The sequence below is a fragment of the Sesamum indicum genome, linkage group LG2 (assembly GCF_026168435.1).
Source record: "Sesamum indicum cultivar Baizhima isolate 11 linkage group LG2, ASM2616843v1, whole genome shotgun sequence".
Lineage (NCBI taxonomy): Eukaryota > Viridiplantae > Streptophyta > Magnoliopsida > Lamiales > Pedaliaceae > Sesamum > Sesamum indicum.
This window is the reverse complement of record NC_142658.1, coordinates 2342013-2471268: the sequence shown is the minus strand read 5'-3', so window position 1 is coordinate 2471268 and position 129256 is coordinate 2342013. Positions and strand designations below refer to the sequence as shown.

Here is a 129256-nt window from a genome sequence, read left to right as displayed (position 1 = left end):
TGATCTAGAATATAGGGCACCATTGATATGTAATATGTAAAAAATCCAACAAACTAAAATTCTAAATAAAAAAAAAAAATCAATTTTCATCACCTTTAAATAGTATAGATAATAAGAAATTGGGAAAAGTATTATTTTAGTCCGTTAAATATGTCTAATTTTAATTTTAGTCCGATAATTATGTCTATTAGTAACTTACGAAATTACTTACTTTAAGTCCTCTAGCAGATTTTCAGACAATTTTACCCCTATTAGTGCATATGGACTAAAACTGCCTTTCAAAGTTGCATAGAGGTAAAATTGTCCAAAAATCTATTAGAGGACTAAAAGTAAATAATTTTGTAAATTATTGAATTTAAATAAAAATGGATATAATTATTGAATTAAAATTAAAATTAAATATATTTAGCGTATTAAAATAATACTTTTCTAATTTGTTGTATAGACGATGGGGAGACATGGGACATGTGTCTCAGCATAAGAACCAAGAATTGACACGTTACCCACATACTTGGCAGCCTTAACCCACCTAACTTCTCACAATTTACACCACCTCATGTGAACATACTCAACTCGTTCTGGATGATCGATCGGCATGGAAGAGTCCTCCCCACCGCTACCGACAGCCAACAAGGGGAAGCAAGAATCGGCATCGGCTGCCCACTACGCGAAGAAACGATGTCTGTTGTTGGCAGCGTCCTTGGGAGAAGGAGTTGGGTATCTCAAAGCCAGTGTGGTGGGTCTGAGCAAGAAACTCACCGCCAAGACTGAGAAGGAGGCCACCGACGCCGATCTTCAGACCGCAAAGATGCAGGTTCAGGCAGCTGACCACGCTGAAGATGTCAAGAAGCGCCTTCATTAGATGGTGTCTGTTGTTATGTCGTAAGGGCGTGTTTGGGCGACTTCTACAAAAGCGTATTTGTACTGTTAAGGTGTATGAATGATAATTTTTATTTTTGAAACTGTCAATGAAAAATATTTTTTTAGAATAAATTTAAATTTATTTCTGATTATTTTATCTTTATTGTAATAATTTTGATTTATTTTTATCAGATTTATTTTTTAAAATTACATACTTAGAGTTAATATTGATTTTTTAAGTAATTTAAAAATAATTAAATTTACAGTTTTGTATATTAAAATATTATAAATTTTTTCTATTTCTTGTATTATTAAACAAATTATTGATTAATAAATAATATTATGTTTTTGGTAATTATGAAGGTTTGATTATTGTGTAGGATTGGTAATGATATTGTTTATGTGGGATCATTATTATATTACATATTTTACTTTTTGTTATTAATATTTTAAAAAATAAATATGAAAATATACTAATTTATATAGTATTTATCATTTATTATAAAAAAATAAATTATTGTTGATAAATAATAAGCAAAAATAATATGTTTTTAATAAATGAGGATAAAATAATTTTTTTAATTAATTACATAAGTCTTAGAAGTGGTTTTTTCCTCAAATCCTATTCAATTAAATTTTTCTTACTTTTTTATTTTTATTTTTAATAAATATTACCTACTTTTGATTCTAATATAATTTTGAATTCTTTCTACAAAAAAATCGCTCCCTTTGGATCAGATTCTCGTAATATATATACTTTTACGAGCCCATACATATACGCATTCATTAACATTTCCATGAATTCTGATATGAGGTCTGAAATTTGAGATTAGTTTTAAGGGTTTAATTTTTTTTATAAAAAATAGCAATTCGGTAAATTGTTTGATTTTCAAAATATAGGGTTAAATTATTGTATTTTAAATAATATAAGAGGTGAATTGTAATTTTTTTTTATTGGAGGAATTTGTTACTTTACAATATAGTCTAATTATTTTTTCTTCATGCTTATGATTAAACTCGACATACTTTAGAAAATATAATTAAACTTTCATAAATTTATAGTCTTATTTTTGGAGTATTCTAAGTCTTCAATTCTACCAACTTTCTCTTACCACACTACTCGGGAATACGAAAGACTTGGAATACCCGAAAGCAAGGCGGTCAAAGAAATGTATATATGAATCTATGGTGGCTTAATTTTATTTTTGGAAGTATGTTGGGCCTTATCATGAATATAGAAAAAAAGATAGTTGGACTGGACTATATGCTTTTTTTAAAAGGACAAAATGGTTATTAATTAAGTATAAAAATAAAAAATATTAATATTTTAAACTAAAATAAAATTTTAATATATTTAAAAAAAATGAATTTACGGCAATATACGGTGACCAAATCTAACAAATATTTTATTTCAAGATTAAAGGAAATTATGTCAAGGGTTATCGAATTGAAGTAATTTATGCAGTATCTTTTGGTGCGGGACCCACTGAAAGGCTAAATTCGTGTCTCGTTTTGCATTTAGCAGCCCAGAGGGACAAAAGTCTTTGTATCTTTCCTTGCGTATATAAAATACCTGGGAGCAAATTATGTACAAAAACAAAATTTTGATATAATATTTTGATTTGTGTTTTGGACATAGAGAGAGAATAGAGATAAATAAGCGTGTGTTGAAAATAGATGGTATGTTTGAATTTGTGTTTAGAGGTAATTTAAAGTATTTTAAAATAAGTGGTGTAGGTTTGATGTTGGGAGTTGGGAGTTGGGAGACAAAAATCATTATTCATTGTCAATCATATCTTTTTTATATATAAATATTGTACATTTAATGTTGTATTTTTTTAGACAAAAATCACTGTTTATTGTCAAATCATGTCTCTTTTATATTATATATAAGTGTATATATATTATATATAGAAAGTTGAAATAAAAAAAACACAGATAAAATGTAAAAACATAAAAACAAACATTAGGTATGTTTTATCTTATTTCAAAAAATACGAAAACATGAACCAAACATAATGTGAGTATTTGGGATGGAAATATGTCTCAAAATTTTGGACAACTTTGAATCGAGTATACGTCTCAAAAGGCGTTGCCAAGCAGCTTTGTTTGGTAAGCAAAAATCATTCGAAAATGTGAGACAAAACCTACTGCAGATTTGATACAACTATTATCCGTCCATCCGACAACATTTAAGACAGGCATATATGTACCAAAAACCAGTTTCAGAAACCATTTTTTTAGTGTATATACCAAAAATACCACTTAGAAAATTAATTTAAAACTTTAATGAATCTAAAAGTGAATTTCGGGAATTCGATGAATTTTTTAAAATCTTATTACAAGATACTTCAAATCCTATGCCTTTAATTGATATATTTTATCAATTTAAGATATTGTCAAAATTAAATTTCAGATATTAACAACACTATTTTCATAAATACTATTAAAAGTAACATGATACATAGATTTCTTAGTGGCGTAATGTAATTTGTGATATTGTAAATGAGAAAAAAACACGCAAATCCCACTCCCATTTGACTATTTTCGATTCTTGAGGATCAGTACAAGAATTATTTTGTCCCCACGACATTAAATTCCCGTGACAGTTTTTTGCCCTTTGCTTTACGTACGTGGCGATTCCTGCTCTTTTCTTGAAGAAAATGTATAGTCCCGGCGTGAAGACTCTCTGCGCGCATGCACGCAACACAAGAAAGCACGGGAGCAGTATATTTTAAGGCCTCCTTCTGTGTTTGCTTCAAGCAACCAACCAACCTACTGATTAAACACACAACACACACACACATATATATATGTGTGTGTGTTTTTGTTGTGAGAATTTCAGATCGATATAACATGAGAAGTAGCAAAGGAATTATGGCGTCTGTTGCTGTGAAATTGGTTGTTGAAGATGAACAGGTATTGGATATTTTCGTCTTTTAATTTTCTAGCATAATATTTTGGTCCTACCTCTTTAATTTTCGTGATTTCAAATTTCTTTATTTCAGAGTTCTCATGTGGCCTTTTCAAATTGGGGGGATTGTTCCTATTGACTCATTTTTGCTAGTATTTTTATCTTTTAATTTATTGCTAGGGTGGCATTTTTGTCCTGTATTATTCTAATTTTTCGGATTTCAATCCTTTTTGGCCGGAATTCGCCGACGGAAGTGAACTCAACCCAATAAAAAAAAGAGGACTGAAATCACGAAATTTAAACAAATACAAAACCAGAGTGCTACCGTAGAATGTCAAATGATGAAAACACCGGATCAACATAAGTTACAGAACCAAAAATACATTTAACCCTTAATCCATTTGGTTGTTCGAATCATTAAATATTTTTTTTTCTTTTTTGGCAGAAAAATATTATTTATATATTTATTGAGTCAAGAAATTATTTTTTATGTAAATAAATATTTTTTTGCATATTTATATAAATATATATTTAATTATCTTATAAATTGCTTTGTAATGCATTGTTGGGAGATATACAGGTGGTTTTAGACAATGGGTTGCTACAACTTACTTTAACAAATCCAGGGGGCCTTATAGTTGGCATATGCTACAATGGTCTTGACAACTTGCTTGAGCTCAATAACCCAGAGTTAAATGGAGGGTACGCACCTCTTTATTACTTAATCATTTTCTTCTTAAGTATTGCTCAGATGTGCCAATGAGGCTCTGTTTGATAAGGTTGAGACCTCACGATCAACATATTGTGGAATCGAGTCTAAAATATACGGCTGTATATAGCAGTTTGTTGTTGGGTAAATATTGTATTGGTTCGTTACCATTTCATTTAGAATCACTTTAATCCCATGAGTTCATTTCATAACTTTGACGTCCCTAAACTATAATTTTTTTTTTACTATTTTTCGGCGAAAATATGGCCGAGTTTTGACTTTTTGGAGGTTAAAACTGTCAATTTGAGTTTGACTTCCTCACTTTAATTCCTTAATAAAATTGTCAAATTAATCATTTTTTAAACAGAAAAATGACTTTGAACTTTTGTGAATATAATAATAATAATGTATTGCTTAGTTTACTATAAACAATCACTCTCTCTTTTCTTTTTTGAATAGTTAAAAGAAATCAAAATTATGACTAATTTTATAGAATGTATATACTCTGAACTAATAAAAAAATCTAAGTCAATATTTTCGTTATCTTAAGAGTTAAACTTTAACAATATATATATATATATATATATATTAAATATTTATAATTTTAATTATAAAGTTGGTGTGATATACTTTTTAACTAAATCTTTTGGTGGATTACATATATAATAAATATTTAATTATAAAGTTGGTGTGATATACTTTTTAACTAAATCTTTTGGTGGATTACATATATATATATATATATATATAATTTAATTTTTTTTTTTTGTGAATTTGTCGTTCTATTTTATAGAAAGTATTCTATAAAAATATCTTAAAATAAAATCCATCAAATAATCTATTTAAAAGTATCTTTCACCAACTTTTTATTCAAAACAAAAGCTGTTAATATTTAATAATATTGTTAAGATTTAATTTCTTAGACTAATCTTTTAACTCCTAAGATTAAAAGTTATTTGACTTAAATTTTTTTATTATATTTTTAGATTAGATAAGTTTTGCTAAATTTAATCATAACTATTATTTTTTTTGTAACTTCTAAAAATGGAAAGGAGACAATTTTTTTTAGATTAAGCAATATGTTATTATTATTTTCGTAAGAGTCGAAACGTTTCATTATTCACACAGGATAATTATATCATATTGATCATACAAAAAAATAAACAAATTAATTTTCTGCCAAAAAATTTACTAATTCGACCCTTTTACAAACGTAAGGAATTAAAGTGGAAAAACCAAACTTAAATTGACCATTTTGCCTACAAAATGCCAAAATCCGGCTGCATTTTCGCGAAAATGATTTGAGGGACAAAATTGCGACATCAATTAAAGTTTAGGGATGCTAAAATTAATAAATGAACTTGAAGGATTAAAGTGGTTCTGAATAAAAACTTAAGGGACCAAATGTAGCATTTAGCCTTTGTTGTTCCTTTGTCTTTTTTAACATATTCATGAATTTGAATTATTGAAATATTTATTTGTGTTTAAATTTAAATATATTACATGATGTAATAAAACATATATTATTAAAAATAAATAAATAAATAATAAGTGCAGCTCATATGTTGAAATGGAGAAGCCCATTTTTCTATTTTCAGAGCTAGGTCAACAAATACTATAAAAGTATATTACATGGATACTTTCTTCAAATTAGATTTAATTATAGGGTAAATTTAGGGGCTCTTCTGAAATTTGACGTAATTATAAATACTTTCTCGTTATTTGAAAAATTATAAATACTTTCTTAAAATTATATAAGTACCCTAACAAATACACCATTACTACAGCTCATCATAGGAGGGTATTTGTTAAGATATTTCTAATTCCATGAAGGTAGTTGTAATTTTTCAAACAACGTGGACGTATTTGTAATTAAGACAAACTTCAGGGGAGCCTCTTGTAATTTACTCTTTAATTATTCTAATATTTTTTGCTTTTTGCAAAATTACAAATTCACATTTTGAGGGGATATCGATGTAATTTTTCTGAAGGACTGTTGCATAAGTTCTATCCTCGATGAGGTACTAATATAAATTATAATTACAACTTCAATGAATGTACATATCAATTTTCAAAATATAGAAAATATTTATATAATTAGACCTAATTTTAAAAAATATCGATCTAATTTGACCCATATTATATAATGATGACATAATACACCTTTCCATGCAACAACAAAAATATGTAATTTCTCTTATCAAATTTATGACATTCATTTTAATTTCAAAAATTTTGATCAACTTTTTTTTTTTCTCTTCAAATAGGAAACTTCACTAACTCTACACCACAAATATATGAGACAATATACAATATAATGGAAAAATACAAGTAATTTATGTGATATTGCAAATTACTCCTCTATTTAAAAAATAGCAATTTACCCCCTTGTATTTTTTAAAATACAGCACTTTGTCTCCTGTATTTTTAAAATTAAGCAATTTACCTCTTTAAATAGAAAGATAAATTACTTTATTTTAAAAAAATAAAAAAAAAATAAAATTATTATTTTTTTTAGAGAGGAGTATTTATTAACTTTTATAAAGCGTAACTTCGACTCAGAAAAATATTGCAGGTTTTGGGACCTTAATTGGAGCGAAGCTGGGAGTACAGGCACGCGAGGAAAATTTGACACGTAAGTGTCCACTATACTCCTATTAGGATAGCGCTTAAAGATTTGGGTTCAAAATTTTCTACGAAAAATTATGAATTTAAATTTGAGTGAGTGTGTTGGGTGCGTGCATATATAGATAAATAAAATAAATAAATAAAAAGTGTCCACTACGTACACTCGTACTTGACTTTTTTCAAAAAATTCAATTTGGAGAATGTTTGGGTGAGCTTTTAAGCTTTTTAATATATTTTATGGAGAAAGTTTTAATTTTAGTACTGTAAATATAAGGAAAGGCAATTTTAATCCTATAGGAATCCATTTTTGACAATTTTGTCTTGTAATTTTAAAAATTCTGCACATTAAGGATTCAAAATGACTGAAAAAAGTTCACATAATCATATTAATTGGATATACTTTTATGATCAATTTTGCATATTTTCGAACATTTTTCTCGCCAATACACATAATTTTTAAAATTAGAGGACAAAACTACCGAAATAAGTTGGTGCGGCAAAACTATAATTTTCTTTATTTTTAAAACAAACTTTTGAAACGAAGAGCCTATAAGATCTCAAATAACATATTATGAGCTTATGCGTTAGCACTTTTTAGAAAAAGTAAAGAGCTTCTGATTTATTTTCAAAAATTTTAACGAACTCCATTAATTTTATTGCAAAATGTTATCGACATTTTATAGACATTACCATTTTATTTTATTTAATAAAAAATCAAAAACTTATTAGAAAATAAGATTGAAATCTTATAAATTCTAAAAATATTTTTAAAAATCTACGAGTTTAGATAATCTTTTAAATAAGTTTAGTGAAATGGGGTCCTGCAGGATTGAAGGAAGTGAATTCCAAGTTATAGTAGAAAATGAAGAACAAATCGAAGTATCATTCAAAAGAAGGTGGGAGCCATCAATGCAAGGACAGCATTCCCCACTCTCCATAGACAAAAGGTCAAGATATTCTTCTCTTGGCTTATTTGAACTTTTAGTCCAATAATTATAATATTTGGTGTTTTAATCTTATAATTTGTTAAAATTAGAAAATGGTCCTTTGTATTTTTTAGGGTTAATTACACTTAAATCCCTTTAAAAATATAAAATTACATTTTTTTCCAAAGAAGTATTGAATTACACTTACGCCCCCTTTAAAAATTTACTATTTGCACCTGACTTTCTTTTGTAATGATTTGGACAAAAGTACTGACGTTAGGAAAAGAAAATATTGTATAAATTTTTAATATATCCCTTATTTAATATTTTCATATAATAATTTTGTTTTTATGAAGAAAAAATATAATGATATTAACCTTATTCCATATATATATATATATTATATTTATCCCTTTATAAGTACAAAAATATACATGGAGATATTCAATGAGCCCAAAATTAATATTTTTACTTATGTCATCATTTTTTGTCCAATCCTAACGAAAATGGGTCAGGTGTAAATCAAGTATTTTTTGAAGGGGTGGTGTAAGTGTAATTTCAAAATTTTTTTAGAAAAAGTGTAATTTAGCTTTTTCAGAGGGAGTCCAGATATAATTAGTCCTACTTTTTAATTTTGCAATCTTAAGAAAAAATTGGCTGATATTTTCAAAGTTAGCTGGAATTTTGATGTCACTTTTCGGCCAACTTTAAAAATTTTGACAAAATTTGTCCTAAAATGTGAAGGACTAATTTACAATTGCAACAAGTTAAAAGCCAAAATTTGAAAGATGAATGCACGTTTATGTAAATACATATTGTAATATTGTAATGATGAATGTGATGATTTAGGTTCATCATGCTTCGCGGTTCCTCGGGCTTCTATTCTTATGGTATTTACCAACACGAAGAAGACATGCCTGCATTCAATCTCAATGAAACTAGAATCGCCTTCATGCTCAGGAAACAAAAGTAAGCTTATCATATATTTTCTTTAGTTAACATCAAAGGAAAACATGCAAGCCAGCCCATAATGTGATATTTTAAATGAGTAAATTATCTTCTGTGAAAAAATAAATAGTCGTTTACCTTCTTATATTTTTTAAAATACAACGATTTATCTCCTTAGATAGGGAGGTAAATTGCTTCATTTTAAAATGTACAGGGGGGTAATTGCTATATTTTTTTAATAAGAGGATAATTTGTTCATTTTCAATATCATAGGAGGAATAAATTGCTATTCACCGTAACATAAAATATAGGGTATATTACATCCATACATCTTGATTTTAGATCTAATTACGTAACTATTTTTACTTTTTATAAAATTAAAAATGCATTCGTTGAAATTGTATTTGAATTACAAGTACATCCCCTATGTAGGGGTCGAATTCTACAAGTGCATCTTCTAAGGTAAATGGACACGCCTTCAAGAAGTGTACTTGTAAGTTAATCTCTTTGAGATTTTGGTCTCATTATCTTTTAACTCGCCAAATTGCATCCCAAAATTCAAGAACCTGCAATTTTAATTCCAAACCTTAATTCTGTTGAATGTTTGACGGGAACATCAAGTACAAGGTTCGAGCCCGGTTAGTCTTGAGGGGCGATGCTGATGTTTTTTAAAACAATTTAATAGAATTAATGCTTGGGATTAAAGTATTATTTTTTGGAGTTATGGGATGCAATGTGGCGAATTGACAAATAATAAGACCAAATTCGCAATGGAGCTAGCTTGTGGGACGTAAAATAGATTTTTTTTTTTAATTTTTCAAAAAATAAAAGATGTTTGTGTAATTAAATCTAACCTAAAAAATATCGATTTAACGTACCTCCTTGCTTGGTATTTTATATACAAATCTCCACAAATTTTTATGAAGAAAATAATAACAAATTAACATAGAGTTAGCTCAATAAACTCGGAGTAGATGTCTTTTCGTACATAAGGCAAGATTTATCCTATGTAAATCAAGAAAATAAGAAGATGGGCTTCAAGTTATTATACTTTCAAAAGCAAGAACAGCCGTCGATGAGGCCTATCTCAATTGATAAAATTGAGGCCCCATAATTTTAAAATTATGTGTTTGAATCCTATCAACATATGAGATGTGATTATACTTTCGTTGATTAGATATAGTTATATATATCTTATATTGATAATCAGTATATATAATTGTCGATTATTGATAAATATAAATATTTAATATTAATAATTACAATTTATTTATTTAATAATAATAATTATTCGCTTTCATTTAAAAAACAAATCCACAGTTGAACTTGTGGACATACATAACTTGAGGTGAAAATGGTAAGGTAGAGAATGCTAATAATTTGAAATGACAATAGGTTTAAGTACATGGCCATAACAAATGATAGGCAAAGACGAGTGGCTCTCCCTGAAGACCGGGAGCCCCCAAGAGGCAAAGAGCTGGCTTATCCAGAAGCAGTTCTCCTTGTTGATCCAGTGGAGCCAGAATTTAAAGGAGAAGTAATTGCAAAACTACGTACCCAATCATATTTTATAGGGAGAATTACACTTTTAGTCATCCAACTATACTATTAATTTGCTTTTGGTCCTCAAACAATTAAGAATCGACAGTTTTGATCCTCGAACTATGAATTTCTTTTTCATGAAATTAGTCATTTCCATTTTATGAAATTAGTCATTTCCATCATCTTGCCATCAGATATAATGAAAGATCTCATGTGCTCAGCACGTGAGGCTGCATGAGGAGGACTATCGTTTCCAGCCTGGAACGTGGACCTTTTCAAGGTTTAGGATGAAACCGCTCGGTTTTGCTTACTTTCAGACATTGATGTAAGAACGAAGAACCTTGATATATATAAAAAAAACAAAAAACCCTAAAAGAAAACCTGATAATACGTAGAATATTACTTCCTAAAACTTTTGAATTTATTTGAGAATATGTAGAGTATTACTTTTAAAAGAAGAGTTTGAACTTATTTTTTAAGGTTTTTCTGTACTAATGTTTTTCAGTCTTGTCTCTGCAACGTCTGAAATGAGTGTTTTCTTCCTAAATCTTGAAAAGGGTAACGTTTCAGGTGAAATGGTAGTTTTTTTCCCTCCTAAGCAGCCTCACATGCTCGGCATGAAATTTTCTAGTATATTTGACTGTAAGAGATCGTAAAAAACCGATTTCGTAAAAAATTACATTATTTGAGGATCAAATTGCAATTATTAATTATTTGAGAAGTAAAAACAAACTAATGTCATAGTTTAAGAACTAAAATTGTAGTTCTCCCCCTTTTATATAATGTTACTCAAAATGCTAATACTTTGTCGCATATTTTGTGTGTGTTTGTATTGAGAAGGTTGATGACAAATACCAGTATTCTTGTGAAAACAAAGACAACAAAGTCCACGGGTTTATATGCTTTGAACCGCCGGTCGGATTTTGGCAAATCACTCCAAGCAATGAGTTCAGGACCGGAGGGCCTTTCAAGCAGGACCTAACTTCTCATGTGAACCCTACCACACTGGCTGTGTGTTCCTGTTAACCACCCTTTGAATTCATTACATTCATATATAGTTTTATTGGCTTAAATGCATTTTCGTCCCGTAAATTAAGTCATTCGATATTTTTCTCTTTTAACTTTTTAGAGTAGTATTTTAGTTTTATATTTTTTTTTTAAATTTTTGAATTTCAATATTATTTTTGGCTGGAGTTTTCCGGCGTTCACACTTCTCGCCGGAAAATACATGCATATCTCAGACGACCTTTTAAAATTGGGATCCTATTGGCCCATCTTTATAATTGCCAGCATTTCCGTCCTTTTAACTTTTCAGGTAGCATTTCGGTCTTGCATCTTTTTAAGTTTCGGTCAATTTTCCATCGGAGTTCACCCTTCTCCCCAGTAGTAATATGTGAACCCCGGCGAGAGAAAGTACTGACATCGCAAAAGTTAAGAAGATACAGAATCAAAATAATACTCTAGAAAGCTAAAGAATGAAAACGTCAAATAATTTAAGTTACGGGATTAAAAATGTATTTAAAGTAACTTTATGTATTCCCTTTAAACTATGCATATGATGTGTGAAAATTTGTTGTCAGATGTTTGTAAGTACTCATTATGGTGGAGAGGATCTGGTCATAAAATTTGGGGAAGGCGAGAAATGGAAAAAGGTCTTTGGTCCAGTCTTCATATACCTCAATTCATGTACTGAAGACAAGAATGACACAGTTTCATTGTGGTACGATGCTAAAGAGCAGGTCTGGACCAGCTTTTGTTTATCTTTATCATTTAATTTATGAATTTTGTTTGATTAGAAAAATACAAACAACCCCCTTATAATATTTTAAATTACACCTCTTATAAAAAAAAATCAGCAATTTACTTTTTTGTATTTTTAAAAATGCAGCAATTTACGTCCCTATAATTTTTCAAAATGAAACAATTTACGATTTATGATATTGTAAATTACACCTCTTATAAAAAAAATCAGCGATTTAATTTTTTGTATTTTTAAAAATACAGCAATTTACCTCCCTATACTTTTTGAAAATGAAACAATTTATCGTAAATTGTTTCATTTTGAAAAAATATAGGGACATATTTTGCTATTATTTTCTTTTATATAAGAGGGTAATTTGCTCATTTACAATATCACATGGAGGTAAATTGTATTTTTTTTATAAATATTTTGAATAAAGAAGAAATAGAAATGTAACCTAATGTATGGGTTCAGATGGAGAAAGAAGTTGGTGAGTGGCCATACAGCTTTCCAGCTTCAGAAGATTTTCCACATGCTGATGAAAGGGGTAGCATTAATGGAAGATTATTAGCTCAAGACTGGTAAGATGCTCTTGAGCATAGAGATGATTAGTTTACTTCAAAGTTTGAAGTTCATATGATTTAGGAAGATGGGATTTTGACTGCAATAATTTAATTTATGGTAAATTACGTCGACGCCCTTTAAAATTAAGTTTAATTATACAATTTTTTTTTATATAATTACAAATACGCCTTTGGAGAAAGGTGTTTGTGGAAATTTTTGCTATTGAATACAGGTATACTTGTAATTACAATTAAACTCTAAAGAAATGTACTTGCAATTTTGTAAAGGACGAGAAGTGTTTTTGTAGTAATTAGACCTAACCTTAAGGGTTAATGTGATAATTTACCCTTTAAGTTAAGCATTTTTCTTTTCTTTTTTTTTTTTTTTTTTTGTGGAGAATCAACTTTTCTTTTAGGATGGAAAATATGCAATTTTAGTCGTGTAATTTACAGGATGGCATTTTTGGTCCTGCATGAAGTAATTTTTGTAATTTAGTCCTGTAATTTCAAAATTTTTGGCAATTTTCATCGTTTTCTGCCAATTTGGCCGAAAATTGCATGTGACTTGCACATGACCCAATTAAATTGCAATTTAGTCCTATAACTTAGAGAGCGTTGGCATTTTTAAGTCCTATAACTTAGGGGAGTTGATATTTTTGGTCCTCCATGAATTTATTTGTAAGATTAAAATTGTCAAAACTATACAGTTACAGGACTAATTTACAAAAATCAATTCATAGAGGACTAAAACTATCACCTCAGGATTAAAATTACAATTTTTCCCGTTTAGCCTTGGACATAAAAAAATTGTATATCATTGAATTCCTATAGAAATGCAAATATGCAATACTGAACTTGGGTACTATGATGGTTGCTAGGTACATATCTGAGGGAAACATAGCAGCAAAGGGTGCTTATGTGGGATTGGCTCCACCAGGGAAGGATGGATCATTTCAAGTGGAGGGAAAGGTACTCTTCTTGCTGAGTTTTTATATGAGATAATTGCATTTACAGTACTTAACTTATAATTTATTTTTACAAATTACTTTTATCTTTCAGATATTTACACGTACATCTATTGAAAATATCAATTTTATTTACATAAACCATTTTTTCTTTTTGGAAAATTGCATCACTGCACAAACTACGAACCCCTACTTTTGCTTGTCGGGTTTCGTTTTTGTAACTCTGCAAAAGATAGAAGTGGTTTGTATAAACAAACTATAGATAAGAGGATATGAAGATACAAGCACTTAAAAGTTATTTCACGATTGAACTTTCAGGGTTATCAGTTCTGGACAAATGCAGATGAAGAAGGTTTTTTCTGCATCACCAATATCCGTCCCGGGGCATATAATATTTATGCATGGATCCCCGGTTTCATTGGAGATTTTCGATGTGATAAAGATATCGTCATTACAGCAGGTCTTAATGCATTCACTCTATTCAACGGAAAAAATACAAATAACTCCACATGTGATATCGCAAATAAGCAAATTACCCCCCTATAAAAATTAAAATAGCAAAACACCTCCCTGTACTATTTAAAATAAAGCAATTTACCTCCTTAAACAGGAAGGTAAATTGGTGTATGTTTTTTCTTCACAGTGGTGTAATTTGCTCATTTACAATATCAGACAGGGTAAATTGCATCAAAACCCCTTTATTCAAATAGTATAATTTGCAGCTTGTGAGTAAAACCTGATAACCAACTATAACTGGTAATCCAGGCAGTAAAATCGATGTGGGAGTTCTTGTGTACGTGCCTCCGAGAAATGGGCCTACACTGTGGGAAATAGGCATCCCGGATCGATCTGCAGCAGAGTTCTTTGTTCCTGATCCTAATCCAATGTATATCAACAAGCTTTACATAAATCTTCCCAAGGACAGGTTGGTGCTGATAATGTTTTGTCTGGTGTTAACATCCTAATTATGATCATCCATTGAACATGTTGATGTTATTTCGTTGTTGGCAGGTTTAGACAGTACGGTTTGTGGGAGAGATATGCTGATCTATACCCAGATGAGGACTTGGTATATACAGTTGGCATTAGTGACTATCAGAAAGACTGGTTTTATGCTCAAGTTACCAGGTGCGAGTGCGATCCTTCTATCAACATATATACATGGCATTATAGCATGGAAAATAGAATTTTTCGTCCCATAACTTAAAGAAAATTGATTATGGAATTATCACTTTTGGTCCCGTAACTTCTTTCCGTTAAATATTTTAACAAAAAGGCCACATGTTCCGTGCTTGGCGCTCATGGCCTTTACACTTTTTCATCCTATTGATTTATAAAATTCTCACTTTTGGTTCTGTAACTTCAGAAAAATTAGCACTTGTTTAAAGTTACGGACCAAAAGTGATATTTTCCGTTAAATACCTAACGAAAAGACTTCATAGGACCAAAAATGCTAATTTTTTTGAAGTTCCGAAATTAAAAGTGAGAATTCAATAACCAATGAAACGAAAAATGTAAAGGCCCTAAACTCCACATACGAAACATGGGGAGCTTTTTGTTAAAATATCGGAAGAAAATGAGTCATGGATCAAAAATAAGAATCCCGTAACTAATAGAGCAAAAATAAAAAAAATGAAAAAGAAAAACTCTGAGTTACAAGATAAAAAATGTTATTTCGGTGCGGCTTTGTTAAATCAGTATTACTTGAAAGATTATTGGTTGAAATTTAAAAAATTGTATGATTAACATATATGTTGTTTCCAATTACAGAAAAATAGGAGAAAATGCATATAAAGGAACGACATGGCAAATAAAGTTCAATGTTGATAGAGTGGGAGAGGGGAACCACACACTCCGAATTGCACTGGCATCTGCAACATTCTCTATACTAGAGGTAATTAATCATATCTCTTCAATGGTTTGGGACATCCAAGCTACATGTCACTCCCTTCATGAACAATGTTAGTCTTGTCAAGGAAAAATATCATTTTAATGACAAAAATCAGGATATTTTCACTTTTACTCTCATTGATTATGGGATTCTCATTTTTAATTCCATAGTTTTTAAAAAGTAGCACTTTTGATTTTAAAGTAGCTTATATTTAATAGAAAAAGCCAAGTGGCCGTTAAGCGTATGGGAACGAAAAGTGCTGGTTTTTAAAGTTATGAAACCAAAAATAAGAATCTCGTGATGAGTTCGACCAGATGTGTAAAAGGCCTTAACAACCACGTGCAAAACCCTGTAATATCTAACGAAAAGGTGTAATGGGACCAGAAGTGCTACTTTTTACAAGTTGCGGAACTAAAAATGAGAATTTCTTAACTAATTTGACCAAAAGAGGGGGGGGAACCTTAAATTATGGTACGAAAAAGTACTATATTCTCGTTTGGTAAACATAAACGTGAGTTATTGCATGCAGGTGAGGATCAACCGTGAAGAAGCAAATCCACCGGAGTTTTCAAGTGGATTAATTGGGAGTGACAACACAATTGCAAGGCATGGAGTTCATGGATTGTATTGGTTGTTCAATTTGGAGATATCAAGTGCCCAACTCATTCAAGGAAAGAATACCATATATCTCACACAAGCAAGGAGTGTCAGCGCTGTGCATGGAATCATGTACGATTACATTCGTTTGGAGGGTCCACCTCTCGACGAGTGTTCACCTTCTCAAATCAAAGGATGAGATGATCGAGTGCCGTACATATTTCAAAACAAAAATTGGCATACATCATGTAAAATTAAACAATATGTATGAATATATTATTAGGTCCAGTTGTTTGTGCTAAGAAAACTTAAGTGTTGAGAATTGGGCAGTTGTCCTATATTCCAAAATATATTTAACCTATCTAAAAATGATGAATGGAGTAGAGAACAATTTCAAGAAAAGCTTCATCTTCTTCCCCAAATTTTTGGAGCTCTTTCTAGTATCGAATAGGAAACATCAATCATAATTTATATCGCATGACATGTCTATTTAAAGGCTAACAACCTAATGAAGCACATAATGTTGGAAGAAGTTGAATAAAAAAAAATAGACAAAATATTGACTCTAACGATAAGGCTGGTTGCTTAAAAACAAATAAAGAAACACCCCCCTCCCCCTCCCCCCTCCCACCAATGAGATAGCGGTTACTTTGCCAACTTTTCACTATGTTTGGTTTCATTTTTGAAGATGGACAAAAACACATGTATAGTATTTAAATTTATTTTTTAAATATTTTGTTGTGTTTTTTTATGAAGATAGAAAGAGAAAAATAGAGATAAATAAGTATGTGTTTGTTGAAAAATTGGCCCATGACTAAATTCGGTAGGCCTAAGCCCACAACCCCAACCCACCACCTGAAAAGCCTGACCTGCCCACCGACCCAATCCACCCATTACCCGACTCAATTCCTATTTTTAGATGACTGAAATCCTTTGCATTCTTATTCTTTTTCATTGGCCGAATTTACAAATCCTCTTCCTATTCTTTCCTCTTTTTTGATTTTTTGCGCCATCATCAATGGTTTTTCCCTATTTAAATACTACCTTCGGAAATAAAAATGAGAGAAAACCAAGTGAAGAAAAAATAAATGACAAAATGCATAAAACCCCCTGTGTTTTAAAAAGTTCGCAATAAAAACCCTCTTGTTATGAGAATAGGCTAAAAGCCCCCCTATGTTTTGTAAAACTCAACTCAATCGTCCCCTCTCCGTTAAATCCAACTAATGCTATTAACTATTTTAAAAATAACCGTTATACCCTTACTTAATATATACTATTTCTTATTTTAATGACCATTGGATCTTCTTTGATCAAATATTGATCGTTAAATCTAATCAATTAATCTCAATCGTTAGATTGTTAGAAAATAATTTAAAATTTAAAAATATATTATTATTATATATGTATAAAAAAACTAACTACCCCTCCCCACCCCCACCCTTTTCCCCTGTTGCCACCGGTCGGCCGCCGGAGAATTACGCCGACCCGTCTCTAATCACGACTACCATTATGAGACTCATCGTTGCACCACCGGTGAGCCATAGTGCGCATGTCATGAAATTCCCCCGGACGCGCCGCCACGGCACCCTTGAAACCTGCTGGTTCGCTCAACATTTCACCGCCACCTTCTCTCTAAAATTCAAGCGCTATCACGGCAAGTCACCGGCCGCCAAACATACCATTCGACTTCCCTTGATGAGGTGAACATTTTTCCTCAAATAATTTTGAATTTCATCAACTTTAGACGCTGGGCTATCACCACGACCATCAAAGCTTTCCGCCATCGATTCGCCATCATTGGAGCGACCCACGATCGCGGACCACCACCAATCGCTTCGCCTCCTCCTTGCGAATCGAATGAGCCCCCTCCTACCGATTTTCATCATCTCTATGCATAGATCTCAATTTTCCGATCACGGACCACCACCAATTGCTCGTTTTCTGAATTTTTTTTAATTTTTTAATTAATTTAAATTATATTAATTAAAATATATTTTAGTTAATTAAGAATATTTTAAATAATTACAATAATTAAATATTTTAACTAATTAAGAATAATTATAATGATAATTATTATAATTAAATATATATTTTAATTAATTAAAATAATTTTAGATTTAACAATTAACAAATATAAAATTATTTGAATTTAAATATAATTTAATTAATATTTAATATTAAATAAATCAATTTAAATTTAATATAGTAAAATTTAATACCTATTTTTTAGGGTGAGAAATGGCAAAAAGAAGACACAAAAAAAGCCAAAAGCCCTTTGTATATATATAGACTCATAAAGGGGTATTTTAGTCCAAAGTGTCATTAAATATGGGCTTAAACTGTAGAAAATGACACTAAACGCACCAGACGCCCGTATCTTCCACTTCCTGTTAGTTGTCAATAGAATGTGGGCTTTTGTTGACTAAAACAAAACAGGAGGAGTTTTTAGTCTATTCTCAAAATAGGAGGATGTTTTTTGCAAACTTTTTAAAATAAATGGGGATTTTATGCATTTTGTCTAAAAATAACAGATATAGATAAACCTGAGTGGTTTGATGGTGCCTTGGTGGCCGTGTGTGTGCCTTGGTGGCGTGGGTTAGGTTTGGTGGTTGTCGTCCCTTGGTGGGTTTGAGCAATCGGTAGTTAGATTGCCGTCCTTTGTGGCTGTGGGCTTCCTCATCAGATCTGGCTCCCTGAGCTGAAATTATTTATCGTATCTATTTTTCTCACGTTCCTATTAATCTGTAATCGTTGTTATGTTAATTTGTATTCTATTGTAATAATTGTATTTTTTTTTGTGGGCTCACTGCGGTGATAAATACCCAATGGTGGCATCAGAGCTTTTGGCTATTTTCTTCTGTGACTGGATTCTTTTTCGCTTTATGCGATTTTTGCATTTCTTGGTTCTTTGTGTGATTTCTGTGATTAGTGCTCAATCCTTATTTCTGAAATCTATAAATCCTGTTGTGTACAAGTTCATCTATTATGTGCAGATATTATCTGTTGATATTTTACTTTTGTTTATATCAATTTTGCATTGGTTGCTAACATCTCCATTTTGCAGGTACAAAAATGGCGATGATGTTTGTTGGATCCATTCTTTGGACTAGAGTCCCTTTTTAGGTTCTGATCTAAGGGGAAATATGTTGAAAAATTGGCCTAAGAGCAAATTCGGTAGGCCCAAGCCCACAACCCCAACCCACCACCTGGAAGGCTTGATCCAATCCACCCATTACCTGACCTGATTCTCATTTTTTTACGACTGAAACCCTTCGCATTCTTATTCTTTTTCCTTGGCCGAATTTACTAACCCTCCTCGTATTCCTCGTATTCCTCGTATTCTTTCCTCTTTCTTGGTTTTTTGCATCGTCATCAATGGTTTCTCCCTATTTATATACTACCTTCGAAAATAAATAGGAGAGAGAAACAAGTGAGGAAAAAATAAAAGAGATAGGTAAACCTAAATGGTTTAATGGTGCTTTGGTGGTCGTGTGTGTGCCTTGGTGGTGTGGGTTAGCTTTGGTGGTTTTCGTTCCTTGGTGGGTTTGAGCAACCGGTGGTTGGGTTGCCGCCCTTTGTGGTTGTGGGCTTCCCCATTAGATTCGACTCCCTGAGCCGAAATTATTTATCATATTTATTTTTTCTCACTGTTCTTATTAATCTGTAATAGTTGTTATATTGATTTGTATTCTACTGTAATAATTGTATTTTTTTGTGGGCTCACTGCAGGGATAAATTCTCAACACTGTTGAAGATAGTATGTATATTTGGATTTGTTTTTAAAGATAATTCAAAATAGGTGTTGTATGTTTGATGTGGTGTTTGAGAGATAAAATTAATTGTTCATTATCAAATCATGTCTCTTTTATATATATTTATATATGTGTATATATAAATGTTGTATATTTTTCTCAAAAATAAATTGAAGAATTTGTGTTATCAAACATTCACCCAAAAGAATATGAAGAGATTGAGAGGTGAGATTAAAATAACTCCTCTCTATTGTGATAATAATGATTTTTCGACCATTATAGGGAATCGAATGAGGAAATTAAGAAAGAGGAAGAAGAAGACCAATGACTCATATTCCAAGTGTTCCCCAAAACCTTCTTTCTAAAAGAGATCATTTGGTCCAAATTAAAGGCTAGATTGTACAAATCTAGACAAAAAAACAGGACGAACAAGAGTTTCTTCTCAAGGATTTAGACATATAGATACAAAATCCATGGGAAGAATCCCTACAAAGAAAATTTTCAGACGAGTCGATATCAGAATTAATGAAAGTTTCAAAAGTTGTAAATACTGGACATGCCGAGCAGAAAGGTATATGATGTTTAACCAGATAAAACATCATATAATCTACAAAGCAAGTTTAGGTGAGTTTGTTGTTCCTATGGAACTTACTGGTAATGTGATGGAAATACAATCTTAAAAAAAATTTTGAAGAATTAAGTAAGCTTAGAGAAGAAGTAACAGTTACTATAAAATGGATCCAAGTAGAACTATTGAAATAGTAATAAAAGTATTTTAAGGAAGGAATTGATTCAAAAATGCATTTATCAATAATGGATACAAGAATCAATAAATTAAGAGAAGAATGCCTTGGAACGGTGATAGAAAATTTGTATGTAGAAAAACTAATATTTGATATTCACCTAGAATTGCATACAACCTAGCCGACCGAGATTTCGGTCATGTCTTAACCCTTTATCAGTATTTTAAAACAAAAGATCTTATAAAAGAAGAAAACAAACCATATTCTACAACATATAGAATTAGCTTATGCCATTTTTAATACACATCATTATAAATTTTTTAGAAAAGAGTATATTGAGATTCCTAAAATTTTGAAGGAATTTGCTAAGGTAATGACACCAGATTCCATTAGGATACCAAGAATAAGTGGTGTTGAATTTTAATAAAAGGTCACTTAGTTTTAGATTGAGCACTTAGCTTTAGAACTTACTTCAGTAGCAGGATGCCATTTCAGAAGATAGAATAACAGGTTATAAAGGAAAAGAAAAGTAGTCGCTAAAAGTTTTAATTCCTAAAGTAATAAGGGTTGATAATGTAAAATCTTTTGATGCCTTGAAGGATAGAAACAAATTCAAATTGTATTTGACATCACTGAAAAAGAAAATTATTTTCAATTTTTGACGACTTATACCATTTACAGCAACCTGTTGTGGATAAATACGAAGGCATGCTACAAATAACAGGCCATGATATCATAGTTGCAGGACGAGAAAATGGAACTATGACTTTGAGGTTAAGTTTCCTTCAAGATCATAAACCATGGGGGAGGAAAGGTATTCTATATAGATAATTTCACCATTAGAATTGAATGAATATTCCTTTCTCCATATACATATCTGTTGGTATGTTGTACGATCAATACAAGTCAGAATACTTTGCTTCTTATATTAATTCAGAATTACGGATTTGTACAGCAAAACCTGGTGTTCCCTAGCGAAGCTATGGAAACCTTACTCGTTATTGTAGGAAAGCATTTTTTTTTTTTTGCAAAAAATCTTAATTTTCAATAAAGGAGTACGGAAAGCAAAAATCATGATTAGGAGCATTTTTGGAACACCTGGGGTCAAATATAAGAAACCTCCAATTTACTTTCATGATACAACAGCAGATATTTTGCTGAATAATAATTTTATCTAAACCGTTGTAAAATATGTACATGATAACCACATGAATCGGTTGATTTTTACTACTAACTGTGGTAGCGAGATGCAGTTTTGTAAAGAGAAAAGAAATTTAATAGGATAATTCTCATAAATTTTCGTAGCAAACGTGATGATTGTAATGCCAAATTAACTCATCCTAAATTATAGGATATAAGGAAATTAGGCAAGGCTATTTTATCTTTCAGGCAATAGGGTTTTAAAGACTTCTGAAGAAGATCATAGGATTTTCAAAGAAGTTACATAGGAATATAAATCATTAGACATAAACGAGAAAAGTAAGCTTTCCCCTAAAAATATCAAAAGATTGATCTAGAGGAATTTCAACTAGAACCCTCTGACATGGTGGAATAGAAACAAGATTGAAGCTAATCTGAAGGTCAAAAACAAATGCAAGTATGAGTACGTTAGAGATAGAGAGATATGTAGGAGAACATCAAGGAGAATATCAATCTTAAACTCATCAAGTTTGGAGTCTCTGCTTACAATAGCCTAGGTTTTTTTTATAAGAAACCATGGTCAGATAACAAAAAGTAAACCCAAGTTAGCATAAGGTATCAATAAAATATTTGAATTTGAAGGTTATTACATTCCGACTAGAGAATACTTAATCGACTGCATTAAAGGTGCAAAAGTGTTTTTCAAATTTAATTGCGAATCGGATTTTTATCACATCAAGGTGAAAAATGATTCAAAGAAATATATAGCATTTTCCACACTCCAAGGACAATATATGTGAAATGTACTTCCTATAAGACTTCCAAATGTACCTCGGATATTTTAGAGAAAGATGGATAATCTTTTCAAAGAATATTTAAAGTTTATGTTTGTCTACATAGATAATATCTTCATTCCATCTCAAATATACAGGATCATGTTAAACATCTAGAATTATTCTCTAATGCATGCTGTAAAGAAGGATTAGTACTTTCTCAAAAGAAAGTCATTATAGTTGTCAATACGATTGAATTTCTAGATTCTTATTAACGAAACAGGTATTAAATTGCAGGAGCATATTGTGGAGAATATTAACATTTTTTCTAATATTTTTAAGGATAAGCAGCAACTTCAAAGCTTATTGGGGGTTGCTTAAGTTTGCAGGAATCTTCATTAGAATCTTGCGAATAAAGAATGAATTTCCGACCACTTCTTAAGGAAACTGAAAGGTGGAAGTGAAAAGGGTAGGAAATTCACAATCAAATAATTTGTGAGTTGAAACATGTCTGCAATTACCTGTCAAAGCTTGCAATCCCACAGGATGAGGATGAATTAGTGGTCTATAGAAATGCCAATGACTATAGATAAGCAGTAGTACTCATGAAGAAGACAACTAGTGGTGAAAAATCATGTAGATATACAGGAGAATTGTTTATTGAATAACAAGTCAAAGTTTGACATATTAATGAAAAAGAGTTCTTTGCTATTTGGAAGGAGTTTAAGAAATAACCTTTATTTTTAATAGCGAAAGAATTTATACTAAAAGTTGATAATATGAATGTTAAACCTTTTTCTGAAAAATAAACTTGAAAGGTGCCTAATAGCATAGGGAAAGCTGCGAAAGAACAAAGCAAACAAAATCTATCAAAATTGGGATCGAAATCCAGGTGTCTGATTGTTATAACAAAAACTATTATGTAACGAATGGAATTGAGGGACAACTGCTTATGGCATATATCCAACCCAAAGCGCAGACCCACCTTAAGATGGGCAAAAGAAAGGAATATAAATAATCAAGAGGAAGATGCATCCTATCATATGACCAAGGGGATCATTAGAGATAAAGAATTGAGACTTAATTTGATCAACGGTTGGTTTTATTGTACAAGAGAATACCAAAGACTTATTATCATTTAAGTTATAACGCTTTCTTTTGGTACTAAAAGATTTGCTATCAGTTTTATATGTTATCAATTCAATGGGATCAAAGAGGATCCCAAAGAATCGATAGATGATCCCGAAGAATCAATAGACGAGTCGAAGATAGAACTTTCTTAGCTGGAGCTCATCTTAAAATTTAAGGTCAAATTTTTAGCAAGATACCTTAAGGGAACTGGGAACGAAGATTGCCGAGGTCGCATTGACCACACGAGAATTTGAAGAGAGAGAAAGGGAGAGTAGAGTCCGTCAAATGACACCATATTTATAGAAAAAGAGTGGGGGAGACATGGAAAGACATGCCAGGATCAACGACTCAGATTTCACCATCCAATCATGATCAAACGACACGAATAAAATGCTTTTGAACTACCCACAGTGTAAATGATTTCACACTAAGTGGAAGAGTGAAGGGGATATATAAGACATATTGTTAAAAGGATCAAAAGACCCCTTCCCCCAAAGGTAAAATATTCTTACATAACAAAGATCCCCATGTTTTTAACTTGTGTTGGGTCACACTCGGACCAACCCAACATCTTGACCCGGAACCAAGAGCGTAGATCACTTTGTATTTGGGAGTTCGAGATCCCACCTCGTGGACCCGTACAAGTACGAACATTTGGTCATATAAAATACCCACAACTATTTTAGATCACGACGTCATTATTACTTTCACTCTAGTATGTTTATAGCCCGCTGAAATTAAAATAAAATGTTGATATCATCAAATACAATGTAATGTGCGCCAACCCCAGTTAAGTGGTGACATCACATGAGCCATGTTGTTGATAAATCAGAAGGATAATTCCTATACGAAATAGGATGCTTAAATGAAATATAGTACTTACACGGCTCATCCCATCAGTGGAGAGGGTATTTTTGAATGAATTTGCAACATTCTAACAACCTATATAAGTCCCTTCAAGTGTAGGAATTAATGGGTGATGGACCTTCCAGACGAAGGTAGTCATACATAATACCTTGGAAAGGGCTACTACTCTTTGCTTGTGTTAGATATATGGTATTTTCCCCCTGCATGAGTTGAGCAGCTGGTATATCCACATTAAACAACCAATATATGCCATGAATTCCATGCCTAGCAATTGCATTGTCTGCTCCAATTACCCCGGTTGAAAATAAGGGAGGATCAGCATCAGAATCATTGACCCGGACCTAGAAAGAGAGGCGATTTGCGGAGGAACGACCATGATTTCATAATAAATGCTTGCTTAACAGCGTTTACATGGTGAGCATTGATGTTTAAGAATACAGACCTGTAACTCAGAATTGTGGGCCGATGCAAGTGCCAACCGCAATGTGTAGGTTCCACCTTCATCCACAGTGATAATGTTGAATTTTATTTGCCATGTTGTGCTCTTGTATGAATTGTCACCAATTCTCCTGCAGAGGAAGACTCAGCTGTTGATTGCGTATGAGAAAAGCACAACAAAAGATATATGAAACAGTAGATAAGAGATAGGACAAGGCAATTCTATGGAAAGATACATGGGAGAGGCAAAACTTAACCATGAATAGTGGATAAAAGAAACAACAAACTAATTTTCAGAGAGAATGCACAGGATAGGCAACACAGATTATACTAGACATCGATAAACAAAAGAAAATTTTATGTGGGCATGTTCACATGGACGAGCAAAATGAAAACCATGAATAATAGATAAATAAAGGAAACAATAAATTATATTCTGAAAGAATATATGAGAGAGGCAACACATATACTGTAGAAGACGTAGAACTCCTTCAGCTTGCAGCACTGATGTAACCCTACAGACATAATTAGTGCGAAATGTGGGGGCACATTCATGTATCCTACAATATCAGTAGCTATTACTCAGCTGTAAACCTGATGTAGGATAACCTTGAAAACCGTGCTTAGATGCTGAATAAAGAGTGTGAATGGTAGCTCAGGGTTTCCAGGGTAGTTGAAGTTATTTTTAGACAGGGAAAAGGGATATGTTTCGCAGATTCGTGGTGCCTATGACCTGATATAGATTTAAAGTAAATTGCAAGACAGAAAGCAGAGAAGATAGAATAAAAAGCAAAACTTTGCACCTAGCACTCCGATGCATCTCAACGAGGACTTGGAATGGCATCATACAATTTAGAGTTCAGAAGTCGGAACCCCCTTGTAAATCAATGAATTGATTAATATTGAAGTAAAAGGTTTACGAACTAGACGAGACTCTTTTTTCAGACAACATAATATAATCCTATGAAACCAACTGATAACTCCTAGTACTAGTCTAAAGGGTAAACGCATTTCAATGGAAAATCCCTATCATAATTAAGAGATTATTCTGCCACTCGTGAAATTTCTCAGATACCACTAACCTAGCTATTAATAAGAAAACAAATCCAAAAGCTGATGAGTATCCGCCCTCATTATCTACACAGGACTTGCATGTCCCCTATTACAATTCCCATATTGTTCAACTTTGATCCTTGACTCTCAGCATCCAATAATGCAAAAGATTTTTACGGGCTCTCCTTCGAAAATTCTTCCTTTTTATTGTTATCTTATAACCTCTTCTGAGTAATTTCCCTATTATTGGAGATATTTCAACAGGACAATTGCATAAAATCTGTATTCCAATTTCTCAATGATATTCCATAGTGAAGGAAACTAGTAAATCTTGTAAAACCAACCAACTGAAGTTTCTGCCATCTTAAATCTCGAAGCAGATCAATTCAATTCTAGAACAAACCTACATCACTTTGGAACCCACTAAACAAGATAAACCCCAGCTCCAGCAAATACGAAAGTTTTGGGATGATAGCATTCTTCTCCATTGTGCTAAAATACGAAGAGGAATTCATAGTGACAGAAAAATGTTGAATAAATCACCTTGTAACCTGAGCGTAGAACCAATCTTTTCTATAGTCACTGACACCCACGGTGTATACTAAATCTTTATCTGGATATAAATCAGTATATCTTTCCCATAATCCATATTGTCTAAACCTGAAAGAAAGGAGTGAGTAGTTACAAAGTGGGTCTACGAAATGTTTCAAGGAATCCCAACTGGAACAAGTGAAACTGATTTACATAAAACTAACCTGTCTGGATGATTTACATATAGTTTATTGATGTACATTGGGTTGGGATCTGGAACATAAAATTCAGCAGCAGTACGATCTGGGATGCCAATTTCCCACAATGTGGGACCATTTCTTGGAGGCTCATATGTAAGCTCACCAACATCAATGTCACAACCTGTATTGGAAATTTTTGCTAATTGTCAGAACAATTGTTTTGATCGATTGCTCTAAATCGAAATTAAAGTTTCAAACCAGTCTTGAAGTCCACTTCCAAAATATTGCATGTTTCAATTGAATACTTTTAACTGAAAACTTCAGCAGTACAGAGGACCTGGAGTTATGGTTAATACTATTTCGCACTTGTAATCTCCAATAAACCCAGGCACCCATGCATACAGATTATAGTCAGCAGTACGAATAGCATTAATGGCAAAGTAGCCATTTTCATCAGCAGTAGTCCAAAATTGATACCCCTGGTTTAATTAATCAAATGTGAGAAAGTGTAATAATAGGAAAGTAGAAAAACCTGTTAGCCACTATTATTACCTTAGATTCTCTTTGCCATGATCCATCATCTCCTGGAGGGGCCAAGCCAACATAGGCTGCTTTAGCCGGTATAGCATCTTTGCTAATACACCTGAAAAAGTTCATATAAAAATAACTGAGGACTTTAAGAAGACAAATAAGTGGTGTATGAGCGGTGAGGTTTGACTCAGTTGCTTTGTTAAGTTGTTCTGGCTTACTTCTCAAGGTTAAGATTGATAGATTTTGGATTCATCCCTGGTTATACGAGAGGTCAACCCTATTTACTATGTGACCAAAGTCTTTTGTATATTATTTGAGAAATATTCAATTCAGGACAGTCTGCAAAGAGTGGGAAATGAAGGTAAGAAAGAAAGAAACCTGTCATGTACAAGCATTTTACCCCTTACTGCACCCCTCTGATTAGAGTTAGGAAAATCATCTGAGGCTACAAAACTGTAGGGCCATGACTCCACTTCTTTCTTCATCTGGAAACAAATTTACAGCCAATAATGATCGAGATGTCAAAATAATGATACAGATATTTTGTTGAATGATGTGTGTTGAAGATCTCAAGATGTCATACCAAAGGGAATGGATCCCTGATGAAGATTTGATTTCTTCTATATTTGCTTGTGTATATATATTTTTTTGTTTTCCCTTATTAGGTAGCAAGCTGACCCTAAGTTAAAAAGGATTTAATCCTAAGTTCAAAAGGATTTGATTTATTCTTTGTGCCAAATTTATTGTCAAAATTTCAGTGCAAAGAATATTGAGACAACTATAATTCTCCTCAGTGAGTCCTGTATCATTTAAAATCCTTCATCTGTGATATCTTACCTGTTCTTTGGCATCGGACCAAAGTGAAAATGCATCATTTGCATCTGACACAGAATTGAGATAGATAAAAACTGGGCCAAAAACTTTCTTCCATATTTCTCCAGGTTGAAATTTTAGTATCAGATCCTCTCCTGCGTAATGCGATGTAACAAATATCTGCTTGCAATTCAGAGGAAGGTTACTAATTACTGACAAACCTAAAGCAAATAAACTTCCTACAGTGTCCCGGGCATTTCATGCAAAACCAGCAATTGGAAAATAATCCATTATCTTGATTCCAATTAATTGACACCTTATTTTCAATTAAATTTGTCCAGATGATCCTAACAAGAAAGTTTTATGTCGATACTCTAGTCCAAGTAAGGTAGCTCCCACCATAAATCACTGAGTAGAAGTTTCAGTAGCATTCACTCACCGCAAGGGTGGTAGGATTCACGTGGGAGGTCAGGTCTTGTTTGAAGGGTCCTCCATTACGGAATTCATTGCTTGGTGTAATTTGCCAAAAACCCACAGGCGGGTCAAAACATATCCACCCATGCACCTGATTATCTTTGTTCTCACATGAGTATTGGTATTTGTCATCCACCTGCACATGATAGACAATTAAGAAATACAGCCAAGTGATGCACACAATTATTTACCAGTACTAATGTGAAGAAAACACAGCATTCAGCTATACTCTTGAGGAAGAGGCTATTTTACTGTACTTCTCCTTTAAATTCGGGCTCCACGGGATCAACAAGCAGAACTGCTTCTGGGTAAGCCAGCTGTTGACCTCTTCCTGGTAACCGATCATCTGGCAGGGGCATGTATCTTTGCCTGTCATCTGCTATGGCCATGTAATGAAACCTGGCAGCTTAAAAACAAAACCATCAATCACAATCTCTAGCTTTTTCACCCAGGAGATATAAAGAAATAATGTTTTTTAGCGATCAGTTTTGCATTTCAAACTTGTGAAGTTTTATCCTTCCTGTTCCCAAATTCATTTTAAATGCATTAGACCAGTTCTTGAAATATCTTATGCTGCACTCAAATGGAAGAACTCTGAATTCCAATTACCACATCTAAAATAATGGCTAGCAAACACTATGTTATCTTATCAGAATCATATAGTGTCTGATCACCATCCATTGACAAGGTAACGGAAACCTTACTTGTCTTTTCTGAGCATGAATGCAATCCTTGTGGTGTTAAGGTTGAAACCAGGAAAGTCCTCTGAATGTTCAAAAATGGCATAAGAGTAGAATCCTGTTGATCCTCGAAGCATCACAAACCTAGAAATTCAACTGGTTGAGCAAGTCATTTTTAATTAGAATGATATATAGATACACATATTTTAGGTAATTTAGAAGATAGAACCTCCTGTCTATAGTTAAAGGAGCTTGTTCTCCTTGGACTGATGGATCCCATGTTCTTGTGAACGAAAGCTCTACTTGCTCCTCAGTTTCTACAATAACTCTCAAGCTTGTCCCTTCAATCCTAAAGAAAACAAAGTCTCCAGATTAGGAATAGAATAAAATTACTGAGTCCAATTACCTTATCTTTCTCCAAAACCAAAGTAGAAGAATGTTAAATTTGATAAATGTATCAAGTATAGACGAGCTACTCTTGTTATCCCATAAGCATATCCATTTCTAGTAACATACTAACATCTCAATGTTCCAGTCCGAACCTTCCTATGAAATGTAGTTCTTGTATGGGCAATTTTATGAATTCCTTCAGCCTTCAAGTCAAAAGACCGAACAGATTTACAGAAAGAATTAACTTCAGAGCGAAATTCAAACTTTGTACATTCCATTGATGTGTCTAAAAGGAGAACAGGAAATAATATCAAAGACATACGTATCAAATTTTCCCCTCGTTTTGGTACTCCCTGCTTCACTCCAATTAAGGTCCCAAAACCTGTAAATACAACCATAACTAGACTTTATCAACATGATTTAAGTAAGCATGTCTAGCATTCATACAGACAAAGGAAAAAGAAAAATATAGGGTAATAAATTTGTTGTCATTGTCCAGAAATATTGTAATGCTATTTCGTAAATTAAATAACCAACTAAATGCAGGGGAAACAAGTATGAATATATTCAAGAAAGAGGGAATCTGTCTCTGATTCTCCCATCTGCAAATATATATAGTATATTCGCATCTAAAACTAGGGTAAGTAACAATATATTCAATGTCCTATTGAGATTTTTCAATCCAGTTCGGCACACTTTAATCTAAAAACATGCAAACGCATGAAGAACAGAGAAGTACGGTACAGTTTGAACAACAAGAATGTCAGGTACCCGCCATTCAGGTCTTTGTTGTTAAGTTCTAGCAAATTTTCAATTCCATGATACTGTATGCCCCTGATAATTCCTCCTGGATTTGACAGCGTCAGTTGGAAAACTCCATTATCAATCACAACCTGAAGTTCGTATTATTCATAAGAAAACGATAAGAAGATGGTGTTAAGAAAATAATTACAGAAAGCTTCTTTACGCTTATCCTAAACTCAATCATTTCTTTCTCGGTGAGAATTTTACGACACAAGAACGATAAGCATTAGATTGCAGAGAAGAAAAACTTTAACATCATTAGCTTTAAAAACCTTTCAAATTGGACATCATGAGTAACAGAATGATACAGCATAATGTAAATCAAAAACTATCCTCATAATAATAATTGCATAGATTAACATAAGCTTTTTCTTCGGAAATTTCTACTGAAAACTCGTGGAAAAAAGTTATTTTGCTTACATTTTCATCACACACACCCACATTCAACGACAAATAAATAGTTCATAGTGAAGCACACACAGAACTCGGTTATACGATCAAAACTTTACGGCAGGATTCAAAGTTCAGAAGTCATGAGTCCCATGCAACTGAGAAAAATATACCGAGTCTTCGAGTATTGCAGTCACCATGCCAGTCGTCATCCTGGATACTTACAACATAACATGTTCTGTTCTTAGAACCAATCCCTTAAACTATTCACCAGTTGTTTGAAGAAATGCCTCAATAGGTTATATTTCTCTTTGGTCATTTCTTTTTAGAGCTAATTGCATCTGCACTCCCTATAAAATAGCATGATTGTACTTTTTACCCTATCAACTTTTTAAGATGCTCCATCTGTAATCGTATCCTTATTGGTGGAGTTTCATATAAAAAATTAGTTACACTTATTTTTTTTCAAAAAATATAAAATTATATTTTTTCAAAAAAATTTTAAATTTAGGATATGGACAAAAAATCTGACATTAGCAAAAAAATTACATAAATTTTTTATTTTACCCTTTATATAATATTCTCATGTATATATTTTTATACTTATAAAGAGATAAATAATATATATATAAAGTGAAATTAACATTATTATATTTTTTCTTATAATTACAAAACATTACATAGAAATGTTAATTAAGGGGTAAAATTAAAAAAATTATACAATCTTTTTTGTTAACATCAGCGGTTTTCATCCAAATCCTTACAAAAAGAGGTTAGGTGTAAAAAATAAATTTTTGCAGGGGATATAAGTGTAATTTTGAAAGTTTTTGGAGAAAGTATAATTTAATATTTTTAGAGGGATTCTAAGTGTAATTAACCCTAAAAACTAATTTCAGAGAAAAAAAGATTAAATTATATAAAATTCCCCTGTACTTTAAAAACTTAGCAAAAAAGCCCCTTCATATTTGAAAATAAGCAAAAGAAAGAACCCTTATGTTTTATAAATTCAGCTCAATCATTCTTCTTCGTTAAATATATAACTAACGGCGTTAACTTTTTGATAAATAACTGTTATATCTTTTCATATTACATATCATTTTTTTTTAATGATCTATGGATTCATATTGATTAGATGCCTTCATATCTAACCAATTAATCTTAATCGTTAGATCTTAAAATTTATTAAAAAAAAATTAAAGGTTTAGATTTATTAATTTTAAATATATATTATAAAAAATAAAATTTAAAAAGAACCCTACTCCCACCCACCCCTGCCACCCCAACCCTCCCCGCCTACCGCCCATCCCCAACCCCGCCCTCGCCGTCACCTCTCCTGCGCCAACCTCTGCTCACGCTCGCACCCCCACCCCCCCAATCTATCCCCCCAAATTTGTGCATCGTCGTCGTCGCCTAAATCAAATCTGGGTTGGTGATGCTGCCCAGGTAAAGAAAGAGGGCGACGGCATCGTCCTCACCCTCCTGTTCGGGTAAAGAGGGCAACGGTGTCGGCGACGCCGTCGACCTTCTGTGCGATGGCCACTGCCCCCAATTTCTTTTATTTTTTATTTTTTAATTAATTTAATTATATTAATTAAATATATTTTAGTTAATTAAAAATATTTTTTAGATAATTATAATAATTAAATATTTTAATTAATTAAATATTTTAATTAATTAAAATATTTTTTTATAATTATAATAATAAAATATATATTTTGGTTAATTAAGAATAATATTATTATTTAAATTAATTTATAACTTATAATTATTAATGTAGATATCTAAATTTGAAAAATAAAATTTAGTAATTTTTGTATTTTTGTATTTTGATATTTAATATAATTATGTTTAAGAATAAAAGAATTTGTACTTTTAGAAAAGATGAAAATGCAAAAAGAAATTTTTAAAAAAGTTAATTTGACCATAGTAATTTTAGATATAATATAGAGGTATTTTAATCAATTAAAGTTAAAAAATATCAAAATACGCAAAAAAAAAAAAAAATTGAAGCCGAATCGCACTTCAAGCGTGTGCACCCCACCTTCCGTTAGTTTCTAACGGAAGGGGTTTTTTTTTGCTGAATTTATTAAAATATAGGTATTTTTTAGCAATTTCTAAAATACAAGGGGATTTTTAGCTACTTCAAGAAAATATAGTGGGTTAAAATAAAATTTAGTAAAAAAAAAACATAAAACTATATTTGGATTGATGAATTTGAATTTAAAAGAAAATTTTGAAAAAAGAATTCAAATGGCTTCATATAAAAATATTTTAAAATATACCAACATTTAAAAATCTATAGTTCAAAGTTAGAATTGAAATATTTGAATCTTTCAAATTTAGAATTATACAAACAAATATAAAGGATTTGTTATTAGCGATTTGATATGAAATCATAAATTTAGATGAATAATTTTATTTGAGTAAAAAATTTAGAAAAATAATTTTAGATGACTTTATATAAAAAAATAAAAAATAAATAAAATCCATCAATACTTAACAAACTATAATAGAAAATTAGAGTTAAAAAATTTAAAATTGATCGATCCTACTGTAACATAAATAAAATTATAATTTTATATCTCACTCAATGTTCTTTATATCTTTCTGACCAAAATATCTTCGACAGCAATTTGAAACCTAAAGGGGCACAAATGTAATGCATTTATAGTTTGTTTTTTTAATGAATAAATCGTAGTTATATTTTAAATTTTAATCATAAACAATCAATATATCATATATACTAATTCACTAATATAAAATATGTATAACTGGTCAATAACTACTATTATAATAAATCAACAACTACTATTAAAGCAGACCAGTACGTCTGCACATATGTGGGATTCAAAACCATAAAATTTCTTGGTCGTTGGGACTCAACTTCACCATCTAAACCAGACCTTACTGATAATGTATTCCCTATCTAATGAGAATAGCTAAAATAATCTTGCCCTAATCAACAGTATCGGATAAATAAAATCTAAACAACGCGTACTATTATAGTAGACAACATTTACAATGCAGTGAAACAACATTCCATTCATAAAGTCGGGTTCGGACTTTGCTAATTGAATTAGGCCTCATTGGCAATAAATTATAATTGTTAGGGAGGAAACAATAGTCATTTTCTATGATTTTTTATCTTTCTATACTGACAAACTGAGGTTCACAATCATTCTTACATCTACTAGAAAAAATATAATTTTTCGCTATGTTTAATTATTATAGCAAAAACAAAAAATAAAATAAAAATTGTGGTAAATACATATCAACCACGGCTTCACAATGACCATTACCTATTGTTTCTGTAAGTGTGGTCAAAATATTAGCCATGACTAAAACTATGACAAATATGTTGGCTATGGTTAAAACCACGACGAATGTTGATTAATCGTGATAAATGTTTAAGTTTTGGCTCTGATTTTGTTAAACTGTGGTTAATAGTATTGATTTATCATGATTTTTAAAGTCGTAATCGTTTATAGTGTAGCGAAAACTCAATTTTATTTTATTTTATTTTTTGTAGTGAACTATTATATAAAAATGCTTATCTAAATACTTGTTTTAATATTGTCAAATTAATGCAGAAAAAAAAAATATAGATATGGTTTCATGAGTAGAAGTTCTTGGCGTGAAGAATTTGATTCTTAAACAATAATACACCATTAATTACTTCATCATATCAAACTATTTAAAAACGAGAAAATGCAACATAAGAGGTCCCTAATATATATATATATTAATTAAATAAATAAATATTGATTTGTCATATATATATAATTTGGGTAAATTATAGTTTGTCATCCGAACTATATCCGTTTTTACACTTTGGCATCTATTTTTTTTTTTTTTTTGTGTCAACTTGCCATCTCAACTTTGCGAAATTGCACTTACCATATATGATAATTTTTTTTTACCTAAAAAACATCACATACTGTGCATATGTAAAAAATATCACATCATATAATCCTTAAATATAACACGTGCACTGGATGTGATATCAAAAATTTGATCGGAAAACAGTTATAAATGACAAATGGAAAAATTTTGTAAAGTTGGGACAAAAAAAAAATTTAGATATCAAAATGTAAAAACGATCATAGTTCGAATGAGAAAATGTATAATTTTTATCTTAATTGGTTTCTGACACCAAGTTTCTTGACGAATTTCAAATTATTATATAAAAGAGATTCTACTAAATTAAAATACTAAAATTCATATCTCTACGACCTAGACGATCTGTACTTGTATTATCAATTATCTCCCAATTAAAACAAGAAAATATTAAAAAAAGTGCAAAATTGACTTACTTGATGTTCCTGAACCCACAAACGCATTCCAATGCCAGACATTTGTTCTAATCTGCTATGTCAGTAATTCAATCAGGGGTTAAATGACATATAATCTCTCTCAAAATAATAATACATAAAAAAAAAAATCTCTAAAATGATATTTCAGTAAAATTATATTAAAACAAATTAAAAAAAGAGATAATTGTATTTACACTCCATAATCTATAGTCTCTTTACACAAATCGCCCATAGCTTTTGGATAATTTCATATACATCCACCAGAATCGTCGATATCACATACACAAACCACCCTACCTTTTTAGAAAAATTACACATATCCCCCAAAACGTCACCATCATTTGCCCAAATTACCCCTACTTTTTAATTGTTAGAAATGTTTTATGTAATTATGCAAAAGATAAAAGTAATTTATACAAATAAACTATAAGTCAGGAAATATAAATATAACTGTCCCATAAAATAATTAATGTTGGTTCTAAATAGATGAAGCACAAAATTAGCCTAAAGAATTGAAACAAGTGTTTACATACCTTAGGAGATGTCGGAAGTCTCGTGTAAGAATGTATGAATGTAATATGTCAATGTGTGTGAGAAATGAGATATGTTTGTTACAATTCTTGAGAAACAAATTACGTTACCACATTGCTGCAGCTTTGCTTCTCTTTACTCCCAAACAAAAGCATATTTGTATTTACATTCGGGGGCAAAAAAAATATGAAAATATTAATAGGTACAAAATTTTTCTAAATAAAGATAAATATCAAAGTGACCCCTGAACTTCTTAATAATGTGAGTACCGCCCACATTAGGGAGTCGTATTGTCTTATTTCTAAATTTAAGAGTAAATTATATCGATAATTTTTAAAATTAGATCTAATTATCATAATATTTAAAAATTTATTACAGGGAAAAAATGCAAGCAACTCTCTTGTGATATTACAAATGAGTGAATTATCCATTATGGAAAAAATAAAAATTTATCCCTCAGTGATTTTAAAAAATACAGCAATTTACGCCCTTGCGTTTTTTTAAAATGAAGTAATTTACTTCCTTATATTGCTGCTATTATTTTTATAGAAGTGTAATTTGTTTATTTTCAATATCACAGAAAGATAAATTGAATTAAATCCAAAATTGCAGATACACTGCTTGAGGGAGTATTAGTGTAGTGTACCTCAAAAGATGTTTGTATAAAAAATTTTCATCGGATAATAGGGATTATTTGTAATTATAATTATAATTTCAAGAGGTGTATTTGTGATTTTAAAAAGAGCTAAGGACTGCATCACTTTTTTTTTCAAAAAATAAAAATATTTATGATTACTTTTATAAGGGTAAATTTCATAACACCCGCCTGTGTTTTGTTGAAATAGCAAAAAATCCCCATGTGTTAATTTTATAGGTAAAAAACCACTTATGCTTTATAAAATACAGCAAAAAATCCCTTTTGCTTTATAAAATCCCTCATTTTTGGCCTATTTTGGGATTACTTTAAGTGTATAATATCCATTTTACCCCTTTATTTCACATTTTCATATATATTTTAAATTAATTAATTTTATTATTATTTTATTTAAATATATTTAATTAATTTAAATTATTTATTAAGTCCAAATATATTAGAATATATTTAATTATTTATGAATTATATTAATTTAATATAAAAACACCTAAAAGAATATATAAATTTTTTAAAAATTAAAATTTTGGATTTAAAAAAACACAATACAAATTTAATGTACTAAAATTTACATTTAAAATTAAAAATTTATATGCAATATAAAAGTCATTTAATTCAATTAAATTATTATTAATTTAATTCTATTTTATTTATTTAATAATACTAATTAAATACCAAAATACCAAAAAAATTAATATCAATTACTTTAAGTTATATTTTTTACTATAAATAATTTTTAAATTTAAGTTATTTAATATTTATTATTTGAAAAGTTTAAATTATTTTTACTTTATATTTGCAAAAATTATGTTTTTTACCTTCTTCTCTGTTGCCGACATATAATGGCCGGTGATGACGCCTGAACGACCACCGTCGCCCAGATCTAGGGGACGGAGAAAAGACCCCAGCCAGAGGGGGCGACCTCACCGTCGCCGCCTACATATACATATATATTATATATGGTTATATTATATTATATATAGTGTATGTATAGTATATATATAAATAAAAATTTTGAATCGTTTATTTTTATAATTGAAAATCAATGATTATTATAAGAAAGGTATCACGGATAATTCAATAAAAAGTTAACATCGTTAGGGCTTACTTAACAGAAGCGGAGAATATATAACATTTAAAAAATACATGAGGTTTTTTACCTTTTTTTAACTCAGAGAAATTTTTAACTAAATTTTAAAAATACAAAAAAAATTTATGCAATTTCTCCTTTTTATAAAGAGTACTTCTATTGCATTTAATCCTGAGAAGAAACAGACATACAGTAAAACCTCTATAAATTAATACTCTATAAATTAATAAACTCTCTAAAATAATAAAATCTTCCGGTCCCGACTTGGGCCTTTGTAAAAAATCATCAAATTCGATAAGATAATAAAATAATATTTTTTTGAAAAATTCCTTTATAAATATTAGGTCCCATTAAAACTCTAAATTAATAATTCATAAATATTACAATTATAAATATTATGGTAATTTACTAAAATGTGAAGTCTGTAATGCTTTACTCATTTGATTATTCATGGATGATTTTGTGATGCCTTTTAGATGAGAAGACATGGTTGGGTGTTATGAATTATTTTATTATCATATTAAGATTTATGTAGTATATGTTTCATTCATCATGCATGAATATATTTAATTGGGTATAATAGTTATTTAAGTGTAATGAATTAATGTAAATATGTATATTTAAGTTATTCCAATGAATTGATACATGTATCTATGAATATAATAGTTAATTGTAAATCATGAATTGATATTATACATGAATATATTTAATTAGTTATAAAAAATTAATTGATGCATGAATATAATCAATGAAACATATATGAATTCATTTATTTTCAATACATATGTACTAAATTTGCTGAATTTAAAAATCTCTCTTTTAATTAATAAAATATTAATTTATCGATTAATTAATATCTCTCTAAATTAATAAAATTTCATGGTCCCAAGGTTATTAATTTATAGAGGTTTTACTGTATATTTATTGGTGGTATATCCAATTAAATAAATAAATAAATAACTTAATGTCATATATTCTGCTTCCTTTACCTTGCGTGCAAAACAGCCCATGACAAAAGTTGTCAGTATGCACACGTCAAATAAGTTAGTCAAGAAATTAAGCATAACTTATTGGATTATTTAACTTAACTAGTAATGCACGTGATTCATATCATTTTATTAAAATAATAGTATAATTTTAAATTTAATAATTAACTATAAAATATATTAATTAATTTAGAATATAAAGCAATGAATTCTAAGAATCTTGATCAACTCGAAAAATTGTCCTAATATATAGAAAAACTTAAAAAAATTAAAAATATTAAATTTAAATAATAATATAACTTAAATATTTTTTAATTCATTTTTTTTTTATTTTAAACCATCCGAAGGTGGGGGAGCTTTTTAGGGTCCCAGTCCCTTCTTTATTCGAAAACAAAAATGGCCAAATTTACACTTTGTTTTCTTGGAACCTCTAGAAATCTCAACTATCACTTCAGCTGAACTACAAGCACTCTACAAGGGACTACGTATCTGCATGGAGAAAGGATTTCATAAAAGTTAGATTGAGGTTGATGCACTACACATAATCCAGCTTATCTGCAAACATCGCCAAGGAGCTTAGTATCTCCAAGCACTTCTCCACAAAATCAGATTTATGCCTCGCTCACCAAGCAGCAGACCTGCTTGCTAACCAAACCTGTGTTTGTGAAGAGTATGCTCTCCTGACTAATGATCAAATGCGAGACAAGATCATAGGGATCACCAGATTTGACTCTTATGGCTTCCCTTACATCAAAACTATGTAGAGATGTGAGGGAGTTGAACTCCTGGTTATGCTTCATTTTGCCTTAACTGCTTAGACTATCGATGCTAACCTTACCTGTAGGTGCTTATGAGGATCCATGGGTTGACTGTTCTATCTTCCCTTATGCTTGTCTGTTTGGTGGTATATTGGATTCATGTTTATTTGCTACTTAACTGTGCTTGGGAGGTGCACTCCATTGCATTGCATAACTTGGACATTACTATTGTTTGGGAGTTATACTTCTTAAGCTCTACTTAAGCTTTTTTGTTGTTGACAGATGTTAGGGGATTGTACTTCCCGCTTATGCTCTCTTTGTCAAGCTATACAACGAGCCGCTTGGTTTGTCTGATTTTCTGTTGCAGGTACCCCAACAGACGACTTGAAGGCTTCAAGTTGAGATATATTCGTTACTAACTGGTGATGTGACATAAATTTTTTGACACACCAAACGTTTGACTCAACTTGACGGTAAAATTCTACATTTCTTTACATTTTCTGTTTTTTGTTGCAGGGGAACCTTTTCCAGGTGATAAGTTGGGGCCGATGATTCGAGCAAATTGACATAAACTTTTTGACATGCTGGATTATCGCCTCCACTCATTCTCTCTTTGATAGTATACCTAGGAAACTATTTATAAGGGAGCAGTATTCCTTATTTATAATTTATTTCTTATCTATTATAAAGGAATAGACTCCTTATTTATGTTTTGATAATTGTAAGGGAGTAGTATTCATTGTAATTGAATTATGTTCATTAGCCTTTTTTTTTTCTTATCTTGATTCTTGGTAAAGTCTTCTTCTTGCTTCTCTTAATGGATTTTGTCATGTACTTATTTAATTAGTTGATAGTATATTTGATTTGGATTATTACTTTTGAAAAGATTGTTCGACTTTTTCTTTTTCGAGTTTAAAGTTAATCTATATCTATGAGATGCTATTAAATAGTAATTTAATATTTATTTCTTCATACATGATTTATTTCATGACGGAATTGAAAGATATCTCTTTAAGCATTGGAGATATAAACACACTACATCATTCATTTGTATGGTTGCAGTAAGTCTGCTATCAGTTCGGCAGTGAAAATTATGGAGGATCACAAGAGGAAAGGATATACATTCACTGGATATAATATGAATGATTGATTTGTGTTAGATAAGATCCAATGGTTGTAAATAGAGAAAAAAATTAAAAATTAAAACAGCTTTAAGCTCTACCGTTAAGTATTTAATAACTTTCTCCCTTCAAGTCCTGAAATTGAAAAAAAAAATGATATAAGGGATGCAATGTGTGAATTGTTTACAGTATAAGACAAAAAATAAATCAAGTCTACTTATAGGATGAAGAATGCAATTTACCCCAGTATTAGAATCTGTATTGCAAAGGTCCTATACATATGCTAATTGAATTTCAATATCAAATTTTAAATATTTTTGAATTATTGTTTACATTCTTAATTTGTTAACTTCTAAATTGAAATATTATTGCATAAAATTTTAATTTTGGATTCTACATTTCAATTTTTAATTTCATATTTTTTATTCAGCTTCTTGGTCTTATCATATGAATTTAATTGGTATAATCTATTTTGATGCGTGACATTTTGACACGAGTTCAATGTGATCTGGCTTAGGCATTGGGCCTAGGTTGCTCAAAACAATATTCGTAGGAAAGATGATAACCCTGTAATTGTCACAATTTTATAGCGATTCAATCTTCTTTTTTAAGCCAAAACATCCATAATTATGTGATTTTATTGCATATTCAGCCAAAAGGGAATATATGAGACAAAGATGGCAAAAATCAAGCTAAAATCAGAATTGAAGGCATCAAAAAGGAAAAAGAAGATTACAAGACAATTTTTGCAAGATTGACTAAGCGTGCCCACGCTCAGTGGAGTGGTCAACTCGGGTGAAGAAGGAAAATGAGTGATTTCCGCAAGAGAAAAAGGAATGAAGTGCTTAGATATGGAAATGATTCCTTAAAACATGTTATTTGTGATTTATTTACCTTTTTAGAGTTAATTATGTATTCATCCCTCCCATGCCTAGATTCGTAGAAGACTTTTATTATAAATAGGGAGGTCTTTTCATTTGGAGGTTGTTCGCTAATTGATGGAATTCAATAGAATATCTTATTTTTATTTGCTTATTTTACTCTCTTTTTCACTTTTAATTTATAACCGGAGTTAATGGAATTTCACTTTTTCGTGTGTTCTTCCATTAAAAGTGTGTTCACTATCAAGAAGGTTTACTTAGCTAATTGGACTTTATAAATCCGTGTAATTATTTATTTAGTTCAATGCTTAGTAGCAACGTAGCATGATTAATTATGTCATAGTAATTAGTTGTGTTATGGAGAATGCATGATCTAGTTTAAACGAATTATCCTCGTAGGAGTTTGTTGATTAGAATCAGGCCTTCCTAATTCTTAATGTTATTAACAGATTAAATCTTGTGGACATTCCCAGGATTGTCTGTTAATTAGAGATCTAGCCAACAGTTGTACCTTGGCTAATGAAAAGGTAAGGAAATGTGAGGTTGTTAGGTCGTACCAACAATCATAACTGATTTATTTATTTACATAGTGTTATTTTTGCATCAATGATCAACTCACAAGAATCAAGCATGATCCTAGCCTTAACTGGAAAATTTCTCTCTCGTATCTTCGTCAGGTAATTTCAATTATTTTCTAGCTTATTTAGTTTTTAATTATTTCTTTTTATCATCAAATCTCCCCCCATTATTTTTTTTCCCTCAAAGAAATCAACTTAAAGCCAGTCTCTATGGAATCGACCCTACTCCACTTTCACAAGTGTTATAGGAATTATTTTTGGTGGTCTTGACACCTATCAAAAGAGACCTGCAAAATAAAATGTTAATACTCCGACGCCAAGTTAGTATGAGATTTGAAGAATAATAATTTGCAATAATAAAAAACGTTGATAAAATGAAGTGAAATGATGGAAAAAATAGAAGTGAATTATGTTAGCTAAGGTGATAAGAACACAACAGAATGAGGGCTCAATTATCGTCTGATGAAGCTGTCTCTCCACCTGGAGATGAGTCCTTTATTTATAGAAGAGTGTCCTCCTTCGCCAAGGAACCAAAGGTGATTTCTATTCGAGCGAGGGGCGGATAAGGTTGGTTGGGATATGGCATAATTGAGCCCTACTTTCTAGGGATCGTTTTGTGAAGGAGAGAGTCCGAGGTGGAAGGGGACTCCTAGCCTGCAGGAAGTCTGTTGTGCATGAGAGTCTAGGTTCTTGAGGGAAGTCTTCTAGTCACGCGTGTTCTAGATTGGTCATGGAGGAGGTACACGTGTGGGCTGTTCTATTGGGTATGTGCACCGCAAACATTGGGTTTCCCGAGCTGAGCTTCTTCCTCTGTGAGCATTAGGGCCGGTAGATAGAGTGTTAGGCCTTTTTGATTTGTGAATAGGCCATAATTCGTTGGGTCGTACCCATTATCCAATTTCTCCCACTCTAAGGAGGAGGGGTGCCTCCAGCGCCTTTTTAGAGTAGGAGCCTTTGCCTTTTTTGACCCAGAAGGAATCCTTTTGGTGGACGGAGTAGGAGGGCTCCCTGAAGTATTTCACTTCATCGCTGGTTTTCCCGCCTATACGTGTCCCTTCGATTGCCTGTACTCGAGCATTGTGCTTCTACCTCTGGCGGGGAATGATGGCTAGGTATAGGCCTAGTCTCTTCAATCGCTGGGTGGTGAAACTGCCTTCACTACACACAAGGGCGGTTACTAACTCCTCTCCTCATAGGTGGTTATACGAGCGTGTCTTCAACTCCTTCCCCCCACGTTCTTAAACAGGTACTCCTCTTATTTTCTCTTTTTCCTTTTCTCTTTGAAGCATCACAAGCCTTTTCCATCAGAGAGCTCTGTAAGTATCTTGTCTTATTCCCTCTAAAATTTCTCTAAGCGTTCTTTTTGGTACAATAATATGTCTTCTTCTAATGAGTCGATCCGTTTCATAGGTCAGATTTTTGTAGACAATGATCCATCAAAGGCTACTTCAAGGGGGATAGGCGGTCTTCTGCCTGGTTTCCCTTTAGGGCAGAGGAGGAGTCTCTGCTAAGCGGCGTGGCGGTCCACTGTTTGGTCGATGAGGAAGACGTTGATTTTGAAGAGGGGGGGGGGGGAAGGAGGGAGAGGACTCTTCCCCCGAAGAGGATGAGAGGGAGGCTTCTCCTTTCCCTCTGGAATGGGGCTCTTTCGTCCTCAAAGTTATGGGGATAGAACAATTGATACGAGAGTGTCATATCCCTCCAACCTTTGTCATCTACACCCCCTCCCCCAAGAGTTGTCCTCACCTTCCCCTCCCAACTGTTTGGCCTTCTTTTCTGCACAGTTGAAGTCAGGTTTATGTATTCCTATTCTCTCTTCTTATTCCGATGTCGCGTGTCTATTTGGCGTCCCGTTAAATCAGTTAGTCCCAAACTATTTCAGACTTCTAGCTACCTTCTTTATGGTTTTTCGCTTTCACTAGTTCCCTGTGTCAACCAGTATTTTTACACAATGTTATGGTTTGAAAAGGGTGGAGACAGGTTTTTTTGTGTTCATGCCTCGCCCTGGAATTTCCTTCTTGCCTTCTCCTCATGCCACGAAGAACTGGAAGAAAAGTTTCTTTTTTATTTTGTCTTCTCGCCCTTGGTCTTTTCTTGACCGTTGGATTCAGGAGGGTCGTCCTCCTCCTCAAGTTGGGGAGAGGTCCATTGCCCTGACCTCCTTGCTGGATATATTGAATGATAGCCCTTATGATTGTCGGTCCCTCATTCATGAAAGGCTCTTGGGCCACTTCGTTAACTCTTCACAAACTGCAACTCTGAAGTTTTGTACTGCTAAGCTTTGCACTGCTGCTTACTGTTCATATCTCAACAATATCATCTAGTTAGTCTGTTGATAATTTATTTAATTTTGAGTAAGCATTTTTTTAATGTATTTGATTTGTGTGAATCTATTATATTAATTTATTATTTTAATTTAGGTTAATTACACTTAAACCTCTTTTAAAAATACAAAAGTACACTTTTTATCTCAAAAGCTTTTAAAATTGTACTCGCTCCCCATTCGAAGATTCTCCCTTCACAATTGTTTCCCTTCTATTAGGGTTTTGGATGAAAAGTATTGACGCCAATATAACATAAACTTTTAAATTTACCCTTCATTTAACATTACGTATAAGGTTAATTATACTTACACTCCCTCTAAAAATGCGATATTACACTTTATTCAAAAAAATTACAAAATTAAACATACGTCCCCTCCGAAACTCCACTGTTTACATATGACCTTCTTTCGTTATGGTGTGGATGGAAATGTTGACTTTAGCAAAAAAAATATATTTATTTATAATTTTCCCATAATTTAACATTCTCATGTACTGATTTTCTACTTATAAGGAAAAAATATATAATATTTTTAACTTAACTCCATATATACACATATATATAATATTTATTCTTTTATATGTACAAAAATATACATGAAAATCTGAAATGAATTGGCAAAACTGAAGATTTTATACAATTTTTTATTGACATTAATATTTTCAAACCCTAATAGAAATAGGTCAGGTGTAAACGGCGAATTTTTGAAGGGGCTATAAGTATAATTAATTTTTTTTTCGGGGGGGAGAGTATAATTTTGTATTTTAGAGGGGTCTAAGTATAATTAAAATTATATACAAAGAAAAAAGACGTAATTGTAATAAAATATAATTCCCAAATTATAACTATTGCACAAAAACGTAATCATCGATAAATGAAAAAATTACTTATTTTTTATTTTTTTTCTTTTTATATATAAGATGAAGTTAACATTATTCGTTTTTTCACTCACATTTTACCTTCTAGGCATATTGGCTTTAAATTTAGCAATACCAGCAATTTTCATGTTATATCGGATTGTTAAAGTGTTGACAAAATAATATATATGGTAATTTGTATGGAATATACCGTAAACAGAAAAAATACAAAAAAGTAACTAATTTTTTAATTCATCAACATCTACTTTTTATCTAACAGTTGTAATTCAAGAATAATATTTTTTATATTTACACTCTTTGAATTTTATATATATTATATTTACCCATTTAAAAATATTGTCAGGAGAATATTGAATCATCGACAAAATTGAAGTTTATCTAATTTCTTTTTCTTATGCCGTAAGCCTTTATAGTTGAAACCCTAACTAAGAGGAGATAATTACATACGGAGAATTTTGAGGGGTGTAAGTGTACTTTTAAAAGATTTTTTGAGAAAAAGTGTAATTGTAAATTTTTAGAGGGGTCTAAAACATAATTAACCCTTAATTTTTAACTTGAAGTTATTTATTACTTTTTATGTTTGATTATTTTTTTAGTTAAAAAAAATAATTTAATATTAATTTAAAATCTGTCTTTTTGACCAAATAATCAAAATATGTTAAAAACGATATAAATATTCATGACATTAGAGATTGTTTAGTCCGAACAATCAATTTCGGGAGTTTCAGTGTTCTATTTAACCCAAAACCGTTGAGCCCTAAACCCTAAAATGTTGAACCATCTATGGCCGAGGCGAGCAAAGCATTCCTGCAAAATTGAAGAATCCTGAAACTTCCTCATGTCATGCAGGTAAGCATTTCTGTGCAATTGTCAAGTGAGAAGCCTTCAACACAGTTCTGTATTTGGGACGAGCTGCATTCATAGGCGAGTAATTTTCCCTCTGAAATCTACGTGATTTTGCAGATATAAGTGTAAATTGTTTAACATGATGAAAGCACTTCTGCGCAGAAATATTACCTGTTTGTTTTCGGATAATTCTTCGTCTATAGGAAAATCCAATACGTCTGTCTCGCTTTTTGCGCTTTACTTCTCTACCGCTCCGGAAAGTAAATCCTTGAACACCCCTACAGTTTTTGAATTGTTGCGGCACAGACACCAACTCTCGCCTGACGTGGCTTCACATGTTTCCTCTGTTGTAACCCACTTGAAAAACCCGAAAAATGTTGATTCAATATTGTTGTTCTTCAAAGAGTTTGGCTTTACCAAAACCCAGTTAGAGAAAACCTTGAAATCCAGGCCTAGTTTGCTCGTGGCGAGTCTTGAGAAAATCATCAAGCCCAAAATCCAAATTTTCCAAGACCTTGGTTTTTCTGCGAAGGACATTGCAAGTATAATCTCAAAAGAGCCAGGAGTCTTGCACACTAGCACAAATAAACGGCTCATCCCAGCATTATCTTTATTAAAGGGATTTTTGGGGTCCAACGAAAAAGTGGCCAAGGCTTTAAGGCAATCTGGGTGGTTGCTGTTAACCGATTTGGAGAAGAACTTGGTCCCCAATGTTAAATTCTTGGAAAACTGTGGCATAACCAGGGAACAGATTTCCATGCTTTTAAATTATCTCCCAAGATTTCTCTTGTATAAGCCAGAAGACATGAGAAAATGTGTAGACAAGGTTGAGGAAATGGGGGTCAGTAGGAGATCAAGGATGTTTATTTATTCTGTTGCAATTGTTGGCTCAATGATAAAAGGCAGATGGGAACTCAAGTTGCAGTCTTTTCGAAATATTTTGGAATTCTCGGAAGATGATATATTGAGGGTGTTAAGGCAGAATCCCCAGGTGTTTGCAGTATCAGAGGATAAGATGAAGAAGGTAAAAGAGGTTCTGCTTGCAACTGGGAAATACAAAACGTCATGCATTGTCAAAGATCCAAAATCACTGATGTACAGCATCGAGAAGCGGTACAAACCACGGTTTGAAGTTTTAGGAATCTTGGAAAGTCGGCATCTAATTGATAAATGGCCTCGTCTTGGAGCAATTTACAGAATGCCAGATGACAAGTTTTTTGAGGTATTTGTAGGTCCTTATTTAAATGAAGTTGGTGGTGCATACCTGGGACAGAAAGCATTTAAAGATAGAAAAGAAGCAACACATATATGATCTGCTTAAAAAATTGGGAATGACTTCTCAGCAACTCAACTTGAGATCGTTTACCCCTTTAGTCAGTAGTTGGAATGTAGCTTTTGGGTAGAATAATTGAAATTTAACAAAAAGTGGTGCTTTCTTGTCTCCTTATTTTTTCATGCAGCCTGCCAATGTAACTTTACTATATGTTTGCCTTTCTTGTGACATCATTATAGTGCACTTGTGTTAATTCTTTCTAAATTCTGCTATTCAACGGCCAACTTAAATGATAATTGACTCCTTCCTGAGTACCTTGCGTTCATTCAGTAACTTGTGATGTTGTATCAAGAGATGAGCTTATGCAGAAAATTCCAAATTTTAGTTAGTAAATGCATCTTCAAGGCATTTACAGAAAGCCAGAATTTCTATTAGTAACTGCTTAAGTGTAGCTGAAAAGTAACTATGAATAACATATTTATTTTATTCATTGAATGTATATCTTGTGAATTTAGTTCTTTCCTTATCTACAGTAGTTGGTGATTCGAGAAGTAAGAACATTCTGTCGCTCCTTGATTAGATATTCAGTTGGACATCAAATTAAGTTAAAATACACTGCTCTGAAGATGATTCCGTATTGTATTGTTTCGATCTGTGGATCTGGATATTTGAGGGAATTGCCAAATAAGGATATTTCACGACTTTTTCCATTAAAAAGTGGAAAAATACAAAGAGAACCATGATCGGTCCAGTAAAAGGGAAACACTATTTTGAGATAAATGTCGTATATGTACTAATTCTGAAAGTCTGACTTTCTTAAAGAGCCAGTAGGGATTTTTATAGTTATAGTGACTTGTGCTTCCACCGTTTCCAGAAAGACTTAGCTGAAATATGAACTGCTAAGTAGTCATGCAAATAAATTGAAAAAGAAAAAAGTAGTCATGCAAATGCATATAGTTGCTTTTGGGATTTTACATCTTTAATATTTATCTATTGCTCTATGATTTGGAAGTGCTGTTGAGATACTCGGCCAAGATGTTTTTGTTGAATCTTTCTTTGAGTCAAATTGATAGATGGATATACAGTGAATTCTGTCTATCAACCAGTCTTCAGTTAATTTTGAAAATTGTCAGCGTTGGTGCACTTAGCTTATGAAATGTGTTGTTTTTGAAACATTAGAGCTCCTTGTGACCAGAGTGAATCTTAAGTGGCTAGAAATGCATTTCCCCTAAATTCCTGCTGAATGTATATAATGGTTGACCAATGAACATTTTTCCAGAGAAAGAACAAGTACAAAATGCATATTTTATTTGATAATTAATTTATTTTACACAATTTTTAGCTGGAAAAAGTCAAAACAATCATCATTTTGAAGGTGGTGTGACATTTCTTGGTCCGTGAATAATATTAGTTCAAACTAATCTTTACAGAAGTAGCATGGTTCACTTGTAGTCGGAGTTAGTAGTTGAGATTTAAATAGAGCTAACAGTCTGCATATTGCAAGAAACAAACTCTTTTCCAGAAGGTGTATGCAACATTGCCATTGATTATGTTGAGATGAATAAGCAGTATTAGAGCCTCAAAGATGAGAGCTGCTCAGTCTATCCTAGGAATAGGAAACTCCTTACATGATGATCATGATTCATGGTGGGCAAGTATACTGTTCCATTTCCTTCTATTTTGTAACTTCTGCTCTTTTATTCAGGCACACAGCTTTCATCATACTATCTGCTGATGAATGCTCTTTCTTGCACTGGTTATCTGATTTAGCTTTAGCTTTGGCGGACGAATTCTCGTGCTGATAGAATGCCGTAATCTGTCATTTAATTACTACACTATAAATCTGTTGCTCAGTTTTTGCTTCGAATTTGGTGAGATGATACTTTGTTCTCAAAACTAATGTGATAGAGTAGCTGCATTCGGAGTTTCAGAACCCTTTTGAGTTGGGAATATCTCCAAATCTGCTGCTAGAATACATATATTCACGAAACAAAAGAAAGAAACAACCAGGAGTTATGTATGTCTACACGTATATGTAAGTTTTTCCGCAGGTTGAGAAGGAAAGCGTTGAGAAAAAATTGCGTTTTTCGGCAGGTTGAGAAGGAAAGCGTTGAGAAAAAATTGCTATGTTTGAGAAACATTTTTCGGATTTCTGTCATTCATGTCATCGTGATTAATCTGGTATCAAAGACCCTGCGTGGAGAAGGAGAAGTAAGACCCCCATCTATTGTTAGGGTGGTAGATTAACTAATTGATGGTTTAGTCTTGATTTTATTAAAAGAGATCATAGGACCATAGTAGTCACACAGAATTTTAGTACTTTCGAATCCAAAGAAAACCAACCAATGATGTGTTATAAATAAGAATGAGGTTGTGGGTTTGAATTCTACCGTATATGTGAGTGTTTGATTTATTTTATGTACGAGAAATACATTGTTCATTGTAGTTTGTAGTTTGATTGTTGTTAAGGATTATATGATAGATGAATAAGAATGTAATGACATAATTATTGCTTAAATTTAAGTGTTTCATTGTACTTTATAGTTCTATTGCAAATTATTTATTAATTGTTTTTTGCAGCTTGATTGATGTTGAGGCTTATATGTGATATTAATCAATAAATATTATGTACTCGTGTAATTATTTATTACTCCTAAAATTGAAAAGGAAAAGAACTGAAGAAAACCACTTGCAACCACAATATATATAACTTATAAATTATAGGCTTCATATCAATTTTGATCCCGTAGCTTTAGGAATTTTCCGATTTGGTCTCTAATTTTTCAGTTTCTCAATTTGGTCCCATATCTTCCAAATGTACTCTATTTTGGTCCTTCAACCAAATTAGTGATTATTTTGTCCTTCTATAGAAAAACTGAATATAGTCCATACACATGCCTTAGTTTGGCCTATTATGCTTTCAAATAAAATTAAGTCCTTATAAATTCATACATTGGTTTGACCGCCTTGCTTCCGGGTATTTCAAGTCCTCGATTTTACGGACTTCTTCTAACCACGCAATCGCAGCTGATGGTTCGAAGGCACTTAGCTCATTCAACAACAAAACAGTGCAGTTCTATCTCGTTTCCTACCTTAGAGCGTAGAAGGTATTTCAAAACAGAGATTTAATAATATTTTTGGATGAACAAGTGAAATAGAAGTCTTTTTTTTTTTTTATTGAAGAAATATATAGAATATTACATAGATATCATTCCTCCATTGGAGGAGACAACTGTTTAGTCGCTCATATGATAGAGGGTTTGACTCATTTGGGAAACTCCCATAAACTAAGAAATTTGAAAATACAAAGACTCAGAATTTGAAATATTGTGCTTTGAAAAGTTGGAGAGGATTTTCTGATAATCCTCATCTGCTTTATTGCATCTTTATTTATAAGCGTCCGCGGCTTTCAAATTCGGACTTCAAACTTGTTTTTTGATGACGTCATTGCGTTCGTCATCATCTTGTCTCTTTCGGATGATGTCACTACGTTCGTTTTTGTCGCATTCTTTCTAGCTATTGGTTATAATGGCTTGTCGGCCATGTGATTTGTAGCTGGTTTTCCTACCTTATTGACTGTTGGCCTTTGTCGTATTTTGCAGACAGTCTTGTCCTTGATTTTTTACATTCTTTAATTTTTACTTTTTTTTGTAAAAAAATTTCTTTTTCTCTTGTCCTGGTCTGGTTTGGGTTTATTTGGTGCGAACATGGGCTTTTCTTGTTTTTCACAGTAAGGATGAAGACTAGATTAACATCTTTTCTTCTCAAGCTTTCTGCCAACTTAATGCTTTTTTCTGTCATGGAATTTAACATGAACAATCCATTCACGTTGTTAGAGAAACTTTTGAATGGATATTTGATTTTGTCCATCTCAGTAAGACAGATCCATAATCCCCAAGCTCTTCTGGTAGAGATACTGTCTTCACTAATGTCATATACCAGGAGAGCTTCTCCTGAGGCAGCTTTGATTTTATTGAAAGTCACCATGTCTGGCCTCTACAACCTCACGAAATGAAATGCTGGATGAGACCCCTTTCTTGCCTTTTTTCCCTTTTTTTGCCACGAATCAAAGACCGCCCCACTAATCCACTTCAGAAGTTTTGAAATTTTCAAAAAACTTGGTGACATAGTATGAACTGAAGCAAGAGCTCCAAAATCATACCATTCTTTGACGTCCTCTGGTTTGGACCCTTCTAACATCCAAACTCTATTATATTTTTCTGATGTTTCGATAAAGGTCTTGCCAGGATTCACTCCTTTGCGGGAAATTAGTTTTTCCCACATGCGTTGGTAGTCCTGCCAAGAAGCAGAAGATATCAATTCGTTAGTATTAACGTTAGAAGTGTCTGTCATTAGCCTAAGGCTAATCACTCCCTCTTTAATCCCATAGGTGTTGGGTTGACTCGAATCCTCAGGAGTTCGCACTTTCTGTGACTCAATTGTTGCCGTTTCATCAGAGTCCGGTGATGGCCTTGCGCAATTGGTACTTGAATCCGACGCTACAGGTCTAGAGCTCTGTACTCTAAAGGCATATTTAGAATCATGCTCCCTCAACTCGTGAGTCATCCTCGAAGGTGATGCCTTCTGAATTGGTTATCATAAATTGTTCCATAGCGGTGGATGCTAATAAGGAACTCCTTATAACAACCTGGATTGTGTCTAGATCGACTCTTTGAAATAATCACCAATTGTCGAAAATTACTCAAAATTCGCATTAAGTTCTAAAATCCCCTCCAATATTCATAAATATATAAAATTGAATTAAATTTCATCATTATCCTAAACTACGTTATTTTATTAAAATTGTATTAAGGTCCACTTTTTCCTATTTCTCCTAAACATCATAATTTTCCTAAAAATCCTGATAAAGGTCCAAATATTTCTTAAAAATTGCATTAAGGTCCAAATTTATCCTAAAATTACATTAAGGTCTATTTTTTTTTTCCTAAATGCATATTTTTCTTAAAAATTGCATTCAGGTCCAAAGTTATTCTAAAATTACATTAAGGTCAATTATTTTTTTCTAAACTGCATAGATTTTCTAAAAATTTCATTAAGGTCCAATTCTTTCCTAAAATGCATAATTTTTGGAAATATTGTATTAAGGTCCAAATTTGCCTAAAATTACATAAGTGTCCAATTTTTCCTAAAAATCGCATGATCCAAATTTGTCCTAAAATTACATTAAGGTTCATTTTTTTTTTCTAGAATTAAAAAATTACAGAAATTTATAATTGCAGAAACTACAGAAATGTATAATTGCAGAAATTTCATAACATAATTTTTTTTTACGAGAATCTTTTAAAGTAATAAAAAATTCACATAAAAAATTATAAAAAAATAGAAAATTATAGTAAATTTAAAAGATAGAAAATTATAGAAAATTCTTTTCAAAAAATTATGAAAATTAAAAAAAAGTAAATTTAAGAAAATTTTAAAAAAATAAAAAATTGCAAAAAGTTTAAGAAAAAATAGAAAATTACAGAAAGTTAGAATTTTTTAATTTATGAAAAAATTTATATAAATTATAGAAAATGTTTAAAAATCACAAAAGATTATGAAAAGAAATTAAAATTTACAGAAAATGATTACAATACTTTAAAATTATAGAAAATTTTAAAAAATAAAAAATTATTAGATTTTTTAAGATTACGAAAATTTATTGAAAAATTATAGAAAATATGGAAAATTTATAAAAAATAAAGAAAATTATTAAAAATCACAGACATGTTTTTAATTACAAAAACAAAATTCAATAAAATTAGAAAAAATAATAACACATTCTCGGGGAAAATGTGCAGCAAGTGGTGTGGCAGACGACGATGGCACTGGTGGTGGGGTGGTGGCGGTCGGGGCTGGTGGTGGGTGTGGTGGTAGGGGTCGGGGAGGGGGGCGGGAGAGAGAGAGAAACTGGTGGTGGGGGCGGGGGCGGGGGCGGGGGCTGGGTGGGGGAGAGGGAGAAGAGAGTGAGACGGAGGAAGGGAAAAAATCTGCTAAGTATCAATCATATATTCTTTTTTTGACGTTCCAAACACCGTTACAATGAGTGCTGCAATACTTGAGAGGCCGTTCCTAAAGGAATTACAATAATAGAGTCGTTTATAAAGCCGTTACAAAAAGTGCTGTAAAATATGATATTTATATTACCATGAACAACATCGTTTAGAGGCCGTATAAAAGGTTGTTACAAAAGGTATTACAAAATAACAAAATGATGTTTTGCTCCTCCTTGTTTGAAAAGCCGTTACAAATGATATTCGAAATAATTAATTATTTTTTATTAAAATGGTACAAAAAAATTTGTATTGGACAATTTAATTATGTAGAAACGTATCCATTATATGAAATAATATAATTGAAATACATAAAAAGAATATATAATTTGAAGTGCAGGACTAAATTTATCAAAAAAGGCACTAATACATAAACCAAAAAAGCTATAGGATGAAAAGTGCTGATAACTTAAAGTTATATAACTAAAAATGTAATTGTGCCCGTTTATATATACGTATATTTATTTATCTATATATATATACTAGAAGGCTGCAGCAATGGCCACTGCCTCTGTGGGCGGCGACGCGGACCTTGCCGTCGCACTCGATCTGGGGAATGCGATGGTGCTGGCCGGAAGCTTCGAGGAAGACGATACTTTTTTCTCTCTCTTCTTTTTTTATAAATTTGTAATTTAAATGTATACATATAAAACAAATTTGGATTTGAAAATTTTATTTTTTAAAAAATAAGTAAAAATAATTTAGTTTTTCAAAAATTTGAAAATAATAAAAAAACTATTAAATTATTTTAGAATATGATAATTGTAATTAAATATTATTTATAAATAATAAAACTTAAAACAATTTATATACTTTTTTATAATTTATTAAAATATATTTAGTTAAATAATAATTTAATTTTGTTATTAATATATTTTTTATAATTGATTTTTATTTATGTTTATATAAACATTTAAATTTGAAAAGCTAAATTTAGTATATTAAATTTTGTATTTTGCTTTGTTAATTTAAAATTTAAAATTATATATATTGTAGGGTTTTTAATATTTAGTTAATATTTTTTAAATAAATATAATTGATCAAATATACCAAAATTAATTAATAATATATAATTTATTAAAATATATTTAAACTTAAATAGTGATTTTCTCTTATATATCAAACAAAAGAGGTCAAAATAGACATTTGCATATATAAATAATGTCAAAAGGTGTTAAGAAACAAATTCACTCTCATTTTAGGCGTCTTAAATGCTACTTTCTAACGAAAAGGGAATATTTTACTACATTTTAAATAATACAGGTGATTTTTTTGGCAATAAACATAATATACGAGGTTTCATGCTATTTTCCTAAAATAAAGGGGGTGTTATGCAATTTACTCATAATTTATGTACCGCCCCTCATTTAATCGAATTCTCTCTGCAACATAATTTAGGGTGAAAAGTGTATTTAATGAAAAAAAAACGATTAGAATTGAAAGCAAACCAAAATTACAGCTCTGCCATTTTGTATGGCGACGGCGCTAGTGTCCTACAAGGGTTCCTTTTCTTGGGGACATTCTTAAAATGTCCAAGAACCCTGAATAGACAACTGAGCCTTGCACACTCGTTGGCTTGGGAAGCTTGAATTTTCCAGGCAAGTGATTTTCCTTTCTATAACCAATGATTCAGCGTATTCATTTGTGATTTTCTCAATCTCTTGGTTTCAAGATGAGTGCACTTGTTCGCAAAAATCTCACCTGTTTAGTTTGGAAGAACATTGCGTATGGACGCAAATCCCATGTTTCTTCCTCTCATTCTCTGCTTTATTTCTGTACATCTACTGATGGGCAGCCTCTAAGCGACGTTTCTGTCTCTGATTTCTTGTTGCATAAGCACAACTTTTCTCCTGAAGTGGTTTCCAAGGTTGCCTCAGTTTTGGCTCGGCTTAAAAACCCAGAAGAATCTAATTCAATACTCTCATACCTCAAAGAGAGTGGCTTTTCACATACCCAATTAGAGAAAATTGTGAAGTATAGGCCTCGGTTCCTCTTGGCTAGACTTGATGACAGCATCAAGCCGAAAATCAAGATTTTCCAAGACTTGGGCCTTTCTTCCGATGAAATTGCCAAGGCGATCTCAAGTAATCCAGCGATTTTGCATTTAAGCGCCAAGAATAACATCATTCCCTCATTATCTGTGTTAAAGAGATTGGTGGGATCTAATCGTGAAGTGGCGAAGCTTCTGAAGTTATCCGCGTGGTTCGTGACATCGGATTTGGAGAAAACCATGGTGCCCAATGTCGAATTCTTGAAGAGCTGTGGCGTACCTATGGAGCGTATCAATATGCTCATTTATAATTACCCGAGGTGTCTCTTGCTCCATCCAGAAATTATAAGGCAATCTGTAAGTAAGGCTGAGAAACTGGGGATGGATCGAAAATCAAAAATGTTTATTTATGCTGTTCGAATTATAGCTTCAATGAGCCAGGAGACTTGGGAATTCAAGATGCAAGCTTTCCGGGATTTGGGGTTTTCAGAAAGCGATATATTGGCAATGTTTAAGAAGGCGCCATCTTTGTTTTCTGGATCCATGGAGAAAATAAGGAATGTAAAAGAGGTTCTACTTGCCACTGGGAAGATCAGTATGTCCTGTATTGTCAAGAACCCGATGTCACTTGCATGCAGCATTGAAAAGAGGTATAAGCCACGGCTGCGAATTTTGGAAATGTTGGAAAGCAGGAATCTAATTGAAAATTGGCCTAGTCTTGGAACAATTTACACGTATACAGATGACAAATTTTTCAATAAATATATCCCTAAGTTGGCGAAGGATACAGCACAGAATGTCTTGTTAGGGGAAAGAGAGACATGCGGCTTGAAGCATCTGCTTAAAGAACTGGAATGAAGTAGTAGTCATTAGGTCAATCAACAAGTGAACGTCGGGACTCTGGTGGTTAGTGTTGTGCTGCCTTTTGGAAACATGACTAATATAATAGGTACCTTGCTTATTAACACTTTAAGTTCATAATGATTCTCTATGATTCATCTTTGAAAGCTGGTTTCACCCTTTTCTTTTGTCGTGTCTTTGGAGCATTTTTTGCATCCTGGATATTGTTGTATTTTTATCATTTTGAAGCACGTTCCAATGCGAAGTTTGCATTGCCAACTTCATGTCATGAGACGTGTTTTGTCCAGCCATTTGAGTTATGTTTCCCTTTCTACTAGAGATCTTAGATCTTGGACTATGGTAAGGAAAACATTGAATAATCTTGCCTCACTCCGGAAGGATACAGTTTTATGCTGTATATTTTAGTACTTTTCCTGTTTCTATTCCGCAGTAGGATCTATTGTCATGGCCATTGTAATTGTGGTCAATATTTCTTTTCTCCTTCTCTCTAGTTTGTTTCCTTCCATCTTATTGCCATGTTTTACCCATCTTAATTGACACATGTTCATGTATTTAGAAAATAAAATTAGATCTCTAACATGGCTTCTTCAATTGTACATGCAAAAGCATTATGCTATTTAAGTTCTGGTTTGTATCTAGCAAGGACTTTATTGTGCATATGAAGTGTCTCTTCAATGTCTTTTTCTTGTCTACTGGTGATTTAGATGTTTTAGTGGCATCTCTCCTTCAACATTAGATGGTTGAAGGACACGGAAACATGGGGAGAACAGAACAGCAAGTCAGAGGGTATTTTGCCAAGTTTTCTTCAATAACATTACAATCTCATGCATCTTATAAAATATCCTTTGGAGCTTGTTAGATACTTACATCTCGTGTTAGGAATAAGTTTTTGAAGTGTTTGGATAAAATAAGATATATAGTTTATAAGATGCTAGTAATTGCAATTTTGCAATTGATATTGACAAAATTCAAGGAACCTTTTAAGATTTTAAAATACATTAAAACTCATTACCATTTCTAGAAAAGCCTATAAACTCTTAACATCTCTGAGATCTTATTAGCTAACTTTCTAAAAAGATTACTGAACATTCTACAACATGTTATAAGATGTTTTAAGAGCTTATAAGCTCATTGGAACACCTATGTCTAATCTTGTTAATGGATTGTCCAAAACTTCTAGGCGGTTGAGATCCCATGAATCATTATACAGCTTGCCCCTAGAAACAAATAGAAGAAGTGGAAGGATGTATTTGGTGGATTTCGCGAACTGAGTTAACCATGTAACTCAAAGAAGCTTGGATGATGTGACTGAATTTTTAGCCATTGTAAACGAGTGAATGTTAGATTTTGTAAATGACAAAGGCCTTTTTTAATCTAATAGACGTAAATATAAACAGCCCCGGTTAACCATCTAATTTAGCAGATGTCAAGCCCAAAGATAACAGAATGCTTATTTACTATACACGTGTTGTCTATTTCTTCCATGTCTTGAAGGAAAATATATCATAATGGAGCTGAATAACATGTAATATCAACACTGTAGTAGCTCTAAGGGCACCCATCTCTCTAAACTATCTTTGCATAAATTGCAAATATACCACTTACTTTTGTGATTGGTGAGACATGATGTTGGAGATGCCTATCATTATCCACTAAGTTCTTTACTCTGAGCTCATTTCCTGCGACATGTCGTAACATGCAATCTTCTAATACTGGTGGATATTTGGAGTTTTGGTTGTCAGGGTCATGGGAGAAGTTAGCATGACTAATTCATATAGAGGAAGATTTGACGTCATTTGGTTGATATTTGCTTGGTTTTTATATACACATTGGATCATTGTTGTTACTGCGATACTTAAAACGTTCATTACATTGCTCTCAATTTTGTGATGTTTTTTTTTGTCGCGTCTATGTTGAAATGGTTGAGCTGACAGAGCTGTTATGGGGCTGCATATAAGTGCTTTGACATGAAAAAGAACACATCTTGTTAAAAGTTAAGTGGACTGGCAAAGTTACGAATCTGAAACGCTATATTCGGCAGAAAACAGTCTTGTAAGTCTGGCCTTGGCACAAGTATGCATATTCAGTTCACCAGTATGCACTTTCCAATACAATTATTTTTGGTGATATGTTAAGCTTCTAGATAATGTGATCCTTAAATAAGGGAAACAGAACAAGTGCCGAGGATTGAGGTTTATGTTTTCCTTCTGCCCATTTGACTAAATTAAGTTCTTTGATATAGAAAACAAACTTTGCTGGCACCTGGGGATTTTATTGAAGTTGCATATACCAAATTTACATGGGAACTTCCACGGACAATAGAAAAAAATGTCTGAATTCTGGTAGACTCAGCTGGTCCAACTGTATGCATATTTCTACATGTTACCTATTCAATAGCTCATCTGTTGCCTGGAATTAGAGATTAGTTTCAGTGTAAACAGTTACATTTTGTAGCAGAATCCAGAAACATTGAATTGAAAGCTGTTATCTAAAGATTGGTATTTATTACTTGCAAAGGCCGGAGAATCATTTAATTGCCGTAGGGACATATTTCGTCCAAACTATAATGGTAGGGATTTAGGTGTAAATGACGATCTTTTGGAGGGTGTAAATGTAATTTTAAAATTTTTTTGAGAGAAAGTATAGTTTTATATTTTTAAAAGAAGTTTAAGTTAATTAACGCAAACAAATATGAAAATTTTAAAATAAAGTGTTACTCAGTATAAATATTAAATAATAAAAAAACAATTTCGTCAATTTTATGTAAAATCTTTTTACTTAGTCTATCTACTGTTCACGGCGTAATCATTACTTTGCGATATTCGAATTATGCTTTTCTTTGCAATCTTGTGTATTTTATAGAATTTGAAAAACAATTGTACTGATGTCATTGTATATTTTTGGGCTGCCTCTGCCCGATCTCCTGTTCTCACGGCCTTCATTGTTGTATTTTTATACATTTTTACATTAATAAAATTTATATTTACGAAAAAATATTCATATAACGTAAATTATAATGAATTTTTATAAAATTTATTATAATTATATATATCTCCCTTAAAATTACAAATGATTTAATGATAGGCCCACCCACAAAGTGTGGGCAGATCAAGAAAAGATATTCGCAAACCAGCCCGGTACTTGGATTAAGGCAAGAATCCATATACAGCCCTGCAGCCCACAAATTGGTGTTATCAGATTATTAGTTTATGCTTGATTGATAGCTATTTACTGCTTCCAGAAGCATCTTAAGCACAATATGTAGTTATGGTGAGAATTGAGAGAAGAATGAACAGTGAAATCCAATTGAAAACACAAACTTATTCTCCTGTTAGTCCAATCTCACTAATCTTTCTGGCGAACCTTGTCGATGTCGGTTCCGATTTCGCCGTGCTGACTGAAGGCATATCATTTGGTGCTTTCATTGCCTCCCCGTCCGCGCTTGTCATGCAGACTCGCTCGCAGTTCGACCTCCAGTAGCTTCAGGATTCGGTGGGTGCTCTCTCGGCTTTGGTTCAAGATCTTAAGACGACTATGGACGTGCGTCACAACTCCACTATGGCCGCCATTTCCACTCTCCAACGCCGATCGTCTTCTCCCCTGCCGTCGCCGATGGTTCCCTCTTCGCCGTCGCCCTTGAACCTGAACCCCTTCCGCTCCTGAGCTTTTTTTATTTTTTATATATATTTTTATTTTTAAATTTTTTATATATTTAATTTCACATTCAATATTTTATCAATTTTATATTCAAAATTGATCATATATTATATTATTAATCAATTTCATATTTTATTTTGGATAATAATAAATTATGATATTTTTATTTATACACTTAATTTTTATACAAAAATAAATTTAACCAACAACTTAGTAAATTATAATATTTTTTATAATTAAAATTATTATTTAATATGACACATATAAATTTTATGTCATATTTTAATATATATTTGTATTGTGTTATATTTTTTTAATTGACAAGTAATTCACTTATGATAATTTTTATCAATTTTTGAGTTTTATATTTATATTAAGATTATGCAATCTATTTTATTACTTATAAATTTATGTCGAAATTTAATGATTTCTATGAATTAATTTAAAATTAATGATAATAATAATAATAATGATGGTTGTACAACTTTAATTATTTTAATTATTATTTTATTATATATCTAATGAGATAAAAAAGTTTAAACAATAATTACGATATCTTAAAATTCGGGCACCCGATTCATAACAAATTTAAATATATATATATAAGACTGTGTCCATTAGATCATATCAGACACTATGATTTAAAATCACATGGCCTGATTCAACGATACATTGCCTTGAATGATTACTCTTATGTTCCGAGTACAATATCTCGACATCCATACATCCAATAAGTCTAAAATTTTATCAAATATATTTTTCTGTAAGTTTGATTATATCTAACGGTTTATTCAGAATTTTGATGGCCCGATTAATCCATGTTGTTCAACAATATAAGATGATAGTCACATCAATGTAATATAAACATGTATAAATATATAAATTTATTGCAGATTGTGAATATATATTAATCTCAACTATAAAATATTTTTATGTATTTCGATTGCATTATTTCAGATAATGAATACTTAATTTTCTATAATGTTTAAATTGTTCAGTATGAATTTTTTTTTTGGTACGAGTCTCGAATGATAATGGTTTTAACCCTTAAATTCTCACATGTATTTTATACACACCTCGTCTACTACTAATATATTTGCTCTAGCTTTTCCAACTATATAATACTTGGTATTGGATGGGCCTAAGTTTTGTTATACCTCATCTGAGGACGTGGATCAGCATGCAGGTGAGAATCCACGATCATTATTAATTAGAGTGATGAGATGAATAAGGTGCAGCATACCTTGACTGGAAACTGCGCAGCGACGAGTCTTGGCTGTCACGAGGACCTTCATCGAAGTTCTGGGAATAGCTCTGCGGACTGTATCTAAAGGAAGCAGATGGCTGCGCCCTCCTCTTCCATTTTGACGTCTCATGATTCTTACTGTTTTCCAGCTTTCTGTGGGCTTTTTGGTTTCTCCTACACAGAAGCATCAGCATCATGAAACGCCCCCAACATGACGCAATCTCCTCTTTTCCGCCACTGCTTCTGATCTTAGAAGATGAACATTTCTCCATGCACGCCAAGAATATTGACATTTATGCTTACTGAAGTTTCTAGTTAGTTTTCAGGGTGCTGGGCAGAAACCAACTGTTTATATATATATATATATATATAGAGAGAGAGAGAGAGAGAGAGAGAGAGAACTAATTAATTCATCTTTATTGTTCATCTCATTCGATTTAATATTTTAAATTTTATCCATCGTATATTGCTTTTCATTAAATATGCACACGCTATTCAGATTTTTTCATTAAATCCAACAAATGAGCAGAAATTTTATATTTATAGCATTAATTAAATAAAATAAAAGTTTTTCATATAATTGATTGTAATTAATTCTTTTATCTTATAAATATCTGTCCTTCCTCCCGGGCTTAATTCGAATGGTTGTAATTATATATTTAACCACTCACGTAATTTGTGAAGATATTTTATGTAATGAGTCGTAGCTATTTAATTTTCTAAACTCGACGCAAGGAAATGTTAGTAATTGTATAAGATATATAGATTTTATTGTAGAATCGTTCTTTTGTCATCTTTATCTTATACTTTATACAATACTTGTATGCATTTGGTTGAGACCTTTGATCATAGCGCTAAGGGGTTGGATCAGACAAATGATGGTATTCATGAAGCCAAACTCTATTGATTGATCTAAAATGTTCCAAGTTGATGAATCAATCGAGATGGGGCATTGACCATGATTCCTTAGAGTCTTGCATTAGGTGATACGTTCATATGATGAATCTTGTGTTTCATAGACAATGACATATGACGTCTGGGCACTTTAGTGGGTTCTTGATAAGGATTTATCAAGTTTACTGAACTGATTCATATGAGTTGTCACATGAAAGTCAATGGGGCATGATTAATATAACTAGAACTCCTTAGTTGCAGTAGATAGGAATTAGTCATTTGACTTTCATGTAACAATGACTAGTTTTTTCCCGTTGGATGAATTGGATAACAATGACTATTTTTTTTCCCGTTGGATGAATTGGATTTTACAATGACCAGAATGGTTTCACTACAGGAAAACTAGTAATCGATTTTCATTGATTGCTTGGATAGGTATCGTTCTTGAGAATGTTCACATCATTTACACAAACTACCATGCATCAAAGTTAGTATCCTAAACGATTCAATTGACTCTTTTTTGCATGAGATCCGCATCGTAATAGCGATGAGATGAGCAATTTGATCGCTAATTACAATATTATATTGTACTTTAAACGCTAATTTCAGTTGTGTTTAATGTCTCAAGACCTACACGAAACTATCAAGTGGGGTCTTAGAAAGGGTTCCTACTTTTGAGGAGTGAAAGTGACACAAAAGTTGGCTAACTGTTTGACAAACTTGAGGCAGCCAATATATTGGTCTACGAGATGGTAGGCTGTGTAGAGGTGCCTGTGGCAACAGGTCGATGCCTTGGCCTTTGTCTGTAGTGGTGCATGGTTGTGGCGTGCATAGGCAAGTTTGGCCATGTGTCTATGATCTTTGTGCCCATGATTTCCAGCATTGGCCTAATGGTGTGTAGGTAGATGATAGGTTGTGCCCGCACGCAGCACCTGATACACGCCGATTTGAGGGGTGTGGCGTGTATAAACAGAACGCATGGAAAAGAAGGTATGATGCTGCGTGCGCATTCACCAACCGGCGTATAGAAGGCGGAATGATGCACTCGCCGGCAACACCCTACGCCCAGATAGCAGCATGTTGCTCGCGTTCGTAAATAGCCCCCTATTTGGAAAAGCTTGGCAAATGGTGCGCACGTGCATGGCGGGGAATGCGATATTTGTGTGCATGCTGACTGACTATGATAGTTATGCTCCTTAGTTGACTAGAGCAATTGCTCAGCAATTCCCAGGTGTTTCTTGAGACAAGCCCTAAACGTGGGGGAGACGATTAGAACTATCAACTCCATGACAACATGTCGGATAATGAGATACTTCATTAACAGATTGTTGTAACATGATTGGCCAAAGAGTTGGGGGATGTTCACTGCAGTTTTGTCTTGTCCTTAATTCGATTTTGGCCCTAGACTTGCATAAGAGATGGTGTGTGCAAAGTCTTGGGAAGTTCATTATATTCTTATTTGGTGATTAATGTAAGGTCGGGTATCATTCATATATCTGCCCATTATTTATGTTGTCCTAATCTTTTTGCTCATTATTCAAGGGATACATTATATTGGCACCCCTAAGGTTATGTTAAAATACATAAATACTCTATGCTTTTTACAAAATTACGGCTACACCCCCTAAGAGGTGTTAGTATAATATTTTTCGAGAGATGTTTGTGTAGGCTTTGCTTCTAAATAGATGGCGCAATTTAATTACAATATACCTTCAAAGAGTGTAGTTGTAATTTTTCAAAAGACAATAAATATTTATATATTTTGATATAATATTAAAAAATATCAATATAATTAACCCTCATTCACATGAGAGGGCTTTTGACCCAATGTCCTTTTGGTATTTAGGGTTCCACATTTGTGATTTTTCCTTTTTCTAATTTTTTATTTATTTTTTAGGCATTTCTATGCTTATTGCCTTTAATTATAATTGTGCTCTTACATGGGGAGAAACTATAGCTCAAAATCAAGTTTGTTGAACCCAAATATATTACATTTTTTATATAATTAATATATAATAAAAATAATAATTAGGTATATGATATATTTTTTTCATGTAAAATCCAATTCATCCAACGGGAAAATTTTTTTTTGGGTCCATTAACTTTGTCCGCGATTAATTTTAGTATCTAACTTTCGTTGTTATCATATTTTTACCAATAATTTACAGAAATGGGTCAATTAAGCACGGCGGCGAACGGAAATTGGATTTTTTGCCGGAAAATGCACATGCTCTTTTATTTGGGGATTTTTAGTCCCATGTGGCACTATAGTATTACATGGCACTTGAGGTGGAAATTTTTGGAAGGAAAAATGTTAGTTTTTCCTCCCAAAGCTAATTACCAACTAATAAAAAGAGAAAAATACCATTTCTTCCCCATTTTGCTTCCATCCTCATCCCGTCTTCAAATCATATCTACCATTTCAAGACCGATTTTGTGCTACTGTGGAAAGAGAGCTATAGTTAGGACTTAATTGACTAATGAGAACCCAGGTAGAAGATTTCATTCTTGTGAAGATTATAAGGTTATTCTCTCATTTTTCTCCTTGAAATTTTCATTTTTTTTCTCAATTTTTCTGCATTTTTAACTGGTTTTTCTCGATTTTTTCTGCAATTTTTTGCCCATTTTTCTCAGTTAAATGCTCTCATTTTTATGTAAATTTTTGCCCATTTTTCTCAGTTAAATGTTCTCATTTTTATACAATTTTTTGCCCATTTTTCTCAATTATTTTTCTATAAATTTTTCCTCATTCCTTATGTAGACCGAAGGATGTGGATTTTTTTTATTGGGAAGATCCACCAATGTGTGCTCGGGTAAAGGTTGTAATCCTTGGATTGATAGCAAAATATTCCGGATACGAAGCTAAGATTGAAGAAATGAAGAAGATTGAGGAGGATTTTGCAAAGCTGAAAAGAAAATGTAGAAAATGAAAATTAATTTCTGTAATTGTCGTTCTTATTTTCTACTTTAGGTTCTACTTTGTGTAAGATGTGTGTAATTTAAATTTATTTTAGTAGGGTGCATGTAATATCGATGTATTTAAGTAGGATTTGGTGTCACTGCTTTTGATGAATGTATCTAGGAATTGTTTATCAATCTATACTTTTTTAAGTTTGGTGTTGATTAAGGGATGGGAATGGAACTATAATTTCATTTTCAATTCCTGCAGACATACACAAGTTTCAACAATTGGAACATCAAATTTCTGCATACATACAATTGGGATGTGAAATTTCTGCACACATACAATTGGAACATGAAATTTCTACACAATTTCAATATGAAATTTCTGCACATCACATCAAATTTTTGCATAATTGGAACATCAAATTTCTGCACATAAAATTTCCAGTTTCATAACAGTTTCAGTACATTTCTGCTAATACATGTCTGCCAAAAAGAATACAAGTCTCTGCCAAAAGATTACTGGTTTTTTGCCAATACATTACAAGTTTTAGGCCTTTTTCTTGCCTTTTTGCAGTTCACTTATGGCATTACTAAGATTTGACAAAGTGATAAATTTTTCCCCCCTTTTACAATAGATGGGGTTGATCCAGAACTCCCTTGCTCATCCACTGATTTTCTACCCACTTTAGCATCAACAAAAGAAGCTGGCTCCTTAATTTTCACTCCATTCTGGCACTATTGAAATTGCTCAAACATACTTGGTGCAGTTGCAGATGGCTTTGGAGCTTTTCTATTATGAAGTTTTGTAGCGACACGAGCAACAACTGGGACATATCTATATAGAACCAACACAATCATTAAAACAACAACACAAGAGCAATAATTTTGGAGATAATGAAGTAAATAGAATCTTACACTACTTGTTCTCCTATGCAATATAGGTTCTGCTTTTTGCATGATTGTCTTACCCTTTCTTCTAACCTATAAAATTTTACAGAAAATTAAAATAAATTAAAAAAATGATAGAAAAATATGCCAAAATAAAACAATTACAGAAAAATGTACCAGCATTTTCTCTGGTTGTCTTGTTGGAGGGACTTGGCTAGAAGCATCAGGGATACACTCATTTGATGCAGTTTTGGTAGCACAACCTCTAGCATTATGTCCTTGGCCGCCACATTTTCCACATGATGCTTTTTGATCCTGGATGAACATTCCTTAAGGATTGGAGCACCTCTTCTTTTCTTCACCTTTAGCACTGGCTCATCTGGTTCAAGTCTTATACTTGATTTAGGGGCTCTGCCCACCCTTTTGACAACCTTTGGTGGCACTGGAGGACTCAGGTCACTCTTCTTCCACTCATCCCTCCCATTGATTGGAAGTATTGGATGTCGATAGACCTTCAAATAAGTTTCAACCCTGTAATGTGTATTTCTCTATGTCCTCTCCTTGATAAAATATTACACTCACAGCATGTTTACAAGGTATCCCACTTAAATTCCACTTTCTACATCCACATGTCATCTCTTCAAGATCCACACTATATTGTGTCCCATCAAAACATGAGATTTGGTAATGCTTGTCATCAGATTTAATTGGTATGCAATCACCAAGCTTCTCAATATTTTTGTCAATTATCTTTTGAATTTTAGGACACAACACTCTTTTCCACCTTTTCAAAGCCTTATCTCTGTTTTGTTGAAGTCTCTTCATCAAATACTCCATAAGCCATTCGAGCATTGACAATATTGATTTTCCTCTTGCCTCTAGAATGTTGTTATTGAAGCATTCACAACAGAAATAACATTGTCAAAAAAAGAACAACAACAAAAATAATACAAAAAATCATAGAAGAAAACACAAATATGGAGAGCCCAACATGCATACCAGCACACAACTTTTAATAATAGAAAAAACCACACAGTAATTCAACTAGAGATAGCTACTCCATAACCCTAGTTTTAATAGAATAACATCTTCAACCATCTTGCAGCCCTACCTCGAGTGAGTTTATTTGAAGGGCAGTAGAAATTCCAACACGAAAGAATGAGCAGAAGGAGTTGCAGTTTTGCACTAATAAAGAACTAAAAGTCAAAGACACATATATGGACCTAAAAAAGAAAGAGGATTTAGAGTCCTAAAAAGTGCATGTGGCTGCAGGTGAGGTCCTAGTCATGAATAAAATTCAGAAAAAATATAGGAGGAAATTTACAAAATGATTGGCATCTACGCAAATAACAAACAGAACAAAGCCAAAAAAATTCAGATAACCTGGTTCTAGCATCCATTACATATGAATTTAAAAAAAATTCTACTCAAGAATGTGAATTCTTTCATATCCTCAATGACCACAACATTCAAACTGCTTTTATAGTTTGCAGGACATGCAAAGGATTATACTAATAAATGTATCTTTCCAACATGTACCAGCACACAACTTTTAATACTTGAAGGGGCCACAATCTGCTAACATGCTTTTAATAATAGAAGAAACCATAATCTGCCGACATACTTGTCGAACAAAGAGTAAATTAAAAAGTACAAAATAAATTAAAAAAATAGTGTTCACATGTGAAAAAGACGGCACCTTTAACACTTAAAACAAACATCATTCAACACAATTTTTAGTCATGGTTGGTTGACAAAGACAATACACAAAATCTATTTATAGTCGAGTCAAAAAATAAGGTACTTAGGGATAAAAACTAACCGTAATCGGGGGGAGGATCTCCATTGAGGGATGGGTCTCTCATCACCACCATTTTAGTAGCAAAAATTTTAGATTTCACACAATAATAGAGTGAAATCGTAAAAGAAGGGAGAGAAATTAGGACTGAAGAATTTGGGAAGTTCTGCTTCTGTTCGTTTTGCTTCTGAAGAATTTGACTGAGAAGACTCACGTGCTTAGCACGTGACTTATAATTTAACAAGTTGTACACGTCATTGTCAACTTAGAAATACACATGGCTATACTGGCTGTTTTTTCACCATGGCCTTGCCAAGTCAACAATTTCCGATGAAAATATTTAAATTAGTCGAAAAATTGATAATAAAATCCTAATTTGTATTTACCATTTCTGTAAATTATTGGTCAAAATGTGATAACAACGAAAATTAGTGTACTAAAATTAATCGCGGACAAAGTTAATGGACCAAAAAAAAAATTTCCCTTCATCCAACTAAATTATAATTTTAATATCATATTATTTTCTCAACAATCTCATCTAATATGCCTCCTACTCTTACATGACACATCAGTGACACCATCTTACAATATTTCCTCCTTAAAAAAAGTTAATCTGTATGATTCTAACTGTTCAATTATCAAACGCAAAGCCAGAAATATATAAATAGAGCTAAGATTAATAAATAAAAGTTGTGAACCATGAGCTTGAACATATGACTAATCACGGGAATAGCAACAGTTTCCCCAGTTCAATTGGGAAAAAATGTGAGCAATCCTCTTTTAATATTACAAATCAAAAAATTACTCATCTATGAAGATGTAATAGGATAATTTGATTATAAAAGAATTTATTTAACTTGTAATAAATCAATAATAAGTCAACCGGAAGTAAATATAAATTTTTATCCAATTTTTTTGTTAATATTAGTATACTCGGTGAACTTTGACTAATGGAGAGACTTATTTGTTAAACGGAAGCAACCTTTTGTGGTGTTAGATATAATTTTTCAAATCAAATGGGGTCTGCGTGTAATTACACTAAATCTCAAGGAAAAAAAGTATAATTATCCTTATTTTTAATATTTACTTCTATATAGGCCGCTTTGAAAGTTGTTCATCTATGCGTAGGAAGTGTTTGTGCGAGCTTCTTAAAAGCGTTTTTCAGCTTCTAGGTTCAAAAAAGTATTTTTTTTAGGGTGCTTCTAATTGTTTTGACTTTTCTGTAAATAAATTCAACTTTCTTTGGACTACTTTACCCTCAATATAATAATTTTATTTCGCTTTGCCCTTTTAATTTATTTTTAAAATTGCTCTTCTAAAGTTGATGTTAGAATGTTTGAATAATTTATCACTAACAATATTTATAATTTCACATATTTAATATTTTAAAATTTATTTATTTTATTTTTTATACTATTGAATATTATTCCTATATCATAGAAAAATATAAATGAAAATTTCTATGATTAATTAATAAATATATTTTTCGGCGATCATGCACGGTTATTTATTGAGCATGAATTACTAAACAACTATATTACATAGTCAAAATATAATTAAATCAAACATTTAACTTTTTCATTCATATTGCAATAAAAATATATTTATTTTTTGTAAAAGAATTATTGTTATCAAATGACAAGTGCCAATATTAAACCAATATAGTGTCTTTTTAACACATATGAACAAAATGATCTTTAACCAATTAAATTTATTTAAAAAATGATTTTTTTTACAAACACCACCCAATTTAGCTTTTATCTGCTCTTCATTTGTTTTACAAACACTATCCATTTTTAATTCTGCTACGACTTTAAACTTTCTTTACTAAAATCACTCTTTAAAAGTAGAAATTTTCGCAAACACTCCCATAATCTCGCTTGATTTTTTTCTTGAGAATGAAAAAAAAAAAAATTGAACGTTTCACCACTTCAATTTACTTAAAACTCAAAAATACTGAGCATTGTAGACAGCGATATAGAGGAAAATGAGAGTCATTGTCAATTGAGTAGAGTAATAGAATTATAATAAATTCATATAGTAAAATCTTAAGCACAATTCTTATTAGAATTATGTATATTGTTTATCTGTTATCACTCACTTTGCTTTTAAAAAATCGCATCTATGTTAAAGGATTACAATACATATACAAAGGTTTTTCTCTTAATCCACCCGAAACCAACACAAGTAATCAAGTTTACTAGACTAACTTTAAGTTATTTTAAAATAAAATTATAAAATTAGATTGAGAAAATCACCATATCATTTTTGCAAATCCAAAAGTATATCTACATATGAATTTTTCATAAAATTTCATTTAAATTAAAAAAAAAAATTATTTCAACTGGGATCTAGTAACTTGCTCCAATATTCAGTTACATACTAAAAGAGAATAGAAAACCAATCAGAATCAGAGGCAGGAGATTAAGTAAACCCCAGAAACTGGGAAACCCAACAGCCTGACCCCCAGACTAGATGTGTTGACTTTGCAATAGGCTAATTTAAGTAAAAAGTAACCAATGATATTGCGTTGACAAAACCTTAGAATAAGACTATTGAGTGTATACTTTCGAGAGCTTCCCAGAAAAAGAAGAATAGAATTTGACAAAGCAATATTGCACTGTACAGTATATCGACATTTTACCTAAGCAGCCTCTAAATGGTTTTCTTCCTCAAGTGAATGACACTATCTATACAATAGTTTCACATCACCGTAATAGCACTCAACCGAATCCAAAACCTTCGTTGGCTTCATGAATAGCGAGCAGCAGTCTCTCCTCCAGACGCTGTTTCGAAGGATATTCTGGGAGATCCAACTGATTGAAACTGCACGATTTTGAACCTCAATCAGCTTTATTAAATATTTAATGCTTGAGAAAGCACAAAGGTGATAAAATGGGAGCTATGGTCGTTCACAGTACAATCAACAAATGCAGCTTAATGTCGAGATAATGAAATAACTTTCTGAAGAAATATTCACCATGTGTGTGCTGAAGGCAAGTGATCTGGACTGCCGTATGCCTTGTGAATCTGGAATTTCTGTGATCCTGAAATTCCTTGCAGAGCACTAAACCCTTCCAAAGGCACCTAAGGCAAGAAAAAATACTTCTAATCAGCACACATGTATCAACTACAAGGAGAAATCGACGAAACATTAGAGGGTTATTGAGCACCTCAACACATTAATATCATGCCTTTCAGAAAAATGAAAATTGCTAAAGCACTTCTATATATTTCTCCCACTCCGTCATGATTGCATTAAGTTTATAACAACATTAAAGCGGTGTCAATGAGAGTAAGTTTATAACAGCACAAGTTCATAGGACATGGTAGAAGCTACTCTTATAACAAGGCTCCAAAAACCACACAACAGAAGGAAATGTAAATGTCTCTGCCTTCACCAAAGATCAGATTCTATTGTACAAAAATTATTCATCAGAAACAGAATTTGCAGATATGTAAGAGAGTGATATTACTTGGGGACTAAAGGTAAATCCACCTTCAAAGGAGAACAGATAACATTGTAGTAGAATATTGATACTCTAGAAAGAATTTAAGAGAGTAATGTCGATTTGAAGCTGACACTACTAATGTATGTTACCAAATTGAAGTAGCAGAAATCTAAAGAACTCACAACTCATAATGTATGCTGAGAGATTTATATATAATTTAGCTTTCACCATTAACTTAAAGCTGTTTTAGATGCATAGAAAGAGGCCAAATAACAATAGTAAATCACCTTCGAGGTTCCAGTCACAAATTGCAGAAGGCGAGCCTTATCTTCTTTACTGAATCCTTGAACAACCTCCCAGAACCACTGAATGGCAGGGGAAGCAGCACTATACCCAGAGTACTCTGTGTTCGCCCTCATATCATCCACTGAAGACACAAATTTTTGGGTTGGATTAGAGCTGGTAAAGCATCTAAGAAATAAAAGGGGGTATTGGGAAATTGAAGGGAACAAGAAATCTGGGAATCGCTGAAATTAAGAAAGTTGAAAACTCACAATCAATATCTGGCAACCCACTAATCAGGAGTTCGAGTTCCTTGTCATTGAAAATAGATATCAAATCACGAGGAATCAACTCATTGAAACCATCCATAAATGCATTTATCTGAGGACGGATGGCAGTTGTTAATCGATGCTCAGCAACTAAATCAACATACTGGTGCTTGTTTTCTTCAGTTACTCTGATATTTCTTCCACCAGGGATCAGTTCATAGTCAGTGACCTGCATAGCAAAAGCCAAAATCATAATTTAACAACATGAAAACTTTCATAAGTTATAACTAACCAGAAAAATACGTACTTGAGCACGTTCATACAGAATTAGCTTTTCTTCATCAGCATCAATGCTGAATGTTAAGTCTAAGATATCGCTTATATCATTCTGCAAGGGACAATCAAATTAAGATTAATAACCAATGTTAACATTCAGGAGATCAAGTCAAAACATCAACTTATGCATATTAGCAGAATTAAAAGGTCAGACAGTTGAAAACAACTAACCTCAAGCATCCATTTTAAATTCTTAAAATAATCAGGATCAATAGCTTCAATGTCATGATATGTTACTTTAACCCCAAGAATATGCTTGTAAAAGGACCGAGTGAAGTGAACATCAAGAAGCTGTCCATCAAATAGTGCTTTCCCAACCTGCAAAATATGCAAAAACATTACATATGCCTGTTATGAGCTCTCTTCTACAGTCCCAAAAATAGAAATACTCACAACTCGTCCAACAAATTTGAAGTATGAAAGATGTTCTGTTTGATAAACAGAGTTGGGGTTCGGCTGAAATGTTGATTCATTCCCCACCGTTGTGAACAATAGCGCCCCCTTGTCAAAGATTACTCTGGAAAGCAACTGATACCATTCCCTGGTAAGACCACCAGCATCAATCCCTTCCTCCCCTTGGAAATGAACAGTCAATCTACCCTTCAAGTCTTGTGCCGACCTCATCCGCAGCTGATTGTATGAATCTTCAAGAATATAAGCCCTTCTTACAGATATTCGTAGAGGACTGTGATGATGATCATGCTGATGCTTAATCTTGGCTCTGAAGTGAGATCGCTTGTTATCAAAATCAATAAACCGAGGAACCTTCAGCATGAGCGAAAAGGACTTTTCAAGTAATCCTGGATTTTGCCTGACAAATGCATTGAGAAGTTTTCTATGCTTCTCAGAGAACTTTACAAAAGCAGCATTTTTCTCATCCACTTTCACAGCATGTCCCGGCATCTTCTGCTGACTAGCAGATGCAGCAGCCTCATCAATATCAGAAACAGCAGTAATACCCAAATCATGCCCTGCACCTGACTGACCAGGATGCAACTTCTCACACGTCACAAAGAAAGATTCTATGTATGGCAAGACATTCTGTGTACCTGGAGGAAGTTGAGGCACAGAATTGGATGGTTTAACAGATGAAGATGAAAGATCAGGTACCATGTCTGAATAGCTCTCTATTTTGCTTATGCAGTTGCTCAACTCCTGCCACAAGGGCTCAAGAGCTGCATTGATATCCCAAACAAGTGAAAGTGCAGCAGTGTGCTCCGTATCAGGGAGAATCTGTTGTTTTTTGTCCTTATCAAGAAGTAAGACAACTAAAGAGCTCAATGCTTGCAACACCCTGAGAACTGGAGCCCCATGAGTGCTAGTACTAAGTAGTGCTTTCTCAATATCCCCAAATATTCGCAACTCTTCTGTTGCAGACTTGGTGAGGCTTTGAACTGAACCAGCAAGCTCAGCAATAAAAAGATGACAATGAATAGGAGCAATAGCCACCAATTTCCTTAATACCTCTGCCACGAGAGCATATGCATTATCTGACAGACTGAAGAAAGGTGAAAGAGGTTACAACAAATTGCACATGCTAACAGTTCAACATTTTCCAATATCTCCAAAAACGGTATTCAAAGGTATTGCATGCATGCCACAACGAAATACCAAGGGACAAGTTTCAATAGTCATGGTTCAAGTGTGATAATCATTCCAGTTAGCAGAACTAGTAACTTTTAACAAGATCTTTGTTATACTGATTGAATCACATACAAGCTCCTACCCAGACAATTATAAAAAATTTTAACAGTAAACAATAAAGGACCAACTTCTATCAGGCCAAAAGACCCCTTGATTTCATATCTTCTATAACTCTACATGGTAAAACCTATTATGACCTTATCCTTAAGGTCGACTACAGTCCAATAAATTTTGAAGAGTGAAACATCGAGTTATTACTTGATCAAAGTGCAACCAGCAGTATCAACAAAATCCAGAAGCCACAAATAACAATCAAATTGACAAAGCCCCCGGACACGGGTGACCGGCAGCTAAGAGAAGATTCATCAAATTTCAAGGTAAAAGAGTAGTGATAAAATTCAGCATACCCTTCGCGTGCAAGAAGAGAGCATAGTAGTTGAAGTTCTGGTTTCGGCAGATTGTTCAGAACAGTTCTAGCATTTTGTTCTCCAACGGACGATGATGCTTTGATGGTCAAAACACCCTCCCCTGAAGCCGCAGAGGAAACTACTTTCATCTCAGAGCCTGATGTGGAAACGAGAGGACCAGTTGGTTGTTCAGATCCAGATGCCCCTGGGTCACGAGATGAATTTGATTTCCTCTCAGCATTGTCAATAATGACGTCCAATAAATTCAGCAACTGTTCATAATGAAAGCAAGCCTACATAAGTCAAATGTTATAATTTAAATCTTAGTTTCAATTGTTAAAGTTGTTTGCCAAACAACCTGCTCCAGATGAGCTATGCTTCTTAAATAAAGTGATTGGTTCAAGAGGCCTAGAAGCATCGTAAAAGACGCCTGCCCTTCCGGGTGGTTCTTTTCTACCATATCTTCGTCAAGAAGCATAACAGATTTGCCACGTTTATCATCAGAGTTCGGTGACTCCTTAAGGATCAATTGTGGCAATCTCAACTCAAGTAATAGCTTTGCAACCAAAGGATGATTACGGGCCAGGTAGGTGAGAGTCTCCAAAGCTCGTCGAGACACTAAAGGCGGAACACCTGTTAAAGATACGATAAATGAAACTGCCATAAACTTCCATAAGAATAGATGATAAAGAAAAAGGATAAATGGGAAAAAGATGACTAGATCTTCATATGTATATGCCGATTTGCGCATCTCCACATTCCCCCTCCTCTACTATATTTGCTGATAAAACTCAAAGAAGTTCCCATCAGTTCAGAATAGTGTTAAGACTGAATAACAATAGTAAACACCAATTAAAGCATTCCTAAGCTATATAGAAATAGTAATATGTAAACAGAAAAGGTTCCAAATGCTAAAAGGCAGTTGATGCAGCAGAGGAGGATCTCATCTTGGGCTGGATGGCAAGGGAAAAAGAATTAACTAAATCGAATTGCAAAAAAATGATAAAATCAAATATACTTACCATCAAAACATTGAGGGCGCGAGTACATTACATGGCTCTGGCAAGCATATAGCCGATAAGGGGGTTCCGTCGCATTCAGATCAGTGTCAGAATTCTTTTTATCCAACATCAACAAGTCCATCAAAATTTTTAACATATCAATTCTGGTTTCAGCATGAGCACAGAGGTTCAAGAGGAGTCTTTGTTCACTTTTATAAAGTGGCTGCAAAAGGATCAGATCAGTTAGATCTACATATCATGCTAGGGAACCTAGTGGTACAGCTTCAATCACACCTTATGAGTACCTGAACTACACGAAGCAACCGAATCAATGCTTTCAAACCTTCTGTGTCAACTAAAGGGGAACCATCCGCCTCAACTGGTTTAATACCCATAGATCGACGTGAGAGGACACCACCAACTCTATCCAAGCCATCACCTCGCCTAGAAGACTCACCCCTACGGTTTCGAGGATATATGCCAAACAGAGTTTGATTATATCTACGTGCAAACCTTTCGCGCAACATGTTTGCCTCAGCAACAAGCGCAGGTGTCAAGTTCGCAAGAATAGCATCAGAAGAAGTTAGAAGAACCTGGAATGGCACGAAAGTGGTGGAGCCAGCATGTCAAGAATTGGCGGCCAATAAAAATCAGTTAAACCTAAACCAAAGAAAATATTATAATTACAGAAGTCAAAGCCAGAAATATTGAGGTACCTCTTCCCGTATGTCTGAAGGAAAAGTGGCAATTATTGAGACAGTATCCATTTCAACAGGTTGACCTTCCAACTCTTGGGACTGATGCAGCCTTTGAGCCCTTTGTTGTGCCAGAACTTCTTCACGGATGTCAGGCGGAAGTGCTGCAAGAAATTCTGGATCTATATCCCCATTATTTTGTGGCTCAGGATTTTGTGACTGTGGAGCTTCACTCGGTTGAGCAGAAAGAACCTCAGCACGCAACTCCTCAGGAAGTGCATCAAGAAAAGCAGGATCGATAGATTCAGTGTCACGATTACGTTGCTCTTCCTCAGGGGGGCCACTTTGATCTGCTTCTCGAATTGGATCTTCTGAAACTTCAGTGACACTGTGGAGTGATGCATCTCTCCCAGCTATTGATGCATTATTACCAAATAAAGGATTAACTCTCCTTATCCGAGTATCAGCACCACTTTGTCTGTCTCCACCATCATCATGGCCATCAGCACTTCCAATTTCAACATCTAGACTCCGTAAGCTCTCTCCTAAAGTTGCTCCACTTCCACTACTCTCTTGGCTCACTGCTTCAACATCACGCAATACATCAGCATGGTCATATTGAATTTCAACAGACTGAGGTGGTCTACCTGATGTTTCTGTTCCCTGACCAGAATCATTTGTAGGAGGTGCACTATCACTACTCCTGGAGCTGTTCAGTATTGCTGAAGAGGGAGGAGGTGCGTCACTCCCTCCAACGCTACCATGATTTTCAGTTGTAGTACCAGGAAACTCAGGAGATGGAGAGACTTCATTTTTACTTTGGGACTCAATCACTGTAGTATTGTCAGGGGATTTCTCAGAGGAGGGCCGCCTCAAGCTGGAGACAAGTAATTCCTCAAGACCTTGGGGAATAACAGATGAGTTTGATCCACCACTTAGCTGGCCATCATTCGCCAACAAGTTAAACCGATGTCCTTGGCGTCCATTCCGGAGCGACCGGAAAAATGAATCCAAACGTGATGAGGAACCCTCAGAGTTCCTATCAAGGTAAGCATCTCGATCATTCTCTGTAAAGTAAGGTAACAAGAAAATTAGACACCAGATAGCTGTACAAATTTGTTATGAGTTGGAATGATGCACACAAAGCTACAAAGAAAAAGAAGAAAATAAAGGATCATCAAACATGCAAGCACCTGAGAGTCTAGGAGGACCTGCATTTAATGAAGGTGGTGGTTCCACCAAAAGGGGATGCTGGGAAGGGGCACTGCTATCACCACTTCTCCCTAGAAGATTATAGATGGATGTAGTTCGCCCTTGGCGTCTGGAGCCAAATATTTCAACTGGCATAACATGAAAAGTCTCATTGGATATGCTATCTCTGCCCAAAACCTCTATGTGATCGAATACATTTACTCCATTCATTCCTTCACCAAGTCGCACTATAACACCATCCTCATCATCCTCTTCGTCTTCATCCTCTTCCATCACCTCCTCATCAAACTCATCTTCATCAATTTCATGGTCATCTTGATCTGTATCTGGGTGTGGGAGGTGATGGGCTTCATCTTCTTCAATATCATTGTGTTCATCATCAGCATCTTCATCTTCATCTTCATCAACCTCATCCCCTTCATCACCGGACATCTCATCGTCATCTTCGTCTTCATCTTCATCAAGATTCCCTTGTACACTAGGCCGAATTTCAAATCTTATCCCTACCGTGTCAAGGCCACTTTCAAGATTCCTTGTGTCCTCGGCATTTTCCTGCATGAAATCATCTTCAGCAGCAGCAAAGCCCCCATCAATATCCTGGTCATGCTCCATATCATCAGTGACAGTTTCAGAACCACCATAGTTCTGAATAGTGCGAGATGACTCAATGGGTTCAGTTGGCAATAAATTTTCGCTGCCATGAGTTGTTGCTTCTGTTGTGTGCGAGTTACCACCATTTCCTTCCCCAGGCTGACCAGGATCAGTAGATTTTAGCAATAGTTCCCCTCTTCCATTAATAGACTCAAATGCATGGACATGTTCCTTGGTCACTGACTCCAGAACTTTCAGAATGCCAGTGACAACCTTCGGGGAATCAGTGTGATCCAGGTCCAAAACACGAAGCGTGCGGGTGAGCGACTGAACTAGGCCAACTTCTATGAAAGTAACAGAAGCTTCGGCAGATATGTATGAACCTGTCGGTGACCGAGCAGCCAGCACATCATTAAGCAACTCAGTAACAGCCTGAATATCAACTCTAGGCACCTTAAATCCGTCAAAACAATCAACAAAATCATTGAATACATTACTGATCTCCGTGAAGATTCTTTTCCTCGCCTCAGTTGACCGCACACAGGACGCCACCAGAAACTGGTTGGCTTTACTAGCTAGTTTATGGCGCCAGTCCACTTCCGTTTTTCTTTCCTTCCTATGATTTTTAGCATGTGGAAGAAATTTGTAAAGAACATGGTGAAAGATCCCACCAGTGCAGCAAGCAGTGGCACCTCGCTGAGTACTTCCCCTGTAGCTGCAAACTTCGGCATCTTTTCGTACAAGAATATGAACTGATGAACTGTACATTAAAAGAATCTCTGTCATCAGCTTCAAAAGAAATATCACCTTTGCCATCGACACAGAGGATTCTTGATTGTTGACTTCATTTGCAGCAGATAGAGCAACAACAGCCTTTCCTTTACCTTTACTCGCAGAAACATCAATTTCCATATCTGTTGATGATGAGCCAACCTTGCTGACAGATTCATCTTCCAAAGGAGGAGGTATGAAAGATATTATTGAATCCAACAGAAGATCAATTACACTTAGAAAACTCTGGGGAGGTTTTCTGTGTATTTTGGAGTTTTTAGAATTTGCATCAAGAAGCTTCCCATGTCCACTACCAGGAGGCACTGAAATTGTATTGCCAATGCCTACCTTCCCATCATTAGTTTGTTGTTTCTCCTTCTCCTCCGTCTTCTCTCTCTCTTTTTCCTTCTCTTTGCATTTGTCCTTATCGCGATCTTTTATTAGTACAATATAAGGCCTCTCACCCACCATCTCAACTTGACACACAGATTTAGCAGCTTGCATAAAAATGATTGGATCACGTTGAACAAGTGAACTTAAATTGGATAGAAAATTACGTGCAGTAACCCTTCCACTAGACTGCCGGTTAGCAGCAGTTGAAAAACTATGCCGTATCTCAGACTCCATTGCTTGCTGAAGGGTTTGGGAATCTTCAACGATGTGGCGTATTATAACAGCTGCAACATTGTCAAAGCCAACAAACAAGCTACTTGCTGGCAAGGACAGAAGCAAATGCAGACCACCAGCATCCAGAAAACTAACAGCAACGGCATGAGTTCTAGTGAGAGTAGAACAGAGCTGCAAAACAGCATGCATTGTTTCAGAGGGCAATAGCTTTTTGATGCAAGCACAAGCTATTTCAATAAGTCTCTTTTGCTCCTGCAAATCTAAATTCTTCGAGTGTGTCTCAAAAGAGGTGTGCACTTTGCTCTGCTTATCTTCATCAATAACAAGAGAAGTTTGATTGCCTGTATCATTCTTCTTAAGAAGTTCTAACATATCAGCATTTAGTTTTGTATCCAATTGAGCAAGTCTATCAATAGCAACAAAAGCTGAAGTCACCCATTTCGGAACTTGGGATGTTTCTTGGTCATCAGAACAACTCCACAGTTGGAGAAGATCTGATGCAACTTTAACCAAACCACTTTTTGAAGCTATTTCTCGTGCTGCTGCGTCTTCGTTAAGAACTAAAGCAAGAACATGAAAAAAGGCAGACAGTACTTTCTGGTTCCCACTGTCAAATACACTACCACAAAGCTTCACTTGCTCGATGATAAATGAAACAACTCTTGGCCTTTCCTGGCCCTCATTTTGTGAGCAAATCATCACAAGCAGATCCCTAACAGGGAAAGCTAAAGTCTCTTTCATTTGCAGAAGTCTCCTGCATGTTGACAACAGCTCATCAACTGGAGGGAGTTGCACCAATTCCTCTTCAATAGTTTGAGTGGTTTCATTTGTGACATCTTCCTTGGTGTCTGATGCAGAGTTTCCAAGAGACATTGCAAGTGCTCGAGCAAGTTCATCATCCTCTTGGGTTTCCTCAGAATGTGAGAACAACCACTCCATTGCAAGTTCCACGCTATTTGAACCAACCTGCCTCAATGCCTCTTCTGCTCTTGCCCTGGAAAACCCCATCTCTACTATTGTGGAAATAGCTGATTCATTTGGAGGAGGACCAGCCACACGACCCACATTACTCCCGGCATTTCTCACTTCCACCCCAGAGAAAATGTGCCTGAAAATGTTGACAACTGTTGTAATGAACTCATAACTGCATTCAGGGAACCGTGGGTGGGTCCAAACAGGAAGTACAGCCTTCAGAACCATGGACTGAAGAATTTTTACAAACGTTTCTGCATCCCGAGGAAATGGAATATCCCCATTTACTAGAGGCTGGGTAAGCAAATGTTTGTTGAATGGTGATAGAATAAAAGATGAAGTCACCAAGTGATCCATAAGTTTACCATAGCTAGCTGAGGGTCCATAAATCCACAAGCGATCTGTGTCTTCAACTTCATTTTGCCTCCCTTCATCTGTCTCCATAGGAGAGGCAGGCGCTCTACTGATGGCAAAAGGCAATTGACTGGTTGCCTCAAATGTGGTCAAGATAGTTTGAATAACTCCTCGTCCATATAAGCAATTCAGTATAACAGGATTGCATGAGTCAGGTTTGTCCAAAAGAACACCATCAATGAACTCAATAACCTTGCCAAAGTAGCGACATTTAGTTGAAACAGAAGCCTCGGATCCAGATGAATTTACATGTCCCCCAAAATTCATGTGATCCATAGCTACAGAAGCAAAGGTAGAAGCCACCGATTTTGAAGGAGGAGACACATTTAGCATATCATCCCTCCTCCGAGATGGAAGGAGCATCACCTTTCCCAACTCTTGAAACAAATGGGCAATATGAATTGACAATGATCTTACCATATCACAACAAGATTGATGGTATGACCTCTGATTGTCATCATCCTTTGTAGCAGTGGAATCTGTCAAATCAGAAGAACCAGACTGGTGTTGTTCCTGACTAGCTTCAAGACGCAAGTTTGAAGGGGTATCAACAATCTGTCGTTGATTAAGACTCGAAGAACGAGTGAGATCACGATACAAATTTATAAGGTCAAAAAACTGGGACTCAAAGCTCCATCCAGAAGTTTGCCTTCTGAGTAAAGGATCAAGAAACTGCCTGAAAGAGTTCAACCTGGCATCTTCAGTATCATTAATCCCCAATTCAGACTGCCGTGAAGCACTACCATTAGATCCATCCTCTGCTTCAGCCTTAGTGTCTTCAAGCAAGGCAATCTGCCATAGAACCTCACGATGAATACGGCCAATATCTTCCAAAACATCTTTATTCCCATTACCGAATTCAGTAAGCATTGCAGTTACCCACCGACTGTCTTTCGAGGCAGCAAGAAATAAGAGGAATTCAACAAGGGAGAGAGAAGAAAATATATGAGGGTCTGGACTGGCCCTAGGGTCCAGCAGAAAGGATCCAGACATGCCACTGATCCCAGTCAAAGTTTCTCTCAAATGAGTGCGCAGTGAAGAACAGATAGCCCGAGCCAGGGGAGTAGAATGATGCTGTGTAAAACACTTGAATACCATAGTGCTATGCAAAGCTATGGACATCCCCTCAGATGATTGAGTAATACTTGGGCGTAAAAGAAGCTTCAGTAAAGCTTCAATACCTGATTTTTCTACAAATAACCGACATGTTTCAGAATTCTCCATTGTCCTGTGAATAAGTACCATCACATGAAAGATGCAAAGCTGCATGCATTGCTCATCACTGATACCTTGAACCAACCAATCCTCTGCACCAACTTGAGGACAGCCACCTAAGTTGTCCTTGTCTTCAGATTCCAAAGAATCCATTTCCATTGCATCACCTCCATCAAGTTTTCCCAATGAACCAGTGCACTTAGTGCTCCCATGCAACGCAGTCTTATTAATTATTTCAATTATTAGATCAACCCCAGCACCTCTCAATGAGGAGACATGCCGCAACAGCTCTTCCACAGCATTTGCCAAAGGAACAATACCTTCATTCATAGCCATCACATACTTCCTGTCTGTAAAAATGTCAACAATGAAGCGCAAAGCAGAAGAATCCTTCACAGCCTCGAGGCCCTTGGAGTTGAGACAAATAGCCCCAAGACCATTGGGAATACATGTAATCGCTTTCGGAGAAGGAAGTACGCCAGCCACCACTGATGATAGAAATGCAGTAGGAAGACCCAAGTCATACAAAATATTAAAACACGTTGGATCTTTGTGAATCATCTCACTCATAAGAGTCACAGCTGAGGAGTAAATCTCACCTCCAAATTTTTCCTTGTTACTGAAAATCATTAACAAAGTTGGAGTCAAAGAAACATCATACGAATTCTGTAATCTCGTAGAATTTGTAGCATAGGTGGCGGAACCAAGTGCCTTTAATAAAACCCTGACCAGCCTCTTCTGTATGTATAACTGATCACCATTGTTTTTAGAACATTCGCCAATGACCATAGAGTTATCGTTAGACCCAGCAAAGTCAATCACTCTATGCACTTCAATCTGCAATCTATGAACCAAAAGCTCCACTCCACCCAAATCTCTGAAAAGAGTGACTGCTGTATTGCTGTAGTCCATGAGTTTTTGTAGAGTTTTCACAGCTAAACAGACAAGGTGCAGGCGAGTTGGATCCGAATCTTCTAGAAGGGGTAAAAAGGTAGGTACCATCCCAGATCCCCTAACAACACTTCCAGTACTTGAAGAAGATATGACATGCAACAAGTAAAACTGCAAAAGTGCTTCAACAAAGGCAACAGATGACATATCAGCTGAACTGTTGAGTGACATAATTGCCCTTTGCAATACATTAAGGAGAATCATCCGATTACCACCTGCAAAACTGATGCTCGATCCACTCAATATACGCGCCCTTTCATGAGATGCTGAATATGCGGCTAACTGGGCCCCCAAAGCAGTCATTGCTAGTGTTCTTATGGTTCCAGAAATGATTTCTTCAGACCTCACAATTCTAATTAATTCATTTGTGTATTCTGGCTCATTAGCAAGAAAAGAAACAAGTTCATCATGTGAATCACTGGACTGTACAAGCACAACGAAAGCAAGAAGACAAATCTTGCTGTAAAGCCTGCATATTCTGGAGGAACGGAATGCACGTGCATATCTGATTCTGGTTAATAATGGAAACCTGAGTTCCAAAGGCACATTATACTGCTGCACACAAAACTTCATAAGTGATAGGTCATCCTCTTCACGCAATTGAATATCAGGGAGGTGAATCACCCTCATCCCAGAAGAAATTGTACTATCGCTGGCTTCTGGAACACTTGTAGAAGTGCCACGCAACTCAAAATAAAGCGTTGATCCTATGCGATACTGCAACTTGTCAGAATCATTTTGTATCTCAGATGGAAACAAGCATAATCCATCCTCGTGTGTCCTCTCATGTAGAGTAACACATGAATACAAACCCAGGCCTTCTTCTTTGCTGCCCCACCCTTGTGCAAGGGATAAAAGACAACTGTTCACTGACCCACATCCAACTAGCTTGCCACTGGCGTGGAGTTTCGATGGGGTTATTTTCACAAGCGCGGAAAGAGCCTCTAAAGCTGCTATAAGAATTTCAGGATCTGTTGAAGCAAGCAAGAGCTTGAAATGCTGAAGAGAAAGAGAAGCATTAGTTTAACAAACTTTGCAGGCTTGCCCAAAGATACACATGATTCCAAAATGCAAATATAAACATAATACGAGAAGCATAAAATAATTAACTTTAATTTTCTCTCTTTTTTCTTTTCTTCCTTTTTCTTTTCCTTCTATTTTTTTTTCTTTGGTTGGTGGGGGTAACTATAGTACCCACAAGAAAAAGGAAAGTGCTGTCAATTTCAATCGCCAGCTTACCTCTAAACCACTAAAAGAACTCTTGTTGTGACAATTTTCTAGGATGATTTGCATAACTCTGAGAATTTGTAAAACTGCCTGCTTTGGGAATGGGCTCGCATCTCCTAAAATGTCATCTGATAAAAGGAGGTCCTTTCTACAAGATAAGTATGTCTTGAAGTATGTGTCAAAATGTAGAAATAGAGGTCTCCAATGGTGAAAGTTCCCCTGGAACAGAGGTAAAGAAATCAGCACGAAACAAAGAGATGAAAACAGAAAAGGAAATTAACAAGCAAATCTGAACCACCTTGCCATACTCCCAGCGAAAACCAGAGAGAGGTATTGCTATATCCTGTAATGGGCATTGGATCACCTTGTCGACAAAAGCCTTTACCCTTGGAGGCTGCAAAAAGTATGTAGTCAGGGGGCATTGCTTTAGCAAGAAATGACTAAAGTTGTATAGGAAGAGAAGTCACAGATCCTATAAAGTACCAGACGTCAAGGACTCAAGGTCTGCAGTAAACATTATAAAACTATAATCTTCCAACAGTTTTCAAATGTTAAAAAGTAGAACAAAAGAAATATTACATAAGAAAGTTCAATATCATGGCCTAAACCTGAACTATTCTGCTAACACATTAATTTTCTTCAAAGATGAGTTCAGTAATAGTCAACTGGTAGTCACTATAATGATCAAGAAGTTCAATATAGTAATCCAAACCTGATAAATAATATTCTGCTAAGCACCAATAGTTTTCTGCTCTAATATGAGGTAAATAATAGCTGAATAGTACAGTCAGTATCAATATGAGGAGAAAAGGATTGATTGATGTATAAAACAAGAATGATTCAGCCATAACAACGTAGCATACAAAAAAACAATTTCAAGAAATGACCATTAGAAGGCATGCCAAATAAGGAGGACCAAAGAAAGATATTCACTCAAGTTCACATATACAATAATACCTATCAATATCCAATAGTACCTTATGAGTTTGACTTCCAAGTTTTTGGTACATAAATTACATCTCATATGTTAAAATCATCCTTACTGTGTCAGACTCCTCGCACCAGGTTTCCTTTAGGCCTTTGAAATTTTTCTTTCATTGTAATGAAACAGTTCAAATTATAATTATCTCCAAGTTGTTCCAAACATTTTACTACAAAAAAGAGGAGTCATAACTGCAGTTCTTTTAAGCCTCAGTACATGGTTTCGAAACTTCCATCTAGTTCTGCTTCTTTACATGTGCAACAAACACAAAATAGAATTCAGCGTTATCGCATTATACATATATCTCATCACATCCTTCTAGATTTCTTTGAGGTGACAATGTTTGTTACACTTCCTTGTCACCTTGCGTGCTCGTGTTGTAGTTCTTAAGCACAAGAATAGGTATGGGCAACAGATGATTAGAAATCATAAGACACTGCCCATACACAGCCATCTTCCTTGCCAGGGAGCTCTATCACTACCTATTACCAATTCAATGACACTATCTTCGTTAAAGATGATCCTGGAAGTTTGAGAATCAGCTATTATCCACTTTTTTTAACAGATTTATAAGCCTTCCTATACAGTAGCTCTTTGCCAAATTTTTAGTAACCATAGCTTGTTCACAGTCAAGAACAAGATAGCATCATAGCAAATATTGTCTAAATCTTCAATAGAAGTACTAGATCCTCCCGAATGGACTAGAGAAGGAATAATCTCTCCAAAGGACCATCACTGTATTAGTTTTTCTACATGTTTCAGAGGCAACTCTAACCTCTAGATCCTGCCCCAGGCACACATCAAGAATGGCACCTCAGACTTGATAGCAAAGCTTACCAGTAGGAAAAGACAAGTGAGAAAAGAAAGGCATCCATATCACATCAGAAAAACATTCCATAGGATATTTTCCTTTTCTATTACATTCAATGGCATGCCATACAATGTTCTCCCTGCTCCCCACAGACGTGGAACTTTGGCTTTCTACTGCTAGGCTGATCAGCTTTATAGCTGAAATTTTTCATCATTTTTGGACTTGTTGTAAGGCATAAAACATTATTTCTGAATCAGAGAATTACAGCAGGACCAAGTGCTACCTATACAAAGCAGTGAGAAAGACCTATTTCAAGTGTTCAATAAATCCAGAATTGTCTCCTTAAGAAACAAAGTCAAAAACTCAGGTTTCTTTCATATTTTCGGGTTATAGATTCCGGTGCCGGAGATTTACTATGTTGTTTCATAGTCATGAATGCTGTTTTAGAAAATGTCAATTTCATTAAACAAACGAATGTACATCAAGCTAAGAAAAAACTTGTCCTCACCTGCCAGTTACAAAAAACCAGCCCCTATACACCAGCAAATTGCTATATATAAAGAAAGTAGAAGAAAATCCAGCCATCAACATTAATCAGTCATTTTTTATATCTGAAATTTTTCTTGCATTGGATAACAACACCACCTTCAATTAGAAAGTTTTATCTTCAATGATGCTCAATTTCTGTAACCTACCATACAACAGATATGATCTTTCAAGCATAAGGGTGTCCTATTGGAAAATAGCTTATATTGAGCTGCTTATTAACAGTTACTCCTCAAGGTTTCAGAAATATCATGCAGAACTATGGAGAGAAAATGACGCCCGCAACTCCAGTTAATTCGGGATGAGGTTTTTGATCCCCATGATTTAAAATGTTTAGCACTGGTAAACTGAACTATAGTCTAAATACGTGCAAACAACGTAGACATCAGTCAATTTCTCCCAAAACAGGATACATCTGCACCTTCTATGACACAGAAATGCATAAGACAACAGCCTGAAAGGCTGAAACAGAATACTTACACTTTGTTTACCTAGACAATGTTAATTCTTACTTAACCCAATTGACTTCAGTCAAGGTAAATGTCTAGAAAAGTAAGCATCAGTGCAAGATACTCCTACATTTTGGGGATATGTTAATAAAATTATTCCAAGACTTATTGTTGCTTCTGTAATCTTTATCTATAGGGACCGTATAGATATGAAGTGGTCACAGCAATACAAATTAAGTCTTCAGGTCACAAAAATAATAAAAAAGTGGTTTAATAAACAGAAACACAAAACTGGACTGTTGCCATGCTGAAGAATCATAACTTTCCTCAACCAAATTACGACAGAGTTGAAGGACCCTGAAAACAAAGATACCTAATATTATTCTTATCATCGAAAGAGAAGGAATTGCTTTTACAACAAATTCAGCATTTCTCCATTTCATCCCTACCCCAGCCTCTCACCAATGAAAACATAAGAGACCAAAAAGCATGAAAGGTTAAGCCATACTCAGTTACATTTTTCTATAACTTTAACATTCACCAGATTTACCCCTCCCTCCACCATCATCGCCCTCTAAATTTTAATAAGTGGCAAAAAGGCCTTTCTTTAAAATCAACAACCACAAAAAGAAGAACCTGCTAAACTTATTCTCCAAAAGATTCGAGCACCAATATAGAATAAGCAATTGCGGTTCAATCACCCACCGGTTATTACTACAATAAAAGTCCATAAGCATTAATCACAAACATGAACATTAATTACAAGCACGAGTGAATAAAAAGCTAGAAAAACAGTGAAGGAAAGCATACAGGTTCGGCATCAAGTTTAACAGAGGGACCAATTGCTCCTTCACTAGAGAGGAGTTGCCGAAGCCTCGACGGCAAGCTCGATCTTATACTCGCCATTTTTTGTTACCGTCCGCCAGACTATTTACTGCACAAACAAGAAAGGGGGGAAAAAGCATCAAACCTAATTATTGGACAAACAAATAACAAATAAATCAAATAGAAATTAAGAAAAGCCCATCCATTAATTTAATTGCATAGACAAACCGAAATTCAAAGGGATGCTTACCATCCGAAGCGGCGGTGGATGCTTGCACATCCAAAGGGTTTCTACTGTACAAAACAGTTTATAAAACTATGTAGAGAGAGAGAGAACTAGATAGACGTATATCGGAAACCCAAGAACAATAGAGATGGTTGGGTTTTAATTTATTTGGTGTGCGAAGTTGCTCTGGTTAAAAGTGGTGTAACCCTTGGAAAGCAAAGGGTTCTCCTTTCTTACACACACAACACATAGTTCAGGGCTTACAATACAGCGTGGTCCTATTTGCGGAGGCGGTTTTGCTATTTGGTCCCTCATATTCTTGTTTATTATATTCTTCTCCCTTCACTTCTTTTCATTGCCTTTTTCAAGCGGATTGTCTCCAAAGAATTTCATACAATCCAACCTGTTGGAAAAAATTTTAATTTCCAAGTAATTGAAATAACCTTTTGAAATATAACAATTGAACTTAGAAATCAAAAGCAATTAACGTCACGTTGGAACAAATAACATAAAATAGTTAGAAATGCTATATACGGCAAGAAAAATTAAATCGAAAACTTACAACGATAATTGGATCGTAACAATTCTCAGTCCAATTGTAATAGTTAATTTTAACCTAATCGCGGAATTACTACTTTCCTTGAAAAAAATATACGTCCCCTATCAGTAATGCTCCGAGTACAACGTAATTTCTCCCAAGATAAGACAGTTGCAGTTCTTTCAGTTTTAGCGCTATATCGAAGAACACCTCGAACAAAAACTCAAAAGCTTGTTATTGAAACTAAGTTCAACTTTCTGAAATATTGGGAGAGAGGCCAAGAGAGAAATTGTTTCAGGAGAGAAATTGAAAAAGAAACTAGAAGTTGTGTCTTGCAAATGAGAAATGGATAGCCTATATATAGGCATGACCAAATCCACTACTAATTGCAGCAATAAAATCAGCCATAAAATTCCTTCAAAATCCAAATGAAAGAGCAAAAAATTTTTGAAACAGTAGCTGGGTAATAAACCACAATTTTAGTTTGAAATTTGACATTAAACATCACAATTAATCTGAAATGTTTGATTTCATTTCAAGTTTTACACCTGAAAATATGAAATTTAAACTCCAAAATAATTTTGAAAACATAATTTAATATTCAAAATTAGAACCCTTGCTGCAATATTTCAAATTTACCTTAAATGATTTTAACTGCAAAAGTTCTCCTCTTTTCTCAACCTAATCTATGGATCCATGTAATTTTATTATTAAAATTACAACAATCCCCCACAAATCCACATATTTGAACTCAAACTTCTGTGACTTGCTTTCAACAATGGTACCTTCCGATTTGAACCATTACCTAAGTTATCTAACGTCAGCTATCACCAGGTCAAATGGAGTTGTGCCTTGAATTTGAGGCTGTGAGTGACAGCCTCTGTTACTAAGTCACCGACTTTGTATTGACCATTAGGGTTGATAGTTAGGCCATGTGTCCTGATCCTGTTCATGAATGCTTTTAGAAATAACTCAATTCCTTAGTTGTAGCCAAACAACTACATTCACTTAGTTGGGTGTCTCTAAGGATGCACTGCTAGCATCTCATCTTAAAAGACTTGACCCTATTCAGAGTTAAACTCTTACTATACTTACAGTTGCAGCACCTTCCAAATTTCAGGGGACAGACTTTAGATACAAAGAATCAATGTACTTTGGTGCTCTGACATACCGTTATGACTTGTTGATACCACATTAAACCTTCTTTGTGGGATCTCCACTTAGAAGGTTGGGTTGCTATCGTAGATACATCGCTAATGGGTTTACAGTCCCATTCCCAATCTGGACTTATGTACTTGTGACGGAACCAATCCTTTCGTCAAAAGATCAACCATATTTGTCCTTTGTTCCCACAAAGTCAATGCCAATTACTCTGTCTGAGACTAATGCCCTTATAGACTTCAGTCTAACTTGGATGTGTTGTTTGATCTTTTGATTGTATTTATGACTCCATACTTTTACTATTATGGTTTGGCTATCACAATGTACAACAACAGGTGGAAGAGACTGATTTACGATAGAAAGTTGTGATAACAACCCAAATAGTCATTCTGCCCCGCTACAAGTCGTATCCAATGCACATAACTCGACTTCAAAGGTAGACCGAGTTACCAAAGTCTGTTTTCCAGACTTTCAGGAGACCGCGCCCCCAGATACTGTAAGCTCTCAATAATTTGGGAATACCTTAGCTGTGCAATCGGAACACCACTTTTATTTTTTAATAAGGCTACAGAAGAATCGTATGGTGTCTTATGAGACTGAGAAATGGTTATTGAATCAGCTGACCGAGTCAACTTAATGCCAAGAATCAAATTAGCCTCACCTATATCCTTCATTTCATTTTTAAAAATTACTTGGTTTTAGTAATTATATCTAGACACGATCCTGTTAGCAGAATATCATCTACATACAAGCATAGAGTTATTATTTTACCTCCTTTAATCCTACAGTATATACACTTATCATTCTCATTTACAATGAAGCCAAACGCAATAATAGTTTTATCAAGTTTTTCATGCTACTGTTTGGATTCTTGTTTAAGTCCAAATAGAGACTTAACATGTTTACAAACTTTATGTTCGTTGGCATGAGCTATAAACCCCTCAGACTGATCCATGTAAATCTCTTCCTTGAGTTCACTATACAAGAAGGCTATTTTCACATCTATCTGATGATTGAGAGATTAGACACCGGAGCAAGTGCTATAAGCACCCGGATTGTAGTCAACCGAGCTACCGGAGAATAGGTATCAAAATAGTCTATTCTCTTATTTAGTTTAAAACCTTTAGCCACCAATCTGGCTTGAAACTTATCTATGGTCCCATCAGGTTTCAGTTTCTTCTTCAAGATCCACTACACCCAATAGTAGTACATCTGGGAGGGAGATCGACTAGCACCCATGTTCCATTGGAAACAATGGAGTCCATCTCACTTCTGACAACTTCTTTCCACTGCTTGGCTTCTGAAAAAGCCATAGCATCTTTGAAAGTAATCAGATCATCCTTGATATTGTAAGTGACAAAGTCATTTCCGAAATCTTTGACAACCTTTGCTCTCTTACTCCGTCTAGGTTCATCTGATTTCTCATGAGTCTAATTAGTACTACTAGGACTAACTCACACATTTGTCATCTTTTCCACATGTTCAGGAATAAATGTCGAGGCAAGTGAATCATCAAGCAAAATATTTTGAGGTATTCCTATTCTCATAGGAAATATCTAGGAAGATAGCATCACAAAATTCAACTATTGTGTTGACCTTAATGCCTGGAATTTGACTTAATAACCAGAAATCTTAAGACATAACTAATCTCTACATAGCCTAAGAACACAGCATCGACAGTCTTAGGGCCCAATTTCTTCGTTTATATTCTGGGACCAGCACTTTTGCTAAGCACCCCCATACTCGAAAGTATTTGAGGCTTGATTTCCTACCTTTCCACAACTTGAAAGGAGTACTTATATTGTTTTTCAGAGGGACTCTATTCAGAATATGACAAGTCGTATTCAAAGCCTCTCCCCACAAATACTTTGGTAACCCGAAGGTTAGTAGGAGATTGTTAATCCTGTCTTTGAATGTTCTATTCTTTCGTTCAGCAATTCCATTAGACGAAGGGGAATATGGAGGAGTCTCTTTATAAATAATGCCAAAAGTTTGACAATATTCATTGAACTTACTCGACTCATGCTTTCCTCCTCTATCGGACTTTAGTCATTTAAGTTTCTTACTAGTTTGGGTTTCTGCTTCATTTTTAAACAAAATAAATTTATCTAAGGTTTCATCCTTATTTTTCATGTGAAACACATAACAATATCTATTGCAATTATCTATAAATGTGATAAAATATTATTTGTGGTCTCTGGTCAAAACTCCATTAAAGTCATAAATATCTGTCTGAACTAAATCAAGTATTTATGAATCCCTTTCAACTAATTGATAGGGTTTCCTAACTTGTTTAGCTTCTAAATAAACTTGGTATTTGTGACTTCGTTCAATATTTTGACAAGGAGTTAAATTCAAATTCAGCATTCGTTTGATTGAATTAAAATTTAAATGACCTAAACTACTATGCCACAGAGTATAAGATTCTACATTTAATATAATAGAATCAGAAACATCATTTTTATTATTTTCAAATCAAACTTTGAACAAGCCATCATCTAAATAACTTTTACTAAAAAAAATACCAAATTATTGAATTACAACTTTATTAAAATTAAAAACTAATTCATATCCCTCCCTAACTATTATAGAACCACTAATAATGTTTCTTCTGACAGTGGGTACACGATGAACTCTTTTTAACAACAGAATGAGCCATGAAGGAAACTTCAAGTCCACGCTTCCTATCCCAAGTACTTCAGTTGTATTGGAGTTCCCCATGCTTATTGTCCTTCCACTGATGGCCTTATAAGACACAAAGAGAGATTTATTAGCACTAACGTGAACATTCGCTCTAGTCTCAATCACCAATCACATGGTTCGTAAATAATCAGGAGTTCGGGTTGTACGGATACATACCCGCTAGTTGCTCTTGAGGTACTAGCACTGCTAGAACCTCCCACAACCATGTTGATAGTTGCCCGCCCAGTTTTGGTCTTTTTATTAGGACAAAGCTTGATCCAGTGTCTAACCTGCCCACAGTTCCAGTATGGTTTGTTTGCTTTTTTGGTTTCTTATTTTTGGAGGCCTTACCTTTATTGATGACTTTCGAGTTCAAGTTAATCTTGTTCACTTTCTGTTTTCCCACTATTAGATTGGCCCTAGGTTGATGTTCAACCGACAGACAATTCTTCCTCAATGCTGAATAGCAATCATAAGATCATCCTGAGACAAACTCCCTTTTTGATGCTTGAGTGTCATGCCAAAACTTTTCCAAGATTTGGAAAATTTGTCCATTATGGACATGACCAGAAACTTCTCGGGAAGCTTTATCTCAACATCAGCCAGAGCATGCTCAAGATTGATAATATCATGAGTTTATTCAGCTACAGATCGGTCCTCAACCATTTGATACTGCATGAACTTGGAAACATAATACTTTTCGAGCCCTTGCTCTTCAGTATTATATTTTCGGTCCAACTTATCCCACAAAGATTTAGCAATGTAAGAATCGGAACAATAGACATTGAAGAGCGTATTTGATAAGGCTGACAAAATTGCTCCTCTGCCTATTTGATCCCTCTTTGTCCACTGCGTTATCTCAGCAGTCCTGGAATCGGTTTCTGTAGGTTTAGGTCTGGTTACCTTAATCACTGGCAAGAGACCTTTTGTAGTTAACCAAATTTTCATTCGTCATTGGTATCATTTGAAAAATTGGCTTGAAAACTTGTCCAGCAAACCGGTCAAGTCGACTTTGGATGTGATCGGAATTGCAACAGAAATCAGCTCGACCATCTTTAGTATCTTAGAAAACTGAAAGCAGCGTTCAAAATACCGAGTTTATAAATAGCATTTTTCCAAAACCGTTCCAACAAAAAAAATTCAAATTTTCAAAACCTGTATAGTTTCTTCAAGATTGTTGGAAAAAATTTCAGTTTCAAGTAATTGAAACAACGTTTTGAAATACAACAATCGGATTTAGAAATCAAAAGCAATTAACGCCATGTTGGAACAAATAATATAAAATAGTTAGAAACGCTATTTACAATAAGAAAAATTAAATTGAAAACATACAACGAGTTGTGTTGTTTCAATTCTCCCAATTGTAATCATTAATTTTAACTAAACGCAGAATTACTGCTTGTTTTGAAGAAAATATAAGTCCCATATCAGTAATGCTCCGGGTACAACGTAATTTCTCCCAAGATAAGACAATTGCAATTCTTTTGGTTTTAGTACTATATCGAAGAACATCAACACTAAGAAGCTTGTCACCGAAACTAAGTTCAAATTTCTGAAATATTGGAAGAGATGCCAAGAGAGAAATTGTTTCAGGAGAGAAATTGAGAAAGAAACTAGAAGTTATGTCTTGCAAATGAGAAATGGCAAGCCTATATATAGGCATGACCAAATCCACTACTAATTGCAGCAATAAAATCAGCCATCAAATTCCTTCAAAATCCAAATGAAACAGCCAAAATTTTTTGAAACAACAGCTGGGTAATGAACCACAAATTTAGTTTGAAATTGAAACATCACAATTAATTTGAAATGTTTTGATTTCATTTCAGGTTTTAAACCTGAAAATATGAAATTTATACTCCAATATAATTTTGAAAACATAATTTAATATCCAAAATTAGAACCCTTGCTGCAATATTTCAACCTTAACTGATTTAGCTGTAAAAATTTCTCTTCTTTTCTCAACCTAATCTATGGATTTCATGTAATTTTATTATTAAAATTACAACACAAACTCCTATCGGTGTTCAATTTTCTTCAAAAATCCAGATATTTAAGTTATTATTATTATTATCAATGTTAAGATTTTGGTATTTGAAGAAAAAAATAATGGTATTTTTCTAGTATGATTCAATATGTGATCAAGATCAATACATCATATACATTCTACTTTAACTTTTTAAAAATCATGAAATACATATATATGAAATAAAAGATGGTTTTAGTTTTTTAAAACTGGAGATTGATGGTATCTGAAGTAGATATGTTAGATAGGCTTTTTAAAGGTTTTGCCCGCTATCAAGGCTTGAGGGCACTCTTACAATCGAGGTCTCGCGGTTGAGCCGCGAGTGTATGGCATGCTCAAAGTGGAACCATGAGGTACACTTGAGGCAGAGGTGCGGGCTTGGTCTTGTGGCGAGGTGCAGCGGTATGCTCGTTGTCAAGACACCGTAGTGTTCTCATGACAGAGATGCAGGGATGTGCTCCGTGGTCCAGGTGTGGGGTGGGGTTCAACGTGGTCTATCTAGAGAGCAAGTGTCATTTAGTGATGTTGGAGGGCAGGGATAAGGCTTGTCGTCACTCGCCCATGGGTGGGGTAGTAGTCCCCTTGTCAAGGAGGAGGTTAGGCTCACCCGCGCTTAGATGAGGCAATCAACAGGCAAAAGGCGCCTCAGCCCCAAAAAAGCGAGGTTCACTTCAACCCTCTAGTTAGCGTGTTTCTCCATATCCTATTCCAGTTGTTAATAACTAATATTTCAGTCATTATTATAATGAATTTGGGTTAATGAGGGTGATTTTTCTCTTGAAATTATAGAGACAATACAAAATTTGCTTGAATGGGACGTTGATCACTTAACGTCTCTAAAGTCTAATTAACCTTGTCATATAGTTAACCTAACTCGTCATCTAATCCCATAATTGAGTCAGGTCATGCATTAGCGGAATCTTCTATTGAGAGATCAACTCAAAGTTGGAGTTCCCATCAACTAGTATATGTCTGTCTTTGTATAAATTATTGCCCTATTTGATGTGTTTGTATTGTAATCTATCAAGTAAAAAAGGCTGAGGATGCCTCACTAGTTGGCAGGATGGGTGACGCAATATGAAATTTACCAATTGCTAGAATTCTGCCTAGCTTATAGAGGTAGTTTTACCTTGCTTGTCGATGCATATGTGCCTTGCCCGTGCTAGATGGGGTGGAAGAGGCACTAACTTGTCCTCATTGGTTGTGTCTGGGCCACCATAGTGTCATTCTAACCACCTCTTTCGGACAATGCAACCATCTTCTTGTATTGGGACATGCAAGAGAAGTTTGCCTTTGAAGTTTTAATGGTGATTCAAGTATACCCCAACACACTTATTACACATTTTTCCAATTAGTTCACTAAGCATCTTACCTCAAGTCTATTTGAGTAGAAATATGTTCTTCTAGATATTGTAATTTAAAATTATTTGTCGTTAAGGGATTTTGTTTTTAGTGTACAGGATTTTTTGGATAGTTTTAACCCCATTGGGAGTTCTCTTAGAGTTTGGGGTACTTTTATTGTGACTAACCTCAAGGGCTCTTGAAATCTTAAAGCCTTTTTTAATATCTCCAACCTTCGGGAATTCTTTCAAAGTGTTGGGGCCTTTTAGTATCTTTGACTTTAGGAGAGATCTCTTGGAGTCTCTAGACTTTTTTCACATCTTTGATCTCATGAAGTTGTAATAGGATCATGGGGCTTTTCTTATATCTTTAACCTCAAGGGATCCTTTGAGGTCCCGAGGTATTTTAAATATCTTCGACCTTAAGGTGCTCCATTGGAGTCCTGGGGTCTTTCTATTATCTTTAACCTTCATGAGAGCTCTCTTGGAATTCTAGTGTAGTTTTGATATCTTAGACCTCAAGGTAGACCTTTCGGAGTCCAAGGAGCCCATATATTCTTCTCGTATTTTCATACACATTCAAGAGAGGAGCCTCTAGCAAAATAATAAGCATAATAAAAAAATAGTTTATTAGCGTACCTAGAAAAAGAAGCTAGTATAGGGGGATTCAATCATTTATTTATCTTTACGAGTGTTAAGAAACTCTCTGGTGCTACAATTCTCCTAAATTCTATTTATTGCCTCCACTTTGTTCTTGGACATGACCCTTGAAGTTCACTTTGAGGGCTTGAAGCATGATGATTAACAAATTCCTTCAAGCAATCTTGTTGTATTAGTTTTCAATTTCATCTTTCAAATGATAGCAATCTTCCATGTTGTGTCCTCTATCATGATGATAGCAGTAGTACTTGTCAAACTTTTACCTCTCTGGGTTGCCCTTCATCTTGTTCATGGGATACTTCCTCGTTGTTAAGCCACTATCAAGATTTCTTCCTTGTGGCCTGTCAGTGGGATATTATGTTAACCTAGTGAGAGCATAGGATGCCTGGCATCTTTTTCCCTACTTCCTTTTGGAGTTTGAGGTTTCTTCTCCTTCATATTTTTACAATTTCCTGAACTTTCTAGTTTTGGACTATAGCTTCCTCAATCTATACATACTTCTTAGGATGAGCCAAAAGTTCATCCAAGGTATTCAACAACTTTCCGACAATAGACTTCTTCCTCTTCTCAGTATGTTGCATAATGCTAGAGTGGAGTTTGTGGTTTGCTTGAGAGGATTTCACTACAATCTCATCAAGTCTTTGCACATATTATCATAAACTATCATGTTCCTTTTGGACCACCATGAAGAGGTAAGATGCAATCTTGGGATATTCCTTATTAATGGAGTCGACAAGTAATAGATTAAACTAAACCATCACCTTCCCTAACAAGATGGTGCAAAAAATCTTGTTGCTTCGAGCATCGCTCAAGTTTAGTAGGTTTTCCTTGGCATAAAAATGGTCTAAGTGGTCCTACGAGTCTCAAGTCCCTTATAGTCATTCAAATTTGAGACCATGATTCTTGCTAGTAACTTTTAACCAAGACATTGGTCACCATAGGGTTGAGCCTTGGAGATGTCAATATCAAAGACATATTGTTGGAATAGGTTATTAAAAAGCCAATAGGACAGTTTGTTTTCTATTAGACAATCTTTATCGAAATAATATTGAAATAATGAATATGATAAGAGTTCATCATACTGGCAATGTATTTTTTTGTGTTTACCACTTACATTGAATGGTGATTTAATGTCACAAAAAAATGCCCCACAGATCAAAAGGTTAAATCCATGGAGTCGGGTTGCGTATAGGTTTGGCAGTTAAAGGTCAATCTAAAATGTTCCAAGTTGAGAACCTCGAGACGAGCAATTTGACAGTCCTATACAGATTTGCACTAAGTATTGCAGCTGTGTTTTGTTGGTAGGAGGAGTAGGTTGCAATTTTAGTGGGTTAGTTAGCAAGGTATTCAATCGATTGAACTGACTCATAGGAATCTTGATATAGAAGTTTTAAGGGCTTGGTTGGAATGACTGGTATTCCTAGTTTTGATAGTATAGAATTAGTCCTTGGATTTGAGCAATCATGGCAGTCACGTGCATAAGAATATTGTATCTTGGATTTGGAGAATGGTGACTGTATCATGAGATATGGTCATCTGAAGCTTTGTCAAGTGCAGTCGGAGTATGTAGCGAGGTCGATGAATTTCAAGAAAGAATCTGTCTCCTATCAGTACTATGACAGCAAGATCTCTTATGAGCTTTGAGATGGTTTAGACTCTTAAGTCATGGCCATAGCGAATTCTTGGTGCTATGCCGTGGTCTTTGTGAAACCTGCAATACTTATCTAATTTCAATTGTTTTCGATTGTATTTCACTTTCCTCAGCTACTGCACAAATCCTTATTGTTCTACCACTGTCAAAATTTTAGCTTTTGGTGCCTTGAGGGGGTGTATCTTGCAAAATTACTTGGGGGCATATGCCTTTGTCCTTCTATTTTCCTTCTTTTCGAGGATCCTTTCTTGGATTTTTCTTTTGCTGCTTGTGTCTGCTTTTGGTCTCATGGCCTCTTTGATGCATATGTATTTGGTTGCTATTTTGAGCAAATCATCTAATGTCGTTGGGGGTTTGCTGCCGATAAATATCCTAAATCTCCCTCTGCGCAACCCTTGTTGGAGTATACTCGCCAGTAGTTCATAGTTCAGGTGTAGGATTTCCAGTACGGCCTCTGAGAATCTTTGTACATAATCTCTCAAGTTTTTTTTGCTCCTCTTGTATTATGGTGAAAAGGTATGAAACTGTCTTGGGATATCTCTTGTTGATAGAAAAATGATGTAGGAAATATTGAGATAATTGTTCAAAACTCTCGATGGTATGAGTTGGCAATTGATTGACCAAGCTATGGCTTTTCTAACTAAAGTGGGCGGAAGATCTTGCAATATCTAGCACCACTCATATCTAGTAGATCCGTTTTAGCAAGGAATTTGTCTAAGTGATCCTCCAGGTCACCTGTCCAATCGTACTCTGCAAGACTTCATATTCACATTCCTTGTGGTAGGGCTTCTGCTAATATTTGCATCGGAAACATGCTTCTTTTGGCTGGTGTGACAACTAAAGGTAACGGATTGTGGGTAGCGTCTTGCTGTTGGGAGGCATTATGGGTGCAGGATTATTCTCCTTCGACTACTAGCAGTGTCTTCCTCTCTTCTTTCAGTTTTATTTCCTCTCTCTCCAGCTCATTTTCTTCTCCGAACGGGATGGACCTGCGGGGAGGCTTGACTACTCTTCTCTTTCAACAACATATCTTGAGGGTCATTCTCCATCGACTCATTATCCTTGGGTGCGGAGGGTGTGCCTTGGCCTCGGCAAGGAGAACGGAGGGAAGAAGGTTCCCTTTGATGATTTGCCATGAAATGGAAGATTGCTCTTTCGGCTGCACGGGTTAAAGCGTCCTCTATCATTTACTGGAGCGCCTCTAGTATTAGATGAACTAGGGGTGGTTGGGGAGCCAGAGGCATAAATCCACCTTCACCTCTCTCCCCTCATCTTGTTTTCTTCTTGGTTGGGGGGGGGGGGTGGATTTAAGTTTACATTTTTCAGGTGCGGGAGGTCTCTCCCAATGTGTTGATGCTCTTCTTATCTTAACACTTCCTTCGTTTCTAGGTCTCTAGCACTACAAAAAAATATGCTTTCTCCTACCAATTTTTTTGCTCGCTAAATAACCATAACAAAAGTTGCTTTTTTCTTCAAATTTTACCATATAGCAAAACTTCCAACAAAAAATGATGTCTTTTTAATCTTTTCCTACGATTTTATTTTATTACAAAAGATTCGTATTTTATACTAAACAAATATTTGTAATAAAAACTACAAAACAATTTAACTCCAAAATGAAAAGATTTTTACCCCAACTTTTTAATTATTAAATAAATATTTTTAAAATTTTAAAAACCTAAATTACATCAAGCTTGCCCTTAAAGAAAGTTTCCCTAAATCACACCCAAAGCCCTAAAATCTCATCACACTTCCTTTCTTTTCCCTTGAGAATTCATCCGTTCAAAACCCCTTTTTTCTTTTCGTTGGCCGTTTCCACCATCTTCGCCGCCGTTCCCACGGCATTTGCCATTCCCAGCCGCTACCTCCATCTTGTCTCGCAGTTCCCAGCCGCTCGAGTTTGTTTCTGCGTGTCGCGAAGATCTGAGTTCGATTGCTTCTCCAGTTACTATCTCCTCTCGTGGCTTGAGATTCGAGGCAAGACTAGAGTTTGATGACTCCAAACAGGTAAAAGCATGAAATCCGAGAATAATGTATTGAATGTGTGAAGTTATGGATGTGCAATTTGAAATAAATCGGTGTTGTTTTTGTATGATAGTGTTGTTATTTTTGTGGTTGGGATTTTATTCGAAAGAGGTGAAAATGGATAGCAGAGAGGGGTTTCTGACGGAGGGGCAAACAAAGACGCTGAAAATAGCTTCTCAGAATGAGGGGGTAATGTCATTAATATATTTTGTAGGTTCAGAATAAGTAAAGCATTAGGTTTATGTTCAGTGGATTTTGCAGAACTAGGATTTTTGTATCCTTTTTAATCTGTCCCATATGTATTTTTCTGTTAACGCTAAGTGCTACTCCAGATTTTTTTTCCGGAATTGCTAACTTCCAAATCGTCTATGATTTATGAGATATCTTGATGCTTATATTGTTACTGATAGTGCTTCATGATAGTTGGGAATTTTATAGCATTTGGACCAAATGCAAAAAATGTTAAAACTTAATTTTGTCTTTATTTGGTTGCATTATTCTTATGAAAGTTATCTTAATCCGTTCCAGGCAATAGTATTCAAGCATTATGTCATGATCTTCAGTAGGTTTACAGTTACAACTTCAAAGTAAATAATGATTTCACATAAACTGATCCTGTATATATTCTTTTAGCTACTGTTCTAGCTCTCTATGCTGATAGCAATAGAGGTAGTCATTCAGATGTTCATTGACTTTGATTTTTATTTATTTTCAAGTAGTATATGCAAAGAAGTTCCACCTTGAAGGGAATATTGAATCAATGGTATTTGTTGGATACGGAATTTTATTTTCAAATTAGATTTTATTAGCAATATATAGTACTCCTACAGTGATGGACGCAAGACGTATCTCTATTAATAAAAGAATATTTGGGTGCAATTATTGGATGTTAGACCCCCCCCAATTCAGGATCTGTATCACTAATAAATATTATAGCTACAAGTAGTAGAGACAACCTACTTCTCCATTGGGGAGCACTAAATGGTCAAAAAGAGTAAGTTCAATCAGACTATGAAATTTGATTAGTAAGTTCAATCAGACTATGAAATGTTATATTTTAGTCTCTTGACTAAATACAATTATATGCTTTGCTTCATCATCATTGAAGAAATTTGAAATTTCTTCTAAACTATGGGTACTAAAGATTGGTAAAAATGATAATATTTTTTTTGAGTTACATAAAAGATAAAATAAGAAATTAATAGAGCAATATCAAGGACTTTAAAGAATACCCTTAACCCAGAAATGGTTTAATGGCACTCTTCTACTCTATAAAATTTGGAATTAAAGAAATGCTAGAGCTTTCACAGAGCAGCAGAATCTGATCAGACTCGAAACAAATCTTATTCTAAGTTTTTGATGAACTTTTTAATTAGAAGATATTCGACAGTTGTTCAGAATATTATATTTGTATCATGATTGGCATTCATCGATGTGTTTTAATGTAATATGATATCCTATTAATGTATTTGTATATAACATACATTTGGGTTTTATTTATACTGCAGGTGGTTGGTAAAAGATCGAAAAACGAAAAAAATTATTGTTGATTATGGAAAGGCTTTTAAGGTATTTATCATACTTTGGGTGTGTATGAATACTAGTTGGTGTAAGCCTTGATGTAAATATGGTGAAGATGATCAACATTCAATATGGTATACTTTTGCTTTTGACTTTTTATAATTTTGTTCATTTGGATTCTATGGTTATTATTGCAGGTCCTGGACATCTGAAACAAGTTGAGAATATTGGCTAATGACTTTTGTTAAGAACAATGTAGCGTTCAGAGCCTTGACTCACTTTTACAATCATGCAGTTGCTACTAATTTATTCTTGTTACAGTTAGGATATTGCACTTTCTGGCAAGTTTACTTGTTAGATTTGTAATGCTAGTGATATGCAGGTTAACTAGTTATGTGTTATCAAATGTTGGTGTAAATACTGATTGAATATGAGCAAGTTATCTTATAATATTCCTTTAGTTACATCTAATATTTGTTTTAATATAATTTCACTTTTAGATATAACGATAATTGAAGAATAACTTGCAAATAGCACAATGATATAATGTAAAAACAAAAATGCAAAACCAAATTTTAGGTACAACTGGAGCTTTGTAGCTAAAAGTGACGATTTTGTCATTGCTTTAGCTACAAAATTGCGCTCATTACAAAAGCCAATTTTTCGTATCAAGTACTTTTATAACGGCTACAACTAGACAAGCGTAGCGAAAGGTGGTGATTTTTTCCACTATATTCGCTATGAAAATCATGTTGTACCAAAAGCGAATTTGTCGTAACAAATATCCTTTTGCTACGAATCTTGTTCCTAGCGGAGCATTGGCCACATCAATATTTTCAACCACCAAAATTCATAGTAAATTCGTAGCAAAAAGATTTTGCTACGAATTTTGGCCTTCTGCTATAAATTCTGCATGGTAGCTAAAACTCTTTTTTTCTTATAGTGTAGTTTTAGGTCTGTATTCTCAATATCGTGATAGTGTGTTTCCCACAAATGGTGCGAAATTGATATTGTTCAATTAACAATTTATGTAAAAATTATCAAGAATAATTAACAAAAATATATGGAAATTACTATTTTATTTGAGTGAATAATTGGTTACAATCACAAATATGTAACAAATGATTTCCGTATTCTAAAGTTCCTAACAAACGAGAATCTTTCCTTCAACAATAGGTATTTTTCCCAAAAGAATCCTCCCTTTATACTAGGGAGGGAGCTTCTTTTATACTAACCAATTAAGTAAGATAAGTATTGAATCCTCACTCTCACCCCTTGTCTCTTAGGATGTGTATATAGATGGAAATTTCGTGAAGGATAAAATGGTCTTTTCATGAACTTTTTATTAATGTTTTAATCCCCTTGATGTGGCCACAATCCCATCATCATGCCATAATTGCTTAGATCACACTTTGACTTCCGAAAGATTAAAGCTTCTCATTAATGGGAGACATTAGATGTAGTTTGACTAGTTAGTCATTCCATATCATGTTATTAATAGAGAAAATTGCATTTTTCGTTCATAACTTGGGGTCTTTTTGCTTTTGATCCCATTGATTATAAGATTCTAACTTTTGATCCCATAACTTTAAAAAAGTAGCAATTTTTGGTCCCATAACACATTTTCATTAGATGTTTAATCCACGTGGTCATTAAGTGCTTGGGACCAAATGCACTATATTTTAAAAGTTATGAAACCAAAAGTGAGAATTTTGTAACATATGGGACCAAAAGTGTAAAGACTCTAACTGTCACGTGTTAAGCACGTGGCATTTTCCGTTAAAATATACAACAGAAATGTGTAATGGGATCAAAGTCGCTACTTTTACAAGTTACAGGATCAAAAGTGACAATTTCATAACCAATGAGACCAAAAGTAAAAAAACCCTAAATTACGAGACGAAAAATGTCATTTTCCCTTATTAATATTATAAATATATTAAAAATTAGTATTTTTGACAATGGTAATATTTAACAATAACATGATATAATAAATATGTGGTATAAACGGAACTTGGTTTCCAACATCAAGGTTAATGACGAGCATGAATGAAGGACATATAACAAGAAAATGGTGAAATGAAGTTATGTGGGTGTCATTGGGAAAGCTGTCAAATATAGCCTTGACACATAGAGACTTGGATAACATGTCAATCTAGACTACTTTGCTTAGTCACAAAACTCTATAAATATGTGATGTAGGGGGTTGAAACTTGAGAGAAGATGAGAGATTGAGAAGTTCTAAACCTAAGCTTGTACTGATGTTCAAACGTTTATCCCATTTATTTTGTAATAACACTAAATATTCCTTCTTGGTTTAATTATTTTTTTTATTAATAAATAAATAAAATATATAAATATAATTTAAATAAATTATATAATATAATTATAACGAGTCGCGGACGAATAAAAAAATATTTTTTTAAAAAATGCTCAAGTCGTGGATTGGAACCATGACTCATTTTAAATTTTTTTTATTTTTTAAATTTTTGTTTAATTACCTTTTATATAAATTAATTATATAAAATTAATTTTAACAATATATTAAATTTCAAAAAATCATAATATTAAAATTGTATTAATTTAAAAAAATACTATTAAGTATACAAATGTAATAATGTGTATTTTTTTTATACAATTATAAAAAATGCAATGAACTATACAATTATTCTTGACAATCCCGCACCAGCACATTTGATTGTGTAGAAGAATCTCTTTGTTGGGCTTGTTGCCTTCACGCGTTTGCCTCCAATCCATCTCGTTGTGAATACGTGATGTTTGATTTCATCCAGGACGCGTAGAGATACGAATAGTAGTGTCGTGGACCAACTCAAATTTTGGGACATCCCAATAATCTTTGGAAAGCACAGGTTCAAATGACATAAAATATGTATTCCTATAAGTCATTAAATCATAATAATCATTCACCACTAATGCAACATTAATCATGTATGCAGCGCATACATTTTGAGCGTGATTGCAAGGTATACCAAATTGAGTCCACTTGCCGCAAGAATACTATCGGTTCGCAATTTTGGCAATATGAGTATTGAGTCCCTGTCCATTCTGACGTCTTGTAACAATCGAGGCGGATTGTTGGAACTGATGGTATTTGGTGACGCTATGCTCAAAAGAATTTTGTGGCCAACGTGTGAACATCTTGTATGCAAAATTCGTCCACACTTGGTTGTTAGCCAACATTACACTACTTTTCCCTAACCTCTCACAAAAATAATGGACAGTTTGTTGTAGCGTCATCTCAGCTATTGTTGTCAACGGTAGGCGGCGAGCCCCTTTCAATACTTCATTAATGCATTCTGGCATGTTTGTCGTCAAAATACCACATCGGCATCCACCATCATGAGATGCTGTCTATTTTTCCTTGTTAATCTGGTAAGAATTCAAACGCCACTAGTTTTTGGCTCTTCCATAATTCGATTGAATTTTTTGAATTGATATTCAGAGCCAACTCTCAAATAAAGATCCTTCAATACGATATTTTTGAAACGACTGCTGAAATTAGAATACACATGTCACAAGCAATACCGGTGCACACTGTGAGGTGGCACAAAATTCGAACTTTCAAGTACTGCTTTAATGATACCAGGATGACGGTTAGAAATAAGGCACATCCCATGTCGCCCCCGTATAATATGTATGCTCAATTGTCTAAGAAATCACTTCCAAGATGAATATGATTCTTCATCGGCAAATACAAAAGCAAGAGGGAGTACTTGTTGATTTCCATCCATGACAACAACAATCAACATTTTGGGCCTGTACTTTGTGCATAAATGGATTCCATCTACACTGATAAGTTTGCGACAGTATTGGAACCCTTCATTACACGGTTTGAAGGCTCAAAAGATGTATCCTAGCACATATGCACTGATTGACGGTTGGAAGGCTTTGTGTTCCCATTCGATAATAGTTTTAGGATTATGTTTTTGGAGAAGGCCCATGTATTTGCGTGGCTTTTGAACTGAGTTCTCTCATATGCCGTAAATAATTTCACGTGCCATCTTCAGTTGAACGTCATGATGTTGGGGTGGATATAGCTGGTCATTCTACAGTATATACACCTCAAAATTATTACGTGCCCCGACCACCTTAAGATTACTAGATGCCTCAACCGCCTCAAGATGATTAGTTTTAATCGGCTCTATATATGCCAACCCAAACACAAGATTATTCTTCACAAGTACATTTTAACTTTAGTCTTGGTATAATCAATCATATGTACCATGATACAATATTTCACCAATTCTATTTCCATCGTTCAGTGCATATCGTGATAATTTGGAGTCTAGTTCTGCAACAACATCAAGTCGGTTAGACATTAATCCCGGTGGTGATGATAATGAGGCGCAAAATGAGTCAATGCAAAATATGAGCGAGGAAATAAGAAGACCTCAGTGTCAATGTGATAGATGCAATTGTGGAATGGGTGAACATTTTTAACATTTGCAATTGTATAGTTCATTGTATTTTTTTAATTGTATAAAAAATATATACACTATTACATTTGTATACTTGATTGTATTTTTTTAAATTAACACAATTTTAATATTATGATTTTTTGAACTTTAATATGTTTTTAAAAATTAATTTTATATAATTAATTTATATAAAATCTAACAAAAATAAAAATAAAAAAAAATAAAATTCAAGTCGTGGTTCCAATTCACGACTTAAATATTTTTAAAAAATATTTTTTTATTCGAATCGTGGATTGCATCCACGGCTCGTTATATTTATATTATATAATTTATTTAAATTATATTTATATAATTTATTTATTTTTTAATAATAAAAAAATAATTAACCCACTCCATCTTGCTCAGATCAAAGGCAAGGACTTGCTAGGGAATATAAGAGGCTAGCTTATGGCAGGCCCTTCGTAGATGGTCCAAATGATCCAAAAAGTACTTGAAAACTATTGGAGGATGTCTCTACCCAAACGCAGAGAGGGCGATAGACTAATATCTTGCTAATTCTTTGGGATTCTTTTTCCCCCATCGAAATTGAGGTTCAATATTGGCTCCTGAGGACGACGAATTAAGAAAGGAAAGTTTTCAACACATGTTAACAGTGGAAGAGAAGGTCGATAGCTTTGGCTTCTTCCCCTATGGCTCCCAATTGGGAAAGGCACAAAGTAGGGTTTGGGCAAGCGACTAGCAAACGCAAGGACCACCTAGACAAATTCATGGCAATGGTGGACTTAGTGGATCATAGCAACATGAGATATTGCAAAATATTCTAAACCACGCTAGCAAAGCAAGCTTGCCTAGTTTAATCAATTATATTCTCCACTACTTCTTCATCAACAAGATATATCCCAAAATTATATTATACCTTTTTACAATAGTCTAATGCAGGCACAAAAGCTTGAGAAAATACATACAGAGGTTCTCAGAGGTAGTGTTGGAGGTACCCACCTAAATAATGAATCATTTGCCAGTATCTTACAGTAGAACTTGCGGAAAGGTAGGTTTCGAGAATTCATTATAGGAAAGCTTGAAGACCTTTGGAAAACACTTGAAGAGGGCCAAGAAGTACATTTGAATTGAAGAAGCTGTAGGCCTGAAGCTTGATCTACCAACTAAGTGAAAATAAATAAGAAAGATAACAAAATCGATCCCCAAAAAAGCGGGCAATGCAGATGGATGCTGGCATATACCCCTAAATGGTTTCACACACTATATGCTACTGGAAGCCTAAGAGCAAAAATATGATAGTAGGGAACAACAAGGAATAGTGGAATGACCTAGGCTAAAATACAATCACAAAAGCTAGAAATATGATAAATACTTTCGTTTTCATAAAGACATTGTACAAAATACTGAGGCCTATTACCTTCTCAAGAACAAAAAATAGAAGCTTTAATTCCACAAGGTTACCTTAGGGAATATGCTGATACTCACCTATAAAATCAACAATATAGACCTGTAAACTTGTGACAGAGGGGGATCTCAGAGTACGAAGAAAGCTCTAGGAAGTAATGCCAAGGGAAGAAGAACTTGCTACTTAAAGGAGTAACCAAAATCATATCATGTGGATTTGCAGGGGCTGACTCCATGACAGCTCAAAAATCTCTAACTCAAGTTGTTGCATTTATGAAGTTTGTCTTCATTTGTAACGAAATTGCACTCGCAGTACCCGATGAAATGGACGAAGAAATTACTTTCAGTCATGTTAACCTGGAGGAATGTGTTGCCTAGCACAATAATGTCATAGTTATGTTGATAGCTATATCCAATTTTGAGATTGAAGAATGTGTTGATGGATGGTGAAAATACGGCTGACATACTCATCTTCAATGTGTTTTTGCAGTTGGAATCAACATTAGCATTCTAAACAAAGTGAACACCCATTTGTCGACTTGAACGGAAGTGTTGTGGAGCCTATAGGAGAAATAGCATTGACAATCTCTACTGAAACTTACCTACATTGAGCCACTAGGATGATGAAGTTCATTATCATGGACAACCCATCGTCCTACAATATCATTCTAAGAAAACCCTGTGACAGGAATAAGACATTTGAGAGAGAAGAGCATGGATTTTTTCATATATTTTAGAGAGAATGTTGGACCACTCAAGCTCATAGATTCAAGTCAACTTCCAACATTTTGTTTCAAAAGACTTTGGCAGTTGAGGGAAAACAGATATGGCAAGATTTGTATAGCATAATCTACGATATTAACATTAATTAAAAAGCGATGTTCATGTCATTAGCTAATCTGGAAAGTGGTTGAAAACTCTATAAAACTATAAAACTCTATCGATATGTGATTCCAAGCTCATCTAGAAAGTGGTTGAAATGCGAGAGAAAAGGAGAAATTACAAAGTTCTAGACCTAAGCTTTTATTGAGAGTTAAATCTATATCCCATTTGTTCTTAATAACATCACATATTATTGAAATGTCAATATGATTATATTTTTATTTACAAGGTAATATACAATAACATTGACAATGATCATTTGCATAATTGATGCCAATTATAATATGAAATTACTAAAAAAAGGATTATATTTTAATTAATAATCACTTAGCATGGTAAAATAATTATATTCTTATGAATCATGCATATTGTATACAAAAATACTAATGATATTCATATAACATAATTATATTTAAACAATAGAATTCATATTAATGCAAACCTTTTATTTTATATATATTTTTTGAGTTTTGATCCGAGTCCGATATTTTTTAAATGAGTTTGAGCCCGAACTTTTAGGTTCAAAGTAATTTGAACATGGACTCAAATTTTATAATATAAGTTTGGATATAATCTTAAACTTTTATAAACTTAATTTGAGATCAATTTGTTTGCCCCCTCGTCGAGAGAGTACAAAATAAAGCATTTGTTTTTTCTCGTTATAAGCTTAATAGTCGCATGCAAACAACCTCTAAAATCTAATCGTACGAACTCCCTTGTAATCAAAATCTAAATCAAACCAAACTTTCGCTTTCACTCTCTCTCATACTAATATGAGTACTTTGGGGTCCCTAAAAGTCTATCCATATTGATAAAACCTAAATTCTCCCTACCTAATTTCATTTTTGAATAATAAATTCATATCAGATTTTTACATATTGTTTTGCAACAGATTGAACAAAATATTTTTCCCAATCGATCTGATCGTTCTAAAGCTTGGAGTAAAGGTTTTCATCATTTTTTTTATTATTATTGTTGGAAATCCTTTTTCTTTTTTCCTTTCTCCTCAATTCTGAATTTGTTTATCTAAGATGGAAATTGAATTTATGTTTACCTAATTATTTTTTTCTATTTTCCTTTTTGATTTGTTATTTTGCTTCTTTTTCATTTAAAATTGCGGGCAAGGATTTTTCATTCAAATTTCAAGAGGGAAATCAATGGCTGGAGCTTCTGATGATCATTCTACCAGCATCTGCAACCACTGGTAAGTTGTTATTTTTTGTTTTCTTTACTCTTTTTCTAAAAATGATTCATGGTCTTTTACTTTGTCAGTTTACCTAATTAGTTGAAATGTTGGAAATTGTCTAGCCAAGCATCATTTGTTTATTTTTATGGAGTACATGAAATTTTATCACATTTTGTGTGGCTAAAAAGGTGCTAGAGAGCATAACAAGGTGATGATTGAAGGAGATGCGTAATTGATTCATTAATATGGTAAAGCTGGTTTTGTTGTGTCAGGTTAGCAAAATAATTTTGTTATGGACTGAATATTTTTTTCTATTGTAGTGTTAAGTTGCACTTCCCATTATGGTGTAGGTATATGCACATATATGATCGGTTATACTTTTCATTAATTTATTGGTTCATTTTTTTTGTGTCATCAGTTCAAGCATCTTACACTGAAATATCGGGTCTAGAGTTCATATGTGGTAATTGAGGCCAATACTAAGGTCACCTCCATGATTTTACTTGTCACAAATATATTACTATTCGCATCAGAAAATTGAGAAATCAAATGAGCGGAGGCTAGCTATTTTGCCCCTTCAACAAGTTAACCCTAATAGTTCATCTTTCTTTTGTGGTTCTACCATGGTAGGTTATTTGCTTTCCCATTAATGATATTGGAGAAAAAGATGCTAAATTAAAGGTGGGCTTACTCTAGTTTGTATATTTTTTTTGGCTAAACATGGTACAAACTGAATGAAAAATCTTGATATGTCATCTTAACCTCTTTATGTAGATACCTTATCATGTTTAGTTGATTGATAAAGGAATAATCTAGGTGACAATCTTAGTTTGTATATCAGTGTATGTTTTACACTAAGCTGCTTGAATGTTTGGTTAGCTTGCACTGGGATGGTGGGGTTAGTGAAATAACATCAATGTGGGAGGACCCTTGTAACTAGTTGTGATATTGGAGCTTGAATTTCACCTGCAAATAACATTTATTATAATATTTTTAACCTTAATGTTTTCTATTAAACATGTATCTTACAACCTTGTAGACACAATCCACTGTTTACTTGCACTTATAGTTTAATTATCATTTGCAGTGACAGAGCAATTCCTTCTACCAATATTGACTTGCATTTTGCTCACTGCTCCCGGAACCTAGAAAAATGTAAAGTATGTGGTGACATGATTCCCAAGAAGTTCATGGAGGAACATTTTCTAAGCACTCATGCCCCGGTATGCAAACTTATCTATCTGCTATAATACTCTAAAGTCTTTATATAGGAATATTATGACTTTTAAGGAATATCTTATTTTTCTTCTTAGAAGTACTTTTTGTTTTGATGTGGATGAGTCTTTACTAGGATGCACTAGTTTTGTTGGAACATGATATGTCATGCATTAGTTGAAAAATTTTTAGCCGGTTGTACATGAATCTAGATTTTTAGTTCCCTGGATGGTATGCTTTCGACAGTTATCACGAGTTTATAGTATCATCATCTATGGTGCTACTTGTCTATTGTTACTTCTCCAATAATTTAGTTCATATAAAAAATCCTTATCTGATCTAATTTTAAATGTGTTTCATTTCATATTTGTCTTTCATATAAAAGCACTACGCATGACATAATATTATAGTCGTAAAATTTTGGATACCCATGAGCCGAGAAATGGGAGGCATAGCCCCTGCACCTTTTTTTTTAGGGATCATGCCTTCCAAAGGGCATGCACCGTATGCCTGCCTTTTTGAGGGCTGGTAGTCCTCTAGAAGTCCAGGCAACAAAAGAACAATCCTAGGTAAGTTCTTTGATTTGTTCAAGATTTCATACTAGCTCCTTTTTGAGGTATTCATTTGTTCGTTTTTGTTGATATGCATCTTGTTATATCACTTCAAACACTAACTTTGTCCTCTGTCCGTTAAGTTTTCGCTCATGAAGTTATTGGGCAAACGGAAACTCTCAGCCAAAGATCTTAAGATATAACTGCCACTTGAGTTCACCAAGAAAAGAGAGTGACTTAATAGCTATTACCCAGAATTATTGTGGAATTCCTAGAACATTATTTGTTACATTATGCATTTTATGTGTCCTTTTTCCTTGTCCTGTATTTCTTGATAGAGGCTTGTGAGAGTTGGTGATAAATTTTAGTTTGTAACTCCTACAAATGTTGGAGAATAATGTTCTGTAACACAATTATTTATATTTCTGTATATTTCCACATGAAGATCATATCCTCCGAATGATGTGACTCTATTTGATTGAATTTTTTGTCCATTTGACTTTCCAATTCGTGTTCCTTGCATTTTGTTTTCAATTTACTTTTGCATGCTCAGTTTATTTCCTAAACACGTCTGGCTACAAACAACAATAACTTAAGTAACTAATAAATACAACTTGATGGCAAAAAAATTCACTCATGAACTAAAATGGGAGAAATGAAATATACATGTTCAAAGGTTGTATGTACCTGAGGATGATGAACTATAGGTTTGGGCCTAGCTAACCATAAAATGCTTGCTGGATTTAGGTTGTCATTAAGATGCATGTGTGAGCATTCACTTGGTGCAGGGTTGGGGCAACCTGATTGTTCATGGCTGATCCCTGAGTAGTGACTTATGGGGAAGTGGGTTTTATCTAGGAGCTGTTGCTTTTGATAATGATGCACTCTTTAACATACGTAAAATATGGGGTAAAGGACAAACAAATGATGTAATATGAAAGGAATAAAAAATTGCATGGAAAGAAAGATAAGAAGAGAAGAAAAATAGAGTTAAAAAAGGTAGAAGAATGTCTTACCCACTTAAGCAAGGAAGTCCCACAAATGCCAAATTAATTACTGTATGGGTGAAGCAAATTCACAGAAGCACTATTTATTATTAGTAATATTTCATTCACTTGAGATAAAATGTCAATATTATGTATTGACTTCACCCTTATTATTCTTATCCTAATCCTAGCTACTGAGACTCCAAACTGATGAAATCACCATAATGCTGAAAATACTAAAATACTGTTAATGGGTAAAACTTACAAAATGATAAAAGTTAAGTTAAAATCAACAGGTGATATTCCGTTTCACTAAATAATCATCTTTTCTTATGATGGATCTCATAATCTTCACATTCCGCTTCTTGATTTTGTTATTTCTTGCATTATCTAGTGTGTTGGTTTGCTTTTTTTGTTTGGTATATATAGTGTTAGTGTATCTTTTTTGTTGTTGGGTATCATGAACAGATATGCATGGATATGTTTGGTAGTTTTTACAAGTTGATCCTTATCTGCAGTGACTCCAATTACTTGGCAGGTATCTTGTTCTCTTTGTAGTGAGACAATGGATCGTAACATTTTAGATGTTCACAAAGGAGAAAATTGCCCGCAAAGGATTGTGACATGTGAATATTGCGAGTTTCCACTACCTGCAATTGATTTGTTGGAGCACCAGGTAGTATGTTCTTATTATTTTAAGATAATTTTTTTTAATTTAATGTACTTCCACATTTATCCAGGAAGTATGCGGGAACCGGACAGAGTTATGCCTTTTATGCCATAAATATATTAGACTCCGAGATAGGCATGGCCATAATAGCAGATGCACTGGTGGTGTTAATAACATTGCAGAATCTTCAAGGTAAACAAATTATTGTTATTTATTTAGTCAATTTCTCTCTTAAGTACTATTCGAAAAGTTTGTCGTAAATCTGTCTTATTGAGATATAAAGATAGTCACTATCTGGGATAAAACAAAAAGGCTTGTAATACGTGTGGAAGGTATGAAAAAATCCTGATTGTAAAAATTGTTACTGTAGTTTAGTTGAAAAATGCTTGTAATAATAGATTGATGCTTAGGGTGAACATAGCTAAAACAGCCGAAAGCTTCTAAGTTCGTCTAAACATGAAAATGAAAAAAGTGAGTATGAACGTTGCAGATGTTCTTTTGCTTCCTTGAATACAACATCCTTCAATGTAAAGTCCATATTATGGAGGATTGGAAGTTCCAGACAGGGGAGTGATTCAAGGTGAATGTAGGTAGATATGCTTTTGTTTGAAATTGAGTACCTACAGCAGAAAGCATTATGCAATTCTTTAACTAGTTTTTTCATGACTACCTATATATCATTTTCCATTTGCAACCCTTAAAACTAGTTCACTTCATCATATTGAACTTACATAAATTAGAATTAGCTTCTGTCAGGTAAACACTTTCAGCATATCATGAGTTAGAGTGGTTATATTTGCCTCCACTAGTCTAAGAGGAACTTCTTGAAAAATTTAGCATTGCCAATGTGTCATTTGGTTGAAACAGTTTTATAAATCTTTCTTATCTCTATCCATCTTATTCTTTGAATTTGATCAGAAGGTTATAGGCACCCAACATATGTTTAGTTTGACATACAATTTATTTCAAAGGTACACTTTTTATTTCTTGGAGTAAATTGTATTGAAACCCCTTAATACTAGGCATAGTTACAAAACAAACCTTGCCCTTTCTAAAAGTACCGATACACCCGTGAGGAGGTATTAGTGTAATGTACCTTTTAAGGGGTGTTTATGTAAACTTTCGCCAGAAAATACGGGGTGTAATCGTGATTAGAACTAATCTCAAGGGATGTATGTGTAAGTTTGCAAATGGAAGGGGATGTTTTTGTAATTACACCTACCCTGGAGGTATCAAGGTGTCAAGGTAATCTATCTTTCTTAGAGTAATTGCTTTTTCATCTATTCATTCAGCCACAACTGCTAATCGCATTCTCCTTGCTTCTTGCTTTCTTTGTGATTTTACCTGCATCTTAGTTTGTTAGCATGTTGTTGATAAATGGTTATGATCTTATTGTAGGAATATCAGGCCACCTGAAAGGGCCCAAGGTGCTCCAAGGAGGCAACCCCAGGAGTTTTCACCAAGACGCCTCCTGTTTACCATCGCAATCACTGGAATTGCTGTTCTGTTAGGTTCACTTTTCTTTCAGAGGAAACCAGATTCCAATCAAGTGAACTAGTATTGTCAAGAATGTTTTAGAGTTGTTCATATGTGGAGTCCATAGACTGGTGATTATATTTTTTACGTGAGTTTAGTTTTATTCCTGTAAGCTTCACAACATGTTATAGTGTAGAAAGATGATGCGTAAGAATCCTGATATGATATGGGAATTGACATTTACTTTGGTAAATATTGGTATATGTGAAAGGAAAACAAAAGCATTGCAGAACTAATTTCATGTGACTGAGATGGAATAAATTATTTATATTTTTTTAATACAAGTACGATCTCCCTCTTGTTTGCATTTTACTTGATAGTTGATGCATTTATGTAACTTGTTAAAAGAACATAATATGCAATAAGTTTTTATATTTTAAATCTTTACCTATTGATCAGTTGATCTTGGTTGGTAAATGCAATTAAAGTTTTCAATTCATTAAGTTCCATTACCAGACAATTATGGTAATAAAATGATTGTGCTTTGTTTGTTTGGAGATATTGCATAGATGAATGACGGCGATGAGGTTAAAGAATTTTGCATAGATATTTGTGGTTGAGAAATTGTAAAAATATCACTAGAACACCACTTAATTAGGTTTCTTAATTTTCTTTTCTCAATTGGTAGTAAGGATTGACTGTTAAATTTTATTATATGTTTTTGCCATAAATTTTCCAATGGAAAAACATCCAGAAAATCATTACCTTTTCTATAGTTACTTTTAAAAAAATGATGAATATATTTAATCATTCCAATTAAAAAGTTTTGACCTGAAGTCTAACAATTGAAACAAAAAAGTCAAAAGCCAAATAGAGAACCATGACCAAATTTAAAATCAAACCACTTGAAAGCCTACCAATAACAAGGTGACCATCCTAAGTATTTGAACACGAATGGTATGCCAAAAATGGTAAGTAATCATTAATCTAATTGTTGAAGTTCAAACTCTTAGCTACAACCTTTGTTGATTCTGAATCAGATATCAATTGCTTTTAAAAAGGGTTAGCTCCCACTATATATTTTGAGGAAATCATTATACTTTCAAAAACTAATTCTATCAACCTCAAAATCAACTAATTTAGACTATAAAAAATATATAAATCTATAGTGACGATGTCTTTTGGAGCCATTTTTTTCAAGTAAATGATCTCAATACCCTAATTATCCTTAAAATGAGAACCTGTTTGTTTGTGTTTTTATATTCAGTAAAAAATAGGTATTTCAATTTGTATAGATTTTCGTGTGAAATGAAAATATGTTTGGGTTAGTAAAGAACATTGTTTGTTATATTCAACTGTGGTGTCAAATAATATATTTTGAATGAGAATATGTATAAAAAAACATGTTCTCATTTCAATTATTATTCAAAATACCAAAATATAAAAATAAAAACCTATTTAGTGTTTATTCAGAAGGGATCAAAACCAAAATCATAGGAAAAATATCTCCTTTCGCAATACTTAGAGAAACATCAAATTATTGAAGATTCTTCTGAAAGGTTAGAAGTAGATCTTCTCTTAACAAAACGAGACTGTTCACTCGTTTGATGTTGCTTTGTGGAGGGAATGAAACTGAATTGAATCAACACGACTCCCTTAATAATATTTATAAATGACTTGTTTTTGGTAATAGATGAATATTCTTGTATGTAAATTCAGGTGCACGATACACATTAGTGCTCCAGTGCATTTCTCCGTCTGAATATATTTTCAATCATTTTCTTTAAATTCAAATTGGAGTTCCTGTGAGAATCTCAATAATCAGCTGTTCTGATTCTAAATATTGATCATTTAGAACTTAAAGAAAACTTTAGGGTAGAATATTTATATTTTCATATATCAAGAAAGCATCCACAAGCCGCAAAAAGGAAAACAAGTTTTCTTCTCAGGCTCCCTTTTTTAAGAATAAGTGACCAGAAAGTAATATGGATTGGTTGTTTTCTATTCGTCAATCTTTAACAAAATGATGAATGTTTCATCAAAAGGCATTAGTATTTTGTTGTATTTACTACATAGGTTGAATGGTATTTCCATGTCATAACAAAATGCCCACAGGTTGAAAGCTTAAACCCATGGAGTTGCGCTTTGCATAGGTGTGGCAGCTATGAAATCAACTTCTAAGGATCAGTCTGAAACATTCCTCCTCAGGATGGGGCATCGAGAGTCCTATAGAAAGTTGCACTAAGTATTGCAGTCGTGTTTCATTACTAGGAGACGTAAATCGTCTCTGCAATCTTAGTGGGTTAGTTGACAAAGTAGTGGATTAACTGAATTAACTCGCGAGAATCATCATACGAAAGCCTTGAGGGCTTGGTCGGTATGGTTGCAATTCCTAATTCCGATAGTAAGGGATTAGTCCTCAAGCTTGAGGAATCATGGTAGTCACATGCATATGAAGACCGTGTCTTGGATACGACGAGAGGTGACTATAATGTGAGACATGGTCATCATAGATCTTGTCCAATGCAATCGGAGTATGCGGCAAGGACGATGAGTTCCAAGATTGAATTTGTCTCTTATAAGCTCTGAGATTCGTTTAAGCCCTTAGAAGTGGCGATAGTGACTGAACGGAATAGGTTTTTACGGTTCAATTAGTAGGGTAAACGAGGACTCGAGTTATGAATATAGATGCCTAGTCTAGGATGGAAACCGACGCCCAATTCCAGACCTAGACTAAGATGAAGAAACGGTTGATGGAAGGCCATACTCGTATGAAATTCAAAGCCTAAATTTTCACGCCATTATTTCTAGTCTCTAGTGCCATGGACTGTTGGTAAACAAGCCACCCATGGTAATGGCTATTTCTGGTTATTAGTTAATTAGAAATACTTAATTAATTTGAATTAAATTAATTGTGTCAGCCACACACACCTAAGTCTAGCTAAGGATGAACCTAAAGAGTCTCACACTTATCACTGGAATGTGATGGAATTAATTTAGAATTAATTTTGGAAAGAAAAGAATAATTTAATTGGATTAAATTAATTTATTGGAGAGTATAAAGGATTGGATCATTTATATAAAAATCCATGGGTTGATCTGTCCTTATGATGGAGTGGTTTCCAAGTAAATAGTGTCTCCATTTGGTAATAGCTAGGAGCAAAGCCAAGAATTCCTTTTCATAAGTGGATAACCCTAGGTTCATTCCAGCTAGAGCCTTGCTGAGAGAAGCAATAGGCCTACCATCTTGCATTAAGACAACACCTATTCCTTTCCCACATGCATCAGTCTCCACAATAAATGGCTAAAAAAAATCAGGCATAGCCAGGACTGGTGCTGAATTCATTAGTTTCTTAAGAGGGTTGAAGGCCTCCTCAGCCTCCATGTTCCACTCAAATGCATCTTTCTTAAGCAATAAAATAAGTGGTTTGCTTATGGCTCCATACCCCTTTGTAAACCTTCTGTAGTAGCCAGTGAGTCCTAAGAAGCCCCTTAGTGCCTTGACACTAGTAGGAATAGACCAATTAATCATATATTCAACCTTGTGAGGATCAGTAGCAACTCCATGTGATATAATGTGCCCCATGTAATCTACTTCTTTCTGAGCAAAGGAACATTTACTTTTCTTGGCATATAACTGGTGCTTCCTTAGTAGTTCCATCACCTTTTTTAGATGTACTGAGTGCATTCCCCAATCCTTGCTGTAGATTAGGATATCATAAAAAAATACTAACATAAATTTCCTCAAATTTTTAATATGGCGTAAAAGATAAAAGATTTATAAATTCAGATTAATATAATTTTATCGGACATTATTGAGTAGAAGTGACGTGAAAAACTGATGAGATCCATAATCTAATAATTAATTATTTATTTAATATAATAATTAAAACATATCTCCTACTTTAATCATAAAACATATTCTCATATTCAATACGTAATAACTTATTTATTTGTGCCACAGTAACTATTTTTAAGATAGGACTGTAATTGGAACACAGAGCGTAAATTGTTGGATGATATAAATATATAAGTTTACTATCTATTAGCATCGTCCTCATTCCATTGGAAGCTAGCAATGTTGTAGCCTTCTAGTACAACTCTCCACCACGCGTAAACCAAGAATGTATATTTAGTCCTTTTTAGGTACTTAAGTAAGGTCATGACTGTAGTCCACTATGCCTCCCCAGTGCGAACCTAATATTTGTTTGTTACGCTCAAAGCATAAGCAACATTAGGCTTGGTGCACTGCACAACATACTGAATGTTGCTTCTGGCAGAAATATAGGAGACTTCCAACATCCTTTTAAACTCCTCATCAGTCTTATGAGGCTGCTTCTTGGACAGCTTGACCCCATACCTCATGGGAAGGAACCATCATTTGAAGTTTTCAACTTGAATCTTTTCAAAACTTTTTCAACATACGCATTTTGGGTCAATCTCAACATTTCTATAGGTCTTGATGCCAAGGACGTATGAAGCCTCAAACAAATCTTTCATGGACGAATTGAATGGGCAACCATGTTTTAATCCTAAAGTACTTGGAGCTCATTTTTTTTTTAATTTTGCTTGTTTGTCAAATCAAGTTAAAATAAATTTACACATGTATATAATTACCATATACATAAATATATATTAATTGTATATTTTTTTTATTAGTATCAGACATTTTTATTTTAGTAATTGTATATTTTTTTAAGTAAGTATATAAATATATATATGTGCATATATAAATTTATTTTTAATTTTATTTGACAAACAAATGAAACTAAAATTAAAATTAGTTCCAAGTACTTCAGAATTACGAAAATAAAAAGAGCTTGATAAAAAAGTAAAATTAGAATTAGAAAAAGTTTCGACATACGGTGAATATGACATTTTAGGAATTTCTTTAATTTTTTTTACAAAGTAATTTTTGTAAGGGTAAAATAGACTTTTCAAACTTAAAAATTAAAGATAATGGGGTTGTTTTGAAAGTTTTAATACTTTATGGAGTAATTGATATAGGGTGGATACTTTAGGGATGGTAACTGTATTTAACTTTACAATAAATGAACGAAAAAATTTCTTACGGGAAAAAGGGGTTAGATGTAATTACTTTCCCGTGATATTACAAATGAACAACTTATCCCCATAAAAAAATAATAGTAATTTATCCTCCTATATTTTTTAAAATAAAGCAATTTATCTTTTAGTTTAAGGAGGTAAATTTTTTCATTTTAAAAAATACAGAGGATAAATTACTATATTTTTAAAAATACTGGGATGTAAATTACTATATTTTTTTATAAGAAAGTAATTTATTTATTTGAAATATTACAACATATTGCTTGTATTTTTTTAAAAAATAAAAATAATAATAAATCACTTGGGAAAAACAAAGTAAATTGTTAATTTATTTTTTTCACAATGTAGTTTTTTCTCATTTCCAATATTACATGCTAAATTGCATTTAACCCGAAATGCTTGGAGAAATAGTGATGGATTTGGGGGTAATTGAATCTGAACAGAATTTCTCCGAATCGATGCCATGTCGATCACGATCTCAAAAAATATATATATGTATACGTGCGTGTGTTTGTGAGAAATATCACAAATGTTGTAAGGAGCGGTTGCGGAATTGGGCGGGAGTAGGAGAAGCCAACTGCGGGACTGAAACGAACAATTCGTGGATTTGTAGACGAGGATCATTGCAGCAGCAGCAGCGCCGGAGCATCTGCGAAACCGAAATAGGTATAAAGATTGCGTTCATATGTATATCCAACTGCCCGCACTCATGGACAACTTCCCATCCTCTCATTCATCTCTCTCTGTCTCTAGAACGCAACTTCTTATAAAAGTGCGGAGATGGGTGGTCGTAGGCGCAAACTTACCAAGATAATGAGCAAATTTTTCAGCTGCGCCTCTGGGGATCCTGCAGGTAATTCTTTTTCTTTTTCCCCAATTATGATACTTCACTTCTACGTTCAATTTCATTTTCTTTTTATGATTGTCTACACCACCTAAATGTTTAATTTTATAATATGAATTTTCCTCTAGTTTATGTTTTACATGCAGGCTTTCACCGCCCATAGTCGTTTACTTGTTAATTATTATTTTGAATCGGTACTTTTTCCTTTCTCAAATTTATTTGCTCTGTTTTATTTCCCCAATAAATAGTAATTATTATATTATTACATCAATATATCCATCAAGATTTTTCAGGAAAAAAGATAAAAAATCAATCGACTACCAATGAAGTACATGAGTAACAAAATTTAGCAACAAGCAAAAGTACAAATACCGTTTAGTTAAACTATTTCCAAGACTTTATGCTCGAGAAGTCTTTCTCCTATATATTTGTTTCATTCGACCTCTTCAAAATGGACCCTTTCTTTTTTCTTAGGAAACTATTATATCACTTGAATTATTATGTGATGCAACTAACACTCCAAGTGTCATTTCTTAAAGTAAAATTAACAATGTTTGTCAAAGTGGGATGTCATAAATAGGATAATCTTCAATGTCCATACTGACTTTTTCTGAATGTTCAATGCGTTTTTCCTGGTTTTTGTAAAGGTTTAGGAGCTGTCAATATGGTGTAATCAAGTTCATATATACAGAAAAATCATCGCAAGAAATCCACTCAAATTTCAGAAAGTTGATCTTTTCATGTAAACTACTTTACATCCTTTCTGGAAATGTTTGGCAAAGGTGGCATTTCTTTTATGAAAGTCATTCATTTGAATGCTGAATTTTCTGGCTTTGTTTGTTTCCAGTTTTCCGTTATTTGAAAGATAGCCAAAAACATTTTGAACATTTGCTTGTGTTTTTTATAAAACTTACAGTTTGTTTTATTCATTTTATAGTTTATACTAATACAAAATATAGAGCCAATATATTAAAAACTTCGAAAACAACACGGATTATTATATTTCTCTCTCTCCCAAAATCAAAGAAAAGCAACTTAAAGATGAAACCAAATAGAAGCCTCTAAAGCCCATAAAAAGCTCCTGAATTTTACACCAATGGCCATAAGAATAAGAGCTTAGCAATTCTTGAAAGCTATATCATATCCACCAAACGTAGTCTAATAAGAAAGGAGATTACTAAAGCTAAAGTTATAAATCTTAAGTCAATGAAGAGTGCTTTCTTTCTTGTTAAGGGAAGGCAAACTCTTGTGTAGCTGGTATTTACAACATGTATATATGTGGGTATGTATTGCTTTATGTTGAGTAAGTTTGTATAGCTGCAAGTTTGTTTTTTCTTTCTGGCAAGATTGATTGCATGCATTACAGGTAAAGAAAAGTATATCAAGAAAATAATTTTCTTCTTTGTATAATTACAATACTTAAGAGATAGCCTGCCAAGCATGACGTTTTTAAGACCGTGATTTTGCTGTCCAGGATTTGCAGGAAATAGCGGAGGGATTGCAGGAATGTCGCCTATAGGGGTTCGTGTATATGTTCAAGATCGTCATGTAACTACATTAACTCTCCTTGTTATGGTCATTATTTAAGAGTATGATGATGTTTTTGCTCATTAATGACATAAGTAACATAGCTGCTTTATTCCTTCTGTTAAGAATGCTGTTTCTCAGAACTACGTGTTATTCTACTGTGAGTTTGCTGGATGTGTGTGGATTTCCACTTACATGATGGTTTTCAGGTGGTATTGGACAACGGCATTCTTCAAGTTACGTTATCGAATCCAGAGGGAATTGTTACTGGAATTTGTTATAACGGTGTCGACAATTTGCTTGAAGTCCTTAACGACGAGAGTAATAGAGGGTAATTTGCCTATATTTGTGATTCTTAACAGCTTTTGAATTGAACTGTTTAGGACGGGAAGGCTTTTATGCAATATGTTAAAGTATAAAACTTATAGTAGATTTTCAACATGTCTAAAAGCCTTTGAAGCAATCATTTTCACTTATTTACGACGAAATCTGTAATATAGATTATGCTATTAGGTGAAGAAGAGAATATCTTGAAAAATTATTCCGATGCACCTACAAGCTCAGTCATATTCAATCATGAATATGCAGGTACTGGGACGTTGTGTGGAACACATTAGATGGAAGTAGCAAAGCAGGAGTCTTTGAAGTGTATGTTTGGATCTTGTGCTTATGTGATTCCATCAAAAGAACCAGTGTTTAATATCCAGTGAATTGTAATGTATAATACCAGCTATTTCGCCACAATATAGGATCAGAGCAACAAATTTTAAGGTTATAAAGGAAACCGAGGATCAAGTAGAGGTTTCGTTCTCAAGACCATGGGATCCCTCACTTCAGGGGAAGCTTGTTCCGTTAAGTATAGACAAAAGGTTATTTTCTTCACTGTTCAACGTTTGTGCACTCACACACCAGCAAATACAGATAGTCTATAACAATGTTGATAATTTTCTAGGTTTATCCTGCTCCGTGGCTGCTCTGGATTCTACTCCTACGCGATATACGAACATGTTGGTTCAATGGACTGGCCAGCTTTCAGCATTGGTGAAACCAGGATTGCATTCAAACTACGAAAAGACAAGTGAAATCTTTGCTTCTTGCTCTTGAAAATCATAAATTCTCTTTTTTATCTAGTTGTCCATTTATTCTAGATCTCTTGATAGAGGTATTAGGCTCCTATACAATTCATTAAACAATAGAAGATCAAAACGTGTAGGTTTCGTTACATGGCTGTTGCGGACAACAGACGCAGACTTATGCCCCTACCAGAGGACCGATTACCTGGAAGAGGCCAAGCTCTTGCCTATCCAGAGGCAGTCCTCCTCGTTAATCCTGTTGATCCTGAGCTTAAAGGAGAAGTGAGTTTGTCTTGAATGTACCTAATGCTTGAATTTTTACTGTTGAAGAACATGCCCCATGCTAATTAAGTAAGACCTGTTGTAGGTTGCTGAAATAGCCAAAAGAAATGAGGTTTTCCAACAAATGATTCCTACATCACTATTGACTTCGTCGTGAATCTTTCAATACTCTTTTACAGGTCGATGACAAGTACCAATACTCGTGTGATAACAAAGATCTCAAGGTACATGGCTGGATTTCTATGGACCCACCAGTTGGGTTTTGGCAAATCACACCCAGTGACGAGTTCCGCTCTGGCGGGCCCCTCAAACAAAATCTCACCTCCCACGTGGGACCAACAACCCTGGCTGTAAGTTGCCTATCTGCTCATCAAGTTTTAGCCATCAACATATAAACATTAACATCATGGTGCTACATTGTTTTTTCATTACGGCTCAGCCATGTTTAATTGTTTCAAACTGCACCCAGTTGTAGCAGCTAATTGTGTCATGATTATTGTACTCTTTCCAGGTTTTTCTCAGTGCTCACTATGCTGGAGATGACTTGGTCCCAAAATTTGGTCAGGGTGAACCATGGAAGAAAGTATTTGGCCCAGTTTTCATCTATGTCAACTCTGTGATGGGCGGAGAAGATCCACTAACCCTATGGGACGATGCTAAACGACAGGTTTTAGTAGTATACATTGTGTTACAACATCTAAACAAGCGCCTTACCGCATACAAATCAGATTTATTTAAAAGAAACGGCAACAAACATTCATTAGAAGTCATTTTCAGATGTTGGTTGAAGTCCAAAGCTGGCCTTACAGTTTTCCAGCATCAGAGGATTTCCTGTCCGCAGATCAGAGGGGTAACGTCAGCGGTAAACTACTGGTCTCTGACAGGTGACATTTCCTTGTGCATTTGGTTAGTGTTCAAACTTTTTTTCTTATATCAAAAGATTGACATTTGAGTATTTTTCTTCCTAGGTATGTTAATAGTGATCTTATTCCAGCAAACAGGGCATTTGTGGGATTGGCACCTCCTGGAGATGTTGGGTCCTGGCAAAGAGAATGCAAGGTATTTGCTATACAGTTTATATTGGTTGAATATTTTGTTTTTTTGACTCTCTTGTTACAATAAATCCAACAACCTGCTTTGGTGCAGAACGTTTTCACCACCTACTTTAAGAAAATAGATTGAGTAGCTATCCATTAATGACTTAATTGATACCATCAGGATTACCAGTTCTGGACACAAGCAGATGAGATGGGCTATTTTTCCATCAATAACATCCGCCCTGGTAACTACAATCTTTATGCATGGGTGCCTGGATTCATTGGAGATTACAGGAATGACAGTGCCATTACCATAACCCCAGGTCTTATTTACTGTATGTTCCTCCTTTGAGACTTCGTTTATACTCAATGTGCTGACATCTTGAGCAACATGGTAACAGGCTGTGAGATTGACATGGGTGATATTGTATACGAGCCTCCCCGAGACGGCCCGACATTGTGGGAAATAGGCATTCCTGACCGTTCTGCTTCAGAGTATTTTGTTCCTGATCCTAACCCTAAATATGTTAACAAACTCTACATCAATCACCCAGACAGGTTACTTAAGATTTGCACCTTTGCACACTGGTTTATCTTCTTCTTCCTTTGCTCTATTCTTGTTTCTCTTTCATTCAGTATTTTGAATAATGTTACGAATGAGCAATGTGTGCTGCTGTCAAACATCGGTTGTGCACGTAAATCAGTCTATAAATTCGTATTACAAAATTCATCTGATGAACAGATTTAGGCAGTATGGGCTGTGGGAGAAGTATTCGGAGTTATATCCTAATGACGACTTAGTTTACACAGTTGGCAAGAGCGACTACCGCAAAGATTGGCTCTTTGCACAAGTTAACAGGTGTGGTTCTATCATACGTGATATGGCTCAGTGCGTTCCGCAATTCTGTTAAACATTTGGAATGAAACTATAGTCGGCCAGAAAAGTTAGAACAGTTGTGCTTTCTATTCCTTTTATCTGCTAGTTGTAGTGATTATTTTTCTGAATGCATCTTGTTCGATCTCATGCATGAAGGAAACGAGACGACAACACGTATCAAGGAACCACATGGCAAATCAAATTCGCGCTCGACACTGTCAATCAAAGTGGAACCTATACATTGCGTGTGGCGATCGCCTCTGCAACTCTAGCTGAACTGCAGGTAAAACTGCTGGTAGATTCAATGTCAATTGCACTTTGCCTCCTTGATTGAAATACTAATAGGCACAAAACCCCCTAAATCAGAAAAATAGCAACACAATCCCTAAACTTTTACAAAAGAAGCTCACCGTCTCCTGCCTCAAGGGGTTGTGTTGTGCTTTGTAACATCACATTGCCGTTTTATCTTTTCAGAGGTTTTTCTTTTTTGCCTATTTGTGTTTTGACCAAGAGAACTGTTTCATTTAACCGATTCAGAAAATCCACTGTACATAAAGGCTCAGAACGCATTATTCTTTCAAACTGACATGCGATGAGATGCATTCTTTTACAGGTTCGAGTAAATGATCGAACAACGAACCGGCCGTTATTTACGAGTGGCTTGATTGGGAGGGATAACTCAATTGCAAGGCATGGAATCCATGGGTTGTACTGGCTGTACAACATAGACATAGATGGTGCACTGCTGGTGCAAGGGGACAATACCATATACTTGACTCAACCAAGGTGTCAGAGTCCTTTCCAGGGCCTCATGTATGATTACATTCGACTTGAAGCTCCCTCTAACTAGACACTTAAGTTTCTTATTTCCTTTTCTTGTGGACTCCCAAAATATGACAAGAAAAGCTCAATAAGAACTTGGTATAGAGTTATACAACATAAGCTATTATGTAACTCGAGTGTTTAAACCATACTGTAGTTCAAGCATTATGCCTTGATTCTGAATTCGATATGAAGAAATAATAATATTTTTATCTGGACATGGCTTTCGGTGTAAGTGGACAATCTTATAAGTAGGAAGTATATGACGTGCATAGCATGTGTAAGTATGTAGCTTTAGAGTTACATATATTATTTATAATTAACTATAAAAAATATTAAATTCATAATATTATTTATATTTTTTTTTCATTTGTATATACAATTATATTGGTAATATTTGTTTTAATTGATAAGGAAATTATTTGATTCTGTTATTTGTAATTCACTTTATGAATTTATTAAATAAAAAAATAATCCCCCAAATTGAAATTTGGCATGTCATATTCACTAATGATTATATTTCATTATCTTGAATCAAATTAACTAATACAAACATAAACATAACAATATTAAAAAATTCAATGTTCAAAATCAATTGAATTAAATTGATCATTTTTTATTTTTAGGTTTTATTATGATTATTTGCTATTTTTTTTTAATTTTGTTATATTATTTGTGTATTATATATTTTTTCTTATATTACTATATTCTGAATGCTGTTTATTTTAAATGTATTGACATTTAATATATTTGTATTATAAGGTCTTATAAAATATGCTAATTATATTTCAGTATCAACTTTTAAATATTTTCAAATTATTGTTCACATGCTTTATTAACTTGTAAATTTTAGAATCACAGACTTAAGTAACAGAGTGCTAACCTCGATTTTGTAGGTCAATTCCCTATTATTCTTAGAATTTTATTGAAAATCCTTTGACCCTTATGGTATTGTTTGACTCCGGTACACATCAAGTATATTAATGACTTCATTAATACTTTACAATTAATAGAGTAAAACATATAAATATTTCTTAATATTTTATTAATGCTCATTCATAAATAACCTATGTTTTGTGGCAACAACCTAATATTTATGGAAAGAACACACACTGTTATTTGTTAATGTATACATGTTTTTGCTAATCTCATCAAACAAGTAGAAACAATTGATCAATTATTCTGGTAGTCGAATCATGTGACATCTATAGCGACGCATCAGCATCCCATTGTTATCAAATATTCAAGCTGTCTTTATTTGGACAACAACCATCAACAACAATAGCTGGAATAGCTCAGTTGGTTAGAGCGTGTGGCTGTTAACCACAAGGTCGGAGGTTCAAGCCCTCCTTCTAGCGAATGTTTGTAAATTTTAATTCTGTGTGCTCAAAACTTCCAATCACATCATAATACTATTATGAAAATTATTTAAATGTTACGAACATATTATTCGTGGATGTTTATCTCCAATATTACTTTTATGTTCCCTCATAAGCTAAGAATTATTTGTGGCATCTTTTCTCATCTCTGAAAAAATTCAACCCATGAATTTTTATATGAATAATTCAATCATTTATTCTCTAAAAACAAAATTAACTTAATCCAATTAAATTAACTCTTTCTTTCCAAATTAAATTCTAAATTAATCCTATCATATTCTGGTGATTAGACTTTAGGTTCGCCCTCAACTAAATTTGAGCGTGTGTGACCAATATAATTAATTAAATCTAATTTAATTAATATTTTTGATAAAACCAGAAATAACCCATTTCAATGGGTGATCATCTAGCAACAATTCATGACACTAGAGACTAGGTGAATATAAGTGTGAATATTTAGATTTCAAGTTTCATATGAGCACGGTCCTTCCATCCACCGTCTCCTAACCTTAGTTTAGAGCATGGAATTGGGCTTCGATTCCCATCATGGACTTGACATCTATACTCATAACTCGAGTCCATGTTTACCCTACTGATTGACACAGGAAACCTATCTCATTCCTTCAATCACTATGGCCACAGATTCTAAGGGCTTAAATGGGTTTCAAAGTATATAGGAGGCATTATTGTCCCAATATTGACAGGGGACAAATTCTATCTTGGAATTCACCGTCTTTGCTACATACCTGACTGTATTGGATAAAGTTTATGATAACCATGCCTCACAACACAGTTATCACTCGTCATATACAAGATATAATCTTCTTATGCTTGTGACTACCATGATTCCTCAAGTTTAAGGACTAATCCCGAGAACTAGGAATTTCAGTCATGTTGGCAAGCCTTAAGGCTTTTATATGACGGTTCTTACGAGTCAATTTAATTAGTTGACTACCTTGCCAACTAACGTACTAAAATTGCATAGACTAACTACCTATCCTGCTAACGAAACATTATTACAATACTTAGTGCAAGTATCTATAGTGTGACACCATATCTGTAATTACATTAGATCTTATGATAATTCTACTTAACCAGATAAGATAAACCATAGTTTTACTTGATATATTGTGTAGACATCATATAAAGCATACGTCACCAAGATTTTGTATTTTATCATCAAAGTAGCATTTATAAGTATAAGGAAAGTAGAAAATCGCAATTTCTAGTCATTACAAAGTTTGAAATACAAACCCACTAGAAGTTTAGTATTTATCCAGTTATGTAGCTATAACTCTCTACTTAAGATGACACTGATGACCCACCCAGTAATATTGATGATCGATTTATGGTCCAATTTAGATAGTTGCTTTGTGACTTATTCCCTGAAAAATGTATGGCAAGGAATGAGTTGCCTACTCAAATAAGTATAGCCAACCAATTTACATATATATACAAGTCAAGTACAATGCAATCACACCAACCAATAAATGTTCATCATATAACTACGACAAATGCAATAAATAACACATGCCCACAGTCATAAATCAACTCATGATATAATATTTGACGTTATAACTTATTTTCTTGAGGCCCTGCTTAACCAAACTGGAGTGCATCGTTCAATGGCCTTTGCTGGAGTACTTCTTCTTTCATTTTTTTTCTGATATCATACAACACACAACTTGTATGTTACCCCATCATCACTGATATCACACAACACACAACTCGTATGATATGCCACATCATCTTCATTGATCAATTACAACACACAGCTTGTCATTAATCATATCTTCACAAGTCATTGCAGTATACCCCCTCCTAGTTAGGTAAGCCATCTTTTATTTCAATTGACAACAATAATATCATTAACTTCATCATTCAATTTTATTTAATTATCTTCGCATCAATAACTTTTCCATTTGCTTTCATTCAACATAAGCAGTCATCTTACGTCCGTATAGTATAACCACGTATAAACACAAAATAACAGTTTCACAGATATCAAGTTAACTCAACAAATAGTCCATGATCAAATATACAAACAACCAGTATATAACATCCACATATAAATATATATATATATATATATATGCATATATATAACTCCAATTAGCTATACTTAACTCAAATCTCAAAATGATTCAGTTAACACAAAGAGCTAATCAACCCTGTATTTTATATTGAGAATATCATAAATGCAATAAGATATTAAATAATATTCGTACGTTTCCACCAATCTTTTTATATTTCATTTGTATCAAAATTCTAACATCCGTTCCATATCTTTTAAATAACTAAACTTTCTAGATATATATTTAATTTATCAACTATCTCATAAGAGTTCATTTAACCAAACCCCTTATTTCTCTAACTTCGTTCTTAATAACAATGCTAACTTGAATTATCATGAGAATCTCATTTACTTTCTCATAATCTAATATTTCTCAAATATTGTTTTTAATATTTCTTAAATATAATTTTTGAATATTTTTATGAATTTTTTTATCAT

At 33.8% G+C, this 129256-nt stretch overlaps 8 protein-coding genes, 1 long non-coding RNA gene and 1 other non-coding gene across 18 annotated transcripts; 8 read left to right on the top strand and 2 right to left on the bottom strand.

Annotated features, from left to right (window-relative positions):
- The first annotated feature begins 512 nt into the window (after positions 1-512).
- Positions 513-962, top strand: LOC105177259 (uncharacterized). Its single transcript, XM_011100339.3, has one exon. It carries the CDS (start codon positions 596-598, stop codon positions 860-862), a length of 267 nt encoding a protein of 88 aa, XP_011098641.2. The 5' UTR covers positions 513-595; the 3' UTR covers positions 863-962.
- Positions 963-3522: 2560 nt separating this feature from the next.
- Positions 3523-16707, top strand: LOC105177250 (uncharacterized). Of its 3 annotated transcripts, none has more exons than XM_088877677.1 (15): positions 3523-3780; positions 4356-4477; positions 7060-7119; positions 7940-8059; positions 8888-9007; positions 10412-10523; positions 11369-11539; positions 12109-12267; positions 12744-12850; positions 13711-13801; positions 14116-14257; positions 14563-14722; positions 14809-14925; positions 15568-15691; positions 16218-16707. In XM_088877677.1, the coding sequence occupies exons 1-15, from the start codon at positions 3559-3561 to the stop codon at positions 16482-16484; spliced, it is 2094 nt and encodes a 697-aa protein (XP_088733803.1). In that variant the 5' UTR covers positions 3523-3558; the 3' UTR covers positions 16485-16707. The 3 variants fall into 3 exon arrangements, with proteins under 3 accessions (XP_088733803.1, XP_088733804.1, XP_011098629.2); XM_088877678.1 differs by having other exon boundaries at positions 7047-7119; positions 10382-10523; XM_011100327.3 differs by having other exon boundaries at positions 3526-3780; positions 10382-10523.
- Positions 16708-24561: 7854 nt separating this feature from the next.
- Positions 24562-35861, bottom strand: LOC105177228 (uncharacterized). 4 transcript variants are annotated; one of them, XM_020699183.2, is made up of 16 exons: positions 35842-35860; positions 35309-35360; positions 30546-30694; positions 30124-30183; positions 29641-29760; positions 29436-29555; positions 28989-29130; positions 28697-28867; positions 28282-28437; positions 27823-27929; positions 27466-27556; positions 27251-27392; positions 26938-27094; positions 26726-26842; positions 25134-25260; positions 24562-25032 (listed from the first exon to the last, which is right to left on the bottom strand). In XM_020699183.2, the coding sequence occupies exons 2-16, from the start codon at positions 35348-35350 to the stop codon at positions 24781-24783; spliced, it is 1953 nt and encodes a 650-aa protein (XP_020554842.2). In that variant the 5' UTR covers positions 35351-35360; positions 35842-35860; the 3' UTR covers positions 24562-24780. The 4 variants fall into 4 exon arrangements, with proteins under 4 accessions (XP_020554842.2, XP_011098603.2, XP_020554850.2 ...); XM_011100301.3 differs by having other exon boundaries at positions 30573-30694; positions 35842-35859; XM_020699191.2 differs by lacking the exon at positions 28282-28437 and having other exon boundaries at positions 35842-35861.
- Positions 35862-45803: 9942 nt separating this feature from the next.
- Positions 45804-47477, top strand: LOC105177221 (uncharacterized). Its single transcript, XM_088876154.1, has 2 exons — positions 45804-45954; positions 46069-47477. Exons 1-2 carry the CDS (start codon positions 45944-45946, stop codon positions 47261-47263), a joined length of 1206 nt encoding a protein of 401 aa, XP_088732280.1. The 5' UTR covers positions 45804-45943; the 3' UTR covers positions 47264-47477.
- A 7204-nt stretch (positions 47478-54681) lies between these two features.
- Positions 54682-56618, top strand: LOC105177210 (uncharacterized). Its single transcript, XM_088875431.1, has one exon. The coding sequence runs from the start codon at positions 54950-54952 to the stop codon at positions 56123-56125; it is 1176 nt and encodes a 391-aa protein (XP_088731557.1). The 5' UTR covers positions 54682-54949; the 3' UTR covers positions 56126-56618.
- Positions 56619-70018: 13400 nt separating this feature from the next.
- Positions 70019-87673, bottom strand: LOC105177201 (E3 ubiquitin-protein ligase UPL2). Of its 2 annotated transcripts, none has more exons than XM_011100260.3 (17): positions 87448-87673; positions 87183-87306; positions 83883-83978; positions 83597-83803; positions 76798-83356; positions 75626-76671; positions 75215-75502; positions 74931-75132; positions 74267-74541; positions 73909-74180; positions 72251-73355; positions 72029-72175; positions 71829-71909; positions 71525-71750; positions 71258-71397; positions 70499-70605; positions 70019-70344 (listed from the first exon to the last, which is right to left on the bottom strand). In XM_011100260.3, exons 2-17 carry the CDS (start codon positions 87276-87278, stop codon positions 70242-70244), a joined length of 10950 nt encoding a protein of 3649 aa, XP_011098562.1. In that variant the 5' UTR covers positions 87279-87306; positions 87448-87673; the 3' UTR covers positions 70019-70241. The 2 variants fall into 2 exon arrangements, with proteins under 2 accessions (XP_011098562.1, XP_020547512.1); XM_020691853.2 differs by having other exon boundaries at positions 87183-87299.
- An 11508-nt stretch (positions 87674-99181) lies between these two features.
- Positions 99182-101498, top strand: LOC105177193 (uncharacterized). The gene is made up of 3 exons (XR_849034.3): positions 99182-99488; positions 101015-101075; positions 101225-101498. It is a non-coding gene; the product is annotated as an uncharacterized LOC105177193 (long non-coding RNA).
- A 7010-nt stretch (positions 101499-108508) lies between these two features.
- Positions 108509-114123, top strand: LOC105177184 (TRAF-type zinc finger-like protein). Of its 2 annotated transcripts, XM_011100241.3 has the most exons (6): positions 108509-108699; positions 108878-108956; positions 110026-110161; positions 112229-112366; positions 112431-112552; positions 113759-114123. In XM_011100241.3, exons 2-6 carry the CDS (start codon positions 108910-108912, stop codon positions 113916-113918), a joined length of 603 nt encoding a protein of 200 aa, XP_011098543.2. In that variant the 5' UTR covers positions 108509-108699; positions 108878-108909; the 3' UTR covers positions 113919-114123. The 2 variants fall into 2 exon arrangements, with proteins under 2 accessions (XP_011098543.2, XP_088733808.1); XM_088877682.1 differs by having other exon boundaries at positions 108509-108956.
- Positions 114124-119291: 5168 nt separating this feature from the next.
- Positions 119292-125583, top strand: LOC105177174 (uncharacterized). 2 transcript variants are annotated; one of them, XM_011100230.3, is made up of 17 exons: positions 119292-119569; positions 119657-119756; positions 121222-121295; positions 121484-121605; positions 121863-121922; positions 122024-122143; positions 122227-122352; positions 122488-122629; positions 122809-122979; positions 123141-123296; positions 123407-123513; positions 123598-123688; positions 123848-123989; positions 124068-124224; positions 124409-124525; positions 124700-124826; positions 125157-125583. In XM_011100230.3, the coding sequence occupies exons 2-17, from the start codon at positions 119684-119686 to the stop codon at positions 125391-125393; spliced, it is 2022 nt and encodes a 673-aa protein (XP_011098532.2). In that variant the 5' UTR covers positions 119292-119569; positions 119657-119683; the 3' UTR covers positions 125394-125583. The 2 variants fall into 2 exon arrangements, with proteins under 2 accessions (XP_011098532.2, XP_088733807.1); XM_088877681.1 differs by lacking the exons at positions 119292-119569; positions 119657-119756 and having other exon boundaries at positions 121277-121295; positions 122005-122143.
- A 1066-nt stretch (positions 125584-126649) lies between these two features.
- TRNAN-GUU (transfer RNA asparagine (anticodon GUU)) lies at positions 126650-126723 on the top strand. The gene has a single exon. It is a non-coding gene; the product is annotated as a tRNA-Asn (tRNA).
- Positions 126724-129256: the final 2533 nt, after the last annotated feature.

Bases quoted from the DNA above. Each gene is read 5' to 3' on its own strand.
- LOC105177250 (XM_011100327.3), top strand. From the start codon at position 3,559: ATGCACGCAACACAAGAAAGCACGGGAGCAGTATATTTTAAGGCCTCC. The intron at 3,781-4,355 runs GTATTGGATATT...GGAGATATACAG, and splicing joins TGGTTGTTGAAGATGAACAG to GTGGTTTTAGACAATGGGTT. The intron at 8,060-8,887 runs GTCAAGATATTC...GTGATGATTTAG, and splicing joins CCACTCTCCATAGACAAAAG to GTTCATCATGCTTCGCGGTT.
- LOC105177210 (XM_088875431.1), top strand. From the start codon at position 54,950: ATGAGTGCACTTGTTCGCAAAAATCTCACCTGTTTAGTTTGGAAGAAC.
- LOC105177201 (XM_011100260.3), bottom strand. From the start codon at position 87,278: ATGGCGAGTATAAGATCGAGCTTGCCGTCGAGGCTTCGGCAACTCCTC. The intron at 74,181-74,266 runs GTTGTTTGGCAA...CATTATGAACAG, and splicing joins GCATAGCTCATCTGGAGCAG to TTGCTGAATTTATTGGACGT. The intron at 72,176-72,250 runs GTGAGTATTTCT...CATATTTTGCAG, and splicing joins TCAAATTTGTTGGACGAGTT to GTTGGGAAAGCACTATTTGA.
- LOC105177259 (XM_011100339.3), top strand. From the start codon at position 596: ATGGAAGAGTCCTCCCCACCGCTACCGACAGCCAACAAGGGGAAGCAA.
- LOC105177228 (XM_020699183.2), bottom strand. From the start codon at position 35,350: ATGTCTGGCATTGGAATGCGTTTGTGGGTTCAGGAACATCAA. The intron at 27,095-27,250 runs GTCCTCTGTACT...TTTCCAATACAG, and splicing joins AGTATTAACCATAACTCCAG to GTTGTGACATTGATGTTGGT. The intron at 26,843-26,937 runs GTTAGTTTTATG...CCTTTCTTTCAG, and splicing joins TATGTAAATCATCCAGACAG to GTTTAGACAATATGGATTAT.
- LOC105177174 (XM_011100230.3), top strand. From the start codon at position 119,684: ATGGGTGGTCGTAGGCGCAAACTTACCAAGATAATGAGCAAATTTTTC. The intron at 124,225-124,408 runs GTTACTTAAGAT...TCTGATGAACAG, and splicing joins TACATCAATCACCCAGACAG to ATTTAGGCAGTATGGGCTGT. The intron at 124,827-125,156 runs GTAAAACTGCTG...ATTCTTTTACAG, and splicing joins CAACTCTAGCTGAACTGCAG to GTTCGAGTAAATGATCGAAC.
- LOC105177184 (XM_011100241.3), top strand. From the start codon at position 108,910: ATGGCTGGAGCTTCTGATGATCATTCTACCAGCATCTGCAACCACTG. The intron at 110,162-112,228 runs GTATGCAAACTT...ATTACTTGGCAG, and splicing joins TTCTAAGCACTCATGCCCCG to GTATCTTGTTCTCTTTGTAG. The intron at 112,367-112,430 runs GTAGTATGTTCT...ACATTTATCCAG, and splicing joins TTGATTTGTTGGAGCACCAG to GAAGTATGCGGGAACCGGAC.